Source organism: Diaporthe batatas, assembly GCF_019321695.1.
Source record: "Diaporthe batatas strain CRI 302-4 chromosome Unknown Contig00012, whole genome shotgun sequence".
In the NCBI taxonomy this organism is placed as follows: domain Eukaryota; kingdom Fungi; phylum Ascomycota; class Sordariomycetes; order Diaporthales; family Diaporthaceae; genus Diaporthe; species Diaporthe batatas.
In genome coordinates, this window is record NW_025408559.1 from 1469298 (window position 1) to 1598462 (window position 129165).

General features: G+C 56.6%; 32 protein-coding genes across 32 annotated transcripts; 15 read left to right on the forward strand and 17 right to left on the reverse strand.

Moving 5' to 3' along the window:
* Positions 1–5050: 5050 nt before the first annotated feature.
* KVR01_009666 (uncharacterized protein) lies at positions 5051–8940 on the forward strand (the record flags this gene model as incomplete). Its single annotated transcript, XM_044790295.1, has 2 exons — positions 5051–5313; positions 5457–8940. 2 exons carry the CDS (start codon positions 5051–5053, stop codon positions 8938–8940), a joined length of 3747 nt encoding a protein of 1248 aa, XP_044640914.1.
* A 1962-nt stretch (positions 8941–10902) lies between these two features.
* On the reverse strand, positions 10903–12473 carry KVR01_009790 (GDP-Man:Man(1)GlcNAc(2)-PP-dolichol alpha-1,3-mannosyltransferase; the record flags this gene model as incomplete). Its single annotated transcript, XM_044794584.1, has 3 exons — positions 10903–11522; positions 11602–12210; positions 12290–12473. 3 exons carry the CDS (start codon positions 12471–12473, stop codon positions 10903–10905), a joined length of 1413 nt encoding a protein of 470 aa, XP_044641038.1.
* A 104-nt stretch (positions 12474–12577) lies between these two features.
* Positions 12578–14971, reverse strand: KVR01_010004 (uncharacterized protein). The gene is made up of 5 exons (XM_044781848.1): positions 14239–14971; positions 13988–14177; positions 13864–13895; positions 13439–13801; positions 12578–13374 (listed from the first exon to the last, which is right to left on the reverse strand). Exons 1-5 carry the CDS (start codon positions 14317–14319, stop codon positions 13303–13305), a joined length of 738 nt encoding a protein of 245 aa, XP_044641252.1. The 5' UTR covers positions 14320–14971; the 3' UTR covers positions 12578–13302.
* A 4325-nt stretch (positions 14972–19296) lies between these two features.
* On the reverse strand, positions 19297–23085 carry KVR01_009844 (uncharacterized protein). Its single transcript, XM_044794768.1, has 4 exons — positions 22635–23085; positions 22421–22578; positions 19820–22346; positions 19297–19763 (listed from the first exon to the last, which is right to left on the reverse strand). The coding sequence occupies exons 1-4, from the start codon at positions 22651–22653 to the stop codon at positions 19720–19722; spliced, it is 2748 nt and encodes a 915-aa protein (XP_044641092.1). The 5' UTR covers positions 22654–23085; the 3' UTR covers positions 19297–19719.
* A 205-nt stretch (positions 23086–23290) lies between these two features.
* KVR01_010049 (uncharacterized protein) lies at positions 23291–26912 on the forward strand. Its single transcript, XM_044787187.1, has 2 exons — positions 23291–23664; positions 23725–26912. Exons 1-2 carry the CDS (start codon positions 23419–23421, stop codon positions 24901–24903), a joined length of 1425 nt encoding a protein of 474 aa, XP_044641297.1. The 5' UTR covers positions 23291–23418; the 3' UTR covers positions 24904–26912.
* Positions 25062–26624, reverse strand: KVR01_009659 (uncharacterized protein; the record flags this gene model as incomplete). The annotated part of the gene is made up of 1 exon (XM_044783267.1): positions 25062–26624. One exon carries the CDS (start codon positions 26622–26624, stop codon positions 25062–25064), a length of 1563 nt encoding a protein of 520 aa, XP_044640907.1.
* A 1841-nt stretch (positions 26913–28753) lies between the features above and the next one.
* KVR01_009822 (uncharacterized protein) lies at positions 28754–32520 on the forward strand. The gene is made up of 2 exons (XM_044791949.1): positions 28754–29746; positions 30615–32520. Exons 1-2 carry the CDS (start codon positions 29476–29478, stop codon positions 31175–31177), a joined length of 834 nt encoding a protein of 277 aa, XP_044641070.1. The 5' UTR covers positions 28754–29475; the 3' UTR covers positions 31178–32520.
* Positions 31498–32409, reverse strand: KVR01_009960 (uncharacterized protein; the record flags this gene model as incomplete). Its single annotated transcript, XM_044787247.1, has 1 exon — positions 31498–32409. The coding sequence occupies one exon, from the start codon at positions 32407–32409 to the stop codon at positions 31498–31500; it is 912 nt and encodes a 303-aa protein (XP_044641208.1).
* Positions 32521–32524: 4 nt separating the features above from the next.
* Positions 32525–36104, reverse strand: KVR01_009700 (uncharacterized protein). The gene is made up of 2 exons (XM_044782984.1): positions 35111–36104; positions 32525–35044 (listed from the first exon to the last, which is right to left on the reverse strand). The coding sequence occupies exons 1-2, from the start codon at positions 35409–35411 to the stop codon at positions 34122–34124; spliced, it is 1224 nt and encodes a 407-aa protein (XP_044640948.1). The 5' UTR covers positions 35412–36104; the 3' UTR covers positions 32525–34121.
* A 2070-nt stretch (positions 36105–38174) lies between these two features.
* Positions 38175–40847, forward strand: KVR01_009694 (uncharacterized protein). The gene is made up of 7 exons (XM_044785022.1): positions 38175–38647; positions 38759–38801; positions 38885–39020; positions 39092–39388; positions 39466–39928; positions 40004–40352; positions 40406–40847. The coding sequence occupies exons 1-7, from the start codon at positions 38530–38532 to the stop codon at positions 40428–40430; spliced, it is 1431 nt and encodes a 476-aa protein (XP_044640942.1). The 5' UTR covers positions 38175–38529; the 3' UTR covers positions 40431–40847.
* A 769-nt stretch (positions 40848–41616) lies between these two features.
* On the reverse strand, positions 41617–43912 carry KVR01_009724 (uncharacterized protein; the record flags this gene model as incomplete). The annotated part of the gene is made up of 3 exons (XM_044790605.1): positions 41617–43131; positions 43200–43637; positions 43706–43912. The coding sequence occupies 3 exons, from the start codon at positions 43910–43912 to the stop codon at positions 41722–41724; spliced, it is 2055 nt and encodes a 684-aa protein (XP_044640972.1). The 3' UTR covers positions 41617–41721.
* A 4626-nt stretch (positions 43913–48538) lies between these two features.
* KVR01_009674 (uncharacterized protein) lies at positions 48539–50486 on the reverse strand (the record flags this gene model as incomplete). The annotated part of the gene is made up of 4 exons (XM_044781540.1): positions 48539–48800; positions 48865–49329; positions 49383–49691; positions 49768–50486. The coding sequence occupies 4 exons, from the start codon at positions 50484–50486 to the stop codon at positions 48539–48541; spliced, it is 1755 nt and encodes a 584-aa protein (XP_044640922.1).
* Positions 50487–51088: 602 nt separating this feature from the next.
* On the reverse strand, positions 51089–52310 carry KVR01_009856 (fatty acid alpha-hydroxylase; the record flags this gene model as incomplete). The annotated part of the gene is made up of 2 exons (XM_044792857.1): positions 51089–51485; positions 51550–52310. The coding sequence occupies 2 exons, from the start codon at positions 52308–52310 to the stop codon at positions 51089–51091; spliced, it is 1158 nt and encodes a 385-aa protein (XP_044641104.1).
* A 911-nt stretch (positions 52311–53221) lies between these two features.
* Positions 53222–57187, forward strand: KVR01_009942 (uncharacterized protein). Its single transcript, XM_044790742.1, has 5 exons — positions 53222–53468; positions 53688–54286; positions 54355–54625; positions 54677–55849; positions 55907–57187. The coding sequence occupies exons 2-5, from the start codon at positions 54172–54174 to the stop codon at positions 56730–56732; spliced, it is 2385 nt and encodes a 794-aa protein (XP_044641190.1). The 5' UTR covers positions 53222–53468; positions 53688–54171; the 3' UTR covers positions 56733–57187.
* A 134-nt stretch (positions 57188–57321) lies between these two features.
* KVR01_009736 (type 2C protein phosphatase PTC6) lies at positions 57322–59943 on the reverse strand. Its single transcript, XM_044793555.1, has one exon. It carries the CDS (start codon positions 59490–59492, stop codon positions 57510–57512), a length of 1983 nt encoding a protein of 660 aa, XP_044640984.1. The 5' UTR covers positions 59493–59943; the 3' UTR covers positions 57322–57509.
* A 400-nt stretch (positions 59944–60343) lies between these two features.
* On the forward strand, positions 60344–62051 carry KVR01_009703 (uncharacterized protein; the record flags this gene model as incomplete). The annotated part of the gene is made up of 2 exons (XM_044791631.1): positions 60344–61220; positions 61348–62051. 2 exons carry the CDS (start codon positions 60344–60346, stop codon positions 62049–62051), a joined length of 1581 nt encoding a protein of 526 aa, XP_044640951.1.
* A 637-nt stretch (positions 62052–62688) lies between these two features.
* Positions 62689–63873, reverse strand: KVR01_009972 (orotidine-5'-phosphate decarboxylase; the record flags this gene model as incomplete). Its single annotated transcript, XM_044794021.1, has 1 exon — positions 62689–63873. One exon carries the CDS (start codon positions 63871–63873, stop codon positions 62689–62691), a length of 1185 nt encoding a protein of 394 aa, XP_044641220.1.
* A 3610-nt stretch (positions 63874–67483) lies between these two features.
* On the forward strand, positions 67484–70869 carry KVR01_009769 (CDP-diacylglycerol--inositol 3-phosphatidyltransferase). The gene is made up of 3 exons (XM_044785994.1): positions 67484–68528; positions 68638–69014; positions 69104–70869. Exons 1-3 carry the CDS (start codon positions 68330–68332, stop codon positions 69485–69487), a joined length of 960 nt encoding a protein of 319 aa, XP_044641017.1. The 5' UTR covers positions 67484–68329; the 3' UTR covers positions 69488–70869.
* Positions 70870–70945: 76 nt separating this feature from the next.
* Positions 70946–71775, forward strand: KVR01_010062 (uncharacterized protein; the record flags this gene model as incomplete). The annotated part of the gene is made up of 2 exons (XM_044790718.1): positions 70946–71191; positions 71491–71775. 2 exons carry the CDS (start codon positions 70946–70948, stop codon positions 71773–71775), a joined length of 531 nt encoding a protein of 176 aa, XP_044641310.1.
* A 293-nt stretch (positions 71776–72068) lies between these two features.
* On the reverse strand, positions 72069–75270 carry KVR01_009812 (uncharacterized protein). The gene is made up of 5 exons (XM_044784348.1): positions 74506–75270; positions 74151–74435; positions 73495–74074; positions 73212–73432; positions 72069–73152 (listed from the first exon to the last, which is right to left on the reverse strand). Exons 2-5 carry the CDS (start codon positions 74414–74416, stop codon positions 72318–72320), a joined length of 1902 nt encoding a protein of 633 aa, XP_044641060.1. The 5' UTR covers positions 74417–74435; positions 74506–75270; the 3' UTR covers positions 72069–72317.
* A 936-nt stretch (positions 75271–76206) lies between these two features.
* Positions 76207–78166, forward strand: KVR01_009859 (uncharacterized protein). The gene is made up of 5 exons (XM_044791086.1): positions 76207–76600; positions 76673–77118; positions 77185–77298; positions 77398–77482; positions 77543–78166. Exons 1-5 carry the CDS (start codon positions 76445–76447, stop codon positions 77834–77836), a joined length of 1095 nt encoding a protein of 364 aa, XP_044641107.1. The 5' UTR covers positions 76207–76444; the 3' UTR covers positions 77837–78166.
* Positions 78167–78408: 242 nt separating this feature from the next.
* On the reverse strand, positions 78409–82704 carry KVR01_010095 (uncharacterized protein). Its single transcript, XM_044794458.1, has 2 exons — positions 82155–82704; positions 78409–82083 (listed from the first exon to the last, which is right to left on the reverse strand). Exons 1-2 carry the CDS (start codon positions 82575–82577, stop codon positions 78535–78537), a joined length of 3972 nt encoding a protein of 1323 aa, XP_044641343.1. The 5' UTR covers positions 82578–82704; the 3' UTR covers positions 78409–78534.
* Positions 82705–83207: 503 nt separating this feature from the next.
* On the reverse strand, positions 83208–85865 carry KVR01_009971 (uncharacterized protein; the record flags this gene model as incomplete). The annotated part of the gene is made up of 2 exons (XM_044790264.1): positions 83208–85198; positions 85418–85865. 2 exons carry the CDS (start codon positions 85863–85865, stop codon positions 83208–83210), a joined length of 2439 nt encoding a protein of 812 aa, XP_044641219.1.
* A 1033-nt stretch (positions 85866–86898) lies between these two features.
* KVR01_009995 (RuvB family ATP-dependent DNA helicase pontin) lies at positions 86899–88482 on the reverse strand (the record flags this gene model as incomplete). Its single annotated transcript, XM_044788541.1, has 4 exons — positions 86899–87031; positions 87095–87426; positions 87503–88270; positions 88339–88482. 4 exons carry the CDS (start codon positions 88480–88482, stop codon positions 86899–86901), a joined length of 1377 nt encoding a protein of 458 aa, XP_044641243.1.
* Positions 88483–89271: 789 nt separating this feature from the next.
* On the reverse strand, positions 89272–90726 carry KVR01_009742 (uncharacterized protein; the record flags this gene model as incomplete). Its single annotated transcript, XM_044787360.1, has 2 exons — positions 89272–89861; positions 90054–90726. The coding sequence occupies 2 exons, from the start codon at positions 90724–90726 to the stop codon at positions 89272–89274; spliced, it is 1263 nt and encodes a 420-aa protein (XP_044640990.1).
* Positions 90727–92128: 1402 nt separating this feature from the next.
* On the forward strand, positions 92129–95058 carry KVR01_009647 (uncharacterized protein). The gene is made up of 3 exons (XM_044792612.1): positions 92129–92312; positions 92392–94489; positions 94543–95058. Exons 1-3 carry the CDS (start codon positions 92184–92186, stop codon positions 94893–94895), a joined length of 2580 nt encoding a protein of 859 aa, XP_044640895.1. The 5' UTR covers positions 92129–92183; the 3' UTR covers positions 94896–95058.
* A 112-nt stretch (positions 95059–95170) lies between these two features.
* On the forward strand, positions 95171–98426 carry KVR01_009671 (uncharacterized protein). The gene is made up of 5 exons (XM_044783949.1): positions 95171–95867; positions 95921–96276; positions 96486–96922; positions 97023–97266; positions 97342–98426. Exons 1-5 carry the CDS (start codon positions 95277–95279, stop codon positions 98078–98080), a joined length of 2367 nt encoding a protein of 788 aa, XP_044640919.1. The 5' UTR covers positions 95171–95276; the 3' UTR covers positions 98081–98426.
* Positions 98427–99311: 885 nt separating this feature from the next.
* On the forward strand, positions 99312–102640 carry KVR01_010088 (uncharacterized protein). The gene is made up of 6 exons (XM_044787541.1): positions 99312–100083; positions 100288–100476; positions 100527–100574; positions 100636–100921; positions 100980–101701; positions 101877–102640. Exons 1-6 carry the CDS (start codon positions 99985–99987, stop codon positions 101988–101990), a joined length of 1458 nt encoding a protein of 485 aa, XP_044641336.1. The 5' UTR covers positions 99312–99984; the 3' UTR covers positions 101991–102640.
* Positions 102641–102727: 87 nt separating this feature from the next.
* Positions 102728–104082, forward strand: KVR01_009705 (RNA-binding signal recognition particle subunit SEC65). Its single transcript, XM_044787660.1, has one exon. It carries the CDS (start codon positions 102903–102905, stop codon positions 103779–103781), a length of 879 nt encoding a protein of 292 aa, XP_044640953.1. The 5' UTR covers positions 102728–102902; the 3' UTR covers positions 103782–104082.
* A 14-nt stretch (positions 104083–104096) lies between these two features.
* Positions 104097–107505, reverse strand: KVR01_010038 (cleavage polyadenylation factor subunit YSH1). Its single transcript, XM_044783710.1, has 4 exons — positions 107088–107505; positions 106930–107027; positions 105475–106606; positions 104097–105421 (listed from the first exon to the last, which is right to left on the reverse strand). The coding sequence occupies exons 1-4, from the start codon at positions 107238–107240 to the stop codon at positions 104279–104281; spliced, it is 2526 nt and encodes an 841-aa protein (XP_044641286.1). The 5' UTR covers positions 107241–107505; the 3' UTR covers positions 104097–104278.
* Positions 107506–107715: 210 nt separating this feature from the next.
* On the forward strand, positions 107716–110765 carry KVR01_009864 (uncharacterized protein). The gene is made up of 2 exons (XM_044788470.1): positions 107716–109411; positions 109467–110765. The coding sequence occupies exons 1-2, from the start codon at positions 108067–108069 to the stop codon at positions 110093–110095; spliced, it is 1974 nt and encodes a 657-aa protein (XP_044641112.1). The 5' UTR covers positions 107716–108066; the 3' UTR covers positions 110096–110765.
* Positions 110766–110772: 7 nt separating this feature from the next.
* Positions 110773–113297, forward strand: KVR01_009916 (uncharacterized protein). Its single transcript, XM_044785963.1, has 4 exons — positions 110773–111140; positions 111202–111294; positions 111524–112477; positions 112684–113297. The coding sequence occupies exons 1-3, from the start codon at positions 110973–110975 to the stop codon at positions 112121–112123; spliced, it is 861 nt and encodes a 286-aa protein (XP_044641164.1). The 5' UTR covers positions 110773–110972; the 3' UTR covers positions 112124–112477; positions 112684–113297.
* Positions 113298–129165: the final 15868 nt, after the last annotated feature.

Consider the following 129165-nt stretch of genomic DNA (forward strand, 5'->3'; position numbering starts at 1 on the left):
GCCACCCACGAATCACGTCTAACCGAGGTTCTCCGAAGAGGGCAAGTCAACGCGAGGCGAGCGCACGCAGTCGGCTTTTGCTGAGGTTCGGAGGTTCCAGGGCGATCAGCTAGGATCATTTTACGCAGCCTCGTATTGCAGTAGAAGTAGTAACGTGAGCCAATATGGGTGCCTGCAAAAGAAAGGGATTCTGTAGCAAATACGACTGACGGACTATATGGCACAAGCAGCACGCACTGAGACGACATGCAAGTGACAGGTCAACCTAGGCAGGGTTGGAGGAGAGCATAATCCGGGGTGGCAGTGGTGGGTGCTTACTGTGTAGTGTAGTTGGACTGGACGGGACCACCAACCCGCACATGTGGATGAACCTGCCTTCCTAGGTGCCCGGGCAACTAGTAAAAGGAGGGTTGCACGGGAACAATCACGATAGCTTCACCCTCAGGCGAGCGTGAGCTGCCAGGCGCAGGCGCTTTCGGCGTCGGGAAGGACGGGCGTCTCGTGGGCTTGGGACCCATGCGCTGGGCCGCTGAACCCATGACCGACGTATTCTTCACCCAACTGCCGGCCGATTGGCCATAGCAGCATGCTCGCTCCATGTCGACGACAATAGGGAGCGCGAAAGCACGTCCTTAGTTGTGGAGGTATATGCGGGCGTGGCAGGTCGAGGCGGCACGGTGGGGTGCTCACGGCGCGGCCGACCCGGGCGCGCTGGTCAGGGTATGATGCAAGTGAAGCCAGACGTGTGCATCGTGAGTCTCTGTGGGACCCGAAAAGAGAAAGGGCCGGCCTGGCCATCTCGCCAAGATGTCAGTCACCGCTTGCCCCCTCCCTCCCCCGGCCAGTTGCCGCAGGCCCATGCAGTCCTAGGCGCCCGGGGGCGGGGCAAATCTCACGATACCCTCTGAACATGCCACGATGCACCAACGTCTGGCAATCTGCTAGCTCGTGGCGCCAGGATCCCCGGGGGGAGGCCTACGTCTGCAATCATGACTGGTCTCGCGTGAAGCAGCACCTAGGCCCTTGCCACGACCCTGGGCTCGAGCCCCGATACCTGTGCGCCATGTGGTGTACAGCTTGGTCCCGGGGCGGGATCCCGAGGGACGAAGAAAAAGCACTGGGTGGGTATGCCGACATTGATGGCGCGTGGGCATCGTCAACATGAGGATGAGGCAGGGTGGGATTCGGGATGGCAGACCCGCGGCTCTTGTCGACGGTCGCAGGGAGAAAGGGCGAGCTAGCACCAAGCTTAGTGAGGTTCGCAGAGCACAGCAGAGCACAGCAGATGTCTTCACAGCTTCTTCTGTGGTTTCGTGGTTTCGTGGTTCAGCGCCAGGTACCGGAGCATATCGTCCTCGGATGGAGGAACTCGGCAGGGCCCTGGGTCCATGCACGGCTAGCCTGCTGCCGACGAATACAACATCTGTTGATAATAAGGCCCAGGCATTGCTTACAGTAGTAGATTATGGGTTGCGCAGCCCCCAATGGCGACCTGGAGACGGTAACGTCACTAGCGTCCGCCCATAATTACTGTGGTTGTGTGGTAACGCACACTCCCGGTCCATAGTCGACGCCTCCTCCTTTGTCTCCAAAGTCAATTGGGACGCTGGCGGGGCTTTCTTGTTTCCCTCGGAGCGCGGAACGATGACGGCGACCAATGTGCTAGAGGTTCTGGTTCCGAGCAGGATGGCAAGCCTGCAAGAGAATCGAAGAGGCCTGGTCGAAGTCGTGAAATGCGGACATCAACAAAGACAGGCCGTCCGTGACCGGGAGGTACGAGGTATCGAGAAAAGGACCAGATGGGACTAGTGCAACAGAAGGTCAGGGAACAATTTGCCCCACCTTCACAAGCGTCTCATGCCAATTCTGGTCAGTGTTGGACGCTTCCACGAGGCCCCACATGCGATGGACACCCGAGGACGGCTCCATCCTGTCGCATCCAGAACAAAGTGTCGCTGAAATGAAGGACACAAGGGCCACCCGGTGGTCTCATGCCGTCCGTCGTCATGTAGTCCATGTAACGACTTGTCGGTGCAACATGTCAATCTCGACTGTCCTCGGGCAAATATGGGGCGCCGACGCATGCTGGCTCGCCGTACGGATACCGCACCGCACGCGGGCGGAATCAGGCACTAACCGCAGTCGGGCCTACGGGGGTAGCAAAGATTAGATCGTGTTTTGACCGTCATGATCGCTGCTAGATCATCCCGTTTCCCGTCGTCGTGATGAAACCCCCAACAAGAGCTTGGACAGATCCCCCAGCCTTCCTGCCGATAGTTGAGGGCGCTGCCTGCCTGCCGCTGAATCGATCTGGCAGTCCTGGCCGCGCACCGACAGCCCAGGCGACGGTGATGTTTTGAAAAAACCTGGCCAGGCAGGCAGCCAGGCAGCCAAGCAGCCCAGGCCGGCATGCACGACGAACCCAATTATCCACATCCAGCACCAGTCGGGCACCCGCCCGCAGGTCCGCAGGGACGGTGCCTTCACACAGCACACTACCGCTGGGTTAGGAGGCAAAAGGGGTCCTCGGAGGAAGAAGCCCCAGACGTGCCCGGCTGTGAAGATCGGAGCGGGATCGCGGCCTCACCACCGACGTGGAGCCGAGCCTGACTCGCCGTCACATCACAGCCTGCATGTGCAGAGCACGACGTAGTACGACTGGGTAGAGATCCGTCGTCAGGCCGGGCTGTCAAGAGCCTGCCTCAGACCCGTCGCCGTCAATTGAAGCGTCTGTTATGGCCAGAGGACCAGCAGGCGCCATTGTCTCGAGGGGGGCACGGCTAGGGTGTGTGAAGTCGGGTGCTTGGCCAGCTGGCACCGCGGGTGGTTTTTTTTTTCTCTTCTTCTCACATTGGCGAGCAAAGATTGGAGCACGTCTCCTTCTGTACACCTGCATCTGGCCAAAACAATGGCGGAAACCTAGTGAGAGTGGCAATCGGGCAGTGATGAGCGCCTCGGGGTACTGCAATACGTATAGCTGCATTGGATATAATAACAGTAGGAGACGCAGGCGTCCACATGTGGACTGGTCGGATCGCAGGTACGTACTCGGTACTCCGTACTACTAGTGTGCAGCAGCAGCCCACTTCACATGCGTCGACGAAAGAGTTACGGTCAAACCCATGTTCATGTGGGCGGCCAATCAGAAGGGCGAGGATGGGACCACCCTTATCGCACGCCAAGTCCAACCAGGCCCCGGATCCTGGACCCTGGCTCGTGCTGGAAGGCAATTTAACTCCCGTGGTCGGTCCTGTCACTCGTGTGGGAAGCAGCGAGACAGCGAGGGCAGTCGGACAGTCTCGCTGTGAGGGCAATGGGCATTGAGGGCAAGCCCCTGCACCCTGCTCCTCGACCTCAATTGTTGGGCAACTCTATCACTATCTGATGAGGCTTTTCATCCTGTCAGCCTCTTCCCCATTGGCGCAGCTTTGGGTTTGGATTTATCATGAAGTCGTAGGCTTTTTCTTGCCGCAGCTTGTACCGGCGGGAGGCGCCTGCTTCATTCAATGTCGTGGCCCAAGTCTCTGGCCGGCCCGACGACGTGCGGTTGAGGAATTGGCCACTGGCGCTGGTAAGCCTGGGGCAGCCACCATCAGCCAGATGCTAAAGTGATGGGGAACCAAGGCTGCCACTGCCACTGCTAAACAACAGCCGTCTCGTTGTCCATTCAGCCCGGCGCCCGGGCGGTTCTCTGCCTAGCGCCTACTACATACCTACCTAGGTAGGTAGTAGTGTGGTGCAACTGAACCGACGGCCGCATGGCAGTACTCCGTAACTGGAGCCATGCTATGGGGTGCGGTGGGCTGTTAGGCGGTGGAGAACCAGGACTCAGAGGTTGGGGCGCCAAGGGGTTCAGGTTCAGGTTCAGGTTCAGGTTCAGGTTCAGGTTCAGGTTCAGGGTGCCGGGAAGAGCTAATACAGTGAAGGTGCCTGGTCGGCCGTGTTACTAAGTCGCGTCCTCAACAGGGCTGGTCGAGGCTCACTCTCGTCCGGTGGTCCGCTGCTGGCGCCGTGTCGTCCCGGCCGGCCCACGAGGACAGCCTGCAATCCAGGGAAGGGCAGGGAAGGGCAGGGTGCAGTGAGGCCCGGCGCAGAGAAACAATGTCCTTGTAAGAGGCGGATGGATTCCAGACCTGCTCTGTCCAGAGGCTGGGTGGTTGTCGGGCGGGTTGGTGCACACAATTGAATAACAACCCCCCCCCTTCTCCCAAAACCCACCCGCTTGCAGGTGGTGATAGCATGGGCAGAGCTTGGAACATGGTGGGGAGGGGAACCTTCATGCGAGGGTGAGGTGAGGTGCTTCTTGCCTGCTTTCCCTCGCTCTTGTCCTCGCCAACAAGAGTAACTTTCCATGTACTGGTAATGTAGAGAAGAAGGATCTGGAATATATGTACATGCCTTATTAGCCTGGGCCCGCGCACATGCATCACATCTGCGGCCATTATTATTTAGCTCTGCAACTTTTTTTTTTCCCCTTTGCTCGCTCACTTCGTCAGTGGATGCCCGGCTTGGCCCATCTTGTACCTCCGTACCACCCCTTGCAGCCCACCCGGTCCGCAGCCCAGCGTCCCAAAAACTGACGACCTCTCCACCCACCCCCGTCCATCCATCCACCCATCCACCCGCCCACCGTCCTAACCTTTTTGGCCCAGCCCAGCCCAGTCCTGCCCTGCTCTGCAGCCCCCCTCTTCCTCCAAAAGCCCCAAAGCCAGCATACACCCGCGCTCACACTCACCCTCATTCGAAACCGGCCGGCCTTTTCCCTCTCAGCACCGAACCTGCCACCTCCGACCACCGACCACGATCCTCTCCTTCTCAACCCCCACAACACCTGCATTGCACCTTTTCGAGCTGCTCGGTCGCTATGGCGGCCTAGACACGACAATCCCTCTCTGGATCGACTGTTCGCTTCCCACCAGGCTTGACCGGCTCAAGAGCCAACCTCGACGGCTCATTATGTCGGGTGGCCGTGCCTTCCTCACCCACCAGCACTCGAGCCCACGACGACTTCGAATCCGATCCGGCCTCCGTCCACGACCACGCCCGCAAAATGGAGCACCAGGCTTTCAACCCACCTGCCCAGCCTCACCCTGAGCCTCCCACACAACCACAGGCTACCTTTCTGCCCACACAACCCCTAAACCCCTCGCTCACGGCCAGCAGCACTCCCGTCGCGTCCCCGGGCCTCTTCAGTCCGTCCAACCCCCGCACCACCATGTCTCTGCCGCCCTCGCAGTCCGTCTCCGAGGGCACGACGCCTGCCGCACTCAACAGCCCCTTTCTACATCCCCTACAGAATCACAGAGTTAGAGAGTACGTGCCTACCACCTTCCAACCCAGGCAGCCCTGCAGCCTGTGCTCCCTGTCATTTTCACACGCAGTCGTCAACGTTGAGCGAGCCACCTGAAACTATCCCGGCGATAGGCTGAGAATGGTACTGACAACCCGGACTGCAGGACACATGTCGCAAATATCGATAGAGACTTCACCACCGGCCGCAAGATCATCAACCATTACGAGGTTATCGAGGAAATCGGCCGCGGTGTTCATGGCAAAGTGAAGTTGGCCCGCGACCTCGATGTCGGCCAAAATGTTGCCATCAAGATCGTCCCACGCTTCTCCAGAAAACGTCGCCTCGGAAGGATCACTCAGAATGTATCGCCCTTCGAGAAGTCCAAGAGGGAGATCGCCATCCTCAAGAAAATCAGACATCCCAACGTGGTGGCCTTGCTGGAAGTCATCGACGACCCCGACTACAGGAAGATCTACCTCTGCCTCGAGCACGTCGAATGCGGCGAGGTCATATGGAGGAAGAAGGGCCTCCCGAACATATGTGCTTTTGAACGCCGGCGCATCGAAAGGGAGATGAGGGGCGAGACGCTCACAGAAGAGGAGGAGCAGCATCTACTCGACTTGGAACGAAGGTTCAATGTCAAGGAGATGAAACGCGCCCACCTTGCCGAGAAGACTGGCACCCACGTCGACCCTTGGAGTTTGGAACTAGGTCAAGACGAGTCCGAACCAAGATCGGGGCCCTCCGAGGCGGATCTTGCCCGGCATATGCCTACTTCCCGGAGGTCACACTCACCGGCCTCCCGGGGATCTGCACCTTCTTCACACGCCCCGTCGAGAACGCAGTCGGTTCGGTCAATGTCTGCAGCCGCGTCCGAAGGGGCCCCCACCTCCAATGAAGATGACATGGAAACGCCAGGGCCACTCCACTCAAATCCTGGGTCATCCAGCGCGCTTGCCGGAACAATGTACGGGGCTTATGACGACCTGGGATTCAGAGAGCGTTCTCCTAGTATGGCTGACTCCATCATATCACACATGTCTTCTATCGACTTCAACCCGCAACCCCATGACCCGTTCGCCGACGACTTCTCATACGTTCCTTGCTTCACTATCGAGGAGGCGCGGAATGCTTTCCGCGACGTCGTCCTTGGTCTTGAGTACTTGCACTATCAGGGGATTGTCCACCGTGACATCAAACCGGCAAATTTGCTCTGGACTCGGGATCATCGTGTCAAGATTTCGGATTTCGGCGTGTCTTATTTTGGCAGGCCGATGCGAGATGGCGAACCCGATGATACCGTCTCCGAATCAGAAGCACAAGACTTCGACGACGAGTACGAGCTGTCCAAGACTGTCGGAACACCCGCTTTCTTCGCCCCCGAATTGTGCTACACCGACCTCGATAGCACCCCGCCTCCCAAGGTTACCGAACAGATCGACGTTTGGTCTCTTGGTGTCACACTCTACTGTATGATATTTGCTCGAATTCCGTTTCTGGCCGAGGACGAGTTCCAAATGTTTCGGAAAATCGCAACCGAGGAGATCTATATCCCCACGAGGCGGTTGAGGCCTGTTGATCCATCCACGTCCCCGGACACGTCTTCGCTCTACAAGCGGGTCAACAGTGCTCCATACCGGGATGACCACCAACTCTTGTATGAGGATGTCGACGAGACGTTACGGCAACTTCTGGGACAGATGCTCATCAAGGACCCAAGGCAGCGCATCACACTTAGAGGGGTGAAGTACCATCCCTGGGTACTTTCCAACTTGCCGAATATTATGGGCTGGATCGACGACACGGATCCACAGAGACAGACTCAAGGCACCAAAATCAAGGTCAACGAGAAGGAGGTGGATGACGCCGTCGTGCCTCTCACACTACTAGAGCGAGCCAGGTCTACGCTCAAAAAGACACTTACCAAATTGACCAGCCGGTCGGTGGAACGCGCCGAGGGAGCCTCTCGGCGAAGGGCTACCAGCAGTGCTGCCAGCTCGGCCGGTGATAGTCCCGCACACACGCCCATTACAAACCACATTCGCGATTCACGCAGGAAGAGCTTACGAGGGGACGGTGACTACTTCGCTACCATTAGAGATCATTCCCATACGCATAGCGAGCACCCCCTGACCTACAGCGTAACGGCCAGTCCGGAAGAAGACCCACCATTGGAGACGGAACCAACCTCGCGACAGCCGGGAGCGGTAGGCGGCCACCCATTGCATCAACTTCCTGAAATTGCCACGAATTTTAATGGCAGACAAGACATCACAGACCACCAGACACCGACCTCGGCTCAGATGGAACTCCCGCGCCACAGGCACTCGCGATCGATCTCGAATGCTGTGTTAAGCCTGCACAGCGACTATGCTGAGGCCCGCACTGCACCAGCCACCCCTTCTGTTGATGACCCCGTGGATGCCTCAAGCGGTCTACGCAGAAAGGGTAGAGGTGCGACGCCCTCCGACGACTCAACAAGGTCCCAATCAGTCGACAGAGCCCTGGTCTTCTCGAGCCCCGACAAGCGAGCCGAAGCACAGGTCGGTGTGAGCTCTTTCATTGCACCGGGAAGCCTGGAGCAGCCCAAGAAGCTTTCACAGATGCGGTCCTTGGACCTTGGCCGGGCTTTTGGAGACAGCCCGCTGCCTTCTCCTCAATTCTTCTCCAACACCATTTCGTCGTATCAGTACGGCCAACACAGATCGGATCCCATGCTGGATAAGTTTCGGACGGTCGTCAAGATTGAGGACAGGCCGATGACGGCACACCGAGTCCAGGACATACCCGAAGGCAAGACGCCACCCCCAAGACAGTACGGTTCCTCGACTCCTGAATCGTTTGCTCGGGCTCAAGAGACCCTGCGTCGACGTCAAAGGCTTGAGATCGAGGAGGATTCACGTCGGCAAGACGCGCTGCAACCCCCTGCCGAGCTTGACGCGGCTCGTGTCCCTTGTCCTCCTTCTCCAGATGATGACGATTCCGGCAGCAACGGGGCGCCGTCGCGGGGGGAGACGTTTAGTACAACGTTTTCATCGAAATGCAACTCCCGCGAAGCAATTGCCACGCCGTGGACCAGCCCGAGCGTGGTCACGAGTCCAGTGAGCTATACCACGTCTGCATCGCAGAAGGATCTAAGGGAGACCGTCACGGAGCAAATGCTTGCATTCCAGTCTGACCCTTCGCTGCCAGCACTGCTCAGCGGGGCGTCATCAGTGTCTGCGGATCCTGAGGGTGACTTTCTCGGCAACCCTGGCGAGCCCAAGACTGTTAGCCGACGCGCTGTTCTCGAAACAACGGACTCGGTGACGCCACCAGCTCTGGCAAAGGAGCCCGTCACCGGATTCCCTCTGGAGGCCACGGAACTCGATGAGCGCAGCGAGACCGTGATCGTTGATGACCACGAGCCCGAATCTGTTGGGAACTCGACACCAACCCCGCCTGCACGCATTGATGATGATGATGACGATGACAGCGACAGCGATGACGGGATTCTTATGATGGGCCATCGGTCCAAGAAGTCAAACGCTACCAAAGGGTCTCCCAATTCCATGGGCAAAACTATCTTCCGGTCGCAAAGGCGCAATACCAATGCGTCTGTGGGTAGCACCGACACGGCCAAGAAATTGTTCGCTCCGGGCGAGTAAAGGCTTCACTCTCCCTTGTATGACTACTCACGAGAAGTTTCGCTTTTCCAACACAACACTCACCGGTGGAGGTCGAAACTGTCTCGTGGAGGAACAACAAACCGAGTTACCACGCACATGAACCTCGAACACACAAACTCCTCTCCTGAAACTCACTCATGAATCTCGAGCACCAAAGAATACTACGACGTGTCTCACAAAAATTGCATCGGTCGGCTGCCTGCTTTACAATTGTTACCAACAGTACATACATACCTCCCCGTTTATACGGCGGCTCCAAGATCGCATCTCTTATTACTTGCATAGTGCCACCTCCCCAGTGTGGGACGAGGCCTGGCCGGGGCGTTCACAATTTCCATTCGGTTGGGCTACTCTTCGCTTTCAAGGCGTAGTCCCAGCTACTTCCCTGCAGTCTCCGGACGTCCTGATGTCAACCTTCTCATGACAGGAGAGGCGTATCTCAGCCTAGAACAGGCTTCACGGGAAGCACGCGAGCGCACTTAGCGCACAGTTGACGCCAATCGCTGACGAGCTCCTGCAGGGGCAGTGTTTTATATATGTATAATTCTTTCGTCCTTTGGGACGGGGTCAAGCGGGAAAGATTTCGACAGGCATGTATTAGGAGCAGGAAGACGCGGGCACCAGGCCCCAGGTGCTTTTTTTCTTTGCTTTGAAGGGCTGAGATCTCTGCATTCGGGGGGAAGGTTAGGAAATTACGCTTGACGGTCACAGCAAGGCGCCCAGGGGATCCAATGTCATCTCCACATGGATCACAACAAAACTTTTCCCTTCTCCTTGCGTGTGCTTGTCAACGCCGCCGCCCAACAGACACGGGCTGACGGCCCTCGACTTCCAGCGTGGACAGATGGGCCCCAGAACACACACCCATACCTGATATTCATTGTGATCCATGCTCGATGAGGGACATGGGCACAGAGAGCAAGCATGGGACGACGCGACATCTCGACGGGGTCGACGTCGTCGAGACTGGGACAGTCAACCCACATTATCATAGCGACTGTAGCTTGGCGAGCGATTCATGGGTGTTGTTTGCATTGGTGGAGGAGTGTGATATGAATCTAATTAAGTCGGGCCTATATACCATTGCAATGGGAAGAAACAAGGACCAGACCAACTGCAATGTTCTTCCATTTTGACACGTTGCCTGCAAACGTATCGCAGATTCATGTAGTAATGGATTGGTCTCGATTTTCAAGGAATTGTTCTAGTGTCCGATGTTCTGATGGCACACCGGGCCTGGTACGTTGTCGGCACGAACTGCAAGGGAGACTAGCGCTTCGGCCATTCTCACTACCGTCTTTTTGTGAGCTTCCAACAGAGTCAATTGCTCCCAAATTAGTTGATGATACTGTGACGGACGAGCTAATAAATGTTGAAATCCAAGTTCAAGGCAACTGGCCGGGGCGTCTGTCGCGCAGCATTAGAGGAGCCGCCTCAGGTATATGACTATATGAAGCGCCGTGTCGTGATATTCCGGGCATCTATGTCCCAACCATAACTACCCATTCCCATCAAATTGGCCCCTCCACATTGCATGGCTGATGGCCTCACTTTTCAGAGCACACCGCGTGCTCCTTGACCTGCATGGCCGTGAAGTTCCTAGACTACCAGTTCTTTGGTCGCCATCAACCTTCATCAACCTTAAAGACCACAGACTTCATCAGTGTAGCCTCGACGCTCGTGCGACTGCCGGCCGTAAATCTCTCATGCCCTCTTTTTCTATGGAGGCATGCACGTCCTGATGGTAGATTTCCACCTTCGAGACGGGCCTATTGACATCTGCAAAGTGATTCTGAGGCCTAGTCTGAAGTCCTCACCCGGACTACACGCAGACCAACGGCATAGAAGCGAGGTCCGGCGGATATGTGTCTTGCATACATGTTACCAGATCGGTCCATGGTCACGACGGAACCGTAGACGCGCGTGAGGCATGCGATATGTTCATTGCTTAGTGAGTGTGATGCCTACCAGCACGACCAGGGCGGCTAGCACGAAGAAGACGAGTGCTCCCGAGCCCAGGAAGCCCAGGAGGGCGACCAGGTTCCCGTCGCGCCGGGGGTTCTCGACGCTTGTCAGGATGCCGTCGAGCCTCTCGGCCATCTGGGTGTCCACGAACTGCCCACGGACCCTCTCGTCGCCCTTGCGGCCCATCTCGGCCAGCTGCTCCTGGCTCATCCCGTTCAGGACCCTGTCCATGACCTCGGTCCAGGCGGCGGCATCCGCCGGGTCCCGCAGCCAGCCCGTCTCGCCCTCGACGACCGTCTCCGTCGGCCCGCCCGTGTTGGCCGCCAGCACGGGGGCGCCTGCCAGCATGGCCTCGAGGGGCACGATGCCGAAGTGCTCGTTGGACGGCGTGTAAACGAGCAGCTTTGCTGACCTCAGGAGCTGCTGCTTGAGCGCATTTGTGACCGACAGCAGGAAGATCACGTCGATCTCGGGCGGCACGGCCAGAGCAGTTTGTGCCGAGTGCACGGTGGCCTCGGAGAGTTTGAGGGACTTGGCGAGCTCGACGAGCTCCCTGTGGTATGAGACGTTCTCAGAAACGCGGGAGTCGTATCCGCCTAGAGTGTAGCGGCATCAGTCAGGCGAACAAGAAAATTAACACAGGACGGACCAGTAGCATGGGGAAGGGAGGCGGACCGGCAATGACAAGCTTGACACCGTTCCTCTTTTCTCGCGGCAGTCCCGCGTATGCCTTGATCGCCAGCGCGACGTCCTTCTTACGCTCATATCGGTTGATGCTCAGAATTATGTCGCCATGTTCCCACTTCAGGACTCCCTCCTTGGCCCCGCCCCCGCTCTTTGCGGGCTTTATGTCGATGCACGGATACACGACCTTCAGGTCCCTCCCCCTGGCCAGGCTCGGCCAGGTGCGCGTGACCACGCCCTTGGTGAACTTGCTGTTGACAGCAATCGCATCGGCGAAGCTCATGCTGCACCTCTCGAGGGTGTCAAACGGCAGGCGGTAGAGCTTCTTCAGCCACCTGTCCCGGCCCTGGACGAGATGGAGATCGGGGAAGTGGCAGTAGAACAGGATGGGCGCCTTCGGCTGGATGAGTTGCAGCAGTGGCAGCCCGGCGCTGAGCTGGTCGACGAAGAAGGCATCGGGTCGCAGGGAGGCGAGCTCGCCGTTGAGGTGGATCTGTACGAGGAGGTGTAGTTGCCGCGCGATGGCGCACAAGATGTTGAGCCTCGAGAGGATTGAGGGTGGGAAGATGGTATTGCCGCGCACGCGAACCTCGAGGGTCCCTTTTTTTGGGGAGCTGGAGTCAGCGACAGGGTCATGGGGGACTTTGTTTAGACTGGAGGCGGGAGGAAACCTATGTACCGTCTCTGGCCTCGTCAAAGCAGTGTTTAGGATCACAATGGCTTGTGAAGATGACAACCTTATGGCCCCTGTTCTGCAGTCCCACGGCGGCATCAACCACCAACCTCTCAGCTCCACCAATGCCAAGATCAGGATGGAAAAAGACAATTGTCTTCTTTTTGCTCGTCACTGTCGTCTCTGCCATCCTGCCTTAGAGCTGGCTCAATTTGGCATTCCCGTGTGCTCTGTTCTCCACGTGCGGGAGAGGACATGTAAATACATTCATTGCTCCCGAGCTTGCGACGCCTCGCCCGACGTAATGTGTCATGGTCGCCCTTTGATGACTAAGCCCCTTGGTCCCTTCTGACCACAATCTCATGTTGGCTACCCATGTGAGTGAGACCCAACGTCTTCATCACCAAGCAGATTTTATAGACGATCAACACAACCGGCATACTACACATATTACAGCAGCAGTATGATTGTCACAATCAAGCGAATTTTCTCTAGGGACGTTGCCATTAAAGAGAGCGAGAAAGAGCCTAAGCTGCAAAAACCACCCTGGCCCAACGCTCGCAGGGAGGGGTATCTCAAAGTACCATCGGCGGAAGCCCCATTATGAGGTCTCATTATCGCCTGCACCAGTCCGCAGGCCTCGTTGCCCTCCTCATTACGTCCTGGCAAAGTGCCACCAGCCTGACCATTCCAATCGTACATCCATCGTGCCGTCTGGCAGAGGAAATCAGCATATCTCGTCATCATGTTTTTTGTTCCCCGCCGTCAAACTCCAATGTGTCCCTCATTTCATTTCCATAGAGCCCCCTTGGGTCCACTGCTCTAATTCCCTTGCCTTTGTACGCCATCTACCGGAACCCTTGTGGACGCTAAAGACGATGGTCGGATGAACCGTGGGATGAAATGGGAGAAGAACGAATGTCGAGAAAGTTGAGAATTAGGTTCGTGACGCGGCAACGTCAGAAAAGGTGAAAAGAAGACCAAAAACAAAATTTGGGTATTGACAACTTCTCCGTTACTTAGAGAAGCATGGCGGCGATACCAGCGGCAGCCAAGAAGCCGGCGGCTGGGGCAGCAGTCATCTGAGGGGCCTACGAGTCGTTGACGTTAGTAGGAGGAGGGCGGTCTGGGATGGCTGGGAGACGAGAGACTTACAAAGCCTTCAGAAGCCGAGGATCCGGTGGCCTCACCGGCGGCGCTGGAAGCGGCAGAGCCTGCGGCGCTCGTGGCGGAGGCGCCAGCAGAAGACGCAGAACCGGCGGCGCTGCTGGCGGCGCTCGAGGCAGATTCGCCAACGCTGGAGGCGGAAGCCGAAGCCTCAGAAGCGACGCTAGAAGCAGAAGAAGCTGCGCCACCACCGACCCCGAAGATGGTAGTGGCAGCAGAGGTGGTGATGGTCGAGTCACCGCTGGTGATGGTGGTGGCGAAAGAGGAGGTGGTGATGGCAGAAGAGGACTCGGCGGTGGCAGAGCCGGTCTCAGAGCCGGAGGCCGAGCCAGTGGCAGACGAAGCACCAGACTGCGGGTATGTTAGATTGAGAGACTGGAGACTGGCAAGCTTGACAAAGAGGGGGAACTTACGACGACGGTGGTGGGGATGCTCACACCAGCGGCTGTTTGTCAAGACACAATCGGTCAGTTTCAGGTCGACTTGTGCAGGTTATGGAAGACGATATAAACAGGACAGGTGCAGCGCATGACTTACATTGACAGTAGGCCACTCCGTACGCAACAACGGCCTGCTCAACCTCGGAGCCACAGGCCTCTTGAGCACAGTCGCGCAGACCAAAGCTGAAGTTGGCGTTGTTGCAGAGACAGGACGTGTCGGGCTGGCCGTTGGCGGGGGGGCAGCCCAGATTGCTCTGCTCGCCGAGCATGTTGTTGATACAGGTGCGCTGGCGATGTTTTCAGCAAGAGGCGCATGGCAGGCACACAAGACAAAGGGAGGGTACCTACGCCACACTCGGGAACGGAGTTCATATCCTGGCCGTAGACGGCGCCGAGGAGGGCAAAGGTGAGGACAGCGGCCGACTTCATCTTGACTGTTGAGGCTGGTGAGGTCAAGGTGGGTGAGAGGGTTATTGACTGCGAGATGAGATTGACGAATGTCGATGTGCGGCAGTAATACTGGAAGTGGTGAAGACTGTTTGGATGAAAACTTTTGGGTCAATGCGTGTCAAGGTGCGCGGGAGCGTGCAAGTGGTGGGAGGTAGACAGAGTGAGGTCGAAGGGCGGCTTGGGGCAAGGTGAAGGGGCGGGCGCGGACGAACTTATTAAAGACGGAGCGACGGGTGTGGACGAAGTGAGGTGGCTGGCTGGGGGAAGGTGCGATTCTGGCCAGTGCAGCGGTTCACAAACACAAAGAGCCAAGGCCAGGATGGATTGATGGGTAGAATGGGCAGGTGGGAAGACAGGGTAGTCAAGGTACTACGTACAGTATGCGGTCTTGGAGGGGGGCACGCACTTGCTGGATCGACTGACGAGGCTTGCCAGGGTTGCAAGGTCGAGAAGGCACTGTGGTATAGGACGGGGACGGGTGACGGTCCAGGAGGAGGGCACGCAAAAAGGTACTGCAGGTACGCAGGCAGGCGGGTGGGAGGTCGTTCTCAAGTGGGTACCTAACTTCGTGCTACTGTGCGTGCGTGCGAGCGTGAAGCCAGGTCAAGGCAGTGGCAGTAATGAAGGAAGGAAGGAAGGCAGGCAGGCGGTTAGCTACTGGCAGCTCGCAGCTCGCAGCTCGCAGCTCGTTGCCAGCTCGTCACCCTGCCCACACAGTCACCACCGAGAACTGCACCTCCCAGCCCCAAACAAACCATGCCCAAGCTACCGTGGTAGTGTACAAGCACGGGTACCTGGTGACGGAGGTGCTGCCGCCCAATCGGCGTCATGAAGCTTGGCTGGTGCGTGTACCTGCTCTTGTCCCTGTGGGTCTGCACAGCCGGCGTGGGCATCCCTGCCTTGGCCCAGGTTCCATTGTTTCTTGCTGGGAAGATGCAGCTCTGGCCCTGATCTCGTCGATCCTCGCCCATGCTGCATCTCCGTCTCCCCACCCAGGTGGGCAAGGCGGGCAAGGTGGGGCCTCTCCCATACTGCCATATGGCCACTGGGACATGTCCATCCAGCCGTGCTTTTCCAGAACCTTTCGAGGCGGCCGGGCAGCCTGGAAACCCCCGACGATCGACGTTGCCCACGCCATTCTTGCCGTGGCCACAGTCTACATGCAACAACCACACCGGCACTGCTGTCCGGCCTGCGTAGCCTGTCGTGGTACACAGAGCTGCATTGCAGTGCCCACAGAGCTGTACGGTACGCCCTCAACCCGACGCAATTGACGTGCGACTTGCCGGATATCCCTCTTGGGGTCGTGGCTCAGCCAGACCACCGCAGCCTGGTCCAGAGCTGCGTCAACGCCGAGTGCAGTCTGGAGGCTGGGGCTCACTGGGGTTGCCGGATGGGTCAGGTTGTGGGCCAGATGGGCCTGGTGCATTCACCTCCATTCTGGATCGGGTGCACTGGGGCCGTTACCATCACCGCATGCACCAAGCCTGCCTTGGCCGGACAACTAAAAAAAATGGGGTCGGCAAGCAAATCAGGAGCGGTGTTTGCAATGACGGTGACACTCGCGTGTCGGCCCTGCAACCGCGACCCTCTCACAGGCCCATGTACAAACAATACCGCACGGCGACGACCTTGAAACCTGGAAGGCTACATGCAGGCAACACGAAAGCCGTCAGCACCAAAAGACTCAAGTCAGCCATGCCTTGGAGCCGCGAGGAACGGGCGCCCTCAGCCAGGCTCCTGGGCGCGGACAATCAGGGAAAACGGGCCAATTACCGCCAGTTCCAAGCCCCCTCAGTCTGCCCGCATCTCTGCTGCTACTGGCCCGCCCACCTGCGATCCATGGTGCTACGTGGACACGCTGTGGACTGGCCTGACTCCGGCAGGTCCCTCACCGATGGGCCAGTGCAGTAATGGGCACAACAACCGAGCCCGACAAGAAGGGCCCGCTCTCTTGCCGACGTTGAAGGGTTGCAAAAGCCTGTTGCTGGAATCTTGCCAGGCCTGGAGGCCGCCTCAGCAGGCCCAGGTGCTAGTACTACTATAGCACAATACACTATGTGGCAAGGTGCACCCATCACCATAGCATGCGAACAGACGGCGAACCGGCAGCCTAGCGTGGCCTGAAAGCAGGGAACACAAGCTCCCCCAAGACCAGATGAGGTCAATTTTGAGTATTAGTTGGTCGACTTGGGTGGCTGGTCGCAGGCGTCGCCCGCCCGCTATTGGACAATGGCTCATCTGGGCCGGGCCTTGGTCCTGCAGGGAAGCCCCAGTCCTGACGTTGCATTTGACCGGCAGGGGCAGAGACATGGGTCAGTGCACGAGCATCACGGAGGGGAGCAAAGAACACAGCGCGCCACGTAGGTAGAGAGGGGAGAAGAGGGAGAAAAGACAGACGAGGCTGACTGACGTATGCTGGCATCATGTCTGTCGGCGGAGAGCTGATTCTGCCGCAAGACGACGCGACATGGAAGAATCCAGATTTGACAACGGAGAAGACCCGATGGAAGACACGGCGTTCTGTGTGATGTCATAGGATCAATAAGCCCAGCGACACCGCGGCGCCCATGCTGTCTCTCTGTGCTGTAATGTACGCACGCACCAAGTACACGAACCCGTGCGAGAGGCCAGCCGCTCCACTTGCTCGATTGGGTTCTCACCGTCGGGCCTATTGGCCGCCTGGCAGCCCTGGCAGCCCTGGCAGCCCTGGCCATGTTTCTTCCCCAGCTTCCCCAGGCTCGTCGTTGATTAAACACCACGAGCACCCGCCCAGAAACACCCGGCCGCCAACTTGATACGTGTGTAACCTCCTTAATTTGCGGGCAGCGCATGTCACGTCCAACCCATCTCACGACCTTGCCCTTTCCGTCGTGCATGTGTCATCCTGCTGCTACCGCCTGGGAGTTCAGGAGCGCCACTCAGCACGCTCAGGTCAATTCTCTTCGTCCGTGCCATGTCTCAGCGGCATTATAACTATCAGCAATCTGCCCGACTCTTTCATCTCGTCGGCGTGACCACCGTGCGTATCCGCGTGCGGGCTAGCTCCGTCAAATTTGACATTTGGGATGCGGTGCCTCGACCGTGCAAGCCCATGAGATGAGCTCGTCCCCTTCACCACCCTTCCTTTGTCTTGACGGCCATCCCACTCACCACCGACCGCGATTGAGGCACGAGTTGGTATCAATCAGCCCAAGCCACAGCTTGGGCTTTCGGCGACGATGAGGAAGGAGGAGGGAGCGACAAGGAGTGCACTCAGAACCCCAGCCCCCGGCCATCTGGCCGTTTCTTTCATCACCGCACACGGCGACTCGCATCATGAATGGCCCGTGGGAAAAAGAAACGTGTTGAGCACTGATCGCGGTCACAACTGTCTGCCTCCATAATTCGCGACTTGCAGGCCACTAGCCCCGAAAGAGCTTCCCGCCGACAGCCACTCGCAGTCGGCATCAAGTTCTGAGAAATTTCCCTGGGTGGCCTCCCAGCAACAACCTTGAAATGCCCCTGTCGCGCTGTTACCCCTGACGTGCAGCAGCTTATCAGACTCGAGTGCAACCACATCTTGGATCTACACGCCCACAATCATAGTGTGGCGCGAGCGTGACCAGCCACCCGTCCCATTGGACCATGTCCAAATGAGGCCTCAAACAAGGCATGCTGAGCCCTCGACCACTTGCATCAAGTCGCATCTGTTTGCATTGCTGCTTGTCGGCAGTCATTTCCGGACGTTCGGTCTATCTCAACCGCAATCACTGCAATCGGGTCAGGACTGCTGGTACAACCTCGCCATCTTAGACCATTATTTTAAATGCCTTTGTGCGCACATTACGCGGCACAAAGCGCACCCCCGTAAAATGCTTTTGCAGATTTGAGCAGTTGAGCCTAGCCGGTTCGGTTGGGCAACAAAGAACCCCCGTTCCCACACCTTTCCGGCTACCAGGGACGTGCGGCATTGTGCTCTCGCGAAAGACACAGGAAAGCACATTTCCGACATAGATCTGTTCGCTTATTGTGAAGGGGACCAACTTGGCCAGGCTCAGTGGGGCCCATCGCTTTAGCGCTATCCTAAGATGTCGCGAATCGATGACCTTCAGCCTCTGGTCTGCTGGTCCTGCGTGAAATATCCCAGCGCACCACCAACCGTTTCGGTCGTAGACGCCGGTCATTACCCTTGCCTCCAATTATTAGGCCTGGGAGAAAGGGTCGAATTGGACACCGTGATCGGTAACCTAGCCAGATCCTTGACTGGCCAGTAATTGATGCGTGATCAAAGACTGCCATGGCCAGACCAACGATACCGTCCCAGTCTCCCTGGCGCGAACATGACGTGGGCTTGCCTGCTGTGGCGGGATACAGGCCGGCCTATCAGTGTGTGAAAGACAGGATTCTTCTTCATACCGGGACGTAGGGGAAAACCCAAATAATAAGCAACGTCCAATCCATCCCATGCGATCTCCCACGAGGCGAGCTCATATTTGGATGGGCCGGCCCAGCTCGGCGTTCCAACCACTCGGAATTCAGACACGTTTCATCAAGCATTCCACATTCCACGCGAGCCTCCTCGGGAGGCAGGCATCCTACCTTCGGAGCCCAACGCAAGGATGGAGCGCCTGCTTCCGACCGTATCTTTGACATCAACCTCGCCATGGGTGTTAATTAAGCTTTGCGTAGATAGGACGTGGGAACCCGATATGCCTCGGAGTCGGTCATGTCCCTAGCCTCGCACTGTATCAAGGTAGTCTGGCTATGAGAACGTATGTTGTTTGTAGCTGATGGAACCATCTGCGCGGTGCTTCTTGGAACGCCCTATTATCGTTGAGCCTGGCTACATGATGGTGCGATTATAAGGGGAACGATGTGACAGGCTGCCAAACCAAGTTCGTACACGGCTACTGATATTTATGTCAGCATAAGCAATGCCGGCGGTGGACGTCAGCAATCACGGCAGCAGATAATAACGTCTGATCGATACTTTATTCGCACATGAAAAAGACTATAAACATCCGTGACCCGACTTACAAACAGAGAGTGGTATGACAAGACAAGAGAGGGAAAAAGGGGGGGGATGGCATGTGGCACCTCAATGAAGAGATGGGCTCTTACACGCCTCACCATGACTGCAACCTCCCGTGCTCGACTCGTACCATGTATTCACATCGCCATTGCTGCCGTGCAACGCGACGCAACCTCGCAATATTACCCAATTGTCTTGCAAGCGATTTATGTATGCCGCCAACCCTTGCACCGTTTAATGAGGAAACCCCATGCCCAAATGAGAAAAAGAAAATCAAAATCGACGCCCATTCTCGTCATGACTTGCTGTCGTCAACATCGACTCGTGCTCATTCCCTATACACAATACTGATTGATATATTGTACTTAACCACTGCACATCACGCAGGACTCGGGGTTGTCGATGCTGCCTTTGAGTTTGTCAGTCAACGAACGCACAAGAACAAGAGAGGCCATTATTGCTTACATTGCAGGACAGCTTGCGAGTAGATATCGTGCTCACGGTCAGCACTGTCGTCGTCCTTGTCCTCGGACTGTCCGTCAGGCTTCTTGCCGTCCAGGAGCTCCTCCTCCACGGGCTTCTCCGCAGGCTCGATGGGCAGAGCCTTGGGGCTCTCGCCCTCCTCTTGATCAGCCTTGAACGGGACGGTCCTGGGCTTGGAAGGAGATGACAAGATGCGCGCTGCTGCCTCTTGGTCGACAGTGGGAGTCGAAGGAGGCGGCGTAATGCTCGGCGTGGGGATTCCGTTAGAGCTCACTGTCTTGCTGCCGCTGATCGACTCCTTCTTGGCGTACATGGGCCGCACAAAGCTACTAGCTGAAGGCTGCCACATTCCCGCTGGGGGGGCACGCTTGCCAAGACCACTGTGCTTCGCACCGGCCTGTTCCTGGATCTTGAGTGCCTCCTGGTCGACAGTGAACTGGATGGGTGCGGCAGCTGCCTGAGTGCGGAGGTAGTACATGCCAGTCTTGAGACCGAGCTTCCAGCCGGCAAAGTGCATGCTGGTGATCTTGCCCATGGATGGCTCCCTCATGTGGATGTTGAGAGACTGAGACTGATCAATGAAGGCACCACGGTCAGCAGACATCTGCACGATGGTCCTCTGAGAGATCTCCCAGACGGTCTTGTAAAGGGCCTTGATATCAGCCGGGATGCTAGGAATGTTCTGAACGGAACCATCCTCGGCGATGATGCGGTTCTTCATGGCCTCAGACCACAAGCCAAGCTCTGTCAGGTCCCTGAGGAGCCAAGGGTTGACGACCTGGAACTCGCCAGCGAGCACACGTCGCTGGTAGATGTTGGAGGTGTATGGCTCGAAGCACTCATTGTTGCCCAGGATCTGCGACGTCGACGCAGTCGGCATTGGTGCCAGCAACAAGCTGTTGCGAACACCAGTCTCCTTGATCTTGGCCTTGAGCGCATCCCAGTCCCAGAGGTCGGAGGGCTTGACATTCCACATGTCGAACTGCAGGATGCCTTGTGAGACGGGGCTGCCCTCGTATGTCTTGTAGGGGCCCTCGACCTTGGCAATGTCACTTGATGCGGTGAGAGCAGCGTGGTAGATGGTCTCGAAGATCTGCTTGTTGAGCTCACGGGCCTCTGGAGAGTCGAAGGGCATGCGTAGCGCCAAGAATGCGTCGGCAAGACCCTGGACACCGACACCAATAGGTCGGTGTCGCATGTTGCTGTTGTAGGCCTCCTTGACCGGGTAGTGGTTGACATCAATGATCTTGTTCAGGTTTCGGACGACAACCTGGGTGACCTCGTGCAACTGTTGGAAGTTGTAGCAGTTGTTGTCGTAGTCGACATATGAGGGCAGAGCAATGGAGGCCAGGTTGCACACAGCGACCTCGTCCGGGGCCGAGTACTCAATGATCTCAGTGCAGAGGTTAGAGCTTCGGATGGTACCCAGGTTCTTCTGGTTGCTCTTGCGGTTTGCGTGGTCCTTGTATAGCATGAAGGGGTTGCCGGTCTCAGTCTGAGCCTCAAGGATAGCATACCACAGCTTCTGTGCCTTCATGGTCTTGCGACCACGGCCCTCCTTCTCGTACTGCTCGTAGAGAGCCTCAAACTCTTCGCCGTAGCAGTCGGCGAGGCCAGGGCACTCGTTGGGGCACATCAGGGTCCAGTCACCGTTCTTCTCGACGCGCTTCATGAAAAGATCAGGGATCCAGAGGGCAAGGAAAAGGTCACGGGCTCGGATCTCCTCCTTGCCGTGGTTCTTGCGCAGGTCAAGGAACTCGAAGACATCAGCGTGCCATGGCTCAAGGTAGATAGCGAAGGCACCGGGACGCTTGTTACCGCCCTGGTCGACGTATCGGGCGGTGTTGTTGAAGACCCGCAACATCGGGGTGATGCCATTAGAGGTACCGTTGGTGCCAGCAATGTATGAGCCGGTGGCACGGATGCGGTGCACGTTCAGACCAATACCACCCGCCATCTTAGAGATCATAGCACAAGTTTTGAGGGTGTCGTAGATGCCCTCAATGCTGTCCTCCTTCATGTCGACGAGGAAGCATGATGACAGCTGGGGCTGAGGAGTGCCAGCATTGAACAATGTGGGGGAGGCATGTGTGAAGAACTTGTTCGACATGAGGTTGTAGGTCTCAATAACCCTCTCGACATCGTCTCCCCAGATGCCGACAGCGACACGCATGATCATGTGCTGTGGCCGCTCGACAACTTTACCATCGAGCTTGAGGAGGTATGAACGCTCGAGGGTCTTGAAGCCGAAGTATTGGTAACCAAAGTCACGGTCGTAGACAATGGCGGAGTCGAACTCCTCCTTGTGACGCATGACGCAGTCGTATGTCTCCTGGGAGATCATGGGCGACGCCTTGCGGTTCTTTGGGTTGACGTAATGGTAAAGATCGCTCACAACGGCAGACCATTGCTTCTTTGTCTGCTTGTGCAAGTTGGAAACTGCGATACGGGCAGCGAGAATGGCGTAGTCGGGGTGGGTGACGGTCATGTACGCGGCTGTCTCTGCGGCCTGGATTCGAGAGGGAATCAGCAACCGGACGCCTGTGCGGAATGGAGAACGGGGAGGGGGCCAAGGATACTGACCAGATCGTCCAGCTGGATGGTTGTAACACCTCCGTAGACACCACTAATGACCTTCTGGGTGATCTGAACCGGGTCGACATGGTTCATGTCCAGACCATAGCACAGTCGTGAGACACGCGCCGTGATCTTGTCGAACTGAACGCGCTCCTGGCGTCCATCTGAGCAGTTGTCAGTGTCTGATGGCCGCAAAGGTGAAGGGCATGGGGTATAGTACCTCGCTTTCTTACAAACATCGCGTCGAGGTGTTGTGAAGACTGCTCTGAGAGGGGTACGGGAACGGAGAGGGGCAGGCGTTCCGCGTGGCAGCCTGCAGTTCCGGCAAGAGGATGCTGAAGGCACCGGAAGGGCTATTTACGAAGGAGGTTTTCTATGCCCCGACAAGGTGAAGAGGAAGTGAGTACGTCGGGGTTAATTGGGTGGAGTTGTGGAAGTGAAGAATGCAAAAGAGCGAGCAGAGGACCGCGGTTGCGGGAAGTTTTAAGTAGTCGTGCTCTGGGAAGCGCGTGTTGCTTACAAGTGCAGCAAAAACGCGTCTTGTTGTGGGCGGGCAACAGGACGACGCGCAGAGGCTCGTGCTGCCCCTGTCACCACCCTGCAGCACTTCCCAGGTGCCTGGGATGCGGCTTACATGACCCTAGGATCTTGGGCATATACCTTGTGTGCAGTGCTCCAGTGTTACTGTCTGCAAAAAGATCCAACAAGTGCAGGGGCCAGCCATCAGCCCCAGAGCCGATCGGCCGAGCCACTTTACGCGCCTAGCAGCTCACCCGCGGTCCTGGCGTGTTTTGATGATAGCGCCTAGGTAAGCCGTAGCAGGGGGCCCAGGTTAAGTACCTAGGTACTTAGGCACATCACTCACTCACACATCACGATCCCTCCAGCATCTCAGCGGCACGGCACTGTGGCTTGCCCGAGTGTGAGTCAACACCAGGTCCGTTGCCTGTTGCTGGAGTGATCTATTTGAACACGGTCACTGGCGTACTGCGTGTGTCTCAGGAATGACCGTGAACATACTCCAATTATTTTCTACGCGAGCCAGACTCTGCGCAGCCAGAACCAGCATTTGCACCGCGGCCACAGCCACAGCCATAGACACAGGCAGACCAGCAGCACGGTTCTCTGTGCCTGCATCCTCCAGGATGGCGTCTGAATCTCAATCTCCGCCCCAATCCCCGTCATTAGCCGCCGAGAACGGAGTGTCAAGGGTCACTTCAGCCCCAACGTACCAACCAAGATATATAGATGTATGTTTCCCCCCTTGTCCTAGCGGTGCATGAAGACAGCAAGATCCTGACGGGCCTCAGATCGGAATCAACCTTGCCGATCCCATATTCCGGGGCGTCTACAACGGGAAGCAAAGGCACGATGACGATCTTAGCGGTCTGGTAGACAGAGCAAGGCAGGTCGGCTGCACGAAACTCATCGTCACGGGGTCCAGCTTCAAGACCTCGAGGGATGCCCTCGCCATTGCCAAGGACTACACGGGCACTGTCTACACCACCGCAGGTATTCACCCATGCTCCTCCTCCATCTTCGACCCAGCCCACCCGCACTCCCATGAGGAGGACGGCGACGGCGAGCACACGCCCGCCTGCGGCCCAGACCCGGAGAAACCCATCCCGGACGACGGCCTGACCGTAGACCCGGAGAAGACCGAGACCATCATCTCAGACCTCCGGCGCCTGGTCGAAGACGCCCGGGCCGCGGACCCGGGGCAGCAGCACCTCGTAGCCTTCGGCGAGTTCGGCCTGGACTACGACCGGCTGCACTACTGTGCCAAGTCGCTGCAGCTGCACTCGTTCCGGTCACAGCTCACGCTCGCAGCCGCGCTGAGCCCACAGCTGCCGCTGTTTCTCCACAGCCGCGCGGCGCACGCCGACTTCGTGGCGTGCCTCAAGGCCGCGTTCGGCGAGAGGCTGGAGAGGCTGGAGAAGGGCGGCGTGGTGCACAGCTTTACGGGCACCGTTGAGGAGATGAGTGAGCTCATGGAGCTGGGCCTCTACATCGGCCTCAACGGGTGCAGCTTCAAGACCGTGGAGAATTGTGAGGTTGTCCGCGCCGTCCGGCTGGACAGGCTGATGATCGAGACCGACGGGCCCTGGTGTGAGGTACGGCCGAGCCATGAGGGTTGGAAGTACCTTGTAGAGATAGACAGGAAGGAGAAGGCCACCGCAGAGACGCCAGAGCCTGCTGTTCCTACACCTGAGAACGGAGAGGCGGCGCCCCCAGCGGCCAAGCCGCCGCCTAAGAAACAGCAGTCAACCAAGAAGCCGCAGAAGAAGGAGTCCGAGGTCATTGAGAGATTCAAGACGGTCAAAAAGGAGAAATGGGTCGAAGGCGCGATGGTCAAGGGTCGCAACGAACCTTGCATGATAGAGCGGGTGGCTAAGATCGTGGCCGGCATCAAGGGCGTCTCGGTCGAGGAGGTGTGCGAGGCTGCATGGCGGAATACGGTCAAGGTATTTGGAATAGACGAATCATAGAACATGGGGCAACATGCGACCATAGAGTAGAGATTGGCGAGGCAAATACAGGTACAGTGATGTGGTTAGCGACCAGACTAGAGTCGTAAATGTGCTGGATTATCGTAGAGTACAGTTGTGCCATATCATCGACCACCGCAGTGATTTCACAGTAGTCATCACATACCAGAGCCTTTGTGACCCCTGATTCTGCCATGCCGTACAGCTCCAACGGTCACACCCTCCTCGCCTGTTAACCAACCCGGCATCTTTTCCCCATCAATAATGCCAGCCTCAACGAGCTGTCGCACACCAGCAAATACGTGTGGCCCATGGAAGGTCAATTTGATACTCGGACGCCATGTTGTCTCGTCGCCGTCGAGGTCACCACCGCCTCCGCCCTCGTCATCCTCCTCGCGGACGCGGTCAAACGCCATGTCGATTGTACTCCTGCGGACAGACGCATCCTTGGGACGCCTTCTCGAAGCATCTGGCTCTCTTCCACGACCTTCGCTGTCATCGTGCACAGGGTCCATTTCCATATCGAACGGGTCTTCGATCACAACGTCAACTCTTTCTACGCCCTTGCCGTCGTCGATTCTTGCTGAATCGCCAAACCTTGCCTGTGCGATCACCCTCGCGCGCTTGACCCTGCGCGCATATCGCGCCGTGTCGGGCGACACAGCTCGTCCCCTCACTGCCTCCTCTGGGCCCGGCCTCTTCGTAGATTTATGGTCATCCGCGTCGCTAAGTGGTGGTGAGGGGAGCAGCGTCCCTAAGGGTGACTCTTTCTTCTTCTCATCTGTGTATATACTCCACCCACCGCCGGCCGAGTTCGTCCTGCCTGGGCCTCGTCTGTCCAGCAACTCCTGGATATTCCTCGTGTTCAAGGAAGTGGTCTTTAGCGTGTATCTGCGCCTCGGTCGCGATAAAGCCTTGGGTATTCCCTCGATGACGAGTGCGTGAAGGCTCTTGGTCTCACTGCTGGCAGCTGGGCCGATGCTCTGCGGCTTGCTAATGTATATGTGTGGGCTCCCGTCAGGAAATGCCACGTATATTGTCCGGCTTGCGTCACCAGCGGCTGCTGATGTCGCTAGCTTGGTATTGTAAGGGGAGTCGAGTATGAAGATGCGCAGCAGCAGCAAGGCCATGTCCTTGGGCCGGTCAAAACTGTAGTGCGACTTCACGTCAGGCAGCACCTGGGCCTGGAGGCTGTGCAGGAATGTAGACGGATGGAAGCGTGGCACATTCAGGGACGCAGTGTCGATCTTGGGAGGCGCATCGTCTTCTGCAGCCTGCTGCGGCGTGGGTGTTTTCAAGGGGACAATCTGGTATGCGCTCCATCTCTGGGAGGTAGGATTCTGATAGAGGTGTTGCAGATCCGCCATAGAGAGCTGGTAAAGTGTCAGGCCATGGCGCCAGTCACCTTCCACTATGCGGTCGACAACTTCGCGCTTCGAGCCTTTGCGGCTCTGCATGTCGGAGTAAAGGTCCCGGAGCTCCTCCACGGAGGACAGCGGCGGATAGAGGTCGGCGGGGTCGTCATCGTCATCGTCGTCTTGTTGGTCCCGCAGATAGGGGCCACAGAGGGAGGCATTGTTGTCGTCGAGCCAGTCAAGTACGAGCGTGAGCAGGGACGCCCGGTTCAGACGGCTGAGCTGCTTCAAGACTGTAGAGCTGGAGGGCTCGAGGCGCAAGGTTGAAGGGAGGCGGGCGGTGGTGGGGACTGAGATACGCGCCATCTCTTCTCAACGGCAACGGCAGAGCCCACGTGGAGCATCATCGCAAGGTGAGTACGTAGGGCATGTGACGGGACGGCACCGCTTCATACCATGATGCAATGGTTGATGGAACAGGCTACTAGGGGTGAGACGCGTCGTGGGGCTCTGGGTGACGCGAACCCCGGGTGCCAAGGTCGAGGTCGGGCTGCCTGCCGGGCAGTCTGAGTCTGAGACTCTGAGCACGTTCTGGACCGACGGCAGGGCTTATCTAAGCGAATGCAGAGCCGAAACCTTGATAACGGCCGGCTTGGCATTTGCATTTCTCAGCTGTCACAACGTGAGTGCGCGCACGCTTGCAGATAAGAACCGGAAAAGAAGCATGCTTGATTTATCAGCAATGGCGGGGCTGCCTGGCATACTTGTGTCACTGCATCACACTTGCAGACGGGGCTGGCTGTATCCGACCTTGGAGCACGGAGTACTTCTGTGCAGGCACAGTACCTGTATTCTACATACCTTCCAGAAGGTCGAGTCCAAATCCAGGGTCAACATGGTCAGTTCATCGTCTACAGGTAAGTCGACGGCTCATTGTGAGTGGTTGGTGCGGCATTGGGCAGCTTGGCTTGCGGTGCATCTCCGGCGGTTCGGCATCGATCGGGGCCATTTTCGCTGGCTGGAGGCTGAAACTCTGAGTCCTGTCGTCCGCTGGGCCCGGGCTCCGAGCGTCCTCTTTGTAAAGATCGCAGGAGATCGGTAGGTTTGTACACAGTGCCCTGCGATCAGGCGTGTCATCCTGGTCAGTCAGTCGGCTGTCAAACAGTCAGCAGCGTTGACTTGGCGCCGGCGACAACACCACCCTGACCACTCACTGCAGATGAGGCACGAAGCACACTGTAGCAGCCCGCGTGCAGCTGCCTATCCAGACGTCAAGCGCCCCGTGCCATCAATTGCGTCCTATGGCTTGTTGCGCGGGATGGGCAACAAGCTCCGAGGTAGCTGACCAGGGCCTCGCCACCTATTAGATAATTCCACCCTCGCCATGTGGGATGTAGTGCTGTGGGTCGACGCTTCAAATTTAACCGGCGGGCAGGCGAGTGGGAGAGTCACTGGCAAGACTGGCTGCACAAAAGAGCCCAGCCTGGTCAGAGAAGCGTCGTGGCCTGGCCTGAGGGTGGGGCGCTTCCGATCTTGGGAATGTCCCCGCGCGGGATGAGCATTACCACAGTAATAGGTATTCCGGTGCTCTCGAGGCAGTCTAGTGTATTAGCTCGGGATCAGAGATTTCCCCCTCTAACGGCGGAAGGGGCCCCTCACGGCTTTTGCAAACGGCCAGGTGCCAGGCGCCCTTCCGACACAGGCTGGTGGTTACCGCCGCTCTGTTAGCGGGGACCCACCCACTGATTATCTCTGACACACAGACCTCCGTGCTGGGAAAGCTGCGCTTGACTCATGGCTACTGCTTACTTAAGGTGTGGCTGGAGAGGAGAGGTCAGCTTTCAACGCACGGAGGTCTGTGACCAAAATGCACCCCTTATAAGGACAAAGGGACGCCCATTTCACCAGCCAACCCTAAATTCGAATTTCTCCCCCAACAACTCTTCTCTCTCCAAGTAAGTACCCTTCCCAGCCTCAGATGACAATTCTTACTAACTTCCACCAGGTTGCACTCTATTTCTAAGGGAATCTGGGCAAGGCGACATGGGCAATCGGAAGGGTGACTTGGGTCCCCTTGATTGTTTTTTCGATTGGGTATGCTGCATTCAATCAAACGAAGGGCTCTGGGAATAAAAAAACTTCAAAAAGAAGCTCTTGCCAATTCTCTCTGTCAACATGTTATTTCTATGTGGATTACTAGTTGGGAAGGTGTTGGGATTGAGAAGTGTTGAAGGAGGGTACTTTTCATTACCATACAAACTGGTCCCTTTAATCTGGATTTTCTACATTTTGGTTTCAGATGTCCTTCCAAGCGTTCAGTACAGCTTTTTAGTAAGCAGACTTCTTAGCCAATACATTTTCTCTAAAGGTTTCCCCAATATTTGTCAGCATTTTGACTGCGCCAGCTTCCGCCACACTAAATAGGTGGGGAAAGCTGTACTGAAAAAACGCTTGGGAAAGGGGCATCTGAACATTTGAGATAACCCACTGAAGTCCCTGACTGCCTGACATTTTGCACGGAGGTGTTCTCGTGAGGCCCCGCAGATGTCCTTGTTCAGACCCCGGTCTCTTACGTTGACCATCTTTTTTTTCTTTCATCTCCCCCCTCCCCCCAGATCAAAGGGCTTCGTCAACACTCCGCCCAGCCCACTGCACTCCTGAACATCGTGTCCTGCCTGCTGTTCAAGTCTGGCCTTCAATCAACCCATTACTGCTTGTTTCCGACCGCTTCGAGCCCACAAACGCCCTATTTCTGTCGGCGCGGCGCCGTGCACGGTTCTCGGATGACGCTCGGCTTTACTGCTTTTTGATTACTGCCAAACCACCCTTTCCTACAGTGTGTGGGACTGCCGCTAGTAATCGACCCCCCGATCGTCGGCGTATTCGACTAGCACCACCACTCCCACACTCCCACTTCAACCTTGGGTCCCACCTGCGAACTGACTCAACCATTCAAAACCCTCTCGACTCGTGGCATCTCTACCCCAAAGGACACAAACCACCCCATTCAACATCCGCTGCAAACAGGGGCGCCGACCACCACAACTCACCCGTCAATTTGACCATCGAGACTCGAAAGTCACTCGCCTCCGACAACATAACCACGACGACACCGCCGCCACGACGACACCGATCGTGACTTCGACCGCGACCGGCAGCGAGACCGCGAGCGTCCAGTAATCACCGCGCGGTTTGACCGACACCACAAGAGGTCGACATGGCCAACTACGGGCGGCAAGGGTCACATTTGGCCCAGTTCATGAGGGAACAGCTCAACACCGTGTCAACCTCCGAGCCCGAGGAGGACTTCACATCTCTCGACAATTTGGACTTGTTCGCCAACACACAATTCTTCGATTTCGACAGCCAGACCCAGACCGATTTCAAGCCCGCGGCCGACAGCCCGCCATCGTCGAAAGCCGAGCCGACATCAGCCACTTCAACTATCCCGGGAGAATTTGGGGGCATGGATTTCAACATGAACAATGGTAGGTCTTTGGGGTTTTTCTATTTTCGTCGGATCCGCGTTGCTGGAGGGCCTGGATCGCATTTTGGCTTTGTCTGGTCGCTCTGCTTGTGCACTGCCCACTACCCTACCCGCCCTGTGCGGCTCCAAGGCCCTGGCGGGGTTCTGGTCACGTCGGGATACTGCGGGACATCACGGTCCAAAGTCCAGTCTCTTTTCACAGGGGGCAAAAAGTACCCCGGCTGGGAGGGGCCGTGTTCTCGGCAGGGGACGGTGAGTGCCGAGAGATGTTGCGGAAGAGGCAAGTGCCTACTGAGCCTCAGGCCGGTTCCGAGTACCTCTATTCTGCCCCGAGGATCCGATCGAAAAGCCAATGGCACTCTGCTATCGCGCACGGAGGACCAGCCTTGCTTCCCCACCCTGCACCTGCGGCCTGCGGCCTGCCGCATGCTCCCAGCTTGCACCATCAGCCGCCAGTCTGATTGGCCCAGGCCATCTTCAGATTCGAGGAAATGTCAATCCCAGCTGCGTCCTGCGAGGCTTGCAGCCTCTGGGGTAGTGCCAGATATGCATCCGCCATACTGGCCATCGATGGCGCAATACCCCGTGACCTTGCAGCGTCACTGTCCCTCTCCCAGAACCGACAGAACCCATGCCTCACTGCACCCATCCGCATACTACATACTGTCCCCCATGGGTCCGCGTCGTCCATTTCTTGATATGTCTGTCTGACATGGTCGACATACTGGGGGCTGTGAAGCTTGTTCACCAATCTTCTCTCCCCAGCCTGTGCCTCTCCTTGCGGCGTGTTTTTCTACCGTCTCCGCGACACTGATGAGTACAATTTCTGTCAATTACGCGTGCTGATCATGGCACTATGCCTCGCACAGGAGAGTTTAACTTCGGCGACTTCAATAACGCATATGCGTCCCCCACATTACACAACTTCCCCGACAGCCTAGGAAGTCTGCAACCCATTCAGCCAAACCCACAGGCTGTCTACCCTGCGTACGCGAGCCATGCCGGCAGCCAGCCCAAGACGGGCGATAAGCGTCGGGCCGCTGAGCCTCAGACTCCCAACCGCGCCATGAACATGGAGGAGGTCTCGAGGGTTGCAGCCGAGGAGGACAAACGCCGGCGGAACACGGCCGCCAGCGCCCGTTTCCGCGTTAAGAAGAAGCAGAGGGAGCAGGCACTGGAGAAGAGCGCCAAGGAGATGTCCGAGAAGGTCGCCGCGCTGGAGCAGAAGATCACACAACTGGAGACGGAGAACCAGTGGCTAAAGAAGCTCGTCATCGAGAAGAACGAGGGTTCCTCTTCGAGCAAGGCATCATCCCAAGCGACCAGCGACTCCAAGAAGGAGGAGAAGGAGGAGAAGGCTGAGGCCGAAATCATCGCCAAGACGGACGGGGCGCCGGAAGCAAAGAAGGCCAAGACTGGGACATCCTCATAACGCCAGTGCCATCGGGTGGTCTGTTCTGGAGTATATACCCATGGCTACTAGGAACTCATAGGGCGTCCCTAGTTGCACACACATTGGCAGGCGTTTAGGGGTTAGGCTCAGCCAACATTATGGTTCTGCTCCGTGCGGCACGGGCAGAGAAATTGGGCGAGGAGCATAGTTCCCCTGGGACATGGGGAAAATATGGGTGACTGGACTTGACTTGATTTCATGTTTATGTCTATGTGGCAAATGTAATTCTGGTTCACGATATGTCCTGCGCGTATGATAATGTTATGAATTCTCATCCAAACACAAGATTGACGGATTGATCACTTGGTCTCATCACTTTCTGTCTTCAATCCCTGCCTCAGAGCACCCAACCTGACCTGGTTCCTCTTCACCAGGATCCGCAGTGTGTTTTTCCGCTCAATCTCGGTCATCTCACCCCAGTTACTGATCCTGGACATGGTGCCGTCCTTGTGAACCACCAGTGGGCCCAAGTGGTCCAGGCTGATGGGCTTCCCGTCGACCTCAAGGGTCTGGACGTTATTCCCATCCTCCGTCGGCGGCGGAAGCGCCTTTGGGTCCCCGCCACCGCCACCAGCCCCAGCACCAGCACCAGCACCGTCTCCTCCCACGTCCCCCTCAGCAACCCCTGCGGCCCTTGCTCCTTGATGTCCTCCTGCAGCAGCCTCTCCACGCTCGCCCGCACTCTCGCGAAGATCTGCGGCGTGCCCTGCTGCGGCCCCAGACGCATTCGGCGCGCCTGGGCCGCCTGGCGCCGCCTGATTGGCCACGGGCCCAGAGGGCCCATCTGGTGTGCTCCCGGGTGCGGCTTGCGTGCTCGACGTCGGGGGCCTGCCAGCGCTGGCCCCTGTCGCTCCTGATCCTCCCATGGTGCTGCCGTGCTCTGCCGCCGGGGTGTTCCCTGGTACTGCCTCGGGCTGCGAGGGCGTGCGGGCACTCGCACTCTCCTCCTCCTCCTGCTGCCGCTGCCGCCGGGTGCTGCTCGAGTGGTAGTAATGATGTGGTAGCAGCTGTGGGTAGACGCGGCTGACGATGGGGGCAATGCAAGGTCGCTGCCGAGGCTGTTGCCGCTGCTGCTGCTGGGTCCAGGTGTGGGGGGCTCTCCCTGCCGCGGCCGTTGAGCTTATTATTGTGGTGGTTGTTGGCGTGGTGTGCGCAAGTGAGCTGCGGTGAAGCTGGCCGAGACTCGCACGCTTCGTAAAGGTCCTCCTCATTGCTGACTTGAGTCAGGTGTGCTCAGCGTCCAGGGCGGGTTGATGAGAAGAAAATACGGGTATTTCAAGCGCCTGACTTGGGCTTGTCCCTCCTTTTCTCCTCTGTTGAGGCTCATCGGCGATTGGTATTCGGGTCGCTTCTAGAATAAACTTACCTCGGGAGCCCAGAACGGGGTCTTTCGGCCGGGTGGTCCAAGCTCGGAAACAACATATTCGCCGCCGCTCAACGCGGCTTTTTCCATGCTCCTCAAAGTGTCACTATTTCCGGGTTCATACTGGCCAAGGATTAAATCTTTGAATTACCTTGAGTCTTCATGACTAACCAGTTCCGGAGTTGTCCCGAGGAAGAACCTTCGTGCTTGACACACCCACAGGATACACAACGTTGCCGCCAAGAACGGGTCGACTAATCGAGAGACTGCATGCGAATGAGGGCTGGCATGACCCGTGGGGGTGACTGGTGAGTGATTCCGAGGGATTAGGGCTCCTACGGTGACATGACAGGTCATGGCAAGACCCAGGTGACCTGCAGCAGGTGAAGTGTGACGGAAGTTCGAATTGGTCCCCTGCTCGCATGTAGCCGCGTGTAAGCCCGCTGCTCTCGCAGGTCATCCAAGCTCTGGTCAAGTCAGCATCGAGTGCCCGAGCGAATGTCAACCTCCCTGGTTTGGTAGGAATACTCCGCGGGCTACAACTGATCCACTTTGGAAGGATTGATCATTGTTTCCTGAGCTGGAGCTTTGTGGGACCCACGGTCTTCAAAAATTGCCATGCACAAGTCCCTCGCGTATCCGGCCCGCAAGCGTGCAATATCCGAAGCAACAGCCTGTCTGCCAGAAGTATCTGGGGAGCCACGGGCTGTGTCGCCTCAAGTCCAATCCCGCATCTTGTGCGTAGAAAGGGCTATGGGGTGATCCGACGAGAATGACTTGGCTCAAACCATGCGTTCCGAGCCCTGCTGGGCGAAGCCCCCCCCCCCAAGCGACCCGATCCTTTCTCAAGCTCATATCACCGCATAATATCAGATTCCACTAGCCAATCAATTTAGCTGTCAGGCAGTCATTGTGCTGGTTTCATTCGTCACGATGTGTAGAGAGAGCTGCTTCAGTGCTGTGGAATTCAAAATTTAATTCTTTGAGAGGAGAGATCCTGTCTCTGACGGGTATCAAATGGACTTGTTACTTCCTAGGGAAAAAAATGAATGTTTCACGCCGTACCAAAAACGCCTCACCAATGCCAGGGAGTCCGGCGCCGTGTCCTTCTATTGCCAGACAGCATTTGAGAGCTAGGGAAAATGCAAAAGTCTATGGTTGCCACCATAGGTTACCACTAGGTGGAGGAGAGAAGCCCTGTGCCCGCTGCTCTTCCTCTCGGTCATACAGACTCTGGTGGAGAGCTTGTTCTTGTTGCTGGTGCCACACCTGCGGGGGAGATGGTCTTCCCTGTGGATTGTCAGGCCAAGCAAATTGCTGTGGTTGTTGCCCATGCGATTCGAACGGTTCAATAGGAGGACGAGTGTGAGAAGGAGGAAGAGCCGGTGGACTGCTGTCATATGGGAGCTGGGTAGAAGACGCTTGCTAAGTCTTCCGCCCATATTCCAGGCCTGGGCTCCACTTAGAAGGTCGCTGGGGCAGTTGCCCACTGCCATCGTAGGCTCCTCTCTGACCTCTAAACTGCTGCTGAGGAGGCTGCAGAAACTGCTGGCTTCCGTCCTATGGATGCAGCATGTTGCTTCTGCCGCTCCTCTGACTTCTCCGCTCCGCATCCATGATCCTAGCACGGTCGAGTCGCTTCACAACAGCACCGAGAACCACCTTCAGGATACCGTCTGCGCTCAAACTTGGGGCTGAGTTCCTGCCGGCATCGCCACGAGATGAAAACGTAACAGTGTCTACCATGTCGCGGACACCACCACCCATCTCGGCCAGATCATCGTCCAAGGTCCGAAGGGCATCAGCCGCACCGGGCTCATTGCCAACCTGGAAGAACTGCACGCCGACCTGGTGTGGCGGGGCCTCCAGCCTGTCGAGCTTCTGGGCGACGGACAGCAGGACGGACTCGGGGTCATCGGAGGGCACACCGTCAGTGATCATGATGACATTGATGGGTTTCACATCTGTGCCATCCGGGTCGCCGCCGGCTCGGTCCACGGCCGCCTCATAGTGGCGAAGGTAGGCCTTGAGTATGTGGTTGAGCCGGGTGCCGGTGGGCGTCATGCCACCGGGGCGGACGGATGTGAAGATGCGCTCCACAGCAGCAGCATCTCTCACGTTGGTGTAGCCGCCCGGGGGCTTGCCTTGTGACTGGCTGGCGGGGTAGGGCGACCGGTGGTTCAGAAAGTAGATGTCGACACCATCGGCATCATGAGCGGTACAGATGGGGGTGATGGACGAGAGGGCTGACTGGACTTCCCGCCAGGACCGACCGACCATGCTGCCGCTGTCGTCGATGAGGAAGATGGTGTCGAAAGAGCTCAGGAAGGCATACTGGTCCTCTGGGGTAGTAACGGTGATAGCGGAAATCCTAGAGGGCGCGGGGCTTGGGTCCCGGGCGGCATAGGCGGGCGACGGCGCTGATGGATAGGTGCTGGGCCCGGCAGTGGGTACACTAGTATATGCCGGAGGGGGCTCATTGTCTGCAGCAGGTTTGTCAGATCCTGTGTCCTGTGACGATTTGCCAGATGGGAAGAGGCGGGACTCACGAGGTGGCTGAGGGGGAGGAGCGGCAGCGGAGAAGGGGTTTGAGAAGGGGTTGTTGCCCCGAGGCTGAGGCTGGGGCTGAGGCTGATGGCGAGGCTGTCTGGTAGAGCCCTGCGAGGCGTTGCTGGGGGACCTCGAGAGCTTGTCCTTAATGGAGCCCTTGATAGAGCCGAGAAAGCTGTTCCTGTTGCTGCTCATGCTGGGTGCGACAGGGCTGGGCTTGTGGCGAGGTGCTGATGAGCGACGGCTTAATCGACTATGGCGAGAACTGTTTGTGGACGGGTGGATGAGCAGGTCAGACATTTGTGAGGGAGGAAGAAGGGCCCGGAGGCTGTATCGATGTAGGTTGGTTGTTGACAATAAGGACTTTGGAGACAAGGGATGCAGACGGCTGGGGCCGCAGGGTGACTCCTAATTTAGAAAGAGCTGCTCAAGGGAGACAAGAAGCAAGCAATGAATGGCCCTTGTGCTGTGACTTGCACTCGGGGTTGGCACTTGCAGATGGATTTCGACTTGGACTTGGCCGGTCTGTTGGCAGCCTTCAGACGGCGTGTTGACGGTTGGTGGCTGATGACTGGTGGCCTGTTTGTTGATGGAGAAGGAGCTGGCCGTTGATGGTGATTGCCCGCCCGTACTTGATCTTTGAAAACAAACGGCGCCTTCTTATCATATTGCCATCATCCAAAGACCAGATCAAATGGCAGCCGGCGTGTATGCCTTGTGGCTGACTGCCTTGCCCCGCAGCAGTCTGCAATGTGGAATGCTCACCATCTGGGCCAGCCCGCTTGGGATACTGCTCCTTTGTTGATAAACTAGACTGGAGGGATCGAGACCAACATACCGGACGTTTTACCACTTGCACAAAGGCTACCTAGGCGTGGTTTGATGAGCAAAGGGGAAAAGGGCCGCGGCCGCATCATCCTACTGGGACGGATGACTAGCGACCGACTGTTAGTTGTGTGCGCCGCCGGCGGCTGAGTCTCCTCGCCGGCTGCCACGCACCGCTTTCGGGTGTAGAAAGAGGAGTACACTTGTCAGCACTGCCACTGCCGCCTTGTATTAGTGGTCGGCGGTGGTGTCACAACATGCATATAATGAGGCTTGGCACCCATCTGGGCATGTGCATAAGCAGTCTACATACAAGCCCGTCTACTCCGTGCATGACGGCCTGTTCTGCCTAACAAGCTAATGATGTGATTGTGGCATTCGCCCAGAGGCTGTGCCGTGCACATGGGCGACTGATAATTTTCGAATTTGATGCTAACACATACCAATTTCTTATGGCACAGTACGGGTGAAAATATTGCAAACCTGTTGGTCTAGTATCATGTGGGCTGGGCTAGGCTGAGGCTGAGGCTGAGGCTCAGGCTGAGGCTTTCCTCACCCCTTGCCTCCCGACCCCTCATCATCTGCTGCCACCTGCCACATGGCTGACTGAGACAGGCCCGACAAGACCCCGCCAGGTACCTGCATAAGCGAGGCCTTTTTGCAAGGGGCTTTGAAATTCAGGGACAGTTTAGACTTCTTAGGAGTGGTCGCCTCGTTGCCTTGTCCGGATACAGGATCTCGGTCACTTGCGCACCACTCACATTCAACATGTGGTAGACAGTCAGACAGTCACGCATCTCACTGCCCACCTATGGCACGGGAGATAGACCGGGTGATGGCTGCGGTGAGGCCTTTTACGGCGCGGCCGGGGGTAAGATGTGAGCATCAGGCAGAACATTGGGCGGAGAGTAGAATGTTGGTGCGGCCCAAGACCTGGAGTCCAACATTCCGTCCAGGCCCCTTCCCCTCGGCCCGGGGTCAGGGGGCTCATCCGGCCGCCCCATCCTTCTCGGCTTCGCAGTGTCGCCAAGACTGTCGGCTCCGGCCTCTTGGGTCGCGGCCAGGGACACGCTGAATCCGAGCCCATCCTGCAGATCAGTACGACCGACCATAGTCCAAGCATTGTTGTGAGGCCTGGCGAGGATGACGGCGTCATAGCTATGCGGGCCTCTGGTCTGTCACCCAACTGTACGCCTCTTCCTCTCGTTGGGGTGACCCAAGGGGGCTCCACGGCCGCCCTGACCCAACCAGCCCGTCGCATGCAGCGCTGGTTAATGCCAGGCCTTGCAGGGCAGGCCCAGCTGGTTCCAAGGCCGCATCTACCAGTCTCTCGTTGCCTAGAGAGCGTTATATTCCACGTCGGCTCATGGGAGACTTGAGCCGCCGATTTTCAAAAGATCAAAGGTTTACACTAGCAAAAGTAGAGGTACTGTGTGCACCCACACAAGTACAGCCCCATATATACGTCACCTATACGTTCTACGGGATAACCTTGTATGGGGTAGGTGATTTGGTTTATTACCAATACAGTCCTATGGTCTCTGACCTCTAGTGGTCTAGTGTCTCATGAGAAAGACAGCCACCTGTGGGGGTCTTGGGAGCAAAACCTAGTGCACTTGGGTGTGCGCTACTGTTTTCTCCTACTCTACGAACAACCGTCAGTCTTTTGGACATTCGGCAATGGTGATCTTACCGAGACTGCAGTTCCCATGTCATCTCATGTGTCCCATCGCTGTCATAATGTTGAGCTGGGTATGGTAAGTGAGAGGCTGAGTGAGAGGTTGTACAGGGATGGAGCCGTCACCGCCTTGCTGTACCTACCCCGCTGTTGCGTTCTCGTCTGGTGGGGTTGATTCTCGATCCAGGAGATTCAGGTGGGGGGCATCGGCACTGGGCTGCACTATTGTTCGCCTTTGTCTCTGCCATGCCCAGAGAGCACTGAATCAGTCCTCTTCCGGGGCAGTATCTGGGTACAAGACAGGTCTCCATCAAGTTGAATCCGCAGGTGCCCAAATGGACCGTTGACGGGCCCAGTGGCTCACATTCTGGTGTCACCATGCGAGACATGCGTGCATGTGTTGCATGTTTTAAAGGTAGCCGGCTACGGAGCACACAGCATAGCATCAGGCAAGTGTGAGGCGCAAAGAAGCAGGCAAACTAGGAATAAGGGATCAAGGAGGTCCACCGCCCCCGAGTTTACCTGATGGAAACCAATCAAGCCGCATGGTGTGGGAATGCCTCGTGTCTGTCTGCCCGACGGGTAACCTATCAAAGGCGCCGGGTGTCAAGCATGGCGACGGTGAGCTGCCCGGCGGGCTGCTTTCCTGGGGCACATGGCCCACGCCCACAGTATTTAGACACCTCTTGGTCTCAGCTGTCCCCTTTCAGCTCTCAGCGCAGGGGCCACAGCTGTGACCCTATAGTCCGCCTCCTTGTTTTCTTGTTTTGGACCAAAGTCCAGGCTCGACAAACTGGCCCCTGAAGACTGTTGTGGCTGGACGCTGACGTCTTTATCTTTTCTGCCCTCGACGGACTGAATCGCCAAAATCTCTGCAGAACCACCACCTGCGTGAACCTGCTGCTGCTGCCCAACATGTCCAACGCCATGGCTTCCGTCGTCGGGGCTTTTGCCAACCGGAAGTTCTCAATCAACCGTAACACTGGCGTGCCCCGGGAGCGTCGTTTCTCTCTTGGTGACCCCAGTGCCACTGGTAAGTTCGGACGCTGCTAGCTGTCTTGTCTTGGCTGTCTTGGCTGTTCAACACCCCACCATACTCCAGCTTCACGGCAATTTGCTGATGACTTGCTTCTGCGAAATCCAGAGCACAGCTCCAAGATCCATCGGCAGTTCCGAGCTGCTCACGAGTAAGCCCGTCAACGAGACCGGACCTACAGCGACCATCAGCCCGCTAGAGCACGCACTTACATATATATGTTTACGTCTGTAGGGGCCATTTGCCGCACGCTGGCCTGGATCCCTCCAGGTCCTCTACTGGTGTCGTCTGGTGCACCGAGCGAGCAAGCGAATTTGGCTACCTCGAGGAGCCAGAGCGATGGGCCAACTTGGGTCAGGGTGCCCCTGAGGTAGGTGCCTACGGCCGCCGGACAAGCCCGGAGGATACTCACTTACTGACCTTCTCTCCCCTTGTGGCTAGGTCGAGGATGACATCGAGGGCTGCTTTCAGAGGCCTACCCATATCGACATAACCGTTGCGAGCAGAGAATATGCCCCCACCGCCGGCATCAAGCCCCTTCGCGAGGCCGTCGCCAAGATGTACAACGAGCATCATCGCCAGGGGAAGCCGAGCCAGTACACGTGGGAGAACGTAGCCATCGTTCCTGGAGGTCGTGCCGGTCTGATCAGGATCGCTGCCGTGCTCAATCAGGCATACCTTGGCTTTTTCATCCCAGATTACACCGCATACAATGAGATGTTGTCCCTGTTCAGGAATGTGAGTCCGGCTAGTCCAACCCCACCGCGTTTCGTGGCGGCAACGAGAAATCTCACATATCACCACCCTCCTTCTAGTTTGCTGCTATTCCCGTGCCTTTGGACGAGGAAGACGGATACAATATATCACCAGACAAAATCTCGCAAGAAATTATGCGTGGAACGGGCGTGATCTTGACCTCGAACCCCCGGAACCCGACGGGGCGGGTTGTGCAGAACCCGGAGCTGGCGGAGATCCAGGACATCTGCCGCGGGCGCGCCACCTTTATCAGCGACGAATTCTACTCGGGATACAATTATACCTCAAACTGCGACGGTTCCACCATCTCCGCGGCCGAGAACGTCGTCGACGTCGACGAGGATGACGTCCTCATCATCGACGGCCTGACCAAGCGCTTCCGCCTGCCCGGCTGGCGTGTCGCCTGGATTCTGGGCCCCAAGGAGTTTATCAAGGCCATTGGCTCCTGCGGCTCCTACCTCGATGGTGGCACCAACGCCCCCTTCCAGGAGGCCGCCGTGCCCATGCTTGAGCCCACTCTTGGTACGCTATTGGGCCTTGCCTCCCATGTCACTCTTCACAGAAACGGCCCTCGAGGCAGGTACTAACACCTCACAGTGAGGGCTGAGATGAAAGCGTTGCAGACCCACTTCCGTGAGAAGCGCGACTACGTCGTCAAGAGGCTGCGCACCATGGGCTTCGTCATCAAGTACGTGCCCGACTCGACCTTCTACCTGTGGCTCAACTTGGAGGGCCTCCCCGGCCCCATCAGCGACGGCCTCAACTTCTTCCAGGCCTGCCTGGAGGAGAGGGTCATCGTCGTCCCGGGCATCTTCTTCGACCTCAACCCGGCCAGGCGTCGTGACCTGTTTGACTCGCCCTGCCACCACTTCGTGCGCTTCTCGTACGGGCCCAAGATGGAGACGCTGCAGCTCGGATGTGACGGCATCGAGAGGGTTGTCAACAAGTGAGTGATATCACAGAACATTGGTAAAATCCAGTCTACTGACCTTGAGATAGGTTCAAGAAATATGGTGACAACTGAGTCAGCTCGTGGTATGGATGGTAGTAGTATGGTGATAGAGTATAAATTAAAGTTACGGGCGTTTTCTGTAAGGAAATTGGTACGTCTGAAAGGCTATATAAGCGGAATCCCATGACATTACCTGGACATCTGCCCCACCTGGGGTACGAATCTGTGCCTGAAAAGAAGGCGTTGTAAATGCGTGATCGCCTGGAAAGCATCAATTGGGGTGACGTCTTTTTTCGATTTACGATTGGCTTGGTCACATTAAAATGTGCGAATGGGTGTGCGCAAGATGAAATGCTAGGCGTACTTCCAACATCTTATACATGAGATCAGAGATTAAACCCCACAAAAACCGAGGGTACACACCTATGTACGGCTAACCAAGTAGATACAGCTAATGACAACTGGAGAAGCTCCAGGACGTCGAGGGGGTCAAAGTACTCAGGTTAGCAATAAACCGGTCATCCCACGGGAGGTTATCCCATGAGGCTCGAGTGCACCCTCCACTTTTACGGGTGTGAATCTCCGATCTCTTATACATGGGGAACCAGCGTACGGCAGATGAACACCACAGCCCCCCAAACAGTCACCTTCTGGAACGACCTTGGCATCACATGTAGCAAGAGAGCATTAGTTTGATGTCCGCGAGCAGTGTCATTTTCTACTCGACCAACCTGGGACCATCTCCATCGTCAACCAATGGCCCTGGCCCAGAGCTCTCCAGATCCTAGCAGTTCCAACACCTCAATTCCCGATGCACTCGTCACACCCCTCATGTCGGACGCATCGTAGTTATCATGTATCCGTGTCCCCTCGTTGACCCTGGCGTGCCTCATCAAAGGGAGAATATCACCCGTGACACACAAAACTCGGAAGAAAGAGGCTGTGGCGACTGTTTCCAAATCACGCCGCATACCAGCCATAGTCCAAACCAAGAGGCCGCAAAAAGGAAAAACGAAGAAAGACCGAGATAAAAAAGCTTCATCATCATTAAGGGCGGGTAGAGCCGTAGACGAGGTCGAGGCCGGTCGTGAAAGCACAGCCAAATCAAAAGCAGAAACGCCAGGAAGTGCTGCCCCGACCTCGATGACTTGGAGACCCGAGCAGCATGAAAAGAAAACGAGTCGGGTAGCTGAGAATACCATCCAACCGAAAACAAGAAGGCCGAGAAAAGACGTGAGGTTGTGCCAAGAGGGCGACAAAGAACCGTCTCGAGGCCGTAAAGAGACCACAAGTCATTGTCAGATTCTCCCGAGGACACATGCGTCGAATTCGTCATGCATTACTGCCAGGCAGATGGTTTCGTTTACTGCATGACCATGACGTTCGCCTTGAAGAGGCTGTGGGGCACGATGCTGGGCCCAGTGTCGTCGAGATAGCTGACACCGGGAGTGACGACGATGGCGACACGCATGTGCTTGTTATACTGCACCGCGTAGCCATTGAGGTGATCGTTGATGGCCACGTGCGATTCGTGGCTGAACTTGACACCGCACTCATTCCAGATGAATGAGAAGGACAGACGGCTCTGCATCATCTGGGCGCTCGCCTCTACCGCGATGTTGACGATGCTGTACAGGCCGACGATGGTATCCTCCTTCTGGGTCTTGCTCGGGTAGAAAGATCCTGCGATCTCCCTGAGGGCTTCGGCGTGGAACATCCTGGCAGCATGCTTCTTCGTCTTGTACTGCGGGTCCTTGACAATCGAGTCAACCACACTCTTCAGTTGCTCACGTGCGGTGCGGCGCCTGCCGAGGGAGGCTGCACTGTCCAGCACGGGGAGGACGGATGACTTCAGGATCTCGTCCTGTTCGCGGTCCCAACCCATCCAAAACTTGGGACGAAGTATCTCCTGCTCAATGTACTGGAGGATCAAGCGAGTGATGAACTTCGCCCGGTGATCCTTGGACTTCAGCAGGAAGAGAGCATGATCAGACGTGCTCTGAGGGTCCTTGTAGCACGAGGCAAGACTCCGAATGTATTGCCAAAGCCTGTCGTTGACCTTGGTGACGCGGTCAACAATAGCAGGGTCGATGTTCTCGTCCGCCTCGTCTGTCCAGCCCTTGACAGCGTCGAACAATTTCTGGAACAAGCCTCTCCAGGTGGCGTCGGTAGGATCGTCGTCTTTTCGAACGACCAAGGCGTGGCTAGGACGTGTGTGAGGGACGTAGCCTGAGAAGCCGGCTCGGGGGTTGGACAGAGAAACAGCAGGAGGCTGCATGCTCGACATGCCATATGTGTGGTGTGACACGGGTGGGCCGTGGGTAGAGCCACCAGTGTGATGACCATAGGACGGAGCAGGGTACGAAGGCGCAGGAGGGAAGGGACCGTAGTAGCCTGGAGGGCCACCAAGGGGGTTCTTGGGACCAACCGCACTCGAATGGTGCTTGCCAAAGTCACCGAGCGAGGGGCCCCCCAGAGCATGTCCGCCATGGAAGTAACTGTCCCTGTCCATTCGGGCGAGTCCATTAGGTGGAGGGAAACCGTGGCTGCCGTCAACGCTGCTTCTCAGCTTGTTGAGAAGGATCTCGTCGTTCTCATTGATGGCCGACCTCATCTTCGGCTGGGGGACGGGGGGACTCCTGTGCTTCCTCGGCGGAAGTTCAGAAGTGACCGAGTGAGGTAATCCCAGCGAAGAAGGGCTGTCGGTGTCATTCCTGTCGATCATGGCGAACTTGTCGGACTTGCTTTCGCCTCTCAGCTTCCGCTTCAGGCTCTGGGGTCTCAAGTCAGCTAGCTGCATGCCCAAAATCGAATGCTCTAGGTGTCCAGTAGTAATCATACCTCGATCTGCGCCTGCTGCTCGTTGATTCGGCGCTTCTGATTGACCACCTTCTCGTTGAGCTTTTGCACCTTGGCCTCTACGTCGGCCTTTGGGTTCTTCTCGAGCTTGGCGACCTGCTGCTCCAAATGCCGCACTCGATCCTTGTGCTCGTCGATCGTGATGTTGGCCTTTGTGAGCTGTCCATGAAGGCCTGTATGGTAAGCCTCATGTGCGGCTTTCTCAGCCATCACTGTTCGGTGATGGTCCCGCTTGTCTTCGTCGAGCCTCTTCTCCAACGCATTACAAACGGAACCGATTGTAATGAACTGGTGTCCCACGGCCAAGAGGTCATTGCCAATCATATCGGCGGTTCTCCCAGGTATTCCAGGCTGGCAGTGAACGGCCTGGTTCAGCATGCGCAAGTTCTCCTGCGCATTCGTGCACACGCCGCGCACCTCCTGCGTTTGCCAAGTCAGACTTTGACCGCCTGGTAACGTGAGCTGTCGCGAGCCATGGAGATACTTACATTGACAAGGTCCACGGTGCTTGGCTCATCGCCTGGCTCCTCTCGACCGACAGTGTTTGCAGGTCCCCTGATTGGAGCTGAACGGTACGAGTTGTCGGTGGAGGGAGTCTGTCCCCGTGGGTCAGCTGAATCCATTGACATGACCGTCGACTCCTTTGGTGAGTTGAGCGAAACTCCACCAGCAGCCGATGACTTGGAGGAGCTCATTTTTGGCTTTGAGTGATTATGCAAAAGAAGGGAGCGAAACAAAGAGGCAAGGGCTGTAAGGACCAAAACGATTCCCAATGTACTCCAGAACAAGGTCTGTTGTGAATGGCTCCAGAGTGGCACAGTGAACTATCACGAACGACTGTGCTCGAAGAGGGCAGTCGGTGTGAGAGGGCAGAGGTTGCTACTTTCGCGTGCCAAACACACCAAGAAAGCGAAGAATTGACGTGTTTGGGAGTGAGGCTATGTTGTGAAGAATGGTTGGGGGCTGGGAAGACCAAGACGAAGCAGAACCAAGCAGACCAAAGCAGAACACTGGACAGCTCGTTTGGGGGATGTGCAAGATTGAAGGGGAGGGTGTCGAAAGAAGTTGTCGGTGGTTCGAAAGAAGTTGTAGGTGGTTTGATTAAAAGGTGAAGATTCTGATGGAGGGAAGGTTCTGGCAGTCTGGACAGTCTGGACAGTCTGGCAGCCCAGGTCTGTTTGGGATTTTGTGTGATCTTGCCAACGGCCACCAGAGATGGGACGGATGCTACAGCCCAGCTGCTTCAGACAAACGAGGGCTCTCTGGTGAGGTAACAGGCAAACGGTTTGGAAGTGAAGGGCAGGGTGAAGGGCAGGGGCAGACATCAGAATGCAGCTTGCACAATGACAGACTGCCGTCAGGATGCCAGCTCGGCTGTGCAGGAGACTCACATTCACTCCGGCCCAGGATACAACTACAGTCCCTCTGGACTGCAGAATCAGCTGGTGTCCCCAATCCCTCTGGATTGAGAAAGGAAATGAGAGTTTCCAGTCCCTCTGGACTGGGTGACCATCACTTGAGATGACGGCCTCCTCCCTCCTGAATGAGTCTGAAGCCGGGAATGAAGCATTATTGCAGATGAAAAGCCTAAAACAGCGGCAAAAAGAGCAGAAACTCGCAAGACACGCTGAGACGTACCACGCCCTGGGTCATCTGCTCAAGAGTCCGGTACAGCCTCAGAGCACGGGTGTCGGTATGCCAGCTTGTGTCTTGTGGGCTTGTCGACCTGTGGGACAAAGTTAGCTGAGTAGCTGCTCACGCTTTTTACCAGTGGAGGAAATACATACGGAAGATACAGCTTTGGCTTGACGCCCTCAGGACTGGACATAGTCACCAACTGAGCGTGCTCCCTGTTATCCGAACCTGGCTCAGGAGCCTGCTGAGACAGGTCACTTCCGGATACGAGTGAGCTCATGGCATCCAAGAAGGAGCGTATGCGTGTTGTGTTGTGTGCACAAACACACTTGCTGCTGATCCGGACACTGTGTGATGGACTACGCTGCCTGTATACCACCAGTCAGCTTGCAATGAATGAGTGGGTTAGTTGATGCTAGCCATGGTGTTGATGAGAATTGGGTCAAGGAGCATTGGTTTGACAAGCTGTGTCTCCCCCAGGTAGTGTGGTGTTGTTCAGGTCTGTCACGTGTGCTCTTGGGGATGTCTGCTTACCTGTAATTCACCCCCAGTGTCAAGAAGAATGGAGGTGTCACGCACGTACGCAAGTACACAGGCGAGCAAGAAGATCTGCTGCCGTGTTGTTGACGTTCACGACACTGCTGTTCGAACAAATGCTGCTGGCCTGAATGCCGTACTAGGTGGTGATGTGAGGGATATCAGGGGGGGAAAGTCTCTCCAGACTTAAGAGGAAGATGGTAAAGGGAATAGGTTGATGGAAGGCTGTTCAAACTGACTGTGAAGGTAAGAAAGGGAAGGGGAGGGGGAAGGGGGAAGGGAAGGGAAAGGAGGGGGAGGGCTGATGGTGTCGGTTGCAGGAGGGACTGCTTTAAAAGATCGCAGTAGGCAGCGGTACCCCCATACTAGAAGGGAGTCTGCAAACAGCTATCTGTTTACAGAAGCTAGCAGAGCGTTCTGCCCCTAAAGGTAAGGTAAAATAAACAAGTATCGTGAGTGAGGCAACTCATCCCTTTGTGCCCAGTCACTGCGGCACCCTTCTTGGGAGCAGGGAGCAGCCAAGCCGAGACCGCAGACGGACCCACACAAGAGGACGAGGGCGTACCCCAGTCCATGGGCCTGGCATGGGACTGTAATGGAATAATAAAGCAGATGACCATCATGCTGGCTGCTGGTTGCGAAGAGGCCCTGCAAGAAGCTGCCGGATATCATGCCCTACAGCAGCCTTTCAGGGGCATACCGTGGCCTTGAGTCTGGGCCAAGCTGTGCATTCCTCATCTGTTTCTGCACAATAAGCTTTTGTCTTCCTCAAAGCTATGGTGGCCATAACTTTAGGCCACTTCTTGTACACTCAAATTACTGGTATGAGATCGAAAGCCACTCCTGGAGCTCCGGACCACGGCATGTTTGTGCACACTGCAGTAGTGATGTCAACATTGAGGCCATAAGTGATCGGCTCAACCAACTTCTTTCCATAGTCTGTCCTCCAGAGAGAAGGCCTCATCTCTGAAACTGAGATATCAGTATCCATGGCTATCACAAGGGCGATACCCATCGTCTCCATGTTCCATACCGGCAATGGGAATCAGCCGACGTGCTCAGCTCGGAATGCTTGTCAGGGTCTTCTTGATATGACCACCACCGGGATCCGGCATCTCAAACAGATACAAATATTTCAAAAGTTGAGACACTTTCTTTTGGGTGGCTTTTCATGTGCTTGTGAATTTTGGACTGCGGAAGGTATGTATGGCTTATGTTGCTTCCGGCCAGACATCAGGGAGCAAGGCTCTATTTGTGCCTCAGTAACATTATGCGGTGGGGCCAGTCCCTTTGGTTCCATTAGCAAGGCTGATGATCGAACAGATGGTTGCGAGAATCCGTATAAAGCGGCCGGCGGGCTGTGACTTACGAAGAGCTCCCGGAACAAGGCCACCGAACCGGAGGGAAGGGAGCGGGGCATGAGCTGTTACGCGGTGCCGAGGATCGAGCATCGGGCTTTGATGTTCGGTTGATATGCTGGGAAACCAGAATTGGTAGGCCCTAGACGAGAGATTTTCCAGGAGAAGAATCACGGCCGTGATAAATCGAGAGAAGCCAGAAGGCCAAGTCACGTCGAACCAAGCGAGCCCCGTCAGTTGTGCCTAGGAAGATATATGAATCACTACCAAGGGCCAGTGGATGTGAGGGGTGCTAGAAGACGGCTGGCTTCTACCGGAGGCCGTGGTTGGGGATGAGAAGCACACGCATGATACATTTGATAAGAGAGCACTTGAGGGATATAATAAGAGACAAGTGGGAGCCGGCCAACTTATAAGTGCTTGATTACCTGGCCGTACCTTCCATTTTGAAGAGACGAGCAGCATGACTTATGGCAGTTGCATGATATAATGAATTGCGGAGGAGACTTACACGCAAGCAAGGAGAGCAAGGGGGTGGGGGGGGGGGGTGAACAACGAAGCACATGGATAAAACCAAGTCATGGAAGCAAAGTGGTGACTTGCTCTTGCGGTGTGGTTGCCTGCAGTGGGCAAGAATACCCACGTAGAGCCGAATTGCACAGCTCCACCTCGATGGCGCAGGATCCCATATGCCGCATTTCCAGAGAACGTGGCTGAGGTTAACGGACAGAACCTCATTTCTCCCCAACAACGCTTGAAAGGCACTCTTGCGTGACTCGCCAAATCATTGAACGGTTGAAAAAGGAGCAGTACGAGATGGAGTGAGGGTACGTACGTTCATATGCTTAGGGAGGACGGACATTGAAGGCATGTTGGCAAAGCATGAGCGGTTGGGATGAGGAACATGAGCTTTAGACCGCTTTTTGGTCTTTTAATGTTGATGGTGCTGGATTTCAAGACCCCCTCAAGAATTATCTAAAGTTTCAGGGCAAGTTGAGTGGGAGAAAGGTTAAGCATGCTCGTAGACGGAAGACGGGTGATGAATTACCGGGCTGTGCGCTCAGGGACGAAATCGCCACTGAACTGCATACCTACCTACCTACCTAGGTAGGTAGGTATATGCCCGTGACTCAACGCCCATAAACTTTGGGCCGGGCCACCTGGATGAAGCACACAATCACACAAAACAGCGTCTCTCAGTAAGAGATTTTCAGCAATCTAATTGTTCCATTAATCGCTCGCTTAGACGTCGAGCATCTTGGGTCATCAGCTAGGAATGACGGAAGGAGACGTCAAACTATTGATCCTCCTATGTACAATCATCAGTATCTTGTCAAGTAACCCCAACTCCAAGATAATGTTCTTCGAAACGGAATGCGTGTGAGGAAGAAGGAACCGGAGACTCAAACGCCGGGTACTATAATAATCAGTGAAAAGATGGGCTGAGTTGTCGTGCACTGTGTTACCAGTTCAGTGGGAACCTGTAACTCGTAACCCGTCAGTGGTCGTGTTCCAGTTGCGGGATCAAACCAGCCTGTTGTCCGTTCTGCAACCGTGCTTGCCGAGAGGGTCCAGAAGAAGCAGCGAGATGCGGTGACTGCCGCGATCGGGATGTCGAGAGATGAATCGAGCTCGACGGCGCCGTCGAGCGCTTCCACGAGGGAAAGCGGCTGAGCAGTAATTGTATCTTGCAGTCATCAGTACCGCTGAAATTTTGCGTGTCGCCTATGCTTTCTCTTACCGGTTGGGAGAAAGCCTAGAGCAAAGCATTTGCGGATCCGGATTAGCGACTCAGAAAGCCTTGGAGTTTGCTCGGAAGAGACTGGCGTAGACGGCATCTACCACCGGCGCAGCAGTGATCATCCTGCCGCCGAAGTAGCGACCATTGAGGCCCTTGATCGCGTTTTCGCCGCCCTGCACCTTGTCAAACTTGAGATAGATATCTCCCTTTGAGTTGGGCTCGACGGAGATGTGGACGACGTGGCCGTATTTGTTTTCCGCCTCCTCACGAACGTCTTCCTCCAGCTCTTTGACCCAGTTGTCTCCCTCCTCCCTGCACCACGATTAGCAAACAATGGCTCCGATATCAGATACGATGAACGCGAGACTAGACTTACTCATCGGGATCGAACATGTTGTGCAGAACAACGCAACGGCTGGCCTGACTCACGCTGACAGGCAGCGGCTTCGGCTCCGTCTTGGGTTTGAGAATCTGTCGCTCAGTGTTTGCGCTCGGGGGCTCATCAGTTCTTGCTAACTTTCTCATAAGAGCGTCCCGGCTGTAGTTGTTAAAGTTGACGCCAGCGACGTCGGTGTCGTCCAGGGCGCTCGCGCCAGTCCCCTTGTCGTTATCACGGGCACCGGCACGATCAAAGTTGGACGTCGGTGCCCCACGGCCACCAGCACCCGAGAAAGCAGACCCCTGATACTGTTGGTTTTGGCCCTGGAATCTCTGCAGGAGATTGGCAGTGGATTCAGGGGTGAACTTATCGTTTCCAAGTCCGACGCGGATCGGTCGACCAGCAAGATCGAATCCGTTCATCTTCTCCAAAGCCTCACGTGCTTGGCCGGCGTCTCGGAATCTGCGATGGGGTTAGTGTGCAGGTCAAGGAAAGGGTATGTCGGGTCAACTTACTGCACGAATCCATAGCCACGGCTGCGTCCCGTGTCGTCCTTCTGAAGCTGGACGAACTCGAGTTCGCCAAATGGCTCGAAGACATTCTGAAGATCCTGCTCAGTGATGCTGAAGTGAATATTGCCAACGTACAGACGGTGGAAAGGGATCGAGTTAGGGTGGCCGCCGGAGCCGCCGGTCTCGCGGACTTGTCGATTCTTCTCAGCTTCGGTGAGCTGCACGATAACCGGGATACCTAGGAGCTTTTGTCCAGTAAGCTGTAGAGCAGCCTGCACAGATTCCTCGTCTTTGAATTCAACGTAGCCGACGCTGCGAGGCAAGAGTCAGTACATGTTGTAGCACAACCTGGGAAAGACCTGCGAGGGGTGGATCTGTGAACACATACCCCTTGGACCGGTTGCTGACCCTGTCTTTCACGATCTGAGCTTCAGATACGGGGCCAACCTTCTCGAAGAACTCCTTGAGCTCCTTTGTCCGCAACCTCGCGGCAAGCTGCTGGACGAACACGGTCCTGCGATCCCTCTCGTCCTCCGTGAGCTGCGGCGGCGTTGGGTCGCTGGTGGCATCCTTATCCGGGCGAGGGGTGCGGCCGCCACGGCGTTCTCGGTCGTCTTCCCGTCGTTCTCGGCGCTCTCTGTAATCCCGCCGATCGTCGCGGTCTCGAGGGCGGTAGAAACGGCCGCCTGGGGACCGAGAGCGCGATCGACCATGACGGCCGCCGCGATAGTAGTCCCCATCCCTGTGGCGCCGCGAGGAACGGTCATCGCGGTCTCTGCTCCTACTCCGACGCCTACTGCTCCTGTGGCTCCCCGTGTCGCTACGTGGGGTCCTCTCTGCGTCGGGGGTGCCGCGGCGGCTGCTATATCGATCGCGGCTGCGATCACGGTCACGGCGCTTCCTGTCGCGACTTCGGTCACGATCGCGGTCCCTATCCTTCTCCCGCTCGCGATCGCGGCTTCTCTCGCGACTTCGGTGGCGGGATTCGCCGTTGAGCTTTTCGTCGTTGGTGCCATCGGCTGCTGCCTGAATGGATGGCGCATCGTCCATGTTCACATCTTGCTTCGCAGTCTCCTCGAGGAGTGCCTCGACATCATATGACGCCATCTTGGATGGTGTTGATGGATTTGTGTTTGTCAGGCAGTGAGTAGAGTCAGGAGAGTCGAATCTGCAGGCACTGCTGATAACGACGGTGTGGTGGCTCACAGGCAGGGAAGGGTGATGTGGTGTTTTATGAGGAGACACAGACGGGTGGGGCCAGCCAGCACTTTGATTGCACAAATTTTAGTCTCGTCTGTCTGGTGGACCGTGCACACCACACCCGCCGACTGCTTTACAGGGATCAGCGGTCTACCTAGGTGCCCAGGTACCTAGGCAAGCTAGGTAGAGAGCAGGTGCCAACATGTGCTTTGGTCTGTCAAGTTTTATTGAGAGCGACTCGTTTCATTATTACTTATTATCCAGCGATTCCACGTGGAGCTGCAGACGGGCAGACGGTCAAACAGTCATTTCCCTGTGCCTCGAGACCATAATTTTTGCACACACCAAAGTGCGGTATTCTGGTGGTAGGGGACGCCTTTCTGTGGACGGGGACCACCCCAACCGTATTTCGCCTGTTGACGTTGGATGCAAATACCCTCCTATATGTCGTTGATGATATACATGTACACTGAAATGTAGTGTCGACGGGGCCCAGACACCTTGTGCTCCTATTTTGTCTTCATGACCGGTGCCGCCTTGATCTCTGTGCCGAAGATGGTGTCCCAGAACTTGCTGGTGACACCAAAGCCGTTCTCGTAGTCCAGGAAGTGGTGTTCGAGGTGGTATTTCTTGAGCTGCTTGTACCAGAGCGGCAGATTCTGGTGGTGCAGGAAGTAGTGCGTCATGTCGTAGCACGTGTAGCCAAACATGCCGCCCGAGAACACCGCCACGGCAACGTACCAGTCCCAGAAGAAGATGAAGTGTGCAAGCTTCCAGAACGGGGCCACCAGCACCAGGAAAAGAGTAGGTGGCATGACAAGCCGGTACTTGTCCATAGGCAGATAGTGGTGGACACCGTGCAGGGTGAAGTGCAGCGTGATACCGACACGGTTATCCGGGAGGTAGCTAACGCATTGGATGTAAGTTGCACTGTGATCGAATTGGGTGTGTGAGGCAGGCCAAAACTTACTAGTCAAGATGGAAAAGGAATCTGTGGAGCAGATATTCGATGAGCGACCAGATAAAGAAGCCCAAGACGAAGAAGATGGCCAGGTTGTAGAAGTGCTCGAAACCCTGAGCGGCCGAGTAGACGCCGTAAGTCACGCAAGGCCACCACGCCACCGGGACGACCCACCAAGGGGTCTTGCTGAGGGGCTCGAGGAAGTTTCCAAAGAAAGGCGCCGACTGGCCTCCTTTGTAGTGCCTTGGGCGGTGAACCTGGTCGAGGTAGAACTCCTTGGTGAAGCCGCCAAACCAGACCTGCGGGAAGAGCGGCTTGTTGAGGTCGAGGAATTTGTGCTTCTTGTAGTCCTCCGAGTAGTCCGTCTCCTTGTTCAGGTCTTCCTCACTGGCCATGCCCGTCCTCGGGTGAACCCATTTTCCATTTGTGGCACCATTGCCGTTGGCGTTGCCGTTCAGGCGCGCGTCGCCGTTAACCCCATTTGGCCCATCTGCGCCCGACTTTGAGTTTTCTCCGGCTACAAAGCCAACAAGAGAGTCTTCGAGCACTTCGTAGGCAGCCTCGGAGTGGTCGTGGGAGTCCGGGTCCTTGAGGATGGCTGTGATGTCCTTGCCAGCCCAGTCGAGGACGAGGTCGGAGCCGCCGGGGTGTGCGTCGAGGAAGTCGGTGACATCGTAGACGTTGTCGCCGACGGTGACATAGCAGGACTTTGCCGAGCTGTGTGCCTCGACGTCGGCGCGCGTGAAGAAAGGGAGGGTACGCGACGGCATCGTGTCTTGCAGATCAGGTGAACCTGTGTGTCCTTTTTTTGGGGGTCGGTGGCGAAGGACGGGAGAGGGAGTGGGTGGGGTGGCGCTGGTGGACAGGTAAGGCGACTAAGAAAAAGACAACGAACGCGGTGTCGCGGTTCGGTGCGCGAGACTGCAAACCGACGGACGCACGGGTCAATTGGCTGGTCCGGTGGTAGAGAAGGACTGGACGGCGCGAAGAGGACCGGTGAACAAGAATATCAACGAGAACTGAGAACCCACGGGAGATTGAAAATAAAGCTGGATGGACCGGGCAGGAAATGAATTATACCCGTACCGGCTCGGGGGGTCAGGGACCAGGGGCGAGCAAGATGGGTTTCGAGTGTTTCCAAGACCAGATCTCTGCTCGAGGCCCTGTGTGTTGCCCTATCATCAGCCGGGCCCTGCTGGGGTGGCCTGACCGGCCGGGCTGCTTGACTCCCCCAAAGTGCCGTCCCCTGGAAAGGGCCATTGAAATCCTATGGGCAGCGAAGAGTGGTAGCCCATACCTAAGTAGATGATCACCCCACTAGGTGCTCAGTGGCGCTACCCGGGATTTCGACCAGGCCGAACAATGGCATGATTCTGGGGGGGCCCCAAGAGGAGCGGTATCCCCAATCTCGCGGATGCGCTGGCAGATGCCTGGTGCTGATCCTCAGATCCTGCCTGTCTGTGGTGGTGGTTGATCCATAGGTATTATTTGTCTGCATTGAGAGGGCGTCAGATTAGATAGATACTGCAAGTACACGGTACGAGCAGCGCTGAGTTATTATTACAGCTGCGGCCTTGCTTATTGTCCGCGGGCGCACTAGTAGGAAACCGATCAATTAAAAGCTGTTCGCCCCCCCAAACCTTGGAGGCCTTCAGGGTCCGAGGGATCCAACGTCGTAGTTCGACACGGTACCCTTGACCAGGTGCTCCCGCCCCTTCACATGCGACCCAAAAAGCAAGACGAGGTCCCTCCAGATTCTTGCCAGATGCACTCCTGGTAGGATGCAGCCAGCAGCTGCCAGCTGCCAGCTGCCAGCCTGCCCAGCCTGCCCAGTCAGGCAGTCAGCCTGTTCAGCCCAGCCAAGTCAAGCTCGGCTCAGAGGCACTAGCTGCTGGCCCATGGCATTCAGTTTGTCGCCTTAGACCTAGGTACAGCACCCACTTTGCTATCTAGAACCTCCATTGCTCTCTCTCTTCCCGGCGCAGAAGCAATGGCCTCCTTCTGGTCCGTGCCGTCTGTCTGCCGAGACGCAGTCGCAACGACAGCCGCCCAGCCAAGCCCGGGACTACGGCACGACACTACTGTTTTTGCGCTGCAGGTAGAAGTAATGTCGACATCAGCTGCGTGGCTTTGTTGACGCAGTCCAGCTGGATCCGTCTGAGGTGGCCTATCACAGGTGACATTCCAAAGGACCACGGGTGGCGCAGCCCCATTTTGAGGGCGGACGAGCGCAGAGGCGAGCAGAGTCCTGCAACAATCAACGTCGTTTGCAAAGCGCCTGAGTGCCTGAGGGAAAGGAAGGATACCCAGGGTAGCTAGCTGAGCCGTACGTGCCAACCACTGCTCAAGTGCTACCGTGAGCGAGGTAGATAATCTAGTCATCTTGCCCCGCCTTCGAGGTGAACTCATTCTTAGCAAACGGAACCGAGCAAAATCCTTGGAATCCTGGAATGTCAGCCTCTGCCTTGTTCACTCACACACACATCTGACAACAAATTCTTACTCCCCTTTTTTCTTATCACAACATACTTGCTGTTTCCAATCCTGAGTACACACGCTCCCCAGTCAATACATCTCGTCCGGCACGCGCGCCGTCTCCTAGTCAGTCTCGTGCAATAAGCCGACCTCATCATGGCTTCCTCGAGGTGGGGCCCCGCCACCTCCATGCTCCTTGTCCTCTGCGTCATGCTGGTGCTGTTGCCCGGCAAGGCACACGCATTCGGAGCTGGAAATATCCCATCGATTGGCAAGTCACCCAGGCTCGCTGCAAAAACCTACACGACCAGCCACAATTCTGACAGTCTGCCACCACAGCCCAGGTCGAAGGCACAAACTGGCGCCATGGCGACATTGAGGATATGCTCAAGACCGTCGCTTTCCTGCACGGCAAGAAATGGACCAGCATGCTGGTGAAGCGGACGTATTTTGGCAACTGGCTCCGTGATTACTCCCAGGCTGTAGACGTGGGCTCCCTCAAGGGCTGCAATGCGCCCACCATCCGGATCCTTGTCTGGGTGCTCTCGTTCATGAGTTTCGGTTACGCCACTGAAGAATTCGAGGTCACCGAGGAGCGCCTTGGTGTATAGTAAGTGTCAGGCCAGCTCTGCTTGGAAACCGTGCAGCTGACGCGTGGCAGCCGACCCGAGGAGCACATAGACAACCCGCTCGGCTACGCCGACGGTGCGGATGCTCGCACATTTGACAGCCGGCTCAGGGGCCCTGTTGAGCCGGTAGAGACTGAGATCGATATGCGGACTGGCATGAAGAACTACATCGCCAACGAGTCTGGTGGGTGGGCCACCAGCGCTGGATACCTGCGCTTCTCCTTTGCGAGGAGCATCCACTTCGGCAGGCTCTACACCAGCGGGGGAAGCGGCAGGAGCGGCAAGGAGGCCGATCTCTGTGAGGCTCTGAGGTGCTTGGGCCAGGCCCTCCACTGCATGGAGGACTTCAGTGCACACAGCAACTACTGCGAGTTGGCGCTGCGGGAACTGGGCTACCACAATGTCTTTCCACACTGTGGAACTGACGCCCAGATCAACTTGCGAGGGAAACATGTCTACCCAATCGTGACGGGCACCTTTGGAGGCGTCGATTTCCTTCATTCGGTTCTTGGCGAGGCTACGGACCACTTCACCCAGTCCGAGGTCGACGAGGTCGACATTGCGCTGAAGAATGCCGAGAAAGGCGGCGCTGGGGGCGACCTCAGCCGCGGCGGCTCGACGGGCGAGCGTGGGTTTTTCGGCCTCAGCTTTGGCGGCGGTAGCAGCAACGTCGGGTCGGACTTTATCTCGAGCATCGCTAAACTACCGGGCGTGGGGTCGGGTTTTGCTTCAGAGGCCCGCAGCCTCCAGCAAGCCTCTGCGGACCAAGAGCGACAGAACGAGAGCACTCGGGCCAACTTGAACCAGGTTCCAGGCATGTCGCCGGATTTCGACCCCGTGCAAACGGCCAAGCGCATCTACCCGATCCTCGAGTTCCGGGACAAGATCGTCAAGTCGCTGTCAAACATCATCAGCAAGGTTCCTGGCTTGGAGAAGCTGCTAGAACACATCAGTGAGACTCTCACCGCGTTCGTGCTTGGCCTTCTGGCCCCATTTGTGCGACCCATCATCAACCAGGTTTCGAAGACTCTCAAAGATGGCAGCTCAGGAGTCATCACGGCAAGCGCCAACAACCAGCTGGAGCCGTGGAGGAACCCCTCCTGCACCGATCCAACTCACTCGATGCTGTCCAAGGACCACTTCACCAACATCCTGAACCCCTGCGCCGGCAGAGTTGCTTCTACCATTTTGCAGTACACAGTTCCGTGAGTATTCCGCCACGTCACAGGTTTGGGAGCCACTTTGCTAACAGACTTGCCCAGTCGCGTGCTGTACGCTTGGGAGCACACAGGCGTGCCAGTTGATGAAGTCGTCAATGATGTGCTCCGCGCCTTCCACCACCCAGCCATTCGCGACGAGCACGTTCAGGTCCAGAAGGACATGTTCGAAACCGTGCGTCAATGGGCTCACGAGTATGGTCAGAACCACGACCTCAACAACACTCTGGGCTCAGAATCCGTCAAGAACGGGAAGAACCACATCATCCGCCATGATCAGAAGGGCGGGCACAACCACGGTGCAAACGATTGGTCCGCCTGGAAGAACGCCCTCGGTGAAGTCGGCCATGGGAAAGTTGCGGGCTCCCTGTGGTCCCAGGTGCAGACGCGAGACCTTGACGCCATGGAAGGTCGCGATGGCCGGCCACAGGATCAGTACATAAGTCAGGAGCCTGCACCGCCGCAGGCAGCTCGACCATATGGATCGTACGGTTACGGCCAGTCCGATCATCCACCAACCGGAGGAGCCGCCGATGATTACCTGCGTCCGTCTCAGCCGGACCAGCAGTACTACGGCCACACCCCGCCTCCTCCGAATCAATACGCCCCGCCAGCTCCCGGGCCCTATGGACAGCCGCCGCCAGGGCCTCCTAACCAGTACGGGTATCCCCCACAGTACCAGGGGTCGCAGTATAGTCAAGGCCCTCCCCCTCCCGGGCAGGGAGGATACTGGGGTGGTGGCCCACCACCACCTCAGGGTGGATATCCTGGGGCCGGACACGGCCCCGGTGGGCAGCAATACCCGCCTGGACCATACGGGCAGCCCCCGCCCGGCCAGGGCGGATGGGGTGGCTATCCACCACGGTACTGAGATTTACCGCTGTAGTCGGATTTTAGTTGTCGGCAAGTAGGTAGAGGTTATAGATACAGGGACCAGCGGATCTCAGGTGAAGCTGCCAAGGGTAGGGCGGTTATGTGACCTGCACATTCTGCTTGAGAAGGTTACCAGACGAGTCGATGGTGATAATAGGCAGGGGGGTACTTGTTGCGTGGTGATCATCACGTCCTTAATGCCAATCGTGTCTTCAAATGTTTGTGTCCCGTTGACGGAAGGCAGGGTGTTGTTATGTGCCGGCTGGAAAAAGTTGTTTTTCCTGCGCAGCTATACATGTATACTTTTGCACATGACTATCACTCAGCGGCGGTGTCTATCGGGACAATCCAAGCCGCAATGCAGCAAAGCAACGAAAACTGACATACGAGTATGAGCATACGGCCTAAAAAAGCCTCCTGACTCAAATTCGCAATCTAAAAATGTCCTATTCATATGCTCAGGGCCCGGCAAATTCAACCTCAGCTGGCGGCGCACAGCTTCCACAAGAACGGTAAGTTTAGGCTTTCAGATTCGGCCTGGGCTGTATCACAGGTGTTCCACTCATACCTCATACAAGAGTCGTAGATTGCAGCATAGCCACGTGAAAAGTATATTCAAATGCACCTTGTGTTTGTGTGAATAAATGCCCTATGTACGAGTGCATCGCCAGCATAGCTCCCATCTCCTTCTTGTTGGGTATCTCATAGTTCAACAAGCCACGCAGCCTTCTACCACGCTTATCCCGCGACTTGAGTATCTACCGCTTGTCTGTCTTCACCTCCTGCCCCTCCTTGGGTCGAGAGCCTCCGCCCTCCTAGCATCACGCATCTCCTTAGTCCCGAGGCTGCCCAAGCCGCCCTCACTCCTCCTCTCCCAGCCGCCGAGGCGCACCACGAGGCAGGTGGCGTTGTCGCCGTTGTGGCTCACCTCGTTGGCGTACTCGACGACGCTCTTGGCCCCCTGCTCGGGAGTCTTGGCTTCCTTGATCACATCCACTATCTCCTGGTCGCTCAGCGTGCCGCTGACGCCGTCGCTCATGAGGACGAGGAACGAGTACTGGGCCGGGCCCAGGTCGAGGCGCGTTAGTTCTGGCTCGGCGCTGACCCCGACCCGCTTCGACTGCATGTCGCCGAACGACCTGCTGTTGGCCAGGCCACCTATCCGCTCCTCGCCGAAGCTGTCCGTCACCGACTCGGCGAACCGGGCCAGCCTCCGGCTCTCCGTCGGGCTGGATGGGTGGTGGTCGCTGGTCAGCGGCACCGCCAGCCCCGTGGCCGTCTCGCACAGCAGGATGCGCGTGTCGCCGACATGTGCGACCACGATGGTGCTGTGCGTCGCTGGGTGCCAGTACGGTGCCGGCGTGGGCGTCGAGATGAGGGCGATGGACGCGGTGCTGCCGCCCTTGAAGCGCGTGGGCCCGCCGATCTTGTGACCCGAGGGCGCGGCGTGCGGTGAGGACCCAAGCACCTCGTCCTGGTTGAGCGGTTGGTTGTCGCTCACGTAAGGGTCGTCCGGGTCAGGCTTGCGGGCCTGGGCGGTGACGAAGTCGAGGTCAGCGCGGAGAAAGGCGTAGGTCAAGACCGACTCTATGGAGACTTTTGGACTGGCGGGTTTGGCCTTGGGGTCGGCGTTGATGATGGCTGACGAGCTGCCGGGATCAAACAGGGCGGGCCTGAACCTCTTAAAGTAGCCACCGATGGTCCTCTTGTACTCGTCGAGTAGCTCCTTCTCAAGCTTAATGGCCTTTGGAAGATCCGCTTTCACCGGGACTGGTTCCTGGCCTGTGGCCGTGGGCAGCTTCCCATTTGCGGGAGGCGTCTCCTGCATCTGAGCCTTGACCTCGTCTGGAGTCTTCATATCCACGCCCTCCAAAGCCTCCTCTTTCGATTCCCCGGGAGGCTTCAGCGGCTCTGGGCCATCGGCTCCACCTGATGCTCCCTTGGCTGCCTTGCTCTTCTTCCTGAGACTACTTTTCAGCTCAAAGTCCTTGGCAGCCTCCTCGACGTAGCCATGCAACTCGTCCCTGAGGAACTCGGCACACTGAGAGCCACCATGGCCGTCAAACACGCCAAAATAGAAGATCTGAGGGTCTCCGAAGGGACTGTCCGCAGTTGTCGCCTCGCCAGCATTGTTCCTCCTCTCACTCCGTACCAAGCTCATGGGCGCCCGCTTGGCGAAGGCCGGTAGATCGATGGTGCCGGCTTGGTCCGTGTCCTCGTTGTAGGGACGGCTGCCCCTGCCACTGAAGGCGCCAAAGTGGTGCTTTGCACTGCGTAATGGTATGCGCACCACGGTCAGGTCGCGGGACAGCATGTTAGGCGGCGACGCTGGAGTCGAGGAGCCAGGCCCAGGGGTGTGCGGGGTCGAGGCGGCACGAGGAAGCTTGTGGTGCGGACCACTGGCGACTCTCGAGTCGGGGTGGAGGGAGGACGAAGGCAGGTGGGTGACGAAGTAGTTGTGGAATCCACGAGCCCGACTGGATGTTGCTTGGGGCGTCCTTTGCTGCAGGTTGCTCTGTGACGGCGAGACGGGTGCGGTCCGATCCACGGATAGTTGGCGCTGGGCGTGGAACCAGCGCCTGCCCGTGGTGCGGCCTCGTGTAACAGCAGCATGAGCTGTCTGCGAAGCTGGCGAGGTGGCATCATGGAAGAAGGTTGCGACGAAGCCCATGAATTCTTCGAGGAGCGCAGCGGTGTCATCAGATTTGACTGCTGAGGGCCGCGTCCTTGGCACCAGCGAGGATAATGGCCGGGCCATGATCGTGGCTGCTTTGCAAGGCTGAGCTCGCAAGCTGGGCTCGTCTTACGAAACAAGTAGATGCCACGAGATGAGCAATTGGACACGGGGAGGAGAGGCGGAGGATTTGGAGGTCCATCAGCGAAAAGACTGTGTACAGGATCGGATGCGCCAAGTTGGAGGCTGACGTATCGTGGGCCCTGTAGGCGTGGTTGGCCCGGTGGGGACAAGGGCTGTTGTCGTTGATAATGCCGAGAGGACGTCGGGCCGTCAGAGAAAGCTGGACCTCAACGGCCAAAAGACTTCAACGGGGAGAAGAGTAGAAGAAAGGGAGCGAAGGAGACGCTCGGCCTGCTGAACCACCAAGGTCGGACATTAAGAGCCTTGGGAGGAGGAGAAAGCCGCTGTCCCTGGGAAGCTCCATGCCACGGTACTGTAATAAACAGGTTGGAAACCCGGGGTTCCAAATGCCATCATCGTCGTAGCTTATTTCCCGTCTGCGACCCATTGAGGAGCCGTTGTTGAGTCCCCACCCATTCCTTTGCTGGGCGTCCGGCAGGCACGGGGTACAAGGTGCAGGTGCCCGTAGGCTACTCCGTATACAACAGCCTCTAACCCTGGGGTGGTATCATTGTCAGCGATCCAGGATCCATCCCCACGGGCGCCGTCGGGCCTCGGCTGGCGGTCCAGGGGTCGCAGTCCGTCTCCAAACTCTCCAAACGTGCGCCCACGACGTCACCGATCAGGCGAGGCTGATGAATCTGATCCCATCCACACACTTCATATCATTAACCCTTCGTACCCGCTCCAGTCCGCAGCATTCTTCCACCTATTATGATCTGCGCTGCCGACTGTTCCTCCCAAGCTGACCCATGGACGAAGCATCCGAGACTGCCCAAGATGATGGAGTCCCGGCCTCGCCCACCGACCTGCCAAAGGTCATCACCATTGCCCCCAAGGGCGACATCTTGCTGGACGTGACTTTCGAAACCTCAAAGGCAACACTCAAGGCAGCCCGTGCCGCACTGCCCAAGCCTCGCCCCGCCCAGCGCGACCCACCTGCCCCCCAGCCGCTGCTGAAGCCCCGGATTCACCTTGCCTACCGTGTGGATCTCTCCACGCTCAAGAAGCACTCGAGGTACTTCACCAACCTGCTGACCGACACGCGCTTCCAAGAGGCCCGCGACATCGAGTCCAGGTTCCGCGACCTGTCCCTGCGCAATGAGAAGCCCGCAGACGTCGACTCCGACCAGCTGCCCCGCGTCGTCATCGTCGACGACGACGAGGCCACGCGCTCCGCCGGCCGCGAGGATGTCTTCCGCGATCTGCTGAGGATCCTGCACGGCGGCGGCATCACCACGAGGCCTGTCACCATGCTGTATGTGGCCACCATGGCCGTCATGGCTGACCGCTTCGACTGCACCCCCACCGTCTCGCGGTACCTGACCACGGGGCTCAAGTTCAAGTGGCCTGCCACGCCCCAGCCCAAGCCGAGCACCGACGTCGAGGGCATGACGAGCCTGAGCATCTCCGGAGAGGAGATGCTGCGCCAGAAGGCACTTGTCTCGTGGCTGCTTGACCACCCACTCAAGTTCCAGGCGGCTACGCGGGAGCTGGTGCTCTACGGCTCCCATGCCTGGGCTGCTGTCGGCGACGAGGACGATGATGGCGCGGGCCCCGAGCCGGGTAAGCAGCCTGAGTCGTCCCGTCGGGATGCTCTGTGGTGGTATCTCCCCAGTGAATTGGAGGGTAAGTGCCCTCCACCTGTTGCACCGAAACTTTCACACTGTCACACTTTCACACTCTCTACACTGCCTGTGCCTCCTTCACCCGTCCGTCTTTCTGTAACGTTTGCTGAAGACTGAAACCCGTAAAGAGGAACTACACTACCGCCGCACGCTTATTCTCAGGACGCTAGCCTCAATAGTAGGGCACTTCCTGCGCCTCTATTCCTCCCGTGCGCGTCAGTGCAAGCTGGGCTACGACTCGAGCGCCGCCTGTGACTCGTTCCAGCTGGGCGAGATGGTCAAGTTCTTCACGGCCAAGAACCTCCTCTACCTCGTAAACTTCTCTCCGTCCTCGCAGGAGAGCATCAGGGACTTTGCCGCCGTGGATGTCGGCTCCATCCTCGCGGCGCTCCGCCAGAGCCCCCACTACCAGATAGACAAGAACCACTCCAACTGCGGGCTCAGGTCCAAGATCACGCCGATCCTCGAGTACGTCCAGGTCATGCTGAGCTCCAACGTCGGCGTGAACCTGCAGGCCTGGAAGAAGGATCCCAAGGCCGCCACCTGGATGGCGGCGTGCAAGGGGGCTGCAGAACCCGACAGGGGCAAGACGGCCCGCAAGAAGGAGTTCAGTGTCGGCGCCGCAGGTGGAGACAGTAAGGGCCCAGGGAGGGACAAGGTGTTCCGCTTCACGAGGTCCCTTGCCCAGGACCAAAGGCTCAGGTACGAGGGCGCCATGTCTGCTGACCGGATGGCGCTGGAGCTATTCATGGCAGAGGCCTGGGACTGGACACCCGAGGACGACCTCGGCTCCGGAGGCAGGGAATTTGCAACAACCAAGTGGCTCAAATGATATCTTACAGCGTCTGTGGCACACGCTAGGGTCCAGCAGGGGCAGAAAGCAGGTAGGCATTGCGTTGAGATTCCTCCTTGATCCTGATAGTATATAGAACCGAGTCAGCTTAGAAGTTCGAGAGGTTCACCCCTCACAACCACGTTTGGCAGCAACAGACAGCACCTTCAGAAGACATTTGCACGTCGACACTGACGCCTCGGAATAGAGATGCGTTGCAAGCAATGCAGTTCTTCCAAACCGGCTAGCTGCTCATGTGTCTCCAGCAAGTGCATCGTCACTTGCATTGAACAGGTTGTAAGAACCCCAGGTGATAGCACACTGTGATTACCCCGACAAGTCACAACATGGAGACTTGAGTCAACTCTGTTAGTAATCCTGCAGTTCTTCCGTGACCCGCACAAGGGGCTTTCCGTATATACAAAAACACCCTCCCACAGAGGCACGTGCTGTCTAGGCCATGGTGGCCGAGCTGGACCAGTCCCTCCTTTTCGCTTTCCAATGACACCGAAAGTCCAATGAATTCTCCGCATAGGGATACAAATGATGGCCGTGGCTCTCCTTGAAACGTTTCCGACTGGGTATCCAAATCGAACTTCTTCAAACTCTCCACACCACGGGGGGTCTTTACCCTGGCTTAGTTCCTCAGCCTTGCCTGGTAGGCCTTCCATGCCCTCACGCGGTATCTCTCTGCCTCACCCTGCGGGTCTCCGGCCTTGATGATACCTCTACCTACGATGACGATGTCGGTACCGCATAGGCCGATCAGTTTGGACGGCGTGTTGTACTGCTGGCCCATTCCATCACCCTGCATCCCCTCGCCGTTCTCCTCCTCGCCCTCTGGTGGCAGCTTGCAGCCCGGGGTCATGTGGATGAAATGATCGTCGGGTTCCGAGTTCAGGCTTTCCTGCGCCACGTATCCCATTACGAAATCCTTGTTCTCCCTCGCTGCCTCGATGCATGCATTTGTGTAACGGGCGTCCATGAGGTTACCGCTGCTGGACATTTGTGCCAGGAGCAGCAGACCCCTCTCGAGTGGTGCTTCCTCAATGCCAGGGTAGACAATGTCGTCGACGTCGGACAGACTCTTGGACAGGCGCGGGGAGTCGGCTGGCTCGAACGACTGTGTCACCGTGGTGATGCTGACGATACTGCCCTTGCGTCCATCGACGTCTCGAGGTGGAGGCGGCGGCGCCATCATGTTGATATCCCTAGCCTCTAGTGCAGAGGGCTTTCTCTGACCGTTGGTGCCGCGGGCGCCAACGTTCTCGTCCTCTTCCTCGTCCATCTCCTCGGGCTCACTCTCGAAACCATCGCTCACGGGGGTTCCGACTGTGACGCTCGTTCGCACCTCGTAATTGATTCTTTCCCTCCATTTAGCCGCTGCCTCGCCCATCGCACCCACCATTGGCTTGCCTGCCGAGATGTTCGCGTTGACAATGTGCGCCCAGTCTATGACCCTCGCGGTTCCACCAACATACTGCATCTGCACCGTGCTGCCAATATCGCAGTATTTACGATCCTCGAAGATCAGGAAGCCATGTTTCCTGGCCAGCGCCGCGAGATACGCTCCTGTGCCCGTTTGTGGGTTGAAGTCCCAGCCCATGACGAGGTCGTAGTGCGTTTTGAGGACAACAATCGAGGGGCCGACCTTGTCGGCCAGAGACAGGAGTTCCCGTGCGCTGTATACGTCGGCCGACACGCACAAGTTCGACTGCTTGAGCTCCATTAACCGGAAGAGGTAGTTTGTCAGCGGGTGTGTCGCGCCCGCCGCCCGGTCGGCGTAGCTACTCGTTAAACTAGAATGCTTTGGTGCCGACATCGTGGATGTTGGCGCGTAGTTGAGGTCGCGCGGCAGGACAAGGCACGTATTTCAACGTTCGTAGGATTGTACAACCGGTTTGAGGCTGTCGGTGGCAGGGGAGTTAGAAAGGATAGTCCAAGAAAAGAAGCAACACAGAAGTATCTCACCAACGCAATCAGATGCAAAATCGGTATGGATGTTGTTGGCCGTCGATATCTCTTTGGCGTGGAGGGGCCCGGCGCAGAGTTGAAGAGATGGTCACTAGTATATGGAATGAACTGGAGTGTGTCACTGGTAGAACCTAAGCAAAACCAGGCTGTCTACCTCGTGTTGGTACGGAAGAGCTGCCAGTTGCGGAGTCGACCCGAAGACGTGAGGTCAGGAGGGCAGTTCTGGGGCCGGTTGACTTGAGCTTTCGAGCGCCGATAGGGTCAGGCTCGCGGAAAGCAGGCTGGAGCAGGAGGGTGGTACCGCTGACGTTTGTCGATAGGTCGTTGTGCTGCAAAGACAAGCGGACAAGCGCTGCGAGGGGTTGGGGCCAACTGGCGACGATGGGTCGGTCGGTGGTATATCGGGAGAGGAGAGCCGGCAATAGAACCGAGGCGTCTGTAAGTCCAATTGGAGAAGGCCTTTCCGACAAGACAAAGTTCCAGACCTGAAGCACGCACCGCTGCAACGAAGGGCGAAGGAGACGGTGTGATGCGACAGGGGGCCCGGGACTGGATGGCTTGATCAGGTCCGGGGACGGGGTTCCGGAATTGTATTCCTGCCAAGTCGTCGAAGCACTGCTCTGGCGGGTTGGCACGACAGAACGACGGTTCTTGTGAGTATAGTGTAGCGCAGTGTAGCGCAGTGTGGTGCGGTGTGGTGCGGTGCGGGCGCGGTGCTGTGTGGTTTGGGCGTATCTGGCGGGTAGTACCCAGGTCGGCAGGTGGTGCAGGGCAGGAAGGTTCGCCCGGCTGGGGTAGTATGCAATGCAGTGCGGTGCAGAGCAAGCCGTGCAGAGCAGAGCAGAGCAGAGCAGGCAGTGGAGCACAGGCAAAGGCGACGATCAATGTAACGTCGAGAGCCTCAAATTGGGGCGTGGAAGGGGGCGTGTCTGCTGGCGGGAAATGCAGCTGGAAAGGGAATTGTACACAGAAAGACAGGCAGGTAGATATGCAGGTGGTCCCGAGTGACGTCGACAGCTGGTGAGAGAGAGAGAGAGGGCGGCTGTTGTGTCACAGGTCGTAGGCCAAGCCGACAGAGGTGAGAGAGGAGCCGGAGAGAGGGAGGGGTGGTGTCAGTCAGGGAGAGGCGTGAGTGACGGTTGGCTCAGCCGAAGGATTGTCAAGACAGGTTCCGGGCCACTGAGGTGATGTGCAGAAGAGGGCAGAGAGAGGCAGGGGCAGAAGCCGGAGCAGGAAGGCAGGAGGAGGAGGAGGAGGAGGAGGAGGAAAGAATTTATCGATGGCCTTGCCGTGCGTCCTGCGGCGTGTCCATCCAGCCTGTGTGTTTTTGGGCGTCTCTTGTTTTTTTTCTTCACGCTGTTGACCCGCACCTCCGTCTCGTCTACGATATGGTGGTCCCAGGCAGTTTGAGGTACGGAGTACCTGGCCTCGTACAGGCCCGGCCAGTACATTTGCAAGCAGGGCGAGCACGGCAAGCAATGGCCTGTCTGCGGGCAGATGAGGGCGGGGTGGGCGGTGTTTGGAGCTCCCACGCCCAAGGGCTCCAAAGGGCTCCCAGGGCTGCCAGGCCCGCAAGCACGGTCGTGGCCAGGGGGCCATGGTGCGCAGGGATGCCAGCTCTTGGGGCCCAGACTCCAGATCCTCTCATCGCCCTGAGGAACCCCCCGTGGCCCATGCACCCGAGGTGGCAGAGTCGCGGGCAGAACCCTGGAGCCATGGGCTTCCCTTGCGTGCGCCGCCCGCCTGGCTCCAACGCTGCAGGCACAAGCTGCCAGGCCAACAGGCCTGCCAGGCTGCTGCGACGGCAGGTGTGCAACAGTGCTTGCAGCACACAGTACCTGGTACTGCGCCCTGGCCCAGTGCTACTTGGGATGTGGATATATGCCAGGTAGATGTGCCCCTGGCAACTCGATCATTGCTTTGTTCAGCAACTGTGACGTGTGGTGAGAGCAAGGGGAGGCGAGGGAGCAGCCTCAGACCCCGGGATGTGGTACAGTATTTATCTAGCCTGTCTACCTAGGTACTTGAGTACCTGCATAGCTGCTTTGCGAGTGCTACTGTTGCGTCCAAGGCGTTGGGCTAGAGTGCCAGAGTGCCAGAGTGCCAGAGTGCCAGCCTGAGGCACGCCACACCCCCCAAATTCCCTGCCTCACCTGCATCACCTGTCGCGATCAAACCACCAGATAATATGACAGACCGCCCCCCCTGGACCCGATCCCTCAGTGGATGTATCACTCAACTCTGACGGCAGTCGTCACTCCCATCGTCCCACGTCCCATGCCAATGAATGGCCGTTCCAACCAGATGGCTGATTCGGGTGGGGGTGGCCCCATCCGGGCAGAGAGGCAGAGGGGCAGAGGGACAGAGGGGATTGATTGATGTGCATGGTGGGCTCGTCTCGCGGTGCACAAGCCTGATGCTCTCCGCCGTTACCAGTTCTGGACCGTGAGTCGTGATTGACCGGGGCCGGCCTGCACCCGCATTCCTTGTCCCAGAATCTACGAGCTGCCGACAGCCATCCTGTGTCAGCTGGCTTGGCAGGCCGGCGGGACAGCACCGTGAGAAGTCTCCTCAGGGAGGGGAGGAGTGGCAGGAGTGGCTGTCCAAGAATAGAAGAAGCAAAGCAATTCATTCTGCCCATGGGCTCGTTATGTGTGCTTGTGCTTTGCTTATACTGCAGCAGATCTTCCTCCTTCACCCCTCCCGCCCCCCCCCAGCCACCAACCGGCGCTGCTCGCTCGCACCATAGCGCACAGTAATACCGCCCCCAGCTGAGACTCTGCTGCCGTTCAATATATCTATACCTGCTAGGTGACGTATATGAGCTCGGGTGCCGGCAGTCACCATTCTCTCGTTCATTTTCGTGCCGGAGACATGCATGCCATGGCCCATGGGACGGACAAGTCCAACACTGGCAGTCAACAGCTTGACAGGGTCGTTGGCTGCCATTATTACGGAGCACTGGCGGGCTGCAACACGCAGGCGAGTCAAGTTCTCGGCCGCAACCCCGCCAATATGTAGCCTGGGACCGGAGTGTGCGTGTGCGTGTGCATGTGAGGGGTGTACCAGTGTGCGTGTGCCAGTGTGCCAGTTGTGAGTGTGCATGTGAGGGAGGAGACGGCGGACCAGCCTCGCACATTGTCTGTCACGGAGATTGCGGGACGCAGGACGGGGCTGACGGGGTCTGACGCCGCCCACTTGCTCTTGTCGGGACTCCCGGGCAGACGGGGCATCCCTACAGTAGGGTTTGCCGAGAGTTTATTCTCTGGTGATCCCATCACACTTGGCCGGAGCTGCCGGTGGCATGGATATCTGCCGTTGTGCCGCCTGCATACGACTCACAACTTTGAACCTCCATGAGCCCCTTAACTTATAAGAGCCCAGCCTCGGCCCAGCCCAGCCCGGCCCGGGTGACACCATAAATACCAGCCAGGTGCGCAGCAGGTCCAGAGGAACCTGGCACCCAACTGGGCATGCCTCGTCTTCTCATGAGAGGAGAACCGGGTGCCGACCTGTCTGTCTGTCCGGGTGATATTTAAAAATAGCAGTCTCCCAGAGGTGCATTCAATTGGCCATATTGGCAACTTGCGCGACTGAGTTGGACAGGCCCTGCAAGAATCCATATCAGATCATCAGATATCTGGAGGCCCGTTGTGTGGGCTCATGTTTAAGAAGCCCTAGTCGTTGATACGGCAGTCCGGTAGGTACTCCGTACTGTTCTGGCCCGACTGGGCTGCTAGGCCGGCCAGCAGACGAGGCGACAGCGCTAGGAACAGCCGGAACACAATCCCTGTCCAGGCTGCCAGTTTGCTCGGGAGGCGGCTTATCGCCAGGCTTATCGCCCTGGAGAGCTGTCTCGGCCGGGCAGTAAACTTTCCCATTCCTATTAGTCGCCCCGGTCTGGCGACACTTGCTTACATTTGATTTGGATTCGCATCTGTCCATCTCGCTTGTGAACCCACCGTCTCCCTTTTGCCATTGGCAGGTCAGTGAACATCGTCATTGTGTGCCTGCAGGACGATACAGGATATCCTCACGCATCAAGAAAGGCCCTCCAGCCCGCGTCTCACGCCACGCCACGCCCACGCCCAAGCCCACGCCACGTATAGCCAACAGGCAGCTCCACACGCATCCCAACGGGTCTTGATATCCAGTCTTTCGTGCCGGCCTGCCCGGAACCCAAGAGAGACACTCTTTCAAGCACAACAATCCTCGGCAAGCCACGGTCGACACCAAAACGCCGCCACTTTTCTCGTTGCGCCCCGTCCAACTCCTCATTTGCGACTCATTAACCAAACATTGCCATGTCTGGAGCCAGGACCCGAAGACAGGCAGCTCTGGCCGCCGCGGCTGACGAAACTCCCGTCAAGGCGACGCCCGAGCCTCCGTCAGAACAGCACGTCGTGGTCAATGGCAATGGCTCAGCCCGTGCCTCTGGCGATGCTGTCGCCCAAGCCACCCGGCCAACAGAGAACATTTTCTTCTTCATACCCAACCTGATTGGTACGAAAAGCCCATGCCCCCTACGCCTACATTGCGGGCCCCCGAGAATCTTCTTGACGAGGTCTCGGGGGCTTCATCCACATGCGCAGCAAGCTGACACCTCCCCCAGGCTACGTGCGCATCGTTCTCGCCATCTCATCCCTCTACTACATGCCACTGCACCCCCGGACCTGTTCGCTTCTCTACAGTGTCTCGTGCCTCCTCGATGCCCTCGACGGATATGCCGCCCGATACTATGAGCAGAGCACCCGCTTCGGGGCCGTCCTCGATATGGTGACGGACCGATGCACGACCTCGTGCCTGCTGGTTTTCCTCTCATCCGCCTTCCCTCGCTGGGCCATCATCTTCCAGGGTCTGATCTCTCTCGACTTCGCCAGCCACTATATGCACATGTATACTACCCTTGTGATGGGCGGCTCGAACCAGAGCCACAAGTCAGTGGACAAGAGCAGGAGCTGGCTGCTGAATCTCTACTACACAAACAAGGTACGTGCCCCCAGCCCTCCCAGATACCGCCAACATCAAGGTGTATCTCGCATAAACGCCCCACATGACTGAACTGACACTGCTCATAGGTGGTTTTGTTCGTTGCATGCGCCCTGAACGAGCTGTTCTTTATTGCCCTGTACCTACTATCCTTCTCCTCGCCCACCCTTTCTCCAGCGCTCCTGGCAACCCCGGCCGCGGATAACCTCCAGGCGGGGGCCCAGGTCAACAGCTCGGTGCTGGAGAAGGTCTTCACCAGCCCCTACAGCGCTGCAGCCCTCGAGCTTGCCCGCGCCAACAAGATGGACAGCACTGTGCCCTGGATTCTAGCCGGTATCAGCTTCCCGGTCATGGCCTACAAGCAGATCATGAATGTCATCCAGCTAGTCAAGGCTAGCAAGTGGCTGGCCGAGGGCGACGTTGCCATGAGGCAAGAACAGGGTCTTCCTAGAAAGAAGGGAAAGACCGCTTGAGTTATCAGCCTCCCCGTCGCGAAACGGGCGACGAAAGCTGATACCAGTTCGCGTGCGTCGCACAAGAACAGCTCGCGCACCGAACTCTTCAAGAGTAGGATGGATGGATGGCAGCATGACACAGGCCGATGATCCGTTGACGTGCCACGGATGAAGAGAATGACAAGGAGCGGGAGGTGTTACAATTCGGGGTCCTCTGGTGTTGACAAGGTAACACAGGAACGGGAGACAACAAGATTTACGAAAGTCGACTCAGATCGGCAGCGGGTCGAGCACAAGGACCCAGTGTGCCAGGCTGGTAGAAGCCTGGGAGATTTTTGCCTCACAGTTGCATTTTTCTTTGTACAAAATAGTCCAAGACTATTCGGGAGAGGAACGGTCAGGTTGAACTGTGCCGCATGAAGGTTCGCAGCACAGCAAAGGAGTTTGGGCAGGATCGACGGCTACTTTAGAAGACTGGAGTCAGTTGTTCCGATTGTCTTTTTGTCATGGGATTGTCGGCTGGATTGAGTGATATCCTGGTGCGTATCGCGGCAGTTGTCCTTGGGACGTTTGCTTCGGACCCTGCACTTGTCTGGTGTCGCTGGGGATTTGGCTCTCATTGCTATTCATTCTTTGGATGTCAGATCATGTGCGTGCTGCAAGACGAACTGCCGGGGCAAGGGAAGAGCAGCAGGATAATCAAAGCCCGATTCTGGTATGACTGCTTGTGTGATTTGCGGCGGTAGCAATGTGAGGGGTGCGACGAGCCACGGCTGGATTGCTCTCACGGACAAGCAGGGTGAGAGGGTCGAGTCGAGTACGGTGGGGGCCAGTCTGCCTCAACTGCCAATCGAGCCGCGCCTTTGACTTTCGGGGGTCTCGTGGCTGACTTACTGCAGGGGCACCAAGAGCACCTGGAGGTATGCAAGACGCGGCGTCGGCTATCTTGATATTGTCCACCTCACTCTTAAGATTATACGTCCCGCAACAACACACTCGCATCTACCGCACCCGGCAAAGCACACGCCCGACAAGACATCAAAGATGTCGATCGCCAAATCGACTCATTGATACTCTGCCGTTGGGATAATAGTGGTTTCGAAAGAGTCGAAAGAGCCAAAAAGCCTTGGGCGCCTGCCTTGCCATGACTTGGAACCGAGAATGGAGGTGAACGGTACAACGGCATAGAGGGAGCATACCCGCGGTGGATGGGGCAAGCAGTCAAGACGCTGGCTTTGGATATTTCCGCTGCCACGGGGACTCTTTGAACGATGCTGCCGCGTTTCTCCATAGATAGTGTGTGTATATATAGCTGCAAGAGGTGTTGCTCGTCCACCAGGGCTCTGTTGAATAGGCTTACAGAACTTCTGTACCAACAAATGATTATAACCTACCAACAGCAACACTCACTACTCTATCCCACGATTATTCAATTATCTCATAACAATAATCACAACAGATACAATAAATACCAAGATGGTCCGCCCCGATATCGTCCTCCTTGCCTGCCTCATGGGCAGCGCGACGGCCGTGAAACAATCACAGCACTCCGATAGTGGCAGACTGCACTGCGGCATCTTCGGGTCCGGTGCGATTAATACCGCCCAAGATATGTACTCTAAAATGAGGTATAAAAGTCTGAAGGATAAAATGTTCACCATCAAACCCGGCCAGTGCGACAGGGTCCACTGTTACGATACGACCGGTATCTATGTTTGTAACGTATGTACATCTATAGATTCCTTGACATGTTGCCTCCCATTTCCTCCCCTACTCTTTCCTACCCTCCCTTTCCTAACGTCCCTTTTCCTACCGTCCCCTCTCCTACCGTCCCCCCTCCTCCCCTCCTGTTCCTCACGTCTCTTTTCCTGCCCTACCATTTCCTACCCTACCCTACCTTTTCCTTTCCTTCCCCTTGCTATTCGCCCGACAAGCTGCCAACCCCTAGTATTTCCCGTAGCCAAGAACCACAAAAAGAAAGTTTCCAAGAAGACTAATAATGAACGTTTACGTCGATACAGGACGGGCCCGTGAATGTGGCTCTCAAAGGTGAATGGATTGCCAAGGGCATAAGATGTATACTCGACAACTGCTGCAAGACGGAAATGACCGGTTTCAAATATCACAATGGCATATCCGGTCAGTATTTCATCAAGGGCATGGGCCAGAACATGAACATCAACGTCGGGTACGGCAATTGCCGAGACCCCCCTTCGATCAGGCCCAGCAACGCCGGAGGCTGGGACGTCAACGGCGTCTGCGCAGGCGGCGTCCTGAACCCCGCAAGTGTCAATTGCGAGGTCTGAGGGAAAATGTTTTTAGCCCTTCCCGTCTCGCTTTCTTTGAGTCGGTAGGAGAGGTTGGGAGCAGGTTGACGTTTCTGTTTTGACAAATGTCTTATGTTGTACTGGTCGTAGTAATTCTTCGTCTACTCTTGCGTCTAGACCGTCGAGGAGGGAGCGCCGGTCAAAGATGCCTATGAGTGGCTCCTCTTTTGTCTATTGTCTAATCAATAATATCTCCGAGGGAAAGTCGGGGTGGTGGTGATTCAAACCATCCGAGTTTAAAATATTAAGGTAGTAAGAATCAACCTAATTCCCTTTGCATAAAAAGCTATGCCGGCACCTATTTGAAGCCAAACTTCCGAGGATGACTATGCAGATGAATTAATGTGAACTAGCACAGGGGCAAATTTGAACTGGCTTGCCACGACGCCAGAATCTTGCTTTAACAAGCCTTAAAATAATACCATGCTTCGTGCTTCGACCAGCAAGAAAGTACCCAACGAGACACAGAACACTCTGAACAGTGCCCCATCGCAGCTTCAACCAGATTGCGAAAATGTCCATCATCTCTTCCCAGCCCCCGCACCGCCACCAGACACAGCAGTGACCTCCTCGACACGGGTACCGTCGCCATTCGCAGCGGCATCGTGCCCAGAAGCACCCTGCTGGAACACGCCCGCGGCGCCCGCGCCCTTGCCCGCGCCCATCGCCGCAGGGTCGCCGGACAGGCCATACCACGCCACGACGGCGACACCAAGCACGCCGCTGATACAGCTGAAGACCAGAGCCACGATGCCCCTGGGGGTGAACCCATCCGGCAGCCTCGCGGGCGGCGACGGCTCCCCGCTAAGGTCGAGGAGGTCGGCCGTGTTCCCGGCCGCGTTGCCAACGGTGGGGATGGCTGGGGACGCGGCGGCGCAGGCGTCGTAGTGGCCCTGCGGGACGACGAGGTCGCGCTGCAGGTCGAGCGGAGCCTCGACCATGGTCGCCACGAGCCCTGACTCAACGTGCCACTCGATGTGGCAGTGGAATAGCCAGACGCCAGGGTTGTCGGCGCGGAAGCGCAGCACGATGTTGCCCTGCGGCGGCAGCACGAACGTGTCCCTGCGCATCGGGACGGGCGAGAAGTCGGCCTCTGTGGCGTTGGACTCGGCAAAGGGCCCGGCGTCCTCGTCGGACCGCCACACCGCCTGGAAGGCGTGCCCGTGCAGGTGGAAGGGGTGCTTGCCCGAGTCGGCGTTGTCGACTACCAGCTGCACCACCTCGCCCTTCTGGAGCACGAAGCTGTGCGTGTGGCTGCCGTAGACGAGGGCGTTGCTCGCTAGCTCGCCGGCTGAGAGCGCTGTGTACAGCGTGGGGACCTTGGGGGACTTGTATGTTATGTTGTTGAAGAATGCGCTGGGACTTGGTCAGTATTGGGAGTCGAAGCCTGCCTGCATTAGATTCGGCACACTCACTAATTGGCCCCATCTCCGAGGTTGTCCATGATCACTTCAAGCTCGATCTCATGGTCTGGCGCCCCAAGGATCGTTTGGTTGTCGTAAGGCACCAAAGTGTAGTCGTCAAACTCGTTGAACTCGTCCACCAAAGCTGGCTCGGGCATTGGCTTGGAACTGTCGTACGACAACCAACCGGTGACGTTCCAGTTCAAGTCGTCGGGCAGTGTGTCGAAGAGGTCCTGAGAGGAAGATCAGTCCCACCTGGGTCCTAGAAAAGGAAGGAGCAGAACAAGAGACTCACAGTGTCCATGCTTGCGACGAAAGGGAAGTTTGCGTTGGTGTCATTTCTAGTGGTCAGCAGGAAGCTGCACCTCTGAGCAGCAGAAAGATATATCCTGTCGGCTACAGCAGGCTGTGTGTAGACTCCGTCGACTTCCACAATGGAGATATTGTGGCCTTCGAACCAGACATACTGGCCCGCAAAAGCGCCGATGTTGACCATGCGGAACAGGTATGTCTTGCCCGGCTCGACGGGAACGGTGAGGTTCTGCGTCTCGTTGAAGAGGGCATTCTGGGGCACTGGCTCCGCACCGGTTGGGTTGCCCTTGCTGATGAAGCCCTCAATCAAACCGGGCATCTCGTCGTGATACCAGTCAGACACTGTCAGGATTCGCTCCTCATCGTACTGCCCCTTGAATGGGGAGTCCGGGTCGTGGATGATCAGTGGCCCACGCAGACCATCAGGATACTGGCCCCTCACGTGAGAGTGGTACCAGTATGTGCCTGGCTGGGTGATTGTGAAGTTGTAGGTGAACCTTGAGCCCGGTTGGATGGGACATTGTGTCACGCCCACAGGTCCATCCATGTGGTTTGTGCCATTCCTGTGAAATGCTTGGTGATCAGAACGGGTTCTCGGTCATGTCCAGGATTCTAAAAGAGGTCATGGGGCTGTCCTACATGTAGAGACCATGGAAATGCAGCGATGTTGTCTGATTCCCCAGAGAGTTCAGGACATTGACGACCACCTGGTCACCGACATTCGCTGTGATGGGCGGGATGGGCCATTTTCCATTGATGCCAATCGTGGGGCGCTCGAATGCGCCGTCTGGGTTTGCAGTAACCCACCCGACTTCAAAGTCATATGTAACGGTGGCTGCTCGTACTAGGGCGAAGAGGGAGAATAGCGCCAATGCGAGTAAACGAGAAGGAATTGAGGAAGCCATGGTGATGGCGGATTCAAGACTTGAGGCCCTTGGTCAGATGCTGAACAAGAAGACACATTCCAGGAAAAGAGAGGCTGTCTTGAAATTACTCGTGTTGTGTAAAGCAATGCCCCCGACCGCAGTCCCGGAAAATCAGAGGAGGGCCAAAGGACTCGGGCACGAGGATGGTGGGAGGCGGGAGCCAACTGAAGCAGGGGGCTTGCAGCTGGGTTCAAGGAGCTGATATTATCTTATCAATCAAAATCAGAAACAGAAACAACTGCGGACAGGGCACGGAGTGGTGGTGTGGTCTAAAGCAGAACTATATCCGGGTAGGACCAGAGTCTCAGACGGCCAGGGTTTCCCACATGCCCGGGAGTGTGGTGTCGAGCCAGAAAACTCTCACGTAGCACATTCCGAAATGCGGACCAGAAGTGAAGCCAGGGAAGATGCGGTTTCTCTAGCAGGGAGTGAAGGTTTAAGCGCATGGGGGCCCCGAAGCGACGGCGACCCACTGGTGGGGGGCGACGGGGCTGCCAGAACAGGCTGGAGCCCACTGAAGGCTGTTGTTACATGGATCGAAGCTTGTCGCCCGTGTCATGAGCTTGTTTGATTAGCTCTCTTGGCCTGAGTAGTTGCTTTTGCTGCTGGCCTGGCGAGGTCTGCGCCTCGTCCCTCCCTCAGGTCGGAGGGACACCAGCCTGTATCAGTGCTTGGAAACCAGCTTGGGGAATCAGCAGGTATCTTCGGTGGCGGCATGGTTGAACCAAAAGGGGGGGGGCTGGTAAGCTAATTGCAACCGTGTCTCGAGGATATGCTGGCTAGTCGGTGTTCCAGGCCGAGCAGAACCGGGACAAATGCGGTGGACGGTCTCGGCTTGGGGGGGTGGGAGGGACGGATCAGATAAGATTCGGCAGGGAGGCGTTTCCAATCTGATATGATAAGGCAGATGGGGAGGACCCTGCGCCGCATGGAACCCAAAACAAGCGTCGGCACTAGCTGACTAGGAGTTATTCAGCCAGCCCAGGCCTACAGAAGATCATGGCAGGTCGGGCGGTGATCGGTACCGGCTTCTGGTCTGCATCGTACGATTCCACATGCACCCAGCCGGTTATGGTGGACGAATTTAAATTTGATGTTGCTGTCAATGACTCTTTGCAATGGATCGCTGGTCCTCTGCCCATGAGTGCCCTCGAGTTGCTGCCCTCGAGTCCCACCGATCCAGGGCTGGGGGTCGTCGACCCGAAAATTAAGCTTTTGACGGGCCAACCTACATCAAGAACTTGGCTGGTGGGGAGGGAGGAGCAGGGGTGGGGAGCGGGTCCCCTGGGGCCTCCTCTTACACGCCATTGGGTCAACGTCCATGACCGGCGGACGACACAGTTGGTACCAGACTCGTAGCAAATGTCCGAAGCCGCTACTTATTTGTCAGTTGGGCAAGCTGAAAGGACTACACAACGCTACCTGCGCCTGTGGTGTAGAGCCAGGGACTAGTCGATTGAGTTTTTGCCTCGTGCTTTTCTTCTTTGTTGAGCCCGATCCACTGTCCACCCACACAGCAACCCCCCTGTTCGAGGACCGTTCCCAGCAGCGAGACCGAGCGTGCCCACCTACCTAGGTACCTGGGTATTACCCAGGTACACTACCACCACCACTTCACCCTGTGCATATCCTGGTTCGCCCAATGTCACAAACCTGCAGTCGACCAGGCCGGCTGGTCAAGAATGCATCTGCTCACATGTCGGGTCTGAACCCCTGGTCCGCCTTTTTCTTTTTGGGAATTACCCTTCCCTCCCCTCCCCTCCCCCCCACAGCCAGTCTAACATAATGATTATCTGATCAGATTTATCAGGACTGGCCGTAGACCGGGGCAACCTGACAGAGCTTCTCATGCTGCTCCGCCCTTCAGCCTGACCCGTCCTTGCTTGCATATGGTCTTTTGTCCGTCTGTGCCTGTCTAATGGTGGCTTACCTGGCATCCTCGTCCTCATTGCCGCTCCCTCCCGTCCTCACATCTTGGAATCGCACACTCGTCCAGCAATAGTCAACATGGCGCCCCAGGTCTTTGCCGTCCCTGTCTTCCTCGTCGTGTTCCGTGAGACCCTCGAGACTGTCATCATCGTCTCCGTGCTCCTCGCATGGCTCAAACAGACTCTCGACGGTCCTGAGCGAGATGTCAAGGTCTACAAGAAGCTCCGGCGCCAGGTGAGCTCGCTCCATCATGGAAACACCAGATATGTTCACAGGGCCGTCCATATCTGACTGTGTTTTCGGCAGGTCTGGGCGGGAACCGGCCTCGGCTTCTTCATCTGTCTTGTAGTGGCAGCCGCCGTCATCGGCACATTCTACACCGTCGGCGTCAACAACTGGGAGACCAGCGAGCTTTACTACGAGGGTGCTTTCGCCCTGTTCGCCTCCATCATCATCACCGTCGTCGGCGCCGCCCTCCTGCGCATTTCCAAGATGCAGGAGAAATGGCGTGTCAAGCTGGCCGCTGCCCTCGAAGGGCCCGTGGTTAAGACCGGCTCCCGTTTTGGCTGGCTCAAAAACTTCTCCGAGAAGTACGCCTTGTTCATCCTCCCCTTCATCACCGTGTTGCGTGAGGGAATCGAGGCAATCATATTCGTCGCCGGCGTGTCCTTCTCGGCCCCGGCTACCGCTTTCCCCCTGCCTGCTGTAGTCGGGTTGCTGGTAGGTATACTGGTGGGATATATCCTGTACAAGTGAGTTTGGACTCCAATTGCTCCTTCCCCAGTGTATTATTTGCTTGACTAACGCTCTCCTCGTAGATCCGGATCCTCGGCCAAGATGCAACTGTTCCTCGTCCTCTCTACGTGCTTGCTCTACCTGGTCGCAGCTGGACTCTTCTCCCGATCTGTAGGGTACTTTGAACAACAGAAGTGGTGAGTACTTCAAGCACATCTTTTCTATGAGACCGTTTTGGTCCAATTAATTCCGATGAGTGCCAAATCATGAAGAGTGTGTCGCTGATATCGAAACAGGAACAACATTGTCGGAGGCGATGCAGCTGAACTAGGAGTCGGCCCTGGTTCTTACGACATCGACAAGTCTGTGTGGCACGTCAACGTAAGCACCGTTCCCGCTCCTTTCATTCCAAGTTACTTCAATTTCTTACCAGAACTGTAGTGCTGTAGCCCCGAGTTCAATGGAGGAGGAGGCTGGGGTATCTTCAATGCCATTCTGGGCTGGAACAACACCGGCACGTACGGCTCCGTCATTGCCTACAACGTCTATTGGATCTTTGTCATCGCCAGCTTCGTCGTGATGAGATTCAGAGAGGTCAAGGGCCACTGGCCCTTCATGAAGCCTAAGCATGTTTCCTCGGAGACGAGCAGTGAGTCTGGTGTCAACGGAGAGCCGGCGAACGGCCAGAATGTCAAGAGAGCCGAGGCCGAGGAGAAGTCTGTAGCAACGTCTTAGGTACACGCATTCGGCCAGGTTGGGTGTTTATACTGTTCAGGATGGAGTAGCATCTTGCTTTTTCAGAACATGTAAAGAGGAAGGGTTAGGTGAGTGAGAATAATAAGTTGTGTGGATTCTGGGGCGGATAGTGAGGAGTCTGAGTGGAACAGGAATGCATCTGGAGGATACACTAAACCTAAAATATGTGTCCAGGACAAAGTAGTCAGAAACGGACCATTTGTGCTGGCTTTCTATAAGTTTATCACTTGCTTCGTAGATTTGCCGGAATACCGTTCGCTTGGACTCGATGGGCTATCAGACCTCAACACTTTATCTGACTGATTGACGCCAGGGAGTCAAAACCCTTCTGTCCAGTTTCAAGGGCTTTTCTATTTGTTTCTTCCGACGTTTGGTCGCGCAGTCTCTTCTTCATTGCCCATCCACTCTTATCTTGTGCACTCCGAGGGTTTCTGTATGTGCAATGACAAGGTCATGGTGATTTACTATGCAATTGTAAGTGCGATGTTGTGTATTCTGAAACTGGTCTGGCTCAAAAATCAACTTGACGGACACCCTTCCACGATGGTCAGGTATTAAAAGCTCGAGAGCTCGACACATTTCAGTGAGATAACAACGACGAGAAAGCAAATTCATCATATCACAGTGGTATCTCTCTAAATGCTCTGCTGGTTCCAACAGGTACATCAATCGCTCTTCTAGATCGCAGCCAACCGCCCCTGCAGGCCATCCCACTCCCGCGAGCCCACGATGCGGACGTCGTGTCCGCCAGACGCCATCTTCCCCTGGCCGTCCGGCAGGCGGATGTGTAGCCTCGCCGCGGCGGCATTCCTGGCCTTCCTTACGGACTGGCCGTCCTTGCCCCGGTGCTGCTGTTGCTGCTGGCCCGACAGCACCTGGCCCTTGTGGGCGACGCTGTCGCGCCAGCTCTGCCACGCGGCGAGGTCCTCCATCTGCCTGGCGGCATGGTACTGCGGCGTGCTCTTCGCGCTCTTCCACGCCAACTTGTCCGCCGGCAGCGAGGACAGGTCGTACACCTTGGCCTCGGTGGCCATCCGGACCAGTTCGCCTAGCACGTCTCTCCCCTCGGCGACAACCAGCTTCCTCCGCTGCTCCTGAACCGGGGTCGGCCGCTTTACCGGCTGCGACAGCCAGTCGTGCCCACTCTGCTCCGTGAGCCTCGCCCGCCTGTTGTCCTCCCGGAGGTACCTCACCGCCGACTGCAGGCTTGTGATCTCCTCCTTCAGCGTGTCCATCTCCCGCGCTGTCGCAACCGCCATCTCCTTGCCCGCCTTTGTGCCCGCCGCTGCCTCGCTGAACGCGCGTGAGTCGCCCGCGATCTTCTTCCACTTGTCTCTGTCTGCCTCGAGCATCTTCAGCTCACGGTCCTGCTTTTCAATGTCCTCTTTGAGGGAGGCAACGTTGCCGCCCGATTTCTCGATCTGCAACTCCAAATCTGTGATTCTGTTCGCCTTGGCTGTTGCATCGCGCATCCTCGACTCGAGGGTCTCGATCTTGAGCATCGCCGTACTGAGACTTTCCTCGCGCTGCGCGACGGCACGGCGGGCCTCGTTGTACTCCTCTTTGAGGTGTCGGAGCTCCTCTTCGGCGTCGACAGGGACGGTCTTGACGGCCCTGAGCTCCTGGGAGCGCATAATCCAGGGTGCCGGGCTGCGCTCAAACTCTTGAGTCTGTGTAAAGTCTGACGCAAGCTGCGAAAGATCGCTGATCTCGCCAGTGAGCGCGCGGAGCTTGTTCAGGTACGTTGCGAACAGGTCCGACTCGTCCGAGCTAGCCACCGCAAAGACTGTCTTGCGCACACGGTCTTGCACCTCGAGATGAGTGTATGGCTCGGTTCGGCCTTCCTCGTGCAGTAGTTGATGGAGGTCTAAGCCTATGCAGCGAGCAAGTTCGGCGAGTTCTTGAGACGTCTCCTCGCATCGCTGGAAAACTTCCTTGGTCTCATGCGGCAGCGCTAGGGAGCGCAGCTTCAAGTCCTCAAGCGCCTTGACAGTTCTACCTGATATGACCTTGGTGCTGCGGGTCTGCGTGATGACAGCATCCGCCTTCCTGATGAAGTATTGTGCAACTTCGTCTTCCTCGCCCACTGAGGGGATTATTCGCTGCACCATGGCTTGAAGGGTGGTAAAGGCTGTGGCAGCGGACTCGAGATGGCTCTGCATCATCACCGTCTTCATAAAAACATCGTCTGCGAAGCTCTCCAGGTCGCTCGAGATGTGGACCTCGCCGAGATGCGTCATGAGAGCAATGGTGCGTTGCAGCTCGCTCGCGCATTGCTTTTCTTTAAGCTCGTCCTTCTTCAGGCCCTCGATCCATTGGTTGAGGGCTCGCTCAACGGGCTCAAGCTCATACAGCGCACCCGCATACTTGGAAAATTGATCAAGCGAGCAGTGGCTGATGGAGTTGACGAACCTCTCACACATCGACGAAACCCAGGTGAGCTTGTCCATTGCATCGCAGCCAGACAGTACGTCGTCCTCGTGTCCAGGGTGCGCATGGCCCTTGACCCTCTCCTGGATAAATTGATGCAGCAGGTTGGCTTTGAACGCCAACCTTCTGAATCGCAGAAGAGCCAGGACAGAGTCACGATCAGTCTGGTAGCTATCTGGCAAGAACATCTTGACGATCTCCAGGTGTTGCTCTGCCTCCTGGGCCTCCAGGCGCCGCAGCTCGAGGTCGATTGTCTTGGCTTGTGCCTTCTCCGCAGAGATTTGCAGCCTCATCGTCAGGTCCTCCATGGCTCTCGACCGGCTGTTCAGCTTCTCTGACTCCGTGTCTGACACAGCTTGCGATGCCTTCATGTCCTGCAGGTCACTCTGCAAATTCGTGACGAGCTCGCGGAACCTAGAGAGGGTATACTCCATGTCTTCCATCATGGTTTCCTGTTCCGCAGCTCGTCTAGCCTGCTCTGCGATGACGCTATCTTTGAAGTCGATCTCCTCTTGGAGTTCTTTTTCGTTTTGCACATGGTTGATCTCAAGCTCGTCATTAACTTCCTTGAGATTTTCCAGGTCGTCGATAATCGCTTTGAGCTCTTCAAGCTGCTCGGCCTGGCTCATGTTGCGCTCTGTGAGATCCTCAATCATGTCTTCGGCACCAAGAGCTGTGTCAAGCTGTTGCCGAAGATCCTCGACCATCGCCTCCGCTTGCGCCAGCTTTCCCTTCGCGGTCTCGTGTTGCTCTTTGACGGTGGTGAGTTCCGTGACGTCCTCTTCCAAGCTCTTGATTTGGTCCCGAAACTCTTCTTCTTGCTGCTGAGTGATGTCTCTGAGACGGATGAGAGCATCGCGCAGTCGCTCGTTGTTCCTCTCCATCTGTATCCAATTTGTGCTCGCCTTTTCTTCAGGTGACATGCCCTTGGTATACTCGGAGTTTTCCTCTCTCAAGATCTCGAGCTCGAGTTCGAGCTCTTCTGTTTTTTCTTTCAGCGCCTCAACCTCGACCTTCAGCACCTCGGCAGTCTCCTCGGCCATCTCACGATCCAGAGTTGCCAGCTCTAGCGTGGTCTCATGCTCAGCTTGCATAGCCTCGACCGAATTGAGTCTTTCTTCTGCTTCCTTGAGCATCTTCCGTAGTTCCGTATTCTCTTGCTGCTGCGGCGCATACTTGGCCTGCAGCTTGTGTATGATGCCTTCAAACTTGTCTCGCTCGCCCTGAATCTTGTCCAGATCCTTGAGCTTGTCTCGGTCTTCCATGCGTTTCCTCTCCATGACCCTCAACTTCGCCTTCAAGTCTTCAATCTCCCGGTTCGAGGCCTGCAGAGCCTGTGTCGTGGGCCTCGACACCTTCCTCGCGGGGTCTGCCTCTGTTGTGGCGGTGAGATTCTCCAACGCTGGGTTCCTCGGCTGCGACGGTGAGTCCTCGTCGCTGCTAGCTCTCTGTGGGGTGGCACCTCTGTCGATGGAGCTCCTCCTTTCCGCGCCGGACTGTGAGCCTTGAGAGCTGCGTTTTGATGCCTCTGGACGGGCTTTACCAGTTGCCAGTGAGAGCCGATTGCTTGCAGTCCTTGTGGTGGTGGATCGGGACGGTGCTGCAGCCGAGACCGACGCTTGGCGGCCTACTCGGGATGCTGGGACAGCCGGGGGGCCCATAGATGATCTCGTTGTGGCCGAAGCGGCTCGAGCTTTGGTGGTGGTTCCTCGTGCATTCGCCGGCGTGCCGGTTCGGGAGGTGGCCGCACTTGAGGATGCAGTTCCGAGCTGCTTTGTAGGAGACTTGGTGGGCGACTACAGACGCATTTAGTATCAGAATGGTTACGAGCTGCCGCATTGAATATGGCCGGGGACGGGGTGCTCACCCTAGCAATACTGGAAGGGCGTGACGTCCTCGGGCCCGGACTAGGGCTGGGGGCATTCAAGCTCTTCCTCCTCCCGACCCCTGTATCAATAGACGTGCTCGCGGTTCTCGATCCTGAGGTGAACATGCTGCTCGGCCTCGATGTGCTTGTCTTCCTTGTGGCTGTTGTGGCAGGCTTCGGTTTTGGCGCAGGCTGGGCAATGACAGCGACGGCGGTGGGCCGAACGAACATGCCGTTGCCCATGGCGCAGTCGAAGTATCGCTCGCCCTGGACGCTGCCGTCGTTCTTGCCCGTGCCGTCGTCCAGCTCAACGCCGACCCAGAGGCCGGGGGCGAAGGCCGTCTCGCCGACGAAGCGGACGAAGGCATTGCGGCCATCAGCTAGGCGGACAACCTGCCCTGCTGCCACTGCCAGGTCGGCCATTTTGACAGGAGGCCAATGCTCGTCGTGTTTTGCTTATTGTCCGATGGACATCTCGTGGAGGTGGCGCTGTCGTCGTCGTCTTCGTCGTCGTCGTCGTTGTTGATGCGGGCAGCAAAGGTGCTGACAGAGCTGTTTACTTGTCGCGTCCACTGACCGACACGCGGGTTGGCCCTCTTTGCGGTTCGCTGTGCACTCCTAGGCGGCAGGACAATGCAGGGACGACGTCTTAGCCACGGGAGCTACCGTTGTTAGTGAGGTCCAGTTTCGGAACGGGTGGCTTTGGGGTCAAACCCCTGACGCACTAACACAAGCTGCACTGCGAGTACCTAGGTACCGGTATTGTCGATCTCGCAACGTCTACAGCACATTCTTTGACCCAATTACTGATATAATGCAGTTCTAGGCTGCGATCTAGGCTCGAACTGTGTTATTTTCAGGCTCGCATAGCTACAGTAAGGAAAGAAAGTTCTAAATACAATCATGGCTTGTTCGCGTGGGTGGGATGACAAACCTCCGTCTGTCAGCACCACCGTCGTCGTCATAGGCCCGAACCCCATACATTCGAAAGCTTCCCTCTGCCGCGACTTATCTTGCACTCCCTTCCTTGTTGTTGCTGATCGCGACCTTCACTCATTCGTCTCCAAAGCAATATCCGTCTCGGAAACTCCCCGCTCTGACCCACTCCATCAGTTCAAAGGCGAGCCTTCTCTCCGTCTTCTCGTCGACCGTTCCCTTCTCGGCGTCGACCCTCACGATCATGATACCGGGAGCTCGGTACTCAACCGCGCTCGCACCGCTCCTTGCCAGCTCCTCGGATGTCGAGGGTCGGATGTAAACCACCAGGTCAGGCCCCACAATACCTCGCCAAAGCGTTGCCATCCACTGCCAGTGGTCCACGGGTGAGTACGGGTCCGTGATGGCGACCGTGGACGCGAACCTGTCCGACAGTGTAAGACTGAACCCGTCGGGTACAAGTGCCACCGGAAGAAGGGGCTTCGAAGAAGGACCTGATGCGAACTGCTTGGTTGTGACGTGCTTGATAATCTCACTTGATTTGGAGTGCCACTCCATGATGGTCTGCAGGTAGTCGAACGTGCCCATTGCGTGTGGGCTCGAGCCGACGTTGGCACTGGCATCTTTCTTGGTGCCGTTACTGCCTGCACTGCCTCTTGGGCTCCCAGTGCTGTCCTTGTCTTTGTCGCGTGTACTCCTCATGTCTGTGTCTTCGTCGCCGCCATTCTTTCCAGGACTGTGGGCACCGGATGTATCTTCCTGGTTGGCCGAGGACGAGTTTGTCCAAATCTTGGTCTCGCACTCCCCCGACTGCCTTAGTGCTCTCTCTATTACCGGTCTGACCTCCCGCATCAATTCCGTACTGGCCCCCTCGATAGCAATCACCGGGCCCCTTGTGCCGAACAGGGGGCTTCCTGGTGTAGGTGGCCCGAGAGGGGGGCTGATCTTGCGCAAGACGTCAAGTTTGTTCATGTATGGGATGCTCATGACCATGGCCTCGATGCCTCTGGCCTGGCTGTCTCTCGACAGGCCCTGCTGATTCATGATCCCCAGGCCGGTGGGCCCACCACCCGAGAGTGTTCGGGCGCCGCTGGCCTCGGAGGCTTGTATAGGCGACGTGGGGATCTGCAGCGGCGCCAACGTCAGAGATTCATCGTACGTGGAGTTGTTGCGCGAGGACTGTCCAGCTGATGGCGGCGGGGCGCCAGTACTGAATTGTCGATTTGGGCGAGGAGGCGGAGCCATCATGGCCGCATCCTGTTGCAGGCCACTCAGGCCTGTGGGCATGCGTGGCCGAGGAAGTGGAACCATCGAGCCCGGACCAAACGTACTGCTCCCAGGTGTCCCAGAGTAGGCACTGCTGCTGATGGAGGAATTTCGCCGGGCACCTGGAATGAGGGTAGTATAGTTGATTGGAGATGAAACGGGCTGCTGAACGTGTTGTGGATGCTGCGAGATGACCATCGTGGTATCAGGTGAACGACCTCGGTCGACAACACGTCGTCGTTTTGCCTCTGCCGGCGACATCAGGTCATAGTCGTCCTGGTGTGTCCGTCTCTTTGACATGTGAGGAGGCAAGCCGTCATAATTCTCCTCGATCGTCCGAAGCTGCTCGTGATGCTGGGGGTAGTATCCCACACGGCGAGGGTCAAGTCCGTGCTGCGGAGGAACCATGTCCATCATGGGCCTGTGGTGTTGCTGCACTTGCTCAACCACCCGAGGGTTGTTGGCAATGAACGGCTGCATTGCGGATGGGCCGAGATGATGCCCGTGATGCCCCCCCGGAATGAATGGCGTTGATGGCGTCCTAGGCGTGGCGATATAACGTCCCTGGCACTTTGGACACCGCCCTGGGTCATCCCCTGGTGCAGAAGCAGGTCTGGCGGATGGACCACCTTTCCCGCCGCGGCGAGGCTGATATTTGTATTGTGGATACTGGCGCTGGTGCCGGGCCTTTTCTTCCTCCGCAAGACGTTTCCAGTAGTTTTTGACTTCTTCAGTCTCCTCACGCCAGAGCTCACCAATGATCTTGGAGATCTCTGGGTTCGCTAGCCCGGGGTATTTCAGGACCACACCAGCTTGGTGATGTTGGCGGTAAAGAATGAAGGCTGTTCAAAAGAGGCCGAGAATTGCTACACATCAGCCAATGAAAATTCCTAGGTTGTCACTGCAATATTGGACGCGAAAGAACAAAGAAGTTAAAGGTCCGAGTTGCGTCTCAGGGACAGACGAGAGGGGACGGAACCACCAGCAACGTTGGAAGGACAACAACAGAGCAGACCGTGCAAGGGCTGGAAATGCAATTATAGATTAATGATAGAACATACCGTTGCGAGGTCTCGGAACTTTGGGTGGCGCAGGACAGATGCATATGAGATCCGTCGTAGTAGCTGAAGGCGGAGGCGTGCCAACCAGAGCCGGGGAGCGGATGGCCAGTCCCTCAAACCTGGGGTGGTTTGCTTCCTCAATGTTGATGGACTGTGCCCGTTTCCTGGTGAGTCGCCCGGGGACTGAAGGAAGCCCTTGGGCTTCTCTGGGAGGAGACTGAGGCCGAGAAAATTGCTGCTGCTGCTGCTGCTGTTGCTGATGTGGTTGTTGTTCCTGTGGCTGATGCTGTTGTTGGGATGATGGCTGCTGTCTCGCAAGACCGCTGCTGGATCTCGTAGACATGGCATGTGTACTGCCTGTAGGTGATGTGAGGGCATGAGGAGGAGTGAGCGGGTGAGGAGGTGAAGGGGCAGAGGAAGAGGCAGGATTGGTGGCTACGTCTGTCATTTTGCAAAAGACCTGCTGACTGGTTGGGCAAACGAGGTAAAAATTCGAACAGCTGGGAGGCAGCAGGAGACAAGTCAGACCGACTGGACAGAGCCCAGGTTCAGGGGCCAAATGGAATTGTTCGGTGAGTCCTGTCGGTCAAGGCCCAGGTGCGGTCAGTCGTCGCTGCCCGTGAGGTGAGCGGTTACGCCAGTCGAATCTCAACAATTGAGCAAGGCGAATGGAAGAGGCATGGGGTCCCAGAAGGAAAATAGCCCTCCACAACTTCATGTTAGGGGCAAAAATGACCACCAAGGTCTTGTTGGATTGTCTGCTTTGTGAGATGTGCTCCTCTCCACCAATTCATGGGCTGCCTGACAATGACCAGACTAGCTCTCTTCCCTCTCAATAGCCTTATGGCTGGCTTTCCTAGCTGCCATTATCAGAGTGTTGGTGATGATGAGGCAATCGGCTGTGGGCCTTTGGGGGGGAAGTCTTTGTCTCGGGAGAGGAGCGGGAGACTACTGAGAGCGAAACGGCGCCAACAGCGGCTTCTTTGTTCAGCGTTTGCGAATTCCGTTCGCAGTGACCCCTTCAGGCTCTCAGCCCGAAGTGATAGATTGCCCCGGACAAGACATCGTATTATATGCTTTGCAACTACGACAACGGCCATCGGAATGCGCAGCGGTTGGTGCGGCAGTCATAGGCCGCCTCTGGAATGTGAAGCTGGAAACAAAGACTATGTCAGCCGAAATACGGCAATCCGCACGCTATCCCATTTCTCTATCCACGTGATCTTACATTTAGTCTGCTCGGCGAGCAATGTGGATCCGACTGACATCTTCTGTCGCCAGGCGACAAACGGACGACCGGCCAGCAACTTGTCTCTGGACCAAAACAACGCGCACTCATGGCTCCCGACCGGCCTTTTCCCTTCGTGATCATCCCATTTGTATCATCGCTGAAAACCAGTTCTTTCAAAAATTAGAAATATGACGAGTCTGTGTATGACGCGTAGCTGAAAAGGTCCGTGGACCAGATACATCAAATGTCCTCAAGGCAGATATCCCTTGCCTGTCTCACTGCTGAGCAGGGCTGCGCTACGCCGAGCGTCGAGGAACAGGTCCTCGCATTCGGCAACATCCTGGACGTCAATTTGAGCGCGACCGTTCACTCGTGCGAGGATGCTTTGTTGTTGTTAGCTGAAAATCTGTCCCCTGCAGGTCTGGGATCTGCGATTGGCCACTCACCTTGCTGGCGTCAGGAGCTGCAGACAGTACCGCAGGCTGATCCGCACCCCGTGTTCCGCAATCTTGTCAATGGCCGCGTCGGTAATTGAGACGCCCTCGGTGGAGCTTCGGATCCGCACAATCCGTTGGATTTCCTCTGCGTCGTAGGGTGTGGTGGGGATGATGAGCAGACGGGCCAAAAAGTCGGGAGGGATCCCGTGAGCCGCGACAATATCATCGGTACCACGGATTGTAGCCATGCCCCGATTTGATGCAAGCACTACGATTGGTGAGATTGGCGACTCCAGAGCCTTGTTCAGGTATGTGAAACACTCGACATCGAGCATGTGAGCCTAGGGTAATTTTAATCAGCATTGGCTCGTATTGTCGCCGTCTGGGCAAACGGAGCTGGGCGAAGTCAGGATTCACCTCGTCAATGAACAAGACACCAGAAACCAGTTCCGCAACTCCCTGGTCAATGTACTTGCTGACAACCTTGTTGATCTCGCCCCTCAGCTTGTCGGTAATCTCGGTCATCTTCGGTTTCATTAGCTGGCCCATCATTGACATGATGTCCTGGCCACCCTGCGGCCTCGCGTTTGCCACATCGAGATCATGCAATGTCACGTCCTGTACGATTTCTTTCTTCTTGTGCACCTCGCCCTTGGGGATTGGGACGTATTCCTCGGCCTCCAGGTCAAACTCGGTCGCGTAGGCATCAGATCGACCGACGCGTTTGCATGCTCCGGTGTTGGCCTCGATGTAGACGACATCGCCGACAGTGACTCGCTCCTTTTGTATCGCCTCGTAAATGCTTGGATCCAGTCGCAGCTTCTTTTGTCCCTTTGCGCTCTTGAGGCCGATCAGAAGCGTGCTGATGGTCTTGCCGTAGCCGCCCAATGGGTTCTCCGCCTCCTCTGGTGTGAGCTCCGTGACCTCACCCTCGTAAACCTCTTTTGTCTCGCGGACCTTGAGACCAATGGCTCTGCGGAAGTTCTCCATGAGCACCTCCGTCTTCTTGACTTCCGATGAGTAGATTTCGCTTCCGACGATGGGGCAGAACGGTATCTTGGTTCCTAGTTCTTGGCTGATGGCAAGAGCCAGGGCTGTCTTGCCTGTGCCAGGTCCTCCTGCAAGCAGAACGCCTCGGCCGGCCATCTTGTGGGCTTTGATGAGATCGACGACGACACCGCATGCCTTGAGTCGCGTCGCAGGGTCAGTTGAGGAGCTCTATCGAGATGACAGGGCGTTGTAGAAGGTCTTACCTCGCGCGCTGTCTGTTGACCAACAAATCCTGCAGCTTGCTTGTCGGCGGTGCCAGAGAGCGTCAGGCCCAGGCCTTTGATGTGCGTGTGCGCCGAGGTGCGATTGTCGCGACCCTGGTTTTTGACCTCGCTTATTTGAACCATCTTGCTCGCGAGATGTCTGGGGGAAAGTGGCGGTAGGCGGGAAGTAGGACGATGCAGACTTATGTGGCACCCAGTATCGACAAAAAATGGCAGCAGAACAAGTTTGTTGGTGATGTTGGTGATGTAGAAAGCTAGTGAGGCTGGCAGGATGGTAGTATGGGGTGAACGTCCACTCCGTTGCGCACTGGGGCAGTAAGCTGGAAGCTTGCAGAGTTGCTCCAAGCCCGGCCAAATTTTGGACTGATCTGCGCGGAGGCACGGGCCGCCTGAAGACACGAGCTTCCCTTTATAGGTACCTAGGTACTGAAGTACGCAGCCTTACGACAGTCTGACAGATTATGCCTTTGCAGGGTTAATACTGTGTATGCAGAAATGGACGACGCCTACTCAGACACACCAATACAACACTGACCAGAGTACACAAGTATCCCAGGTCACCATCTGAATAGAGCACCGGCTCATCCAGTGAATAAGAACTCAAACGCTCTCGTACTTGCTCTATCGTTGGGCTCATGCTGTCCCTCGTCTACCTCCTCGCCAGGCTTCGCCCTGGCGGCCACAGCATCCACGTAGCAGACCACCAGGGGGATGCTCACTAACCAACTCCTACTGAACTAAATTGAAAGGAAGTCCTGTAGGACAACCTCCCACAGTATGTCTGGAACGAAGGCAAGTGGGCACAAATATCCGCAATGACTCTGCCTGGTTCCTGAGCATGTGGGATGCATTGTGGTGATATTACAAGCGATGATCTGTGTCTAATTTCTAGGTCCGTGATTCATTTGCTTCTCAGTGATGGTGCAGAATCTGCAACTGGACTAACTCTTGCGCTTGTTCGGACTCCGTCGCAGTCGTCTCTGGGGCCCTCATGCCCGCAAAGTTCTCCAAGTCTCCAGCTGCGCCTGCGCTGGTCGTGGGCGCAGGCTTGGGCATTGCGACCACCCATACAGCACTTCCAACTATCAGAGCACAACCTAAAAGACTGGTCCAGTACATACTATGTCCAAGAAAGAAGCGGTCAAACCCGGTCGTCCACAACATACCCATATAAACCATTGCCGGTGCTTTATGTGACTTGTTCTCACTGCCTAGGCCTGCTGTCAGAAACCACTGGGCTAGGAAGCCGCAAACAGTGATCATGGACACCAGAAACCACTGCCTGGGATCATGCGGAAGCCCAAACCGGATGTGAGGCTGATCGTACCCCACCAGCGGAGCAATAGCCAGTGCCGTTGCGCTGATCAAGGTGCAGCATACAGCAAAGGAGTTGGTCGTCGTAAGCACCTGACACCTGTCACCAATGGCTCGGATGGCAATGAAAGCCCCGGCACCACCAAAAGCGCTCAGCAGTGCAAACAATATCCCCGTCAAGCGGAGGGCTGTACTGTCAGCTCCCTCCGAAGAATGTTGTGAAACGGGGTGCCCGCCGTCTGCCACGCCTAGGACGGGTGATGCGCTACCAGCGGCCGGCGATGAGGAACTGCTGGGAGAGGGAGTACCGAACAGAGAGGAAGGCCGAGCAATGAAAACGACCCCAGCCAAAGCTACCAAGGATGCGAGCTGTTCCTTACGAGTATAAGGCTGGCCGAGAAAGATTGCGGAATAGAAGCCAACAATCGTCGGAGTCAAGAAAGTCACCACAGATGCGTCGGCGAGGCTGAGGAACTTTATAGCAGTCCAAATGCCCAAGATGCCAAAGAAGCCTGATATACCTCTGAAGAGCAGCAGTCCTCGCACTTCCTTGGGCCCAAGCAGAGAATCAGGGTTCCCTTTGAAGCACAATAGTGACGTACACCAGATGGTCGTCACCCCCATCCGGATGAAAAGAATCTGGAATGCATCCATGCCGTCATCACCGAGTTCCAGAAGTTTGGTGAAGAGAGCCATAGCTGAGCTGAACACGGAAGAAGTCACCACCAACATGCAACTCCGATTCTTCTCCCAGAATTTCTGAACTTTCGAGGTCACCGTATTGTTCCTTGTATTTTCTGGCCTAAGATTCCGGTTCGATCGTAGGTCCCCGGGATGAACTGTGGCAGAGGATTGCCATGGGTCAATCGGCTTCAGAAGCTGACTCTTGGTTTCGACTGCTTTCTCCGAACCAGGCTTCGGAGGAACGAGGTACCCTGCTGAGTTGGATGACCCGTCATAGCCATCGGGGCCGAGAAGACAGCTTTGCTCCTCCTCCTCCTCCTCACAGTGGTGCTCTTGTGCGACTTGACTTCGTGATGATGAGCCGTCCATGTTTATATGGAAGCAAAAGCCACGGTCTGGTGCTGGGTCTCCGTTGAAGACGTCCACCCGACAGCGCGCGACCGAGATGCGTAATGGAATAATCGGAGAAGGCAGGTTGTTTTCGTGGTCAATGAGGGAATTCGAAGGGACCCTGGGATGAAGTGCGAGTATTTCAAGGCCAGTGTCATGCTATGAGACAATTTTGAAGGTTGAAAAGGAAACTGCACGATTTGAAGCGGCAATAACAAGCAACTCAGGGAGTGGGTCATGTCGACTTATACCACTGCATATCAATGACATGCCCAGGTGACCAATCACACGGCGGTTGACTGTGTGCCTAGTGTATTCCAGCAGTCTTGAGCAGTCTTATTCCTAACAGGTCTTGACCTGCCTTGTCCCAGAGCGCTGGGGCCAGTCGACAGCTCTGAATCCAGGAACTACTGCAGGCCAAGGGCAGGACTGACTTCGGCGCGGCGGTTCGCGGCACGGTACCCGGCTCTGTGCGCCCTTCAGAGCATGTGCTTGCCGGCCGTCGTGCCCGAGCCGGTCGGTCTAGCAGACCGAAATCGGGGCGCATCTGGGTGATCAGCGGTTCAATGTTGTCGCTATCGACAAGTCTGGCCCGTCATTAGGTTGGGATGGGGCAATGTAGATCGTGGAGGGATGCAGTATAAGTAGACGAGCATAGGAAACAGTTTTGCCTGGCTAAGATTTCTAATGGATGCTGTCGAGAATGCTGATGGAAACTACTCGAATAGCCGCTCTAGCGACGAGGTAGAGCTACGTCGCTTATATGGTGGACTTCGCTTGCCACTGGCCCCTTACAGTTTGGAGGGTTGGTGGAGTGAACGATTCAAATGGGAAGTAACGATGATGGCCTGCAGTCCTCCATCACGACCTTGGACACATGGCGTAAATCGGGAGAGTAAGTTACGAACAGCCTGTGTCACGTACATACTGGCCAGTACCAAGATGTGACAGCTTAAAGATGAGAGAACTGAAATAAGAATTTGATCCTTTTTTTTCGTGCCTTTTTTGTCTCTCTTGTGCTGGTCCGTAGAATTGTCATAGAAGAAGAATCCAGGATCCGGTGAGTCGTCTTGTATGGGGCAAGCTACTGACCTCAAGGGTTCACAAGACCCTTCACCGGAAAAGAAAAACGGGTACAACAGCACGATTTGGGCAGGTCTAGGAGACAGAAGGCCCTGTTTGACTTTATATAAGATACCTAAGTAGGTATGCATCCAACATTTCGTTGGTTGTTTGCTTCGCGTCTGAACTCACACAGGCAGAGTGGAGTCGGTGGTCCATTGCTGCCGGCCGTCAGGCTTAGTCATCTGTCTAGTGCCGTCTCCGAGAGCCAATTTTAGCAAGTGGCTGACGATGTTGGAAGCTCCATCCGTACACCCAAGTCGCTGACGACACCTAAGAGAGAGCTCGTCGTGAGCTACACCAACACCATCACCATGGCTCCGACACGCGACACCCCGTTCCGCTCTGCGGATATGAGCATGGTGCAGCTGTATATCTCCAATGAGATCGGAAGAGAGGTCGTCAACGCCCTCGGCGAGCTGGGACTCGTTCAGTTCCGAGACGTGAGTTCGATCCTGCCTTCGCAACTCGGTCACCACAGCCTACCCGTGGCACCCACGACTAACCTGCCTCGGAATGCAGTTGAACGGAGAGCTCAGCGCCTTCCAGCGAGCTTTCACCCAAGAGATTCGGCGACTCGATAACGTTGAACGTCAACTTCGATACTTCTACGCCCAGATGGAGAAGACCGGAATCCCCTTGAGGAAGCTGGACCTCGACATGGAGACCCTTGCCGCCCCAACCACCACTGAGATTGACGAGCTCGCCGAGCGAAGCCAGGGCCTGGAGAACCGCATCTTCCAGCTCAACGATAGCTACGAGACCCTCAAGAAGCGCGAGGTTGAACTGACCGAGTGGCGTTGGGTCCTGCGCGAGGCTGGCGGCTTCTTCGATCGTGCCCACGGCAACGTCGAAGAGATCAGAGCCTCTACCGACGAGGATGACGCGCCTCTCCTGCAAGATGTCGAGCAGAACAACTCGGCTCTTGACGTCGAGCGGTCCTTTTCGGGCTTGAACATCGGCTTTGTTGCTGGTGTGATCTCTAGGGAGCGTGTCGCAGCTTTTGAGCGTATTCTGTGGCGTACCCTGCGCGGCAACTTGTACATGAACCAGTCAGAGATTCCCGAGCCTTTGATCGACCCCAGTAACAACGAGCCGGTCAACAAGAACGTCTTCGTCATCTTTGCACACGGAAAGGAGATCCTAGCCAAGATCCGGAAGATCTCCGAGTCTATGGGTGCCGAGGTGTACAACGTCGATGAGAACAGCGACCTCCGCAGGGACCAGATCCACGAGGTTAACGCTCGACTCAACGACGTCCAGAATGTGTTGCAGAACACCCAGCAGACTCTCAACGCCGAGCTGACCCAGATTTCGCGGTCGTTGTCGGCTTGGATGGTTTTGGTCAACAAGGAAAAGTCCGTCTACAACACACTGAACCTGTTCTCCTACGACAGAGCACGGCGCACCCTGATTGCCGAGGGATGGTCTCCTACCAATGACCTGCCGCTCATCAGGTCGACACTTCAGGACGTGAACAACCGGGCTGGTCTATCAGTCCCGTCCATCATCAATGTCATCCACACCAACAAGACCCCGCCAACCTACTTGAAGACCAACAAGTTCACCGAGGCATTCCAGACCATAGTCAATGCCTACGGTACCGCCACTTACCAGGAGGTCAACCCGGCCATCCCTGTCATCGTCACGTTCCCTTTCCTCTTCGCCGTCATGTTTGGTGACTTCGGCCACGCCTGCATCATGTTGTGCGCTGCCCTGGCCATGATCTACTGGGAAAAGCCGCTCAAGAAGGTTACTTTCGAACTGTTCGCAATGGTTTACTATGGTCGCTACATCGCTCTCGTCATGGCTGTCTTCTCTGTGTTCACGGGCCTGATCTACAACGACGTCTTCTCGAAGTCTATGACCCTGTTCCCCAGCCAGTGGGAGTGGGACCCTCCGGAGAACTTTGTCGAAGGCCAGCAAATCAGCGCCAAGCTCAAGGGCGACTACCGCTATCCTTTCGGCCTTGATTGGATGTGGCACGGAACCGACAACGATCTACTATTCTCCAACAGTTACAAGATGAAAATGAGTATCATTCTCGGTTGGGCCCACATGACGTACTCGCTCTGCTTCTCCTACATCAACGCGAAGCACTTCAAGAAGCCGGTTGACATCCTGGGAAACTTTATCCCCGGGATGATCTTCTTCCAGGCCATTTTCGGATATCTGGTTGTCTGCATCATCTACAAGTGGACGGTGGACTGGGTCGCCATCGGGCAACAGCCTCCCGGACTGCTGAACATGTTGATCTACATGTTCTTGCAGCCTGGCACGCTAGACGAGCAGCTTTACCCTGGGCAGGCCACAGTCCAGGTCTTGCTGCTGCTCCTGGCGGTGGTTCAGGTCCCGATCCTTCTGTTCTTCAAGCCCTTTTACCTTCGCTGGGAGCACAACAAGGCTCGAGCCCACGGTTACCGCGGTCTTGGAGAGACGCAACGCGTCAGCGCTTTAGACGGCGATGATGAGGATGACAACGGCCATGCGATCAACGGAAGACCCAGCATCAACAGCGATGATGAAGGTGTTGCCATGATCACGCAGAACATCGACGAGGAAGAGCACGAGGAATTCGAGTTCAGTGAGGTCATGATCCACCAGGTCATTCACACCATCGGTAAGATGCCTTCTCATACCGCTTCAGATTTCGTAATTACTGACCGCGCATAGAATTTTGCCTGAACTGTGTTTCCCACACGGCTTCATACCTGCGTCTTTGGGCGTTGTCTCTGGCTCACCAGCAGCTAAGTGCAGTGCTCTGGTCCATGACCATTGGGCCAGCTCTGGGAATGTCTGGTGTCATGGGGGTGATCGCCATCGTCATCTTCTTTGCTGCGTTCCTGCTTCTCAGCGTCATCATTCTCATCATCATGGAGGGAGTGTCCGCTATGCTTCACTCGCTCAGATTGGCCTGGGTCGAGTCATTCTCCAAGTTTGCCGAATTCAACGGTTGGCCCTTTGCGCCGTTCTCCTTCAAGAACATGTTGGAGGAGTCCGAGGAGTTGAAAGAATATCTGGGTTAAGTAGTTTGAATGCGCTTGTTTCAATGTATCATAGAATGTACCTTTAGCGTAGCATCTAACAATCTCGAGAACGACAAAGGTCTTGCATATAAGTGCTCAAGCATCAAGTACTTGCCTAGGTACCCAGGTACCTAAACAGGCGGCTACACAGCTCCGTGGAGTCGGGTCAGATGTAAATCGAGGCTGGAAGATGGCCGCTATTTCCCTGCCAAAACGTGCCGGAGTTACTGGACTTAAGCCCCGAAGCTAAGCTGACTAAACCCGGAACCTCCATACTTCACCTTCCTATTCCCTTGACCTGCACCACCTTTCCAGCCCCGGCTATTCAATTCAGATTGCTTGCGACTCATACGCACTCCCCAGTGGCCAACCTGGGGCAGGATGGCAGCCGAAGACGAAATTTCTCCGGCTTCGACCCCTTCATCCGCAGGTCCTGAGCAGCACGAGATTGACCCCGGCCCCGCAAGGCCTCCGCCCAGGAAGAGAAGGCGCCTGATTATTTCCTGTACGGAATGCCACCGCAGAAAACAAAAGTGCGACAGGGGCTTGCCATGTGCGAATTGCGTATCTCGGAACAAGCAGGACTCATGCCGCTATGAGGCCGGAGCACCCACTGCCAAGGGTCTGCAGAACACGCAGGGTGACGACCATCTCCCTCGCAGTGGCAGCCATTTGGGGGACCCTCGTTTCAAAGCCGAAGGCGCGGCTGGGCCTGGCATGTCAGATAAGCTAACAAACTTTGGATATTCGACAACGGGCTCGTCGTCATCGACCTTGGGTTTCCTGAGCAAGATTGACGGGAACAACGCGGATGAGTCCTCGCTGTCCAGCATGGCCATGGGCCGCCAGAGCAGTGGTGAACACTTCGGAATGAGGGAGAGGTACAAAAGCCTCATCCGCCAACTGCCGGCGAGGTCATATATTGAAAAGCTCGTGGATATGTACTTCAAGGACTTCAACTGGCAGTATAATGTGAGTTTATGTGCAACCATTCCGGTAACACAAGGCGTGCTGAACCGTTTTAGGGCGTTGATCAGTGGGTGTTCAACAAACAAATGGCCGAATGGTATAGCCTGCCCTTCAGTGTGCTGAATACGGAGGGCCCGCAAGCTCTCCCGCCTGATCTAAGGGCCTTCCCAGCTCTTGTGTTCCAGATGATTGCCACTGCCCTTCTGAATCTTCCCCCGGGCCCAGACCCTCTGTTCGATTCATTGAAATATGCAGGAAGTATGACCTTTGAGGACTTGGCCCTTGATTACTCCGAATCTGGTGTCGCTATCATATCGATGCTGGGCAAGCGACAGGTTTCTCACACTGCGGTCGTAGCTGGGTTTGTCAGAGCTGCGTTTTTGAAGTATTCTGGACTCGTCACAGAGGCATGGTCAGTACAGTTCTGCGCCCTCGCCATCGTAATGCCCGTGGTTTAAGTTCTCGCGCGCGTGCCGGCCATCATTACTTGGACCATCTGACATTTTATCCCTGTGCAATGCTCTTGCTCTCCAGCAAGTTGTATAAACGGCAACGTGTTTGATCCGTGGACGATAGATGATTAAGAGAAGTTTCATGAGAATCTCACTGACATATCTCCAGGCACGCTATTGGATCTGCGATAAGAGACGGACAAGAATGCGGGCTTCACCGTACCACCCTCGATCCTAAGCCAAAGAGCGACAAGCTAGAGGATGTTCTGGAGAACGAATGGGAGATACAACGAAGACGGAAAACCTGGATCATTCTTATGAGCTGGGATGTCCACACAGCTATCGTCCTCGGTCGACCGACGAGCATCGACACGACCACCAGGTATGCACTGCCTTTAGACGCGCCAACGCCAAAAGATCCCACCAAAGTACCCGTCACTTTGCGGTCAGATCAAGATCCTCCGTCTCCTTTGACGAGAACGTTGTGGGTGTACCGCACCACGATGGCTCTGAGAGACATTATCGACCTGGAGAAGGACGGACCATGTCCAAAGGACTTTGACAAGGTGGATAAGGTTCACGAGAGTCTTGAGAGGCTAGAAGCCGGTCAGTTCAAGTCTTCTTTCACACCTCCCTGTCTCGACATGTTCGACCTGTTCCACGGACGTCAGTGAAGGCTTCTTGGTATGATACTAACTCGCACCAGAGACGCCGGCGTTCTTCCGCACCGAGAACCCGGACACGAGGTGGGATGACCTGCCGGAGTGCTTCTGGGTGCCTTTGGTTCGAGGCACTGTGCCCCTCCTTTTGACATTTAACAAGATGGCCCTCCACAGACCATATGTTTTCACGAGGCCACACAGTCGGAAGGAAGCGCTCAAGGCAAGCTTGGATATGCTGAACGCCCAGAGGGACCATTTTGCGACCATAGGGCCAAAGCATTACAAGGCGTAAGTGATTGTCCGGCCAAGCTACACTGTCGAGACCTGTTGCCGTTCTCTTCTCACAATTTATACCCACGGCAGGTTCACTTTGTTCTTTGGGACATTCGATGCGGTCGTGCTCATGGCGAGCATATTCATACTCTTCCCAAAGGAGAACGTCGAGTACGTCTCTACGGCGCTCCAACATTTCCAGTGGGCCATGGAGCGATTTGAAACGATGTCCGAGAGGAACAAGCTCGCCGCAGCGGCCCGGAACGTTCTCAAGGCCGTGCACACCCGGCTCAAGAGCGCTCTCAAAGGCACACAAAAGGTGGATGGAGTCAGCCTCGAGCAACCCGCTCAACAGTCGGCCACATCGGCCACATCGACCACGAATAGCGAAACAATGTCCCCATTCTCCACGATGACGGGCGGCGGCGACAGCAGCAAGACGAGCCTCCCCACACCTGCTGCCTCCACGGCTTCTGGCGGTTCGGGCGACCCGTTCGGCCCTGTGTCAGGCCCATCAGGGGCTACGCCCATCGACCCTGGGCTCTCGGGCATGGCAGCGAGCGACTGGACGCTGCCCGAGGGGTTCCACTGGAGCTCAATCCAGCCCGTGTATGCGATGGCTGACATTGCATACAATGATCTCATGGGGATTAGCAGCAGCGTTGGGGAAACCACCTCCTCGTTGCCAAACTGGGCCGGAGGGACGCCGCTGCTGAACGATGTTCCTGACGGAGCAGGGGAGTCACAGTCACAGCCTTGGCTTTTTGGGGGTGACTTTGGGAACGACAGTGTCTGGAATCTACTGAATCAATATCCATCTTCTTTCTGAGCTATGAGCAATACTACGCAGGTACGTATCAGGGCGGTGCAAAACCAGGCCCCCCGGGGGGGGGGCCAGAGAGACGCAGGGGCCAGAGGGGGCCAAAGTGGAAGGCCAGACAGGGGGAAAGCTTGCGAAGCCGAAGGTCGGCTAGCACGAACCGCTTCGCTTCGCGCAGTCAGGCAGTCTAATAAATCCAAACATGGTCTACCGTAGATTTCGTACATGCACACAATGTATCTTGGTGGTCCTGGAGGTGGTCCTGGAGAAGCACAGCACCGGACGGACGGTCGGCAGTGAGAGGGTGGAACAGAGAAAGGAAAAAAGCATGCGTGCCAAGTCCAATGTCAGACTGCCAATGCATGGGTACCTAGCCCGCAGCAGTCGACAGTTATTAGCCGCCCGCAAAGAGGGACTCGGCCGGGCGTGAAAGCTTGAAGCCCCTCACCCTTGACCGAGCGAGGCGTGTCCTATTGGCTGTTCTTCAAGCCATAGGGGGCACACCTTGGGTCGCACGACCTTCGACTAGGGAAGTGTTCTGATGTATGAGTGATAACAGTAGCTGTGGCGCATTGGGCGGAGCACGAAAGGAGGGGCTTATTGGACGGGGATGGCGGAGGACTGATTGAGAAAAGTGAGGGATCACGATTGACGACTCAGGACTGAGACTGAGGGTTGAGGACTGAGCATTGAGGACTGACGGTAGGCTTGCATTGAGATATCAGACTGGCACCGCAGAGAGTCGTGCAGGCTGGATGAGCCCAGGTCGTATGAAGGGTGGGGCGGCAAGCAGGCTGAGAAGTAAGTGGCCGAGCGAGTGGCATATGCAATGGCGCGGGAAAGGCACAAAACTGTGTTCGTCTCGATGCAACGGCAAGCCTGATCTCGAAGGCTTGTGCCCTGCTCAGGTGGCAGAGAGGAACCCCGGTCCAAGGAGACTGGGAGAATGCTGGGGAACAAGAAAAGGTAATCTACTTAGTCTAGGTAATCAATCCTCTCCCCGTGCTTATTATTATGCATCCCGTCTACTGTGGTAACCGCACAGCCCGCAGTCATGTAGTCAGCATGCAGTACGAAGAGCCAGGTGCGCAGTGCAGGCTGGACCGGCCAGCCTGCCAGCTCACACGCCGCCCCTTCGCTTCTCTTTCCTTGCTTCCCCGTTGGGTGGCTTGCTCCCGGTCGTGGGCCCTCCCAGACTCGGTACGGTACCTACCTACCTACCTAGGTACCCAGGTAGGTACTTGCTGCTGCCGCCAGGCATGCCCACACGCTGCAGAACTACCAGGTACTTGTACCCCATGCCGCCCAGAATTTTGTCCACCAACGTCGCATTCGATCCTGGTTCCCTGAAGCCTGAAGCTCCCCACAAAATTTATGAACCGTGGACGGCGATTCCTCTCGCTTCCAATTCCCATCTTCCAACTCCCAGGCGCTGCGCTGCACTTGACTTTTATTACTGCGCACATTGTATTAGGCCCTCTGGCAGACTACCTAGGTACTCCGTACTGGGGCTACATGCTACGTTCTCGCCTTGTGCTACGTAGGGTCTGTCTACAAAAGGTCGGATATCCATCCACACTCAAACACTGCTCTGGCACCCATCTCTGTCTGCATTGCATGTGCAGCTGTTGTCGCGGTGCAGCCGGCACTGAGCCTTTCTCCTCTCCTCTCCAGCCCTGAGGCAGAAACACGCAAAAACTTCTGGCCCCCTCAATGAGAGCACAACTGGCGACTTTTTCTACTTCAGCCGCGTGAGACACACCGTCCTACCTATCTTGCAGGCTCGCAGGCACGCCGTGAGGAAAAGTACTCCCCGCCCACCACATGTGCCTTTCCAACCTTGCTCCAACCCGACCCGACCCTTCCACTCCTCCCGTCACGATCACTTGGCTTAGTGATTGCACGGCAGTCTCATGGACCGCAAGACAATGGATGGCGGCAACCTTATGGACTTTGTCCAGAGATTTCAGCAGATCCATGCCCAGCGCGATACGAGTGACGAGCTAATCAAGGTAAGCTACATGTCCACTGCGCCGGTCCTGTTGTCATGTCTCGTGCCCTTTCCTTTACCTCATGGGGGCAATCACCCTTGACTATTCCCGGGTTTTTATCGCATCGTGGCTTCTCTCGCCCTCGCCCTCGGCCCCGGCCCCGGCCTCTCGATCCCCTCGAGTCCCGCCCGTGTCGTGTTCTACTAACCGTGGCCCCTTGCCCAGGACCTTCTCGTCTATTGCGAACATGTTGAGTCCAGCCTGCGGCAGGAGAACTCGCATCTCCGCTCGCAGATCAGTGATGCGAACCTCGATCTCGCAGATGCTACCAAGTCTAGGCGCGAGTTGCAGCAGCATGTAAAAGAGCTCGAGCAGCAGATACATTTCATGTCCAACAACGTTGATCATTTAAAGGTAGATAGATGCCTACGTCCAATTGCCGGTGTTGTGCTGATGAAGTACAGAATTACAATCCTTACGTTCTCATCCTTATTGACGGCGACGGTTGCCATGCAAGTTGCCCTCCATGCCACTGCCGGCCACTGTCCAGCCCGCTGACTTTTTCTTGGCCAGTTCAAACAAGAGTACATCAACAGGGGTATTGAAGGCGGGAAGCAGGCCGCCTACGCCCTTCGCACTGCAATTTTGAAGGAATGCCATGCCCTTGCCGGCGACATTGAAGTCATAGCCAGGGTCGTTGCGAACCTCAACGGCCTCGCAAAAGCAATGAAGAACGACGGCTCTTTAGATCACGAAACCAGGTTGAAGGAGTTCACCATAGGACTGAGCCAGGGAATGGCTTCTTTTGATTTTATTGATATTGGCTACGGAAAAGAGAGAGCAGATACGAAAATAAAAGGCAAGTTCAAGACCCGGGTCACCCACCTCGCGGGTCGAGTACTGACAGACCCCCGCAGAGGCGATCAGGTGGAACCTGCGCAATTTCAACTGCAAGCAAATAGTACTCGGGGTGTCACATGACGCTGGTTATGCCTCATTTTTGGATGAAATTCTTCGAGACGAACCAAGCCGGCGGCGCATCACAATTCTAGAAGGCGTCCCCTCAACGCGGGACCTTGCCTCCAAGAACCTCAACACGTTGGACCTGAATGGCGATTTGTTTCGCGCCGAAAAGCTTGTCGACAAGACTCTCCGAGATGCAACACCGCCGTCGGTCATGTCCTCCCCAGTTGCCGTCGTGGCGGGTATGTCTCCGCTGCCGCCTCCCTCGGCAACCCCAGTAAGTGTTACTGCGGGCGTTGCGTCCTCTTATGCCACTGCTATCAAGAGTGCGAGTCCGCCGCCGCAAGTAACCCTACCTTTTCAGCCGAAGCCAGTCAAGCCCCCAGTTGTGCGGCGTGAGAAGGCGCCTGTTTGGAATCCGGGCCTGAGGGGACTGGACCCGCCATTGGAGGTCAACCAGGCCGCTTTGGACAACATCAAGAAACGAAAGGATAACAACAAACTTTGCAATAACCATTACCTGCGAGGTCCTTGTGCTAAGGGCGACTCGTGCTGTTTTGAACACAAATATCGACCAAACGAGGCGGAGAGAACCGCCATAGCCTTCCTGGCCCGCCTGAATCCCTGCACCAATGGCCAGGACTGTGAGGTTGACGATTGCATTTATGGTCATCATGTAAGTCCGGCTGTTCTTTATAAGTCTGTCTCACACGAGGCTGTCTCATAGGAGGCGGCCAGGAGGCTATCCAACAGGTGTTCCTACGCAAAGTTGTCCAAGGGCAGACGGGGACAACTCGGGGACAACTCGGTGGTGCAGTATTGTCACGACATGAGCTGACACGTATATACAGTGCCCCAGCACTCGGGATGGAGCGTGCACGCATCCTTACTGCAAGTTCAAGCCGTTCGAGCACCCACCCGGCACCAAGTTCAGGCAGACATATCAATGGTCCGATGAAATATAAGCAAGGGTGGTCAAGAATAGGACTTATGGGCGCTCGGTGAGTTTCTCTAAACAGTAGTATCCACGCTACCAGTATTGCCTTCTGTGGACTACATGGTGGGAGTGGGTGGGGCCTGTGCCCTCTCATCAACGCAATCGGTCTTTTTAGCAAGCCACTCCCAATAAATTATACTCCCGTTGCCTCGGTGTGCCTGTTCAAGCATTTGGATATCAGATGACAAGTCGGCGCACGGCCGTTTGGCACATACTGATGTCGATATCAGCGTTAATGAGCCGTACTCGGCCGTCCGCTACATAGCCACGGCATCTCTCGCACGGGAATTCCCACAGGGCAATGCCGTGCTGGATAAACTCCCACAAGGCAACTTCCCGACCTTGTTAAGGACAGCCACCTAAGATGGGACCTCTATTAGAGTAGCCTATAAGTGAACTTCTTATTCCTCTAGACCATCGCCCCCTAAGGGGACCTTGAGGCAGTCCATAGAATTATTTCCAAGTAGGCATCATGCATGTGTTTGGGAGGTGTGGCGGTGTTACGGTTATATTGCATGTGATATTACGGCTTCGCCCAGGTTGTGTGTTCCCAAAAGGGACTCAGGCTCGAAAGTGTGATCATGAAATGTCGACTCATGGGGGCCAGGTCCCCCAACCCACGCACCCCACCCCGCGTGGACTGGTAGTGTAGGCCCGCGGACAGTGGGCCCTGGGCCGGCTGCGAGTGGCTGCTTGACGGAAGCTACCTAGGTACCTAGGTACCTAGGTAGCTAGCTACCCTTGTCACTGAGCCGAACCAAGTGTGTAAAACGAATTGTCGGGATGGAGCCCCACCATAGACCCTCCACGTCGACAACCAAGTCCTACGCCTCGGACTACCGCCCAACCACTCCCCCACTCCACAGACAACCAGCCCAACATGTCGCACCCGAGAATAGAGGAGGTGGAGGAGAGCGACGTCGAAATGTCCGACCCCTCGGAGGGCGACATCGACGACTTTGTCGAGTCCGACATCATTCGCGCGCGCACCGACAAGAAGCAGGCGCCGGCGGCAGCAGCAGCAGCAGCATCCTCCCACCTCATGAACCCGTCACAAATACCCTCGCTCTCGAGAGGGCCGGGCCACGGCGACGACTTCCAGACCACGGCCAACCAAAAGGCCTACGCGGGCTTCCAGTGCCTGTACCCGCTCTACTTCGACGCCGCCCGCACGCGCGCCGAGGGCCGCCGCATCCCCAAGGAGCTGGCCGTCGCCAACCCGCTCGCCCGCGAGATCATCAACGCCTGCCGCGACCTGCGCCTGCAGACCCTCTTCGAGCCCGAGAAGATGCACCCCAAGGACTGGGCGAACCCGGGCCGCATCAAGGTCCAGCTCAAGCCCATCGTGCGCGACGGCCGCACAATCCAGCCCTCCAACGCCTCCGGCGTCAAGAACAAGCACCAGCTGTACCTCCTCATCGCCCAGCACCTGCGCAACAACCCCACCAACGACCGCAGCCAGGCCCTCTGGGAGCGCGTCCCCGGCGCACCGGCACCGGACCGGTCGAAGCCTTACCCAAAGCCTGCCGTGCCCCGCGGGTGGAAGATCGGCGAGTTCCTGCCTTATTACAGCCCTGCCATGACCGGCGGCGGTGTGAGTGAGAACTTGTTCAAGGACATGATGAAGGAGATGCAGGGCGGTGGTGACATGGCGAGCCTGCTGGCTGGAGCGGGCGCCGGAGGAGGCGGCAGCGGCAATGCGAGCGAGGACGGGGCCGGGAAGAAAAAGAAGGACAAGAAGGGCAAGGGCAAGGCATGAGGACTCTGACGGCGAATTGTATCCTTACTTGGTGTCTCCGGCTTGACAAGGACTCAAATATGTCTGGAGCTACCGGTCGACGTGCGTCCAAGCCCCGATCTCGGTGGGAGAATGCTTGGGTTTGCCCATTGTGCAGACGCAGACCACACGGGAGAGACAGGGGCCAGCACTTACGCCGTTAAAAGCAGATATGCGGCTGCGAAGCCTATGGACTGGGAGCAGACATCCCTCTAGGGGGCCCTGCTAGATCTACAAGGGAAGATGTTTGCCAGCAATGAATCAATGCTAAAACATAAGCTTGCCTCTGGGAAATATCCGCGTAGAGATTTTGACTGCATTCTACCTGTGTCATAGTACTCTGATGCCTACTCTGTTTCCGCCAGGACTTTTTCGGGTTCATGGTCTTCTTTCGTATATGGGGCGGGCGGGGCGTTGGATCGTTCCCCGTACTTGAAGACTCGGTATAATATCAGGCCTTCTCCTGCGCTGCTGTCTGCCTAAGCCCACAGCGGTGCGGTGATCTCGATAGCGCGGTCGACCACACTACGCACGCGATCTGCAAACGCCTTGTGACCGCACTCCACCTCCAGATCCTCCAACCAGACCTTTGCTGCCATCTTATCGACCTTGATCGCCACGCCGGGGACGGGAATGCCGAGTCGGTGAAGCCGCTCTAGCTCCGCCTTCTTGCGCGCCTCGATCTCCCTTTCTTCGTCGTCCTCGTCCTCCTCCTCCTTGCCCTCGCCATCCGGAGCATCCTTCATGGAGGCGTCCCCGCCGCCGGCCCCCGTGAGCTCCTTCTTCTTCGTGTCCTTGGGCAACGGGGGAAGCTTTGGCTCCTCGATGGGCGACACGTTGTCTGCTCCAAACTGGGCCTCGAGGAACATGAACAGCCGCTCAAGGCGCTCTTCGGGTGTTAGGTTGGCGTGTGGATTGCGCGGTGGGAGCTCGGCGTGGTCATGGTCATGCGAGTGGGAGTGTTTCTGCGCGGACCGCTTGACGGCTGCCGGGCTGCTCTCGACTGACAACAGGACGCTGAGAACGGAGTCTGCAATGCCATCGTTCAACAGGTTGCCTTCCCACTCCAGCTCAACCTCGCCGTTACTACGGTAGCGGACTGCCACACAGCCCATGACACGGTAGGCTGCAACGACCTGATTGATTTCCTCGTCGGCAGGCTCAAAGTCACCATTGGAGGAATCGCCGTTGCTCTTCTCCGAATCATGCTTCATCTCTGGTAGCTCCTCGATCTTGCCAAACGTGCCCTCGAGACCCCACTTGATTAAATCGATGCCCGCCGCGCTGAGACGGATTCGCTCCTTGCAAGTCATGGTTGTGGTGGTGAGACCGGCGTACTCTCGTAGGTCCTCTGGGGCCATCAACGATAGCTTGAAATCGTTCTGAACAAGGACACCTGTGACAAGCTGGGTATCGTCCTCGGGAGTTGGGAGTTGAGTGGGTGGGGGAATCGACGCGAGTTTTCCGACAACCTTGGCGATCTTGTCCTGCTTGAACGGGATGCGGAGCTCATCCATATTCTTGGGGCTGTAGACCTTAACCTTGACGGTTTTATTGCTGTTGAGAGAAAGAAGTTTGGATTTCAGGCGCATCATGTTGTGCTGTTCTCCGTGCACAAGGATCTGATGGATGTCAGGCGGGGTTCAGACGAAGACTGCATGTTGCGTTGACTTACCACCACTGGTGCGGCAACCTCCTCGATAAACTCCCTGTTCTCGTTGCCGTCGACATGCGCAGCAAAAGAGTACTCCTGGACACTGCATCTCCGTGGAATCATCACCTTCTCTGCGTCACCTCCAGGAGCCCTGCGAGCGGCGGCGGCATTCCTGGTGACGACAGCCTGAATCTGCTCGGGCTCCTGCATTATATGCCTGGCCATGGTGCCCTCGACGCTGTAGCCGGTGATAATGACACCATTCTTATCGCTCGGAGCCCACCTCTCGAGGAGTTCTCTGCTCACACCACTTTGGAGCATACCAGGACTGGCAAGCATAACACAACTGCCGACATCTTCGAAACGGTCAAGGCTCTTCAGTGACCGGATGTACTTGAAATCCCATGGGCCGCCCTTGCCCGCTCCATCCCCAGTCACCTCAGCCTCAGCCATGCGTTCTCTGAACAGGCGCTTGATGTTGTCATTCATGGCTCCAATGTATGTCTGGTATACCACCATGCACTTCCGGGCCAGGTTACTGGCATAGTATATAGGGATCTTCTGAAACTCGGGATGCTTGGCCCAGTACTCGTCAAGAATCAAAAGCAATTCTTGGGCCCGGCCGAGCGCGAATACCGGCAGCAAGGCGCGCCCACCGCGGTTCAGAATGCCCGTGATGGACTTCATCAGGGCCTGTTCTCTCTCGAGACGCGGCACGTGTGAGGCCACACCGTACGTGGACTCGGTGATCAGTACGTCAATCTTGACGCCTCGTGGGACTTCGGCCGAGACAAGATGTCGATCGTGCTCTCTTGAATAGTCGCCAGTGAAAAAGATGTTGAGCCCCGCAATTTCGATGAGGAACATGGCAGCGCCCAGGACGTGACCTGCCGGGTAAGGTGTGATTCGGATGGAGGATATGGTATGAGTAGTATAGTAATCGATAGCCTCGATCATGGGAAAGGTATTCGCGTGGTCTTGCTCGGTATACACCGGCTGCGAGGACTCGTTGGACGACGCGTTGCCGACGCGCACGCTGTCTTGGATGAGCCATCTGTAAATTGCCTTTGTGGGGTGTGTCATGAACACCCGGCCCTTGAAGTTGGTCTTGGCGAGGACATATGGCAACGAGGCAGCATGGTCCACGTGGAAACTGGTTCGTGGTCAGTACGTTGTCTGACCGATCAGGCCAAGTGGCGCGGTGGCACGGTGAGCTGTCTATCTACCACCGGGGGAGGGGACGGGGCGTGGGATCACGACGCTGAGGGCTCGATACAGATGTGGCAAGGGTTGGCAAATTGTTGTAGATTGTATTGATCTCTGGATACACTGATAGACGTGACGAAGAAGCGGCGGTGCCATGGCAGCCACGGCGCCCACGGAGACGGAAGCAGCGCGCGATAATCCCGGCCCAAGCCCAAGGGAATCCACCTAAACGCGAGCCCGCCCGCTTCCAAGGGGATTCAGATAACTTACTGGCTGATGAGGAGTACGTCCACGGTGCTCAGATCGAAGATATCGAAGAACGGCAGCGCAGAAAGCCCATCGTACGCTGGATGCTGCCCGGCGTCAAGCTGCAGCGGGGGGTTAGCATCACTGGGCATTTTGAGAATCAATAAGACGCTGATACTCACCATGACAGTTTTGCCCTTGTACTGGATGATATGGCAGGACCGGCCGACTTCATTTCCTCCACCCAGGCAGAGAAACTTGAGCTCATCGGCTGGGTCAACAGGCTCCTCGGCAGCTGCATTGGCCATCGCCGAGGCTTTGCGCTTGGACGCCATGATGATGGGTCTTTCCTAACAAGAACCTGCTCCGAGGGAGATGGGCTGAGGGCCAGCAGCAATCCACCCTCTGACTGGCATCGACTTGGAACCACTCAAGACGTATTCCCGATTAAATTTGGGATCATGTCTTTTTTGAATGATTACCTGTGACAATCGGTTAATCTGTTGCTTTGGATTGGTCCAAAAGGACCTGGAAGGCTCTACAAATGTTACTGGAATGAGAGAGAAAGGGAGAGTCGGCTGGTGAAAAGGTCTCTAGTCCATGTATTCTTGTGACATGAAGGGGGTTCGAAGACTGCCTGGTCAGCAGCTTGGGGCAGCAGCAGCAGCACCAGTCCAGTGCACGGACCACAACGCGTCAGGCTTCACTGCGGAGTGCCATGGTACCTAGTGACATTGACTGCCTCTACCGCCTGTTCTCCCCACGTGATCAAATCTGCCGAAGTCGAGGAGCTTTCCAAAGCGGAGGCGAGCAACTTCCACCCATCACCAACCTGATGGAGTGACCCAGCTCACCGACGTACCACAGCCTTGCAGTCCATCGCGTCCATCGCACACACCATCGGTCCATCTAAGAACCTGGAAATTATCGTATAGATCAGTTCCAGGGACCCAGACTCCTCGGATGGGCGGTGGTGCCGGGAGTTTCAAGGGCTAGGCAGGCTATTGCCTCAGTCCGCAGCATCGCGAAAACACCACAAAGGACGGGCGCCGACTCCACCACGCCCCAGCCACAGCTTTCGCCAGTTCCCGGCCGACATACTCATACAGAACCGTGGCCGTTAATTTTGTTTCAGACGGTTGACAGCAGATCACGGTTGCCATGGCTCAGCCAACCCAACAGATGCCTCAGCAGGTATCTCAGCAGGTGCCTGGCAGGACTTACTCTCCGGCGCAACCAGCACAAACTCAACCTCCCTTTGCGCTTCCGTCCTCCCAAAACTTGGGGACCAAGAGACCGACACATATACCACAATCGCCAGTGCCCGTGCCCTTCTCACCAGGTCCGCAGTCCGGCCCATCGTCGCCATATGCCCAGTCGCCATCGTATCCCCACAGTCCAAACATAGGCACGCCCACGGCAACGTCGCCTTCCTATGCCGTCATACAACCCGCCCCTTCTGCACCGCCGGCCCCGCTGCACTCTCCTGCGCCTACGCCCACGCCCACGGCGCCCTCGCCGGCCCCGGCGCAAGCCCAACACCCTCAGCAACAATATGGCCGACAAGCTTACACGAATGGGAACGCGCAGTACGCTCACCCAAACCAACCGCCTACACCGACCATGAGTGGCCCGTCGACACCAGTTCCGGGCACCCCGGGAACTCCTGGCGCCGCGCAGTATGTCAATGCAGGCTTCGCACCGACCGGGGCCCACCAAAATGCCACCGGCGCAATGGGTCCGCCACCAGCGAAAGACCGACCGCAACGAACATACGAATATGAAGTGACGGACAGTCTGCTGGGCACAGGAGTTGATATTCGTGAGGAGGAGAACGCGCTTGCTGAGTACTATGCCGGGTCCTTCGGCCAGGACTCAAGGACGGGCTTCCCCGCCAATGCGCCTGGCAACCGTGGATCGTTTTATGGCGCAGGCCCGGGCAACCAACCCGGCGCGCCAACCTCGACTGGCCAGAAGGAATACGAGGCAGCACTGGCAGAGCAGAGGTGGAACGAATCGGCAGCTCGTCTGTCGGCAACACGAGCTGCAGAGCACAACAGCCCTTTCCTGCAACTGGCAAATCTTCACGCTCGAGCAGAGAAGATTGCTCGGCAATATAACTTGGACCTAAACCTAGATACCAAGACGCAGCCCGTTCAGAAGTCCAGAAACCCAGCCGACTACCCTGTTGCGCCCAAGGTCACTGTAACAACAAAAGAAGGTCCCGACGGTGCTATGGTGTCAGTTTATGGGTCAGTATTGCCTGCAGACAGTTATTTAATCGACCAGCTTGCGCTTCTTTCCATCTCCGCCAAGCATCGGATCCGAGAATTTCTGGAAGACGCGGACCAGATCGCAACCACGAGACAGCAGACTTCTCATGGTGCAATACCCTCTGACTGGGCTGATTCGGCCGCCCCATTGGATAGCGCCGGCCTCCCTGTCAATGACGGTGACGGGAAGGCTACCGAGAATGGTGCCAGCGGCAGCACCAATCCACGCAAGCGTGAGTTGACAGTCCACCTCAACCATTCTGGCCCTGTATTGACGCTCGTGGATAGGCTCCTTTGATGCAAGCAATATTTCAGGCGCGAGCGGAAGGCCGAACGTGCCGGCGACCAACCATCTGGCCCAAATCCTCAGGGAGATGGGCAGGGCAGAGCGAGAGGCCGAGGAGTTGCGTCTCAAGAAGCGTCAGAAGCGGCTGCTCGGAGATAATGCGGCAAATGGATCCCGGGCAGGCTCAGTAGCGCCTGGGACCCCAGGTTCCACGGCTCCGGAGCCTGAGAAAGCACCAACAAAGAAGGAGCAGAAAAAGATTGCTGCTCAGAAGCATGATGCCTCGGCTGATAATGTCAACAAGACAACAATGAAGTTCCTTGGCGGTGGCAAGAAGAAGTACTCGTGGATGTCCATGGGAGCAAACACTCCGAGCACGCCTAACAAGCAGGCGGCCAGCGCTGCGGGGACGCCTGCGTCTGCGGTTGCCTCTGCTTCGGCATCAAAGGCACCAGAGAACAAATCAATGACCTCGGAGGGCCGTTATAAGCTCGGAAGTTGGCGAGAGTATAGTGAGAAGGGCAAGGATATCCAGCTGAGGGACTGGATCACTGTCCTGGAACGAGACGGTCGGGAAAGGCTCGCCCTGCAGCATGCTTACATGAAGCTTGACTCGTCCGAGCCACGGTAGAGCGACGACTTCAGACTGCTTCCAGTCCATTTCAGCCCCACTGGCCAAGTCGACAGAGAAGCTGCCCAATGCTGGGTTTGACGAGGAGTGTGTGATCGATCATCTTGGATGGCGATCCACAATAGCATCCACACCTCTGGGGGCCGCTGAACGGCATTCTAATTTGGCTGCGTATCGCAGCCTCGAATTCGGTTGTTTACGAATCACCCTCCCCTCTTCTGGATTATGAGGAGCAACCACGGAAGTGCTAGCACCAAGCGAGCACGAGCAGAAATGAAGCAGGATGGTAAATATGGACGAGTTGAAGGTGTGCGGAAGCAGCGGATCAGAAGCATCTCGCTTCAACGGGATTAATACCTCGCATTGTGTTGATTTATGACTTCAGCCTGGCGTTCTATGAGAGGGCATCGGTATGGAGGGAAGGCACGCATTGATCCGCTTGGAGATCACGTAAAAAAGGCTGATCTTTTACATCCTGCCCTGGTCTCGGCAAATCAAGCAAATACCGCTGGGAGCTAATCCTCCTGCCGGGCACACACGACTGCGCCCGGGCACGGGCAGATCAAAGATAGTTCGATGTAACAGGCTGGAATCCAGTGGATCGGTAGAAAAGTTCAGTGCGGCAGCTGCACTAGGAGAATACCCATTCAATATCGACATGAAAACATGACAACTGCGCCCAGCCGCCGATGGTGACTTGTAGTGGACCAGGTCTTAAAGGGCTTCGGAGATAAGAGTCAGGATTGCGGTGTTGACAAATGACGGCATTGCTCTTGATCCACGCACATCGTATGCCGCCGGCACTTCTACTTGACTCTCGGCTTTGACTTGTGTAGAAACGGTTGATGAGCAGGCCACAAGCCATTCTCATGATCTGATGTTCCTGACACGCAACTTGGTGAGCCAACACCTCTTAAGGCCCACTTGCCCTACTCGTCGCCCAGCGAAACGGCACCTTGGCGCCGCCTGTTCTCCGCGCCTCTGCCCCTGCGTCTGCCCTGAGGCACGGTATTTTTCCGCCGGTTCCTCGAAAATGGCGATTGCTGTGAGACATTCATACTATTCCCCGTGCTGAGAATGAACTTTGATACTGACAATGTAGACAGGCCATCGGACAGATCTGTTCGACGCCGGACCTATCACACAACCTCGACCAGTGCCTCAAACTGATCAAGGAGGCCGCCCAAGCTGGTGCAAAGGTGGGCTGAGGTCCAATTTCACGTTCGATATCTGACCTTTCTCAACGATCATTGCCTCTCAAGTGAGGGTTGACATGATAGTCTGCCTGGATCCTCACATGGGGTGGTTACGTACAGAGGCATACTTTGGTATCGGGCGGAGTTGGAGCTACGCGTGTCACATTAGGAGGGACACCGTAGAGGTCCCGCCCGTACTAGTCAGAGACTTACAGACTCTCAACCCCTCTAGGCGATCTTCTTCCCTGAGGCATCAGACTACATAGCCTCCTCCCCGCAGGAGTCCCTCTCCCTGGCCAGGCCAGAGTCAGAGTCCCCCTTTGTGTTGGGGCTGCAGGCCGCGGCAAAGGAGCACGGCATCCACATCAGCGCCGGCGTCCACGTCCCCAGCGCCGAGCCGACATCGACACCACCAGCGGGGGCGGACCTTGACACCACCACCACCACCACCAAGCTCCTCAACCGCACCATCTGGGTGCTCCCCACGGGCGAGGTCGACGGCTCCCGGGGCTACGACAAGCTGCACCTCTTCGACTACGGCAGCCTGCGCGAGTCGGCGCACACGCGGGCGGGGGACCGGCTCGTGCCGCCCTTCGACACCCCCGTGGGCCGCGTGGGCAGCCTGATCTGCTTCGACCTGCGGTTCCCGGAGGCGGCGACGGCGCTCGCGCAGCCACGGCGCGGGTCGGGCCAGGGCGGGCACGGGCACGGGCACGGGCAGAAGCAGGACTGGCTGCCCGCGCAGGTCCTCACGTACCCGTCGGCGTTCACGGTCCCGACGGGGGCGGCGCACTGGGAGACGCTGCTGAGGGCGAGGGCTATCGAGGTATGAGGCTGGCTGGCCGGCTGCTCATTGAGTCTTGTCTAAATGTGTATGTATACAAAGGTTTCGTTCGTGTCAACGCTAACATGATCACTTGTATCACGTGAAACAGGCGCAGTGCTGGGTCATCGCGGCCGCGCAGGTCGGGTGGCACTCGGGCGAGCCCGGGACGGGGAGGATAAGCTACGGCGGGAGCATGGTCGTGGACCCGTGGGGCAAGGTCCGGTGCGCCCTGCCGGCGGTGGAGGAGACGGGCGAGGGGCCGTCTGTACCGGATGGCGCGGCGGGCGCCCTCGGCCTGGTGGACATTGACCTGGGGCTGTGGGAGAGCGTCCGGGAGAGGATGCCGCTGGTCAGGAGGAGGTGAGTGAGCCTGGCAGTCGCTCCTTCTTTTTCCCGCACTGATTCCCCCTCGCGTCTCCTCGCGGTGAAGGGAGAGAGAGGCGGCCTTGTGAGATTTCCAAATACGGCACCGAGGAGGCTTGCCCTGACCGTTGCGCCGAGGCTGTTGGCGTTCCCACGTTGTTCCTGCCCTGCCGGTTGGGACCACTGCAGCTGACAGGTCCCAGGGATGTTATTTTCTGAGATGTGACGAGATCCAACCAGCTATTCAGGCCATCCAGCCATCCAGCCATCCAGTGTCGGTTGGCGTTGCCACCAACGCACGCCCTCACACTTGCGCACACACTTTTGTAGGATCTTATTGTGGTGCGCACCTGTTTCCAACGGCCTGTTGGACATGATCTTGAAACGTGCTCCTTTGGCCCAAAAAGGGGGTCGTTCCTTTTGTTCTGTCAAAATGGATGGCCGGAGGATTCGGAAGGACAATTGAGGCGCAGGCATAGACCAGAAGGTATAATAGTCTGGTAGATTGAATATGCGGCGTAAGGCATGTCTGTCAGATGTTTCCCACGTTGCGTATGCACGGCTTGGGTTGATTGGCCCAGACCCTTTTGTATGCCCCTGCATGGTACCAGTTGACTTTTTCACAGATATGATTCCAGCTTATTAGGCGTGTGGAATAGAATCAAGTTCGGTTTCTGCCTAAGTACTTAAGTACCTAGGTATTGTCCCGGGGCCTCCCGGTACTATGGTGAGGGTGAAGAGAAAGTGCAGGCACTGCCAATGCGGTCGTCGTCATCTTTCCAGGCTCGTTGGATTCTACCATTTTGGTGCAAAGGGCCGAAGTACCGCACGTCTCAGGAAGATGAGCAGAGATAAGGGCCAGGGCTGGTGGGGATCGTGCCGGGCGAGAGGCAGTTTGGTTCTGCCCATGCTTGCTCATGCAAGGAGAAGGCCGTTGAGGGATTGGGATAGGTGGTCGATCTTTGTTGCGTGTAGCTGGGCTGCTGGGCTGCCTGGTCCAAAGGCGGAAATGTTCTGGACGGAGTGGCTCCCATCCCTCCCCCTGCCAACCATGCCCCTTCTGGAAGGCGGCAGAAGGATTGGCGGGCCAGTCCCCAGGCCAGGGTACCCCCACGGAGATTGGGGACGAGGTACTTCCGTACCGGTCTGGAGATGGAAGATTGACTGGTCAGGCTCAGGTCAGGGCCCGGGGTGGTAGGCGCTGATCAGCTAGCTAGGTACAGTGCCCGGTGAAAAAATGTGAAGATGCTGAACCGTCACCGGTTGGTGGTTCCCAGGATCCTGTGCATCCAATTCCTGCCCAACAGGGCCAGCATACAGAGAAACAAAACAGCTGGCGCCAGGGCTGACCGGCTGCTGCCCGCATTATTAGAGGCCTGTCAGTGGCGCTCCCGTCCCAATTCCCAACTCCCAAGGCCCAACACACGCGCAAGTGTTTTGAAGCCTTGAAACAGGGGAACTTCTGCCGGGTGTGCGGCGTGTGGGAGTCAGTGTTGACGGTGGTCTTGGATGGCATCCTCCCACCTGTTGTTCTGGGGCGCTCACTCGTTCCGTCCAACAACAGCCCCCAGCACCGTCCAGCACCGTCCAGTCCAGCCCAGTTCATGCGAACAAACGGCTGTCTGTCCGTCTGCCCGTCTGCCCGTCTTTTTTCTTGTTCTTCCAGAAGCAGTGGAGCAGGTGGAGCCCCCGCCCCCAGCGGCTAGCAGGAAGCCAAGCATTCCCCGTACATGCAGTGCAGTACCGCAGCAGACTAAAGCGATGCGGGCCGGGGGGGGGGGAGCTTGTGGGCACTGCGAACTTTTTGACACATGTACTGTACCTTGTAGTGCAGTAGCCCAAATATGCACCATGCATCGTCCCGGAAATGGGGACCTGACTAGGTAAGGTTGGGCAGGGCCAGGTAATACATACCACTCCTGCCACACACAGCAAGGCCACGGTGAGCGAAAAGACGGACGGCCGGTCAACGACCAGCCAGCCCACGGTCCAAAACAGAGGTAGGAGAGAGCGAGCGCCCAGAGAAGGAGAGAGCTGCCCACTTTTGCTCTCGACGGCCCAGGCCGACGCTTGCTGCCCCATCCCCATCCTCTCATTCGTCGACCCAGCACGGCGGGTCCCTCCCCTCCGCTCGCATTAGCCCGACCAGCCAGCCAGCCAGCCAGCCAGCCAGCCTCGGAGGAGCACAGCAGCAGGTACGTGTCGTGTACTTTTCGCTTTTCTACACTACTTACCCACCCGGTCTAGTCAAACAGTACCTGCGTAGGTAGTCAGTCAGTGGGTTTGACAGGACCCTTACTGCAGGAACCGGAATGGGGTCCATAATTCTTTTTTTACCTCTTCTCAACAGAAATGTCTCAGACCGACCGATCTTGCTGCGGTGAGTCGCTCGTGTTGCGCCTGCTGCGTGACTACTTGAGTCTGTGTGTCTGTTCGCCTTGCAGGCGAGGCTGACGGCAGGTGAGCGAAGGAGGGAGCGGCATGTCGATTGTGCAGCATCCCCCACTCACTCACTGACTTGGAGCTCGTACCTCCGATAAAATATGTCTCTTCCGTGTATTGCCCGATTCCATCAACTATATGTGACTGACCTCATCTCGCTGGTCAGCAGTGGAGGGGGGGGGGGGTGAGGGGGCCGAGCAGACCAGCAGAAGGAAGTGTGAAGAGAGGAAAAACACACCATCTCATTTGCCCAGCCTCTTCGCCGCCCATCCTGAAGTCCTTTTTGTCTCTCAGTCCTCTCGTTCATCTCTTTTCGCGCCTGGCTCACCGTCGACATGACACGTCGTCGGTGGGCATGTGACGCATCATTCCCCCTCCGGCCCGCACAGTTATGATTCACCTTGCATGTCCAGAGACACACATATGATGCGATGCGCCCTCTGCTTTTTTGATGATTGCCCTTACATGCGGCGCCATCCGCCATCCACCATCCGCCATCCCGCCCGCCTCGCCTATCTCTGCTGCTGAGACTTGCATATGACTGACTGCCTGCTGATTGGTCTCGTGCTTTCTTTTGGCCCCAGTTCTCACTTCTCGCAACCGTCATGTCAATCGGGAATAGACAACGTCAATCTTAACTGCGGTGGGCCACTTGTGTTTGAGAAATAATTCTTGTTAAAAGCAAAAAACGCTGTGTAGCTAGGGTGCTTCTTGCTATTCTGTACAGGCAACCTCTAATAAATCCGGGGTATCTTTCTTCTCCTCCTGGTGCCAGCCCGGGGGGTGCCCAGCTGACCACACACACAATCTCGCTCTCTCCTTCCATTATCGAAGTTTGTCCAGATCCTTCGACAGTATGTGTACATATGTGAGACGCAACAAAGTTGTTTTGGTGAGGTAGAAAAAACATGGCTCTGAGGCGAAGTGAAGAAGGCGCAAAGTAACAAACCAAGGTGGAAAAGGGAGGAGGATGGTGGTGGAAGCGGCAGTGAAGCCAAAAAAACAGGTCTATATGCATCCCGGCCAGTTTTCTTTTTTCCCAATCCTCTCAACCCTTTTTTGTGTCCCGTTCCCTCTCTTTCCATAGCACCCGCAAATCAAACAGTAAAGAGAAAAAGGAAGCAGATGAAAACTTGCAGCCCACTAGTCGTATCCATTTTTCTGTAACCCAGCCCTGATCATGCCAAAAAACTCAAGACAGGTAAGAAAATGTCAAGCAATGAGGTCGAGATAAAGCGGCATGCTCGTCCACACATGGATGCCGATGCCGTATGGTCGAGAGGCGCAGGGATCGCTAGACATTTTTTCCCGCATCGACTTCACCTCGAGGCTTGCGCGCTCGCGATGTGTGGTGCAAGGAAAAAGTAAAGGAGAAATAAAAGCGGAAAATGTTGACGTCTGACAGACAGAAGCAAGCTGACTTGCCCCAAATCTAAAACCCGATCCGATCTAGTTGAACGCCGTGTGCAGCCCCGGGGCGAGAATCTCGCCGTGTGAAACCCTCTTCCTTTTGTGTGAAAAACAAAACATTTCACGCCTGTCCCTTTTCGTGCTGGGAAAATCCAAGTGGCAGCGAGCCAGGCAAACGTTGTCGTCTCTTTCGGAGGAATGCGTATTAAATGAAGTACTGTGTCGGAATGTAGTCGATCGATCCCAAGACACTTGGAGGGATGGTGTGCCCATCCGGTCGCTGTCGTCGAAAATAAGATAAAGAAAAATGAAGACTGTTGTTACACGGTGCGCGGCGGCGGCGCGGTGATTAAATTCGTCGTATTGGCAAAAGCGTGCAGGGGGCCCAAGGAGCAGGTCAGTCCGTGCTCATTGTGAGAGAAGAAGAGGGCTTGTGCTCCTGGCCTTTGGCGTCGCGACCAGGAACCCGACCGAGCGAATAGTCCGGCGCCACGATTTTGGTCTGCCGCTGTTTCCTCTTGTCGCGGGACGGAGGCTAGCGTGTGATGGCGGCCATTGTTTCGAGAGTTGGCGCCGAACCAAGGGATGGATGGCATAGCGACGGCCAATTTATCGAGGCTTGGGCTGCGGTGGGGGCTTTGGGACACCAGTTGTGTCGTAGGCTCCACGGCCTTGGTTGGCGAAGATTGGAGTCTCCCTGCTGACCATTTTGACGGTTTGGAAAAACGTGTGACACGAGAGGTTCAAGGTGCTGTTGCAGAAACCAACATTAGCCATAGTTCGCGAGAGGAATGTCGCATTGCATTGTGCCGATGCATGGTGTAATGAGATTATTGCAGGGGTGCAAAGTGAAGTCAGGGGCAGGACGGCAAAAACAAGTAGTAAAAAAAAAGTTTGGGTCGCATGCAAGGCAGCAACTCCAAGACGAAGCGCGAAGAGGGCCGGGATGAGGACCATCCACTAGGAACAGGAAAGAAGGTGACTCACAGTAGGTGGCTGGCGGTATTCGGAAGGTTTGGAGCTGTCGCAGGAGGGTGCGGCGCGGCGAGGGATTGGTGAAGGGTGACGAGGCGAGGTCGAGGTTGCAGGGGCGCCGGGAGATTCTACCGAATCGCAGAGGAGCTCAGCAGAGGGTGTCGCCAGAGGTGGTCAAGTCTCGTTAAATGCTGGTGCAAAATCGTGGGACCTGAGAGGGCTGGAGACGGCACCGGAAGCGTGGTGATGACGCTTGGTTATTTATGGGCCAGACTTATGCAAGCTGATGGTGGTGGTTTGGTGTGTATGAGTGTGGGTGTGTGGGTGTGGGTGTGGGTGGGTGAGACAGGCAAGAATCGAGCTCCGTTGCGATGGAGTCTGTCGTTGTTTATGTAGACGAGCGGCGGGCGAGATAAACTGTCTTTGAACTGTCTCTGAGATGTCTTTGGAGGCTTTTGTCGTGGGTGAGAACACCTCAATGCCAGGGATGCTGATCTCTGGGCGGATTCTATTATCCCAAGGTGGATCGCTGGAGAGCAGGCAAGCAGCAGCGGTAGTGGCGCTCACTGTTTCGGGAACGTGTGGGCTTTGGAGACGCGAGTTGGAGCAAGGAGTGCAGTGCAGGTGGTGCGGGCAAGGTGCAGGTGGTTGCAGGCACAGGTTGCAGCAGGTCCGGGTCGGCAGAGGCAGGTGGTATGCGTTTCAAGATGGGGAACGCTTGCAGCTTTAAAGAAATAGGAAATGAACAAGAGGGAAGAAGCGCTCTGTTATTGTACAGGACAAGAGAGAGTGGATTAATAACTTGGGTCGGGGGGAAGTTAAGAAGGGAGGGCGTTTCGAGTGCGGGAAGGGGGCCGTCCGCGTCTTATAATAGACTTTCAAGCTGAGCGCGCTGTGCCAAAGCAAAGCGCAGAGTGCAAGCCCTGTGCGAAGGTGAGAGTGACTGATACTCCGGCCAGGTCATTAAGGTACATCACTTTTTTTTTTCTTTCTTTCTCTCTTCCTTCCGACCTTGCCCTCCCCCCTCCTCCCTGTCTTATTTCAGCCCTTGCCTCTCTGGCCCCTGTCTTTGCCCTTCCTTTTCTGCTGTGCTGTGCTGTGCTGTGCTGGTTGCGTTGCGTTGCGTTGCCGTGCATGCGCAGCGCAGCGCAGCACTGCATTGGCGCTGCACCGCATGTACCGAGGGCCCGTCAGTGATGGGAGCACAGGCGAGGAGGCAAGGCCCAGAGGCAGGGCACGACAGGGCAGGGCAGGGTAAGGCAAGGCGACGCCAGGGGCCCAGCCAGCCAGCCCGAGAAAGGGCAGGGGGGCGACGGACGGGGAAGCCAGGGGAAGGGATGGATGGATGGGATGGGATGGAATGGATGCGATTGACATGGAAAAAGAGTGGGCTTCAATTAAGGTGTGTAGGAACTTTACTACGCGTGTCTTGTAGCTAGCTCACACTCTGGCGCTGCAGTGTGTGTACTCCGTACCCCGTGCCCACCTCGCTCTCAGCAAGAGCATGGCATGCATGCATTGTACGTACCCGCACACAGGGCCCGGCGGGCCACCCACCAGGCCACCCAGCTGGCCACCCAGCAGGGGGGGACAAGGGCCCCAATCGGGCTAGCAAGGGAGGGCGCAACGGGGAGTTCTGGCAAGTAACAGTATTGGGTTGGGCTGGGTTGGCGTCGAGAGATAATTTCGGAGCCATGTTCCAGGTACCCGAAGACAAAGCACACCTTAGGCGAGAAAGCAACAGTCGTCATGTATCAGAGTCAGGCAGGTCCCCATGCGCCAGGCCCCATGTACCTGCAGGGGTGGCCCATCGCCAGCCAGGTACCCCGAGGGCCCCGCTGGTGTACATGCCGCCGTACCGCCTACTTTGCGGTACTGTACCTTGACCACCTGGCCCTCCGGCTCTGAACGCTGAGCACTGAGCACTGAGCTGTGAACACGGTGGGGATCCGCTCAGTCCGGGCGCCGTTTTGCGTTGTGGGCAATGCACATCGCTCGCAACTCGGTACCTCGCCTCCGTGAAACGTCAGGCTGGTCGAGCTGTCGAGCTGCTGCCACGGTATTGCAGGCAACGGTACACACCGGGATCATCACTACCACGTACCGTGTCCGTCTGCCTGTCTGTGTGATGTGTCCGTGTACAAGAATGCATCATCACTGAGGGCAGCTTCACACCTGCCCGGTCCCGTCTTCCAGCTTGTGGAACCTCTTTTTTTTCCCCCCCCTCTCTCTTGCCTTCACCCCCTTCGTCACTTCTCCTGTTCTCAACCAGAAACCAGACACAGGCCATACCCGGGGCAGGGCGACTTCATTGTCTGGCCTGTCCTGTCCTGGTGCCGGGGATTATGAGGATGATTCTCTTGTTCATTTCGTAGTGCTCTCGCTTACATACGAGCTTTGGGCAATCTTCCAGAATTTTTCCCAGGGTGGATACCACAGTCCTCGCACTTGCAGGGGCTGGGGGGCTGCACCCGGGGCGCCAGGGGGGAGGGGGAGGGGGAGGGGGGAGGGACCGCCTGTCGTGCTTCAACCGAACCACACGCCAAACACCCAGACACCCAGACACCCAAGAAGCACGTCGAGTTGCACGCGACTTTCATTGCCGTTTCGGGTGCGTCGGTCTTGCAAGGCATACCGGGTAGCGCTTCTCGTCAGGTGCTTCTGGCTGGGCGCGATGTATTGTCAATTTGTTCTGGTCCTGACCCATTCTTGTGCTCGAATAGCGAATAGAGAGACCACCTTGTCAGTCTGAGCGGTCCCGCGGTCCCGTGGCCCATCGCCCGTGGCCCATCGCCCATCGCCCAAGGCGCAGATCACTCAAGACTCATAAACCATAAATGCCTGCCATAGGGGTTCCTGGATTGATTGGGGTCTTGTTATCGTCGGGCCTGGGCCTGTCAGGTGGATCTCGCCGACGGCTTGGGGTCCCAACTTGAGCTCAAATCAAACACGACGCATTTGCGTGCATCTCTCAACTCATGCTTCATTTCAACGCCTCCCCCTACGGAGTACACGGTAGTGTCCAGCGGGGCGCCGGGGTGACCCGCCCGTCCGGGTAAGCTATTCCGCATCGTCTCTCAAACATGTCTAGCCTGCCCGCCTACCTACCATGTACCGGGGTACGGAGTACAACAGGCCCTCTTGTGCTTCTTCCATGGGCCTTGCTCGATGTCTTTTTTTTTTTTCACTTTTTAAGTAATTTATTTCATTTTATCCTTTTTTGTCTTTTTCTTTTCTGTAGAAGTAAGCCTCCTGTGCCAACCGGCCCCGCCCCGGTGTCAATCGTCTCGAGCGCCGTGATCCCCGGGCAAGAAGCAACCATGTCAAAGCGAGGCTTGGTGCGGAGCCCACGGAATTTCGACGTGCTTCCTTCCAGTCGGTCCGTCGGTCTGCTCAGCTCAGCAACATCGTAGTGCGGTGCCAGTGCCAGTGCAGGCTGTCCAGGGCGGTGTTCCTACTTGGCGCCGGACCGCAAAAGATCCATGTCTCTGTGCGAGGCCAGTCAGATTGGGGGTGTCACACAACAAGGGCATGGCCACGTTCAAAACACTGCAAGCCCGCTCGCCCACACACAAGAGGGACCCGAGAGGGTGGTTGAGTGGGCAAACTTGCGAGCCCACGGGGGTTCGTCCGCCACGCACATGCGACCTCTCCTGGTGACCCGAGTGTGCCACGATAAAGGGGCCCGATCTCAGGTCAGCAAGCTACGAGGCGTGGGGGGAAAACGTGGGTGGCATGGGTGCGAGCAAAGGGATGGATGCGATGGATGCGATGGGACGTGTGGGACGTGTGGGATGTGTGGGATGTATGATTGGGGGCCTGCGTGAGACGGTTCGAGTGGCTTTGCCCTCTGCCTCATACCGACGCCGGTAATCTGGGATATTGCTGTCTATTGCGCCGGCCCCGTAGCCCTGAAGGTCATGTATCTGCTGTCGCCTTGTCTTGGAAGGGTAAGCAATGTGACAAAGAAGAGCCTTTCCTTTTTCCTCGTCTCAGATCGTCGACCGACAAGTCGAGTAGGCCATGGCATCTTCCGCATGTCGCATGACGAAATGAGTTGTAACCTCTCTCTGCATGGCCGGATCTCTTCCCAGGAGCCCCGTATTGTGATACGTCGTTCGCCGCCACGGATTCTGATATCGAAGGGGGAAAATTAAATAAAAAAACCAGATGTGTCGAATGAGAACTTGAGGTGTCTTGGTACGGAGGCACGACATATCGGGGCTCTCAGAGCCGTGTTCAGGCCAGCTCTGTGTACCTGCCGCAGCGTAGGACGGCGCCAGTGCGGAACAGGTGGGTGTAGGGCACAGGAGGCCACAGCACGCCGGACCGATGTCTATTCTTGGTTGCAGTCGCTGAGGAGGACCAACTGTAATTCGTCCAAAAATCCGCGAATGGTTTGTCGCTGATGAGCATGTCACCCAGGCCCTCGGGTTGGATGTTCCAGATCGGGTGCAGCGGGAATCCGCCGTCTGCATCCGGGTTTGCAGTTCCTCCAGTCTGCCAGTGTGGCTGCATCTCTCCTGAGCTGACAAACGGGCACAGCCTCCCTTGTCTCTCCCTAGTGTTCGATGATGAGTGTGTCTCGCGGGTGAGAAACTAGGCGGGTTAGAGATCACGACCTGTCCGGAAAGCTAATATCCCGCCAGAAAAGTCAGCCCTACAGCTAGTTTGTTGGCTGTGCCCGTCAGGGTCTTGGTGTGTAATCTTCCTCGACAATCTGGCAGCCTAGAACGGTGTAACGCACGACATGCACTCGCAACCACACAAATCACAACCACAATTCTGATGAGTCACCACGAGTCACCGCCGAAGCACGGTGGTGGTGGTGGTGGTGGTGTGGACAGTGGTCATCATCACAATCATCGCAATCACAGTCGCTGGCCAGTCCAGCTCCACCGCCACTTATCCTGTCACCGAAGTCGCACCGGCATCACCGGGCTCTCTGTAAGAATGTAAGAAGCACAAGCCCGTGCCTACGGTGATGAGGGCAGAAATTTGATGTATACGCAACTATTTTGGTGGACATGTCCCACGTACGAGGAGGATATGCGCCTTGGCTATGTCAGCAACATCTTACTTGTTGAGCACTGACCGGTCAAATGCTATGTGAGTTTTTGGAGACGTCCCCTCAGCATTCAGCCCTTTGTGGCCTTGGCATCACACGAGAAGAACACGGGGAGGGGCTACGATGACCCGTGGTTCATGAGTCTGCTATGGGCTGTCAGATCTGGCATCTACCGCCTCGGGCTAGGTACTGATGCGGCGGATATGATCGTCGCCTTAAGACTGTTTCAGACCGAAGCGAGCACAGGCTCTAGCCGTGAGCGAGTGGGAAACGAGCAGCAAGCATCAATTTGACCTCTCACCCTTTTCTCTGCCCCTCATTTCCTCAGTTCCTCTGCTCCTCGCCATAGCAAGCTCAAGGATGGCTTGGGCGAAAAGGAAAGCCGCAGCCACGAGTCAATTGTGACAGCACTGCTGGGGCCTCACCTGTAAAGAGCGGAAACCCAGATACGAGTCGCTGCCGAACGGTGGGATGGCCGGCAGTCAAGGGGCTTCCTTGACGGCCTCCCGAGGCTCCACCGCCCGTCCTGCCGAAGCCGCAAGAGAATCTCGATATGCACGATCACAGATTCCGAGTTCAGCTGAGCGAAACACCGGTATTTCGGGATGCAGGCGTTCGTCTCCGCTACGAACGGGTTCGCCTTGGCCTGCATTGACAGGTTGATTGGCCCGGCCACTGAGAGACAGATCGTCCCGCCCGTAGTCCTGCATGCGCGCTACGGGCAGTCCCACGTAGACGATGCACTTAGACTGTCTGCATCACAGACATGATAGGACCCCTATTGCCCCCCTTTTTTGGGTGGCCCTCCCAATACCAAGGCCCCGGGAGCGACGTGTTCGGTCCGCTGCCGCGGTGTAACAACGGAGAGGCACTGCTGGGCCACGACTCGACGTGACTTTCCGAGACCATGGCTAGTTGGACAAAGACGTGCGACTTGCCTCCCGAGTCGGCGAGGACGGCCAGGTGGGGAGACTGTCACCTTGCACGACACCGCGCACTTCAACACTAGTTGTCCAGTTACGAGGACGCAGTCGGTCCAGGGGCGACCGGTTTGCTGCAGCCGATGGCCTCCCGAGACAGCCTCGACACGCCGTGAAGGTGGCTGTGGCCAGCAAGGCTGAGAGACCATCCGAGCATCACATCGCCCGCGAGCGAACTCTGCAGGCTATGCTTGGCGATTCGCAGCAAACACGAACTGACGTGTCTCAAGCCTATCTACCCATGGTCACGGCGCTTCAGTCGAGATTGCAGGGCCAAGCTCTCGTGAATCCGATCAGTCTGAAGGTGTGTCTACCTACTTTCCCATGTTTTTCCTTTTTTTCTCTTTTTCCAGACAGGCAGGGCCTACACATCGGAAACCACCACAGTCGTCAGTGCAAACTTGGTGATTCGTCACTCCTGGGCCCTGATGATTCTGAAAGGCGCATACAGGCCCGCACATCGATCACTTCTCATCGTTGGTCCCCCGGGATTTTGATACCCCATACAAGGCCGCCACAGTGCACATGGAGGACAGATTAGCCGGCGAGGGTGCCCTTGCATGCAGTTGTGGAAAATCGAAATGACAATTTTAAAAGTGAAAAAATTCCATCCCGTCCTCCGATCTACCTGATTGAGACCCCTGGCAGGCCGTAGAAGGCATCCACACCTTCTAGAACGATTGCCCCCGCTGACAGGTCGGACTCGGCGCTAGGGTGGGTCGCTGGGTAAAATTGTGTGGCACGACCCACGACAAGGTCCTCGTTTCATCTCCCCAGAGGCAAGCTGTCATGATCAATGCCAGGACCTGAGGGCCTGCATGGCGCCTCAAGATGATCCCGTCTATCTCGTACCCGGTGGGCTGGTATGGATTGTTGGTGGCAGTCAATGACGGCAATGAAGGATGGATGCACATGTTTTGTCCCGAGACCGTAATCATCCCGCGGCAGGAACAAAAGCACTGTTCTCAGAATAGATGATGTTGTGTAGCAGGGCCTGCAGTGGCAGTTCAGGGACCGTGGGCTTGCAGGCTGGCAGGCTGGGAGGCTGACATTGCCGCGATCCTGCACGGTACGATTGTCCGACCAGCAGGGCTGCAGGGCTGACATCATCTGCGGCATTGGCTGTGTGCCTGGTGAGCTGGTGAGCTGGTGAGCTTCGTGAGGCAGCCTTCTGCCATGATGAGGAGCAAATCAGCACGGCAGCAGCTGCCGGGACTGGTGTTTTGGGAGCAGAATAGGGCCGAAGAAACCATGATGCTCTGCTGGTCACAGCCGAGGTTCTCAATCCGTCGGCTTGGACCGATGTGGCCGGTCATCCAGACCTGTCAGCCAGTAGCTAAACCGCACCCAGTCCCTAGGCTGATCTGTCTCACCTGCGAGCTGTGAATCATCAAGCCACCGAACCAAGCCTCGAGAGGATAGACAGCCGAGCTCTACCGGTTCTTGGCCCCGCCGTGCCTGCATCCACCAGCACGCCCCGTCGCTGCAACTGCAGATGCAGACAAGATTCCCACATGCCAGCAAGAGCTGACGCAGGCGTCCTGACCGAGCTCACCTGAGAGTCCCGCATGCCCAAGCCGCCTCACGGTCACGGGCCCTCCCAAGAAAGAGCTTGGGGGGGGCAAGATGCACCCTGGACGAGAAGAGAGACGGCTCGGCGATACCAAGTACGTCAGGGACGATTTTGGGCGTGCGTGGTATTCCCGGCCGCCCGTGCTTGTACCGGGTACTTCAGCGTCGGGCCCACAGGTACTTACTCGCAAGCTCGAGGTACCTGCCATCAAGACGGATGGGCCCCGGTCGGTTGCATTATGCAGTTTCCCGGCCACATGGAGAAGAACCTGGAGTGCAGGCTAAAACGAGCGCTATTCCCAAAAGGAGAGCGTTCCTGCATTAGCAATTTTGGCTCTTGCCTTCCAAGGTTCCGGGCCGGGACAACGTAGCCCTGGAATGCCTGCTCTGGTCTGGCTGTGACTTGCTTGTGCAAGATGGCAGGCCTTTTTTTTTTTTTTTTTTTTCGTTCGTTCTCCGTGCGTGTTCCGGTGGTTGTCGCCTTGAATACACGCCTGCACCAATGTCACCATGGCGTCAATTGGTCACATCCTGTTTTTCACAGAGAAAGGTCTGTGGAAGCGCCCTGTTTATACCCAATCCAACCAAGCAAGCGCCTGCTCGTTGGTGGTTTCGTGTCAGGGGGCTGCGCCCTATCTCGCAAATCAAGTTATTGTGCCGCTAGGCATTTATCTGTTCAGTGTAGGCTGCGGAATAACACCCGTGAAACAGGAGGGCTCAACAAGTCGCCGCAAGCTGGTCGCCGTCGTCCCATCCTCTCAACTCAGATGCAAAATGAAGCAGCTAATCAGAATAAGTCGTCCGGAGTTTGCGCGTCTGCGGATTGTGACAGCTACCCGGAATGCTTCCAATTCGCCAATGCCAAAAAGCATGCGCCATCGTATCATCGAGCTGCTGACCGGAACAGATATCCACACTGGCCGGTCCAGGCCGTGGATGTTCTTGGAGGTGGCACTCTCTCGAATTGAGGTTCGCCTGTGCGCTCCAAAAGCAAGATCGTCGTATGCTTGTGACCTCATCGAACAATTCCCCTCAGGACCAACCTGTGACCTCACATCACCATCCCCATGAGTTCACGGCTGTGGAGAAGACTGCTGCTCGACCGAGCCGTAGCATCGGGATGGACTTACTTGCTCACCGTATTCCTACCACACGGCAGCTCCGCGGTCCCCGGTCCACCACCAGTGCAGGGTGGGCCGTCGTGGGTAGGCCGCCGTGGGTAGGCAGCCTGCCCCTCGGTGTGCAGTTGCGCCCATTCACAGATCGTCAAGAGATACTGCCAGAAATTTAGCGGCGCTATCAGACTTTTCAGCGGTGCGCGAAGGCAGCCGCGCCACCAGGAGGGTGCAGCACGTCCTAGCCAGGGGCCTTGGGTCTGGCCACGATGCCTTCACGGATTTTCCTTGTTGACCGCACGTGGCACGAGAGGCTCGGCGCACCTCAGGCCATGGCACGATTACACGATGGAATTGCCGAGAAGCCATGTGCGAAAGTAGCAGAACGGGGGCGGCGATCTGGGGAGATCAGATATTACCTTAACCAGCAAATCCTCCAAGCTACCACCAAAGGGGACTCAAACTTCAGCCTTGACAGCCTTGCCGACGGGGCAACACGGATCCATGCCGTGTTGTCACCAAGCGACTGCGAATTCATAGTGGGCTGGCACCCAGTTGACGTTCGCACCAAGTGGGCATCCTCGGCGAGGACGAGCAGAATGTGGAGCGCTCAAAGACCGTGAGCGACTCCAGCCCGCCGCTTCGAGCTTCTCCCCCTGCCGCTCAGTGGGCCGCCGCGAAACCTTCTGGAAGGCGGTTAGTCCATGTGTCCCTGACCAGTAGCCCTGTGATGCAATCGCGATTGACAGTACTGAAGATTTACAGTTGGGGACAATTTTACTGCCTGTCATGAGTCCATTCACACGAAGTTACATGCAGACCCACCGGCCACGCGACTACAATGCATGGCGGTGGATCTCACCCAGCATCGGGCTCGTTGCAAACTGGGCCCTGCGGCACTGCCGAGGGAGCGGTTAGGATAGCAGACTGTGGGCCTCTACTCTGCAAACCATTAACAAAGCTCACCGAGTCTTCTCGGTGTGCAAGGATGAGGCCCAGGCCCAATCCCTCGTCAGTTGTCCAGACCGAAACGCTGGGCGGCCGAGGACCCTCGCTTGGTACCGCAAACGGCAAATGTGGGTATCCTAGAGGGGATGCCGTGTCAATACCATCCCCCAGCCAGAGCCGACGGGAGTGCGCTCAGCTGGATGCGACATGAGAGCTGCCTTCAGAGAGCTGGGGCACAACCACACCATGCCTTGCGCTGATTTCTTTGACTTCAGCAGCTGGGGCAAGGATCTTCAGGCCCTCTCGCGTGGCTTCTAAAAGCAGCTTCTTGCCAAGGCAGGACGCCCAAGTAGATGACAATTCTCTGGCACAAAAACAACGGACGGGGACGGGGGCGATCTAGCGACCACTAGGGAAACAAATGTGCCGGACGCCTCTGGGCCGGAAAGCTAGCCGCGCTGTCAGAGGTGCATGAGGAATCCCTGTTGGCTGGCGACCTCGTGGGTTCCGGGGAACCATCCGGCCTCGCATACCGCTCCACTTGCCGCCACGCGGTTCATCTTTTCTCAAAGGTTGCTAATTTGGAAGGGAATACGGAGCACCACCGTTTAGCTGGGCATAGGGCAGGCCTGCCCTGAACGGAGGCTGGGAATCCCAACACTGCATGAGCATGACGCTGGGATAAGGGTGGCTGTCGGTCGAACCTGTCACGGCCAATGTGCTGTCGAGTGCCCCCCTACACAATGAGAAGCACGCACAATAGCTGACGTATAGCAACAGGGTGATGCCCACCGGGTCCCTCGGTGCGACGTGAATACCTGTTAGGCTTCTATAGTGCTCGCATTATGCGCATCACACGTGGTCTGGGGCTCGGCTCCGAACGGTTGCATTGCAGCGGAACTTGGAAACGGAGCTGCTGGCTGCCGCCGGGCGAGGGTGATCAAAATGACAGGCAGTTCGCCAGCTCTCCTAGGGCCGCCACCAGCAAGCTAGGGTCGCATTAGAAGCCTGGGTTAGGTGTCCGGCTTGTCTCCCCCGGTGTTTACAACCCTGTTTCGCAAACTCCTGCAACGAGACACAACTTTGGGGGCGCGAAAGGAGGCAGACGGGCCCCTGGGAGAGCATGTCACAGGCATCGTTGCCATTCAGTCGCCATCCGGCCTCGTTGGCAATGGATGCCTGAAAGCATATGGATTGCCGATTGCTGTATTCCAGCAGCATTCCTGTCCTTTCCTTGACATTCAACTGATCTTGATGCAGAGCTTATCTGAAAAACCGGGACTTCCTCGTGCAATGCCATTCTGTCCCTTACCATTGATGCTGTACAAGCTTGCCTCGCACTGCATTATTCAGAGATTATGAGTTTGGTTTCAGAGTCAGCTATTAGAAACCTATATCACCCCGATTCAACGACACTCACGGACACCGAAAGCCTCCCTCCCTACATGGTTCACAGGAGGAGAGCCGACAACCCCTTGCCTGGTGCCGGCGACTGCGCCGCGATCAGGTCCCCACGGGCATTGAAGTCTAGACCGCGATGCTCCTGCGGCGAGCTTTCCGTATGCGGTGGGATAAGCCGGCCGCTCGGGAATGCCTCGCCTTGCTCCAGAGTCTGGCTTTCAGGGTCGAGGCGAGCGGGCTCGACCTGCGCAGCCGCACGAGCGACGCGAGTCAACTCGAGGGAGTAAGGCCAACCTTCATCAGAGGTCAAGCAGGAAAGGCAGGATCTGTCAATGGGATCGTCTGCCTCTGATTCGAGAGTGCCCGTCGAGTCAAGATTGGCCGCCCGGTATGGCGGCTTTTGAAACGATGCTACAGCAAAACCTTAACCACCTCAGCCTGGCGCGCACAGAGCCTAGGGCCGTTGAATACGGGGATATTTTCACGGATTTTGGGTTTGGGGGGGAGCTCCCCAGCTCTCTCTTGGCTGCAGCATGTTCCAAGGTTCTAGCACGAGCTACCTGGGGTGTAGAAGTGCGAAAGCTTCAGGTTCCCCGGTGGTGGTGGCATGACAACTAGAGTCTCCAAGGGAACAGACCCACGAGCACCGCGAAGCTCGAGCTCACTGCGCGGCCAGAAGCCGCTCGGTCCGGAGCGACCTCAATTTATGCCAGACGCCAAAATTGAGAGAGAGTTCTGAGCAATCGAGATCTACCAGGTATTATCACGGTCGGA

Bases quoted from the DNA above. Each gene is read 5' to 3' on its own strand.
- KVR01_010004 (XM_044781848.1), bottom strand. From the start codon at position 14,319: ATGAAGTCGGCCGCTGTCCTCACCTTTGCCCTCCTCGGCGCCGTCTAC. The intron at 13,802-13,863 runs GTAAGTTCCCCC...ACATACCCGCAG, and splicing joins GCATCCCCACCACCGTCGTC to TCTGGTGCTTCGTCTGCCAC. The intron at 13,375-13,438 runs GTAAGTCTCTCG...AACGACTCGTAG, and splicing joins CCTCGGCTTCTGAAGGCTTT to GCCCCTCAGATGACTGCTGC.
- KVR01_009844 (XM_044794768.1), bottom strand. The intron at 22,347-22,420 runs GTCAGTATCCTT...TCTCGAATCCAG, and splicing joins CCATCCAGCTGGACGATCTG to GCCGCAGAGACAGCCGCGTA. The intron at 19,764-19,819 runs GTAAGCAATAAT...ACAAACTCAAAG, and splicing joins CTCGCAAGCTGTCCTGCAAT to GCAGCATCGACAACCCCGAG.
- KVR01_010049 (XM_044787187.1), top strand. From the start codon at position 23,419: ATGACCGTGAACATACTCCAATTATTTTCTACGCGAGCCAGACTCTGC. The intron at 23,665-23,724 runs GTATGTTTCCCC...GACGGGCCTCAG, and splicing joins ACCAACCAAGATATATAGAT to ATCGGAATCAACCTTGCCGA.
- KVR01_009822 (XM_044791949.1), top strand. From the start codon at position 29,476: ATGGCCAACTACGGGCGGCAAGGGTCACATTTGGCCCAGTTCATGAGG. The intron at 29,747-30,614 runs GTAGGTCTTTGG...TGCCTCGCACAG, and splicing joins GGATTTCAACATGAACAATG to GAGAGTTTAACTTCGGCGAC.
- KVR01_009700 (XM_044782984.1), bottom strand. From the start codon at position 35,411: ATGTCTGACCTGCTCATCCACCCGTCCACAAACAGTTCTCGCCATAGT. The intron at 35,045-35,110 runs GTGAGTCCCGCC...AACCTGCTGCAG, and splicing joins TCCTCCCCCTCAGCCACCTC to ACAATGAGCCCCCTCCGGCA.
- KVR01_009694 (XM_044785022.1), top strand. From the start codon at position 38,530: ATGTCCAACGCCATGGCTTCCGTCGTCGGGGCTTTTGCCAACCGGAAG. The intron at 38,802-38,884 runs GTAAGCCCGTCA...TTACGTCTGTAG, and splicing joins CAGTTCCGAGCTGCTCACGA to GGGCCATTTGCCGCACGCTG. The intron at 40,353-40,405 runs GTGAGTGATATC...ACCTTGAGATAG, and splicing joins ATCGAGAGGGTTGTCAACAA to GTTCAAGAAATATGGTGACA.
- KVR01_009942 (XM_044790742.1), top strand. From the start codon at position 54,172: ATGGCTTCCTCGAGGTGGGGCCCCGCCACCTCCATGCTCCTTGTCCTC. The intron at 54,287-54,354 runs GCAAGTCACCCA...CTGCCACCACAG, and splicing joins TGGAAATATCCCATCGATTG to CCCAGGTCGAAGGCACAAAC. The intron at 55,850-55,906 runs GTGAGTATTCCG...AGACTTGCCCAG, and splicing joins ATTTTGCAGTACACAGTTCC to TCGCGTGCTGTACGCTTGGG.
- KVR01_009736 (XM_044793555.1), bottom strand. From the start codon at position 59,492: ATGGCCCGGCCATTATCCTCGCTGGTGCCAAGGACGCGGCCCTCAGCA.
- KVR01_009769 (XM_044785994.1), top strand. From the start codon at position 68,330: ATGTCTGGAGCCAGGACCCGAAGACAGGCAGCTCTGGCCGCCGCGGCT. The intron at 68,529-68,637 runs GTACGAAAAGCC...CACCTCCCCCAG, and splicing joins CTTCATACCCAACCTGATTG to GCTACGTGCGCATCGTTCTC. The intron at 69,015-69,103 runs GTACGTGCCCCC...CACTGCTCATAG, and splicing joins ATCTCTACTACACAAACAAG to GTGGTTTTGTTCGTTGCATG.
- KVR01_009812 (XM_044784348.1), bottom strand. From the start codon at position 74,416: ATGGCTTCCTCAATTCCTTCTCGTTTACTCGCATTGGCGCTATTCTCC. The intron at 73,433-73,494 runs GTGAGTCTCTTG...TCTTCCTCTCAG, and splicing joins TCGTCGCAAGCATGGACACT to GACCTCTTCGACACACTGCC. The intron at 73,153-73,211 runs GTGAGTGTGCCG...ACCAAGTCCCAG, and splicing joins CTCGGAGATGGGGCCAATTA to CGCATTCTTCAACAACATAA.
- KVR01_009859 (XM_044791086.1), top strand. From the start codon at position 76,445: ATGGCGCCCCAGGTCTTTGCCGTCCCTGTCTTCCTCGTCGTGTTCCGT. The intron at 77,299-77,397 runs GTGAGTACTTCA...ATATCGAAACAG, and splicing joins TACTTTGAACAACAGAAGTG to GAACAACATTGTCGGAGGCG. The intron at 77,483-77,542 runs GTAAGCACCGTT...CCAGAACTGTAG, and splicing joins AGTCTGTGTGGCACGTCAAC to TGCTGTAGCCCCGAGTTCAA.
- KVR01_010095 (XM_044794458.1), bottom strand. From the start codon at position 82,577: ATGGCCGACCTGGCAGTGGCAGCAGGGCAGGTTGTCCGCCTAGCTGAT. The intron at 82,084-82,154 runs GTGAGCACCCCG...ATGCGTCTGTAG, and splicing joins GCCCTTCCAGTATTGCTAGG to TCGCCCACCAAGTCTCCTAC.
- KVR01_009647 (XM_044792612.1), top strand. From the start codon at position 92,184: ATGGCTCCGACACGCGACACCCCGTTCCGCTCTGCGGATATGAGCATG. The intron at 92,313-92,391 runs GTGAGTTCGATC...CTCGGAATGCAG, and splicing joins GACTCGTTCAGTTCCGAGAC to TTGAACGGAGAGCTCAGCGC. The intron at 94,490-94,542 runs GTAAGATGCCTT...GACCGCGCATAG, and splicing joins CCAGGTCATTCACACCATCG to AATTTTGCCTGAACTGTGTT.
- KVR01_009671 (XM_044783949.1), top strand. From the start codon at position 95,277: ATGGCAGCCGAAGACGAAATTTCTCCGGCTTCGACCCCTTCATCCGCA. The intron at 96,277-96,485 runs GTCAGTACAGTT...ACATATCTCCAG, and splicing joins GGACTCGTCACAGAGGCATG to GCACGCTATTGGATCTGCGA. The intron at 97,267-97,341 runs GTAAGTGATTGT...TACCCACGGCAG, and splicing joins GGGCCAAAGCATTACAAGGC to GTTCACTTTGTTCTTTGGGA.
- KVR01_010088 (XM_044787541.1), top strand. From the start codon at position 99,985: ATGGACCGCAAGACAATGGATGGCGGCAACCTTATGGACTTTGTCCAG. The intron at 100,477-100,526 runs GTAGATAGATGC...GATGAAGTACAG, and splicing joins ACAACGTTGATCATTTAAAG to AATTACAATCCTTACGTTCT. The intron at 101,702-101,876 runs GTAAGTCCGGCT...ACGTATATACAG, and splicing joins ATTGCATTTATGGTCATCAT to TGCCCCAGCACTCGGGATGG.
- KVR01_009705 (XM_044787660.1), top strand. From the start codon at position 102,903: ATGTCGCACCCGAGAATAGAGGAGGTGGAGGAGAGCGACGTCGAAATG.
- KVR01_010038 (XM_044783710.1), bottom strand. From the start codon at position 107,240: ATGGCGTCCAAGCGCAAAGCCTCGGCGATGGCCAATGCAGCTGCCGAG. The intron at 107,028-107,087 runs GTGAGTATCAGC...CCCCCGCTGCAG, and splicing joins ACAAGGGCAAAACTGTCATG to CTTGACGCCGGGCAGCATCC. The intron at 106,607-106,929 runs GTAAGTTATCTG...ACCACGAACCAG, and splicing joins GACGTACTCCTCATCAGCCA to TTTCCACGTGGACCATGCTG.
- KVR01_009864 (XM_044788470.1), top strand. From the start codon at position 108,067: ATGGCTCAGCCAACCCAACAGATGCCTCAGCAGGTATCTCAGCAGGTG. The intron at 109,412-109,466 runs GTGAGTTGACAG...GCTCGTGGATAG, and splicing joins CAGCACCAATCCACGCAAGC to GCTCCTTTGATGCAAGCAAT.
- KVR01_009916 (XM_044785963.1), top strand. From the start codon at position 110,973: ATGTTCCTGACACGCAACTTGGTGAGCCAACACCTCTTAAGGCCCACT. The intron at 111,141-111,201 runs GTGAGACATTCA...CAATGTAGACAG, and splicing joins CCTCGAAAATGGCGATTGCT to GCCATCGGACAGATCTGTTC. The intron at 111,295-111,523 runs GTGGGCTGAGGT...CAACCCCTCTAG, and splicing joins CCGCCCAAGCTGGTGCAAAG to GCGATCTTCTTCCCTGAGGC.